Consider the following 137,270-nt stretch of genomic DNA (forward strand, 5'->3'; position numbering starts at 1 on the left):
GAGGCATTCCAAATGATGTTTCCCCCTTGGTCTACCACCGCTGCGCCTGCCCTCCGCACACCATCTATAACGAAGCTGCTTCCATCAGTGTACCATACCAACTCACTGTTGGGTAGTGCGGTGTCCTGGAGGTCGGGGCGCACCTGGGTGACTTCTGCCATGATCTCTTGGCAATCATGCAGGGGAGCTCTCAGATCCGGGGTCGGCAGCAGGGTGGCTGGATTCAGAGCGGTGGGTTCAGCGAAGATGATCCGGGGTGCATCTAGCAAGAGTCCTTGGTAATGTGTTAGTCGGGCATTAGTCATCCACCTACCAGGGGGATATTTCAGGACCCCCTCGATCGCATGGGGGGTTACTACCTTCAGATGTTGCCCAAAAGTGAGTTTATCAGCATCCTTCACCATTAGGGCTACTGCCGCAATGATCCTTAAGCACGGGGGCCATCCTGCTGCAACTGGATCTAGCTTCTTGGATAAATAGGCAACCGGGCGTTTCCAGGGCCCCAGACGCTGCATTAGCACCCCTTTCGCTATTCCCCTCCTCTCATCAACAAAGAGAGTGAAGGGCTTCAGGGGGTCTGGCAATGCCAGAGCCGGGGCTCTTAGGAGAGCGACCTTGAGTTCATCGTAGGCCTTCTGTTGGTCTGACCCCCAGGCCCAAGGGACCTTATCCTTGGTTGCCTCATACAGAGGTTTTGCTATTTCAGCATACCCCAAAATCCACAGCCGGCAGTAGCCTGTCGTCCCTAAAAACTCACGGATCTCTCGTGCTGAGGTCGGGACTGGAAGTCTAAGAATAGTCTCTTTCATGGCCTCTGTCAGCCATCTGGCTCCTTCTTTTAGTTTATACCCCAGGTAGGTGACTGTTTGCCTGCATATTTGAGCCTTCTTTGCACTGGCCCGATAGCCCAACTGCCCCAGCTCCTGGAGGAGGTCTCCAGTGGCCTGTCGGCATTCAGCTTCGGAGGGGGCCGCCAGAAGCAAGTCATCTACGTACTGCAGGAGCGTAACTGAATTATGGCTCTGGCGAAACGAGTCCAAATCCTGATTTAGGGCTTCATTAAACAGAGTTGGAGAGTTTTTGAAGCCTTGCGGTAGTCTAGTCCAGGTCAGCTGCCCGGGGGTTCCCGTATTGCCATCATTCCATTCGAAGGCGAAAATGTGTTGGCTGCTGGGTGCCAGGGCTATGCTAAAAAACGCATCCTTTAGGTCTAAGGTAGTATACCAGACATGTGAAGGGGGCAAGTGACTTAGTAAGGTATAAGGGTTGGGGACCGTGGGATGGATGTCTTCAACCCTCTTATTTACTTCCCTCAAGTCCTGGACTGGCCTATAATCTTTTCCCCCCGGTTTCTTAACGGGGAGAAGTGGGGTGTTCCAGGCAGAATGGCAAGGTTTCAGTATTCCAGCTTCCAGTAAACGGTTAATGTGCGGGGCAATCCCTTTCCGCGCCTCTGCAGACATGGGGTACTGGCGGATCCGGATAGGCTGGGCTGAGGCTTTAAGTTCCACCACTACTGGTGCTCGGCGGGCCGCCCGGCCCACACCCGCTATTTCTGCCCACGCCTGAGGGTATGTTTTAAGCCAATAATCCATATCACGGGGCCATTCTGTAGAGGGAGGGTTGTAGGGGTTGTCCTGCAGGGCGAACAGGCGATGTTCATCCACAAGAGACAGGGTCAAAATGTGGAGGGGCTGTCCTTGGCCATCCAATAGCTTAATGCCATCCGGCTCAAAATGGATCTGAGCCCTGATCTTAGTCAGGAGATCGCGCCCCAGTAAGGGGGCAGGGCATTCAGGGATAACTAGGAAGGAGTGGGTCACTTGGTGGCGGCCTAAGTCCACTTGGCGCCTACTAGTCCACCGATAAGCCTTGGACCCAGTTGCCCCTTGCACCAAACTGGTTTTCTGAGATAAGGGCTCTGTGGGCTTATTCAAAACTGAGTACTGGGCTCCTGTGTCTACCAGGAATCCTACTGGCTTCCCCTCCACATACGCAGTTACCCAAGACTCGGGGAGGGGATCCGAGTCCCGTCTCCCCTAGTCACTCTCCATCCCCGCCAGCAGGACCCGTGCGTCTTGCCCTGTTTGGCCCTGGCGCTTGGGGCACTCCCTCTTCCAATGTCCATACTCTTTGCAGTTTGCACACTGTCCCCTATCCAGTCGGGGCCGCGGTCTCCACGGTCGGGCTGGTCCGGCCGGACTCGGTCCCACCCTGACTGTGCTTTGCACGCCTGCCAACAAGATCTTGGCCATCTCCCTCTGCTGCCTCCTGTTCTCCCTACTCTGATGCTCTCTGTCTTCCTTCCTGATTCGTTCCTGTAATTCCTGATTTTCTTTTCTAATTCTATCCTCCCTTTCTTCGGGAGTCTCTCGAGTGTTGAAGACTCTCTCCGCTACTTTCATTAAATCCCGGATAGACATTTCTCCCAGTCCCTCCTGTTTGTACAATTTCTTCCTAATATCTGGGGCAGCCTGGTTTATAAAGGACATAATTACAGCCGACTGGTTTTCCTCTGCCAGGGGGTCCAACGGGGTGTACTGTCTGTAAGCATCATAGAGGCGTTCTAAAAACACGGCCGGGCTTTCATTATCCCCTTGCATTATAGCTTTTACCTTGGCCAAATTGGTGGGGCGGTGTGCCGCCGCTCGGAGACCTGCCATAAGAGTCTGGCGGTAGACTCGGAGACGCTCCCTACCTTCTGCGTTCCCAAAGTCCCAATCCGGTCTATTCAGGGGAAAGCGCTCGTCTATCAGGTTCGGCAAGGTCGTCGGTCTTCCGTTGTCGCCGGGGACATTTTTTCTGGCCTCGGTGAGGATTCGCTCGCGCTCCTCGGTGGTGAATAAGGTCTTAAGAAGCTGCTGGCAATCATCCCAAGTGGGACTGTGTGTGTGCATGACAGACTCGAACAGGTCAGTTAGGCCTTTCGGGTCCTCAGAAAAAGGAGGGTTTTGAGCCTTCCAGTTGTACAGATCACTGCTAGAAAACGGCCAGTACTGGTATGCTCGCTCCCCATCTGGACCAGTTCCTCCTAGTGCTCGCACGGGGAGAATCGGCGCCCCAGCGGAGGTGGAGGAGGACGGTTCCTCCTCTGGGGTCTCTTCCCGGCGTCTGCGAGGCCTCAATCCCCTCGCCGGCCCTTGAGCTGGGGCAGGGGAACCCGGGGGAGGGGGAGCCATTGGGGAGGCGGTAGAGTGAGGCAGCTCGGAAGGAGCGGCAGCCTCAGGCGGGGGCGGCGCCATCGGGCTGGGCGCGCGCCGCGGCTGTAGCGGCGCCACCGGAGCGTAAGGAGGGGGGTCTCTTCCAGATCTAGGTCTATCAGGGAGGGGTATATGTCTGACCCCTCCTGAAGGATGGGTCCCTGGGTCGGCTTCTCCGGGGGTTTCGGGCCGGCCGTGGGCACTGCCGACTGGCGGGAGGGTCCCGAAACGGTCAGGACTTTAAGGGGGCGGGGGGGATCTTCTGGCTTGTCGGGGATAAAGGGCTTAAGCCAGGAGGGAGGACTCTCTACTAAAGCTTGCCACATCAAAATATAGGGATATTGGTCCGGATGGCGCCGATTAATAATATCTCGGACCTTCTTAATAATGTCTAGGGAAAAAGTTCCCTGGGGGGGCCAGCCCACATTAAAAGTAGGCCATTCTGCAGAGCAGAATGTATCAAACTTACCTTTCTTCACTTCCACACCATGATTACGAGCCTTGGCGCGGATTTCAGGAAAGTGGTTCAGGAGCAGGGTCTTAGGTGTTACCTGAACCTGTCCCATAATTGTCACAAAGAGAAACCAAGAAAAGGCAAAAGAAAGGACAAAAGACACAGTGCCAGCAAATACACAACTTCGCACGGGACTCTTCAACACCCACCGGCCGGTCAACCACACCACATCCACAGGCGCCGTTTCAATCACACCAGTCTCACCACGCTCAAGATCCTTACCTAGGGCCCGTCCAAACGGCGTCCACTGTGGACGTCGCTGGGCCACCTTCTCGTCGGGGACGTCTCCCACGACTTCAAGTAACGAAGCCTCCAGGGTCGTAACCCGCACTTTCCTTCCCGTGAGAATTCTCAACTGGGACCGGGCAGAGACCTGTTTCAGTCTCTCCGGTCGAGGACCTGTTTCAGTCCTCCCCTGTTTGGGACCGGGCAGAGACCTGTTTCAGTCTCTCCGGTCGAGGACCTGTTTCAGTCCTCCCCTGTTTGGGACCGGGCAGAGACCTGTTTCAGTCTCTCCGGTCGAGGACCTGTTTCAGTCCTCCCCTATTGGAGGTGGCCAAACCTCCTTCCGCGGTTCCCTATGTAAACCTCGGTATCGGGAGTTGTCTGTTCCCCTGAGGGGGGGCATCCCGGACGAGCCCCCAAATGTTAAGATCCGGAATTGTCCCCCTCAGACAGACAGAGAACCCGCACAATAATGCAAGTCACACAGCGAGGTTTATTACCAGCCGGCTGGGGTCCCCGTCTCTGCCCGACGCAGCGGGTTTTTAACAAGGACCCCAAACACTTAAAGCCAAGGGGTTATATAGCATTTTCAAGGCCTTCCATAGCTTCTGAGAGTACAAGATAAACTTACAGGACTTACATAGTTTCAAAGAGTATAAGATTTACTACAGGACAAGGAGACCAGGAGTATAAGATAAGCTACAGGACTTGCATAGCTTCAAAGAGTATAAGATTTACTGCAGGACAAGGAGACCAGGAGTATAAGATAAGCTACAGGACTTCTAGTCGCCATGCTGCAACTGCCCACATCCTGGAATTTTATAATTATGTTGTTTCAGGCTAGGGGCTGTTAACCCTGACCTGAAGATAGCAGTTCTCATGCTAACAGTCTCTTACATGCTAACAGTCTCTTACAATACCCAATATTAATGAACTAATTAAATGATACTACATTCATATAATTAAATACTAAGCAGTCATAACAAAGAATGAGGAAAGTTTTTATGTACAGGAATGGAACAATCTCCAAGTTACACTCAGTTAAAAGCAAAGTACGAGACGTGTAGTTGCTGTTTGAATTAAAAGGAAAATATATGTATTTGAATAGGTGTATAAATACAAAAATGTCTTGAACTTATAAACTGCTTGTGTGGACATGGTCTGGGAGGCTGGAGACAGGTGGGAGTCTTTATAACCTTTGTATCCTGAATTTTGAGCCATGTGACTGTCTTACTACAAAAATAAATACAACTATTAATACAAAAAGATTTTGCAGGGTCGGCCAGATGGCTCAGTTGGTTAGAGCCCGAGCTCTCAACAAGGTTGCCGGTTCATTGCCCGCATGGGATGGTAGGTTTCACCCCCTGTAACTGAAGATTGAAACCAGCCACTGGACTTGGAGCTGAGGCTGCGTCCTCCACAAGTAGGCTTTGAAGGACAACGACTTGGAGCTGATGCGCCCTTGAAAACACACTGTTCCTCAATATTCCCCAATCAAATAACAAAAAAGATTTTGCAACAGTTCTTCAAAGACAGCCTATTCTGAGGAAACCGGAATGGAGTGGAGACAGATCTGTTCATTACAGAAGTAAATGTTTGAAACAGCTGTCCATCAGACAAGCATTTAAGATAGGATGCATTGGGGGAACTGAAGCCTCAACTGCACACAATTTTGCAGTTTCACAAAGCAGTTGGTCCTAAGCCATAGCAGCGGCCTTAGCTTATCTTTAGGCCTCTTAGAGGTTGTGGGGGCCGGGGGTGGGAGTCCCTTTACTCCAGCTTATAAATCTTAGCTAGCTCCTCCCAGGCTTTTCTTGAATGTTTTGTGTACGCAAGGAAATTTAATAGGTGAGATTATTTGGGCAGAGAAAGGGCTTACCCCACCCCTTCCAGTTCATATTTACACATCCTCAACGCTACTTGGTTTGTGGAGACTTGTGAACTGCATATGGCTTTAAACGCTACAGGAAAAGAGCAGAAACTTTATTACATTCTTTATTCACCCGCATCCCACCTCCCCAGTGAGGGAGTGGGGCAAAGCCTACGACTAAAGCCAGGGTCAGGATCCAAGCCCAAGTAAGGACAGAGGGATTGTGATGGCACTAAATCTATTTTTGCGATTTGGATCTCTGGTATAACTCAAATTAATCAGTGTAATTTAGGACTTTTTGAAAGCTTTCTTTTCTTTGCCTCTTAATGATTCTGCTTCCTATATATTTACTATGCAGTGTCAATGTTTCTATTCAGCCCAGTGCGGGCCCGGTGACTGGGAGAGGTTTTGCATCTGTATGGGATCCCCTCTCCCGGCTCCAATTTAAATCTACATAACTTATGCAAAGGTTGCGATAATCAGCTTTACAACACTTCCCCCACCCCCAACTACAGGCAAACAGAAAACTTGAGGAAACAAAGACTCCAGCCAGTAGTTTCCAGCAGACTCTGCCCAGCCAACTCTCCTCTTACTTTAATAAATCTTCTATATTTCTATCTAACTCGGGAATCTTTCACCGCCCACGAGCGAACAGCCACAGCTTTCCCGTGCTTTTCTCAAGCCCCCTTTCATGCGTTTCTGTCTCGTGTCCATCCTCGATATCACTGGTGGCTGGATCTGCGGGGGGAGGGGGCGCCTGCCCCGCGACAGAGACCGGACTCATCCTCTAGCGGCCGGTGGCAAGGATTCCTTTGTCTCCCAGTCTCTGTCTTCGGCTGGAACGGCGCCGGGCTTCGAGGTAAAGACTCACGTCCGGACTGGCCCCATCCGCCACAGGACCGGTAGTTTTAAAGGAAAGCCAGGATTCGGCGCTCGAGAGAAAGAGCACACTCGAGGATCGCTTAAAGGCCGCGTGGGAATCCACGGGGGCACGACGACCGTCACTGCGCAGGCGTCAATCTTCCCTTCTAGACACTGCAATTCCCATAAGGCCATGCAGTGTCTTCTGCGCCGATAAAGCTCCGGAGCTTCGTCCGCTCCGAAAGGGCTCAGGAACTCTCGCCGCACTGCATTATGGAATAGATAGTCTAATAGAAAACGTCTTCGTGCACAAATCCCGACCAAGCTCACGTGTTTACCTTGTGCACTGGAGGCGGCGGCGGCTGGGGTCGGGGGAAGTATCAATGAAGAGTGGCTACCACGTTTCGTCATAAAACCGCGACCAGACGGGCGGCGCCATCTTCGAACTTGGACTTCCGGAAGGACTTTGGTGAGGGTGAGTGTACCGCAGCGGGGTGTGCGGGGGGCCTCACAATTACTCCTCCTCCTCCTGTTTCGGTAATACTAAGATATTGGGAACCAACTCCCGGCTCCGCTAGTCCCTCTCTGCACAACAGCGCGACCTCCAGCCCCTGCGCTGCTACAGAAACTACCGTGCTCTTCACTTCCTTCTCCATAGTGGCAAGCGTGCATCTGTGTCTCAGCTAACTACGGGTCTTGCCTTCTTCCCCCACGCGGTGTCGGTAACACGGCATCCTGTGTCCGGTCCTCGGCACTCTTTATCTCTCTCTGCTCTGCGAACCTACAGTAGTAGTCCTCAGCCTTAGAAACTGAGGACTGGCCTCCCAGGCTCGTGTTGATAGCTGCCCCCACGCCCAGGATTGAGGGAGGGCAAGTAGTCACCCCTTTTGTAGTTGCGGGGAAGTCTCCTCATTGTGCTGTGCCCCAGCCTCTTTCTCGCTGAGGCTCTTCTAACCCTGGGGGTTGTGCCCCGCGCGCTGCCACCCCATTGGCGCAACCAAGGGCCAGTTATGTTTCCCTTTTATCCCGTGGCAAGTGGCTGTCTGCTGGGGAAGGCAGAGGTGACGACTTCAACCCCATCCTTGATAACTCACTTTGTTAGGGTCGTGTACGGTATGGCCAAGCGTCTTCGCCCCAGCAGCATATTTTTACACAAACTTAAGTCATTCCTGTGCCATCGTCACTTTTTGCCATCCATTCTTATCAACTATATAAATATTTTCTTAAAATTGATTTTTTTTAAAGTTTAAGTGCTTTAGTTTCTATCTAAGCAATATTGATGAAACCATGGGTTTCATGGGCTTGTTAACGATGTTTTATACAAGTCAAAATAAAAACGCAATTAGTCAAAATTGTATATTTTTGTACCACTAGAATCATCTTGCACACCACAAGTTGTATTATAGGAACTTATTATTAGAAACAGGATGTGTATTAGACATCCTATGTATATTCTAATCCTGTATGTTAGAAACAGGATGTTTAAAGTAATTCCATATTTGAGGAATAGTGTTATCTAATTATTTTCCTTGGCTGAGGTGGTCCTGCTGGCAGCCCGGGAGCAGCATGGAAACCAGACAAGTTGGGGTGCAAGTGTAAAATTTTACAAACTCTAGTACAAATTTACTGAACAGCCTTCCTTTACTTGTGCCCAACGTTTGTATTGTGAAATCATAAATGGAAATTAACCATCATATCATGCTGCTGCCTTTTGTAAGAAGAGAATCCTTAAAGGGATTTTTGTACCCTTTTGAAGTTAGTCATTCAATCAACAAAGGTTAATATTACACTTACCATGTAGCAGATTCTGGATACAATAGTGAATCAGACAGGCAAGACCCCTATCTTATGAAACTTTCAGGGATGATAGAATGAAATCGGTAAATACCCGTATCTCTTATCATAAGAAAATTCCAGATAGACTAAACAGCTACGTGCATGATTTAAAATTAGAAAAATATTAGAAGAAAATAAAATAGGATATGTTTATTTCAGTGGAGTAGAAAATGCATTTTTGAGACATAAAACAAGCCATAAAGGAGAAGATTGAGAAATTTAACTCATAAAATTTAACTTCAGTTTTGGAAGAACATTAAAAACAGGGTTAAAAGAGAAGTAGATGCAGAGAGAAAATATTTGCAACATAAGTAACTTCACAGATCAGTAAGGAAAAGATCCATTTGCCCTATAGAAATACAGGCAAATTTTATGTACAGGTAGTTCATAAAAAACATAGATATCCAACATATAAAAAGAAATTAATCTCCATTATTATCAGGTCAGTGAAAATAAATACAATAAGGAAGAATTCTTTCATCTGTCAGATTGGCAAAACTTGAAGATTGGCAACGGTGTGGTAAAATGGCTACTGCTGTACAGTTTGTGGGAATATAAATTAGTTTAGTTTTGGTGAACTATTTGGAAATATCTATTAAATTTTGAAATGTGCAAACTCTTTAACCCAGTACAGTAATTTCATTTCGGATGCTCTTTCTAGAAAAATAATTTCTCATTAATGAAGAGATCTGTACTAGAATATGCATTGCTATATTGTTTGTATTGATATTATAACAATTATCCTTAAATGGGAAATATCTAAATAAACTATAATTCTATGAAATAGCAAATGCTATAGTAACTACGAATGAGATAGATGCATGCATACTGATATGCAAAATCATTAAGACATATAGAAGTTCTCTTAGCTTATCCATTTAACTTCCCTTTGTTAACTGAGAGTCCCATTTCCTTTGTAAAGCGTACAGCCTGCTGCCGGTGGCACTGAAGGCTTAAAGCCCCCAATAGGCTACACTCTGCTCCCACTAGTTATTTGAATGCTTGCCAAGACTAGTTGTATCGGTTCCTGAATTTATTTCAGTTGATTTGTCTTTATATTTATATAATTTATAATTGTGTCATATATTTAAATTTTAAAGAAATCTGAGTATGAAAGAGTTATTATCTCTATTGAAACTAAGTTAAAACATGGCAAATACACAGGTGTTTTATTGTTACTTATATTCTGCACATTTATAAGTATTTTATATCTACTAAAAGTTATATAAAAAATTCTAAAAAAGAAAAGAAAGCAAACTTTTAAGTTGAAATGCTTTGGAAACAAAAAGAGGTGAGTTTGCAAACAAGTAAAAAGCTGCCAAATAGGTGTCAGTGAGACAACTGTAAAAGATTGAGTAACATTTGTAAAAATCTGGAAGGTTGCTCCACTTGAATTGCTTCTCAAGAAAAGAATGTTTCAAGAAAGGGAGTAAGCCTTGGTGCTGCTGAGAGGTCAAGTTAAACAAGTCTGAGAAGTTAATCGGATTCATTGACAGCAGTTATTGATGGCTTTAGGTTCAGTGATGAGTTGGGTGCAATAGTCTAGTTAGGATGAAGCAGGGTCATTAAAATAAGGGCAGACAACTTGTTCAAAAGTTTAACTGTGAGGGGGAGGAGGAGATTAGTTGGAGGAGGAATATGGGTTAAAGGATAATTGTATGTGTGTTAAGATGAGAATTATAAACATTTCAGTGCTGTTTGGAAGGAACCAATGGAAAGGAAAAAGATAAACCCAGTTTCCTCAGGAGTAAGGCCAGTGGGGCTAGAACCCAAGTGGGAGGTTTGGCTTTAGAAAGTGGATGAGGGAGCGGTTCAGATGCAGAGAGTGTTAGGCTACTTGACGAGAAATTAAAGTATTTTCTATGTAATGGCTTCGGGTTTTCTTTCAGAAATCGGGCAAAGTCATCTGCTGAGAACCAGGGGATGAGACATTGGAGGAGAGAGGGTGTGGGAGCAACTAGAGAGAAAGTGTGATTGCCAGCACTCGGCAGCTTAGATGCCCACATGGAGAAGACAGATGATTGGTTCATCCAGGGCTTGAATTTTGCCAGGCCTATGAAACAAAAAGACAAGAAAAGAAGTTCATAATATCAACAAGTATCTGATTAAAATAAAAGAATCTAAACTAGCCTGGATGTCGCCACCATAGGGAGAAATTGGAGAGATGAATGGATAGTGGCTTCATATAGGTACAGTGATAGTAGTTGAGCGATCTAGGTTTAATGTTGGGAGGTTGTGATCAGATGGATGTCTTAGTGATTTTGGAGGTTAAAAGGTTTTTGTGTGATGAAAAGGTCCAGGGTGTGACAGCAGAGTGATGATCCGTGCTTTCGCTGAATGTTACGAGCTTCAAAGGAACAAGGTTTTTTACAAGAGGAGGACTATTGATCAAGAAGTGGCATTGGAGAGGAGTTGAGAAAACATTGATCACATTTTCTACTCTGGGGTAAGTGGGACGTGAGAAAACGAATGGCTCTGAGAGTCTGGAAAGCTAGAAATTTCATTTCCTGGAAATTTACCATCTAAGATTCTGAATGTGATTTAGGTCTTGCCGATCAAATGTGCTCTTGTAGAATTCACATTTGGACCTGAGTTTAGAGAGGAGAGAGGCAGGCCAGAAAGTGTGCATTTTGCTGGTGCAGATTGTGGCAGTGGATACAATTCTGGATCTGGGAGCCAGAGAAGGGTCTTCCCCATTTACTCAGGTCACTTTCTGATTATTGCACAGTCAGCTTGTTTATGAAGCCATCAGCTGTGTCAGGGGCTTCTTAATTCAGCAGGTGGCTCCCCATCTTGGTATTGCAGAGGCTGTGTGCTGCTTGAATCAGCAGCTGTGAAACAACTTCACAATTTGACAAGCTCTTGTGCCTAAACTGTCCTCTGTGTGAGTGTGTGTGTGTGTCCCCTCCCGCCTTCTCCCAATGATCTTCTATGCAGGTGATTCTCAAACTTGAGGGTACATCAGAATCCCCTGAAGGTCTTGTTATAACAAGTGCTGGCCCCATCCCAGAGTTTCTCATTCAGTAGGTCTGGGGTAGGACTGGAAATTTGCATTTTAACAAATTTCCAAGTGACGCTGAGGCTGCCAGTTCTGGGACTACACTTTGAGACTCACTGATGTGAACCATTTAATACCTTTTAATAAGTCCCTTTTAGCTTGAACTGACTGGAGACGATACTGTTCTATGCAACTGAACCTTGATCCATATAGAGGCGGTAGTTATTTTATTTGCATCTTCTCTGTCCTTACTCTGTCCTACTTGATGTAGGTAATGATTAAAGGAAGCAGTTCTTGTATATCCTTAAGACTTTGCTTTGTGTATTTTGATGTCTATAGGTTCATGACATTTATATCTATTTTATGATTTGAAGTTCTATTTATTTTAAAACTCTTCCTTTTTTGTCCCATTTAATACTTTCCCCCCTGAATTCAATTACCATCAAAACTCCTTTTTTTCTTTTGCTTACATTTGCCCTGTATATTTTATTTCATCTTTTTACTTTCAGCTTTTTGAGTTCCTTTGTTTTAGACATCTCTTAAAAAGCATATATGTGTTGGCTTTTTAAATCAGTCTGAATCTTCTTTTGATGGATGAATTTATCTGATATGTTTATTGTTATAATGTTTTATCTTCTGTCATCTGTGGGGTGTGTGTATGTTTGTGTCCCATATTTTTAATCTTTTATTATGTGGTATTTTAAAAAATCCCTTCTGGTTCTTAGACTCTGCTGGGTATTTTGGAAGCAATACCATATAGTATACTGTTTGTATTTCTAGTAAACATCTAAATGGTATTAATAAACCTATTTTACCAGCCTTAGAAACAAAATTAAATACTTCTTTTTTTGTCTTAGTTCTCTACAACTAGAATGCTGTTATTTTTACGTTGTAGGGCCTTTAGAATTTTAAGTTAGAGTCTGTTTTATAGCTGTAGTTAACCATGGTTGTTTAACCTCAATTGATATATCACAGGGTTAAATGCTTACTGCCAATCTTCATACCACAACTTCTCCGATAAAAAATTCTTTCTATTGATTTGTCTTTCACTGGCTAAAGTAGGTCTTCAAGTGGGTTTTGTTTTTTAAGTAAGGGTGCTTAAGTTTTATAATTCCTAGAAACTTGCATATTGAGATTGTCTTACTGTTGCTTTTACATGAATGACATCCTAGTTAAGTAAAGAATTCTCTTGATCCTTTTCATGTGTCTTTATCTTTGGAATCAATTGTTTTGAGAGCTCTGAGGCTGACTTGATTTTTTTCCCTCCTTTGTAGGAGAAATTTAGTGTTCATTAGGATATTTCTTGATCTTGATGATTCTTTCTTGATTTTTGTTTCCCTTTTACACTGTAAGCCCTTTGTATCTATTGACTGAAGTCTTCCTTGATTTCAGGAATATATTCTTTTTTTTATTTCAGGAAATTTTCTTTTGTTAAATTTTTGTATTTTTTTTCCTGTTCCCATTTTTTTCTCTCTTCTTTGGGAACATCAATTATTCATATGTTGGCTTCCCATTTTCTCTTTTTCATCTGTATCATCTTCTCTGTGATCACTTTTATCTCTTTGCAACCTATGTGGTTTTTCATAGACCTATCCTTCGAATCACTCATTTTTTTTTTCAGCGTATAGTTTCAACATTTTGCTTCTCTGGTTTTCATTTCTCTGATTTTCTTTTTTTTTTCTTCTTTTTTTCAATTTTTATTGGGGAATATTGGAGAACAGTGTGTTTCTCCAGGGCACAGCTCAGCTCCAAGTCCAGTCACCCTTCTCAATCTTTAGTTGCAGGGGGCGCAGCCCACCATCCCATGTGGCAATTGAACCGGCAACCTTTTGTTGAGAGCTTGAGCTCTAACCAACTGAGCCATCTGGCCGCCCCTGATTTTATTTTTATTTTTTTAAATTTTATTGGGGAACAGTGTGTTTCTCCAGGGCCCATCAGCTCCAAGTCGATGTCCTTCAAGCCTAGTTGTGGAGGGCGCAGCTCAGCTCTAAATCCAGTCGCTGTTTTCAATCTTTAGTTGCAGGGAGCGCAGCCCACCATCCCATATGGCAATTGAACCGGCAACCTTGTTGTTTGAGAGCTCACACTCCAACCAACTGAGCCATCTGGCTGCCCCTCCAGCAGCTCAGCGACAGCTCGTTGTCTTCTGTCTAGTTGTGGAGGGCGCAGCTCACTGGCCCATGTGGGAATCGAGCCGGCAACCCTGTTGTTCAGAGCTCGCGTTCTAACCAACTGAGCTATCCGGCCACCCTGATTTTATTCTTTTACTCAGTTTCTTTCCTTATGACTGCCAACTCACTTTTTTAACCTTGTCATTGTTTTATCTTCTTTGATCTTTTATTTCTTGAATTCCACAGTCTCTGGTTTTTTTGAAAATACAAAAGCTTTTGTTGGAAATTTTCTTGTTTTCTGGAGCCTTTCTTTGAAAGGGTGCTTTTCATTTCTTTCATTTGTTTGAGTCTTTTGTATTCTTTCTGTAGTGTCTATGCATAGGTCCCATTTGGATCCTTTTTATTACTAATTTTGAATGGAGTAGTTCTGTCATGAGTTGCTACTTACCAAAGAACAGTGGAGATAGATTCTCATTGACTTCTATTTACTTTGACATTATTATAGTCTGTCTAGCAGATGATGTTATATTGTATCCTTAGCACCTGAATTAGAGGGTTGGCTATTGTTACAGTTTATAATCTGCTTAGATTTCTGGCTTCTTTAAGAGAGACAGTTGGGGACTTTAATGGGTATGATATTTCTTAAGGTGTTTGTCTTAGCACACTTTGCCACTGAGGCTGATGATTTCTTTAGCCTTAAGACATGTACAGATATGGGAGGTTCCCTCCTGGAATTTGAGCTATTTCTCCCCCTTTGTCACAGACAAGCAGGTTATTACGGCCAAAAACTATGCCCTTGCAGAGTTCTCTGTTGCTCAGGTTTTTGGTGGGTAGTCAATATTTTGTTTTTCTCTGTCAGTTTGCTTTGGTCCATGGTTGCACAGTTGATTTGCTGGGTTTGAGGAAAATGAAGATTCATGACCATTTTTTTAGTCCATTCTTCAATGTGGAAAGGGTCTGTTAATATAGTAAGATGTTCCTTAATTGTCTCAAAGCCAGCTCCCCCCACCGCCCCACCTCCCCCCACCGCCATCCAGGTGAAAGATTGGGGGTGGGGCACTAGAGAACTGTTCCTTGATTAATATTCACAAAGCTCCAGACATTCACTGCAATATCCTTACAAGAAAACTTAAGAGCTTTAAGTTAAGTAATGTAAATAAAGCACTTAGTACAGTGCTTGGCACATAGTGAGCATTTAATAAATGGTAGCCTTATTATTATTTGTTTATTGTCAGCTCCACTGGCATGTAAGTTCGTGAGGGCGGGGACCTTGTCTGTCTTGTTACGTAATTGTCATATTACTAGTTCCTGGAGCAGTGCCTGACATATAGGAGATGTTTAGTAATTATTCGTTTTTGTTCCCCACCCCCACCTCCCATTCAAGCCCTTGTTTCTCAGTCTAGTTGTGTAGGACACAGCTCCCTGGCCCATTTTGGTATTATGAGCCTTGCGCTCTCCCCAGCTCAGGCAGTTGAGAGCTGCTGTGAGTGGCCAACCACTAACGCTGGCCACCAGCCACCCACAACAGGCAGCCCCCGGCAGCCCACAGCCTCCCAGCTCCAGGGAGAGCTGTTGTTCACAATCTTAGCTGTAGAGGGCGCAGCTCACTGGCCCACGTGGGAATCAAACCGGGGACCTCAGTGTTAGGAGCACAGGGCTCCAACCACCTGAGCCACAGGGCCGCCCCTTTTAGTAATTATTGGTAATTATTGTTGAATGAATGTGTGATCAGGGAGCTTACTTAGGTTTCTGGTTGGGAGGGTGGAAGGGTGAGGGGAGACGGGACAGGAAAGTAGAAAAATCTGAGCTAGTGCATATAGCTTTTGCCTTCTACTCATTTATATGTCTCTGTATGCAGGGGCTGCCATTTTAGGGGGTGCTGATGGATACCTGCGGGGTCGGCTCTGTTGCCCTGGGGGAGGCCGGCCCCGTGGGGAACATGACTGTAGTAGATTCTCCTGGACAAGAGGTGCTAAACCAGCTTGATGTCAAGACCTCTTCAGAAACAACTAGTATGGAGACTTCCATAGAGATGTCTTTACCTACCCCTTTGTCTGGATTTGAGGATTCTCTTGATGAGAGGAAGCTCTCTCCAGAACAGGAAAGCCTCTCCAGACTGGAACAGCAAGGTATGTACCTTATCCTTTCATCTTTTTCTCTCCTCATGCTTATCATAAGATGAAAACGCAGGGTGAGCTCACAGGATCTTACAAACCTGTATGGTGTAGTTTGTTTCGAAGTGTTTGAGCTCTGGTCCCATCTCACAGACCCATATTCTTCTCTACAGATCTTTCTTCAGAGATGTCAAAGATCTCAAAGCCCAGGGCCTCAAAGCCCGGCCGGAAGAGAGGTGGTAGGACACGGAAAACCTCAAAAAGGCCCCGACAACAACCGAGTCCTCCATCAGCGCCTCTGGTTCCTGGTCTCTTAGATCAGTCCAACTCTCTCTCTGCCCCCATGCCTAAGAAAAGAGGGCAGAAGTCCAAGGCAGAGTTGCTCCTCCTGAAGTTGTCAAAAGGCATTGATCAGCCAGAGTCTCCACCTCCAAAGAGGCCCCCTGAGGACTTTGAGACCCCGCCTGGGGAACGACCCCGCCGAAGGGCTGCCCAAGTGTAAGGACTGTGGGGCACAGCTTGGTGGAGGGCTTTGGGGTGAAGGGATCTGGGTGGGGCAGATGTTGGCGAGATGAGGAGACGATGATGAGGCATCAGGTAAGCAGGGATGCTGCCTCGGTTCTGGGGGCTTGAGCCTTCTTTTAGCTCTTACCACAACGACTTTCATCTGTTGCTAACTTTGTCTAGGAGATTTCTTTCTGTACCTTGTGTCCTATCACATTTTTCACAATTTCCTCCAGATCTTCATTGCAATTTTACCACCCAGTATATATCTCTGTGTGTGTGTGTGTGTGTGTGTGTGTGTGTGTGTGTATGTGTATGTGTATTCTCCATTCTTTTCTTTGCCCTCCATGATTTTTGACTGTGGTAGAGTGAAAAGTGCTTTGGACTTGGAGTCAGAAGACTTGGGGTTTAGATCCCACATACGTTATCTGAATCATCTTGGCCAAGTCACCTAACTTTCCTGCATTTCTGTTTCTTCATCTATCAAAAGGGAAGGGGAAATTAATAGCTGCTTCACAGAGTCACTGGAGGAGCCAGTGAGATCAGAATCAGCCAGTGTCTGGGCACGTGGGCTCTTAGGTAAGTGTTTGAGTATGGCTCTGACTCGCCCTATCCCACAGGGCACTTCTGTACCTTCAGGAACTGGCTGAGGAGCTCTCCACAGCCCTGCCTGCTCCAGTGTCCTGTCCTGAGAGCCCCAAGGTGAGCAGCCCCACCAAACCAAAAAGAACCCGGCAACAGGCAACCTGTCAAGGTGGAGAAGAAAAGGATGATGCCGCACGGGATGAAGACTTTGTTCTCCAGGTTGAGGCTGAAGATGCAGAAGAAAGTGAGGCCCCAAGTGAGAGCTCATCTGACCCCGAGCCTGCCATGCCCCGAAGCACCCCACGAGGATCCACTTCAGTGGTAACCTGAATGGACAAGAAAATGGATGGGGAAATAGGATTATTAGGGGGTCAGCAGGGTGCCCAGAAGGAAAGCTTTGGCCTAGTAACTGATGGCCAAAAGAGGTAGAAAGAGAAAAGGACAACTTCAAATACAGTTGAGATCGCAGGGGCTGAGGGTGTAAGTAAACAGGATTGTTCATTCATATATTGAGCATCTACTCTGTGCTGGGAAGCACAAATGTGGATGAGACAGTCCTGCCTCAAAAAGTTCAGTGTGATACGTGCTAGTCCAGGAGTGAACAAGATGCTTTAGGCATGTGGAGGAGGGGTGATTAACTGCTTAGGCTTCACAGAGCAATGATAGTTGAACTGGTCTTGAAAGGTGAATGGCAGGTTGCCAGACAGGTGGGTTTTCCCAGAAATTGATTATGGCTGCAGCATAGGTCCTGCGGTAAAGTGGTGGGGAGATTAAACTAGAGAAGGTGAAGGACTAAGATTGATAGGAGCCAACAAAGGTGTCTGTTTGCTTAATTGTCGTAAAATATGTATAACTGAAAACTTACCATTTAAAATGTACAGTTCAACCATCATCACTGTCCATTTCCAAGACTTTTGCATCATCCCAAATAGAAACTGTACAACAAAGGTTTTTAAGTAGAAAAATAACATGGTCAGTTAGGAAAATAGGTCAGTTTGCTATTGACAATTAAAAGACAACTTCCGTGATCCAAGGGAGAGATAGTGAGGGCCTGAATCAAGCAGTGACGGAAGAGAGGTCGGGGCAGATTGAATTAACAGCACTTGGGAATTGAAGGACAGGAGGGAGTAGGAGTTTCCAGCTTAGATGGTGCTCTCGAGCACTGATCTTGGGACCACAGGATGAGTGGGAGACGCAGGAGAGGTAAGGTAGGCAGGGCAGGTGATCAGCCCACTTTCTGACATGTTGAGTTGGAGGTTCCTGTGGGCCATCGGCCATCCTGGGGACATCTGGTCGCCAGGCATATGTATATATGTGGCACCAGTGCCTTACTTGTCTCAAGTGCAACATTTAGGGGAGCACCAAATCTCCCTCAGAAATCAAGATAAAAGATTTTGATGCAGCATTTTAAAAAATCAAAATTCAACATATCTATAATGAACAAACTCAAAATTTTAAATAAAGACAGAAACTGTATTACTGATTTTTCCTTTTGTCTCAGGCTGCAGTAGGGCTCGGCACCACCATGTGGGTCTCAAGTTTGTAGAAAAGTTGAAGCTGAGTAAAGTTTGAGTTTACTAAGCTGTAAACTTGATAATCAGGTGTAATGACAGTAGTCAAAGCCGTGGGACACGGGACGAGATTACCAGCAATACATATAGAGGATTGAGAAGAAGTCAGATCAAACCTATCAGAGGAAGAAGAGCCTGTGAAGGAATAGTAGAGATGTGGGAGGAATAAGGAGAGACTACTCTATAGGGCAGGAGTTTCAAGAGTAAATGGGAGTCCTCTGAGTCAAGTGCATAGAGATGTCCAGGAAGATGATCAGAAAATAGATAATAGGTTTTGCAGTTTTAATGGAGGAGTAGGAGCAGATGGAGAAGTCAGTTGTAATGGTTGAAACATAAATCCTTTAAGATTCTGACAGGGTAGAAGATAGAGAAGAAGTAGTGCCAAGAAAAGTAAAAGCTGGGAAAGCTGTCTCCTGGGGACTTTCTCCAGCCTATAAAATTCTCCCCCTTATACTTTCTTCAACTTGATCCTCAGAAGCAGAAGCCACACTGCCGGGGAGTGGCTCCCAATGGTTTACCAAATCACATCATGGCTCCCGTTTGGAAGTGCCTCCATCTCACCAAGGACCTGTGAGACTTGGGGAAGGGGGGCCAGGGATGAAAGGGCGGTGGTGGAGTGCAAAGGATGTCGTAGAAGAGGGGCTGTGGGAAAGAGGGAAGGCACTCCGGGCAGAATTCCTAAATAAACGGCACTGCTCTAGGCAAGAGCCCTAGAGCCCTCTGTCCAGTGTGGTAGCCACTTGCTGCGTGTAGCCATTTAATTTTAAATCAATTACAATTAAACTGAGAAGTTCAGTTTCTCATTTGCACTTAGGCACATTTCAGGTGTCCAGCTAGCAGCTAGTGTATTGGACAAGTAATAGATCACTCCATCATCAGAGAAAGCTTTTTTGGACAGTGCTTCTCTAGAATTTCTCTCTTCCTTCATTAACGGTTTTTCTGTTCTTCCAGCCGAGAACAGAAGCATTCATACTGGGAGTTTGAAGAATGGATTCCTTTAGCCTGGAAGTGGCACTTGTTATCTGAATTGTAAGTTGAAGAGACATCTTTGAAGCCTAGGAGGGGCGACCCACTGGAGATGGAAGGGTGACAGAGGACTCTAGATAGATGATGGGAATCCTGGAATGGTTGAAACTTTCCCAAAGTCAGGCTGTTGTTCCCTTCGCCTTCCCCTAGTGAGGCCGCTCCCTACCTGCCCCAGGAGGAGAAGTCGCCCCTGTTTTCTGTACAACGTGAAGGACTTCCTGAAGACGGCACACTCTACCGAATAAACAGGTGAAGATTGCATCAAGAGAGATTACATCTCTTTTTCTGATTCTAGGAGACAGACAAAATTTTCTGATTTTAGTGCCAAATAATACTCCTGTGTCTGGATGTGTCACAGTTTATTCGCCTATGAAGTCCTTATTACCTTTTATTAACTCCTTTCTTTATCCCATCTTTGACTTTTCTCTAGATTCAGCTCGATCACAGCCCACCCCGAGCGCTGGGATGTGTCCTTTTTCACAGGGGGACCTCTCTGGGCTCTGGACTGGTGCCCAGTGCCAGAAGGGGCAGCAGCCTCACAGTATGTGGCCCTTTTCTCCAGCCCTGACATGAATGAGACACACCCACTGAGCCAACTCCATTCGGGTCCGGGGCTGCTCCAGCTCTGGGGCCTTGGGACCTTGCAGCAAGAAAGCTGGTGAGGTGGGGCCGAGACACTGCTGTGGGAGGGCGGCAAGGAGGAGGAAAGGGTGGGCTGGGCAGAGCCGCGGGCAGGTGGGAGGGCTGGCCTTGGGCTGAGATGAGGGGAGCTCAGGCTCTGGCAGCCCTGGCTCAGGCCCCTCCTCCTACCCATCTTCCCACATGCTTTTTCTCCTCAGTCCTGGCAATAGGGCCCACTTTGTCTATGGCATTGCTTGTGACCACGGCTGCATCTGGGACCTCAAGTTCTGCCCCAGTGGAGCATGGGAACTTCCAGGCACCCCTCGGAAGGTACCTCCCAGTTGATTGTGGGATGGCGCTAGGACTCAGAGCCAGGACAGAGAGGCCCTGGGAGTTCCCAGAGTCGGAGGAAGTGAGGTTGGAGAATGGTAGATGGAGTGTTTTCCAACAACTCCATACTTTCAGAGACCAGAACCTTCAAAGTTTTCTGAGCGCTGCCTGAAGGCAGCAAGCCTCAGCACAGATCGGGTCTCACCCTTTAGGCTCCTCTGCTGCCCCGGTTGGGTATCTTGGCTCTTGCCTGCTCAGACGGGAAGGTGCTGCTGTTCAGTCTGCCCCATCCTGAGGCCCTGCTGGCTCAGCAGCCCCCAGGTGAGTAGCACTGCTGTAGCTGTGGTCAGAGCTCAGTAGGGCCTGTCCATCTCCCCTCAAACGCCTCTGGCCCAGTCTCTAGTACAAAGCCTTACTCAGTCACACCTCCCGTTCGGACTTGCCATGTTTTGTTCTTTACCTTTCTCTTTAGCAGCCTGTAAGTGCTGCTCTCTTTTGCACACTTATAACTGCAGTCTTTCAGCACATTACCTTATCTCCCCCTCTTCCTCGTTCTCCTGTACTCTCAGGCCTCCCTCCTCTTGCTGCCACAGTTAATTGGCTGTATAAAGAGCTGCTAAAGACTGAGGTGATGGAGGGGGCTTGTCTTCCCTGGTACACTCTTTGTGCCCCCAATGCTGTGCTCGGCCTCTCCTGCCCTAATCATCACACATACACAGAAACACTCTCCTTGTAAAGAGAGAGAATAGAGCTGAAGATGAGCAAGAAGAGGAAGGGGTCAGAGACAGGCTGCTCCTATTTATTGAATTTATTTGTTCTTTAGCTGTACTATTCCCACGTTGGGACTCTGAGAAGTCCTACATTTGGTGTTCTGGTGGAAGAGTTTGTTGAGGAGGGGATGGCAGGTGAGGAAGTGAAGACCAAACAGGCCATATTTTCAGGAAGTTTGTCTGTGAATGGGAACACATAACTGAGGGTGGTGGCTAGAGGTGAAGGAAGGGTTTTGTTTGGTTGGTTGGTTGGTTTAGATAGGAGACAAGAGTGCATGTTTACCTGTGAATATGAGAATGACCCAGTAGGGAGAGCAAAAGTAAATAGTGCAGGAGAAATGAAGGGTAACCAAAGAGCAAAGTTGGGAGATGATAAGAAGAGAACAGAGTGGAGGGATTGGCCATTCTGACAGGAAGGATACTATCAAGTATAACAGGAAGATAGAAGACGAAGAGGGCAGAGAGAGGTAGGTTCCTGTTTTTGATGGAAGGTCGTCATGGAAAGGGGAGGGTGCTGATCTAAGCAGGGCTGGTCAGGATCTCAGTCCTCTGGATCCAGAGTATCAGTTACCACTCTTTTTTCCCTCACAGATGCAATGAAGCCTGCCATCTATAAGGTGAGTGAGGACCCTGCTGCCTTCGCTAAAGCTCCATCTTCTAGAACCTCCCTTACTGATTCTGCAGTGTCTCCTTCTAACTCTGAAAAATCTCCCCCTTCTGCTGGATTAAACACTGATTTGAATCTTCATCCCAGGCAATAGGTGTCCCTAACGCTAGTCCCGTATCTTCTGTCCCTGCAGGTACAATGTATGGCAACTCTTCAAGTGGGGTCTATGCAAGCTTCAGACCCCTCTGAGTGCGGTCAGTGCCTTAGCCTGGCCTGGATGCCCACCCGGCCCCACCACCACCTGGCCGCTGGATACTATAATGGTAAAAAACAAAACAAAACGTAAGGAGCTATTGCTCTTTAAGCTTTCATGTATTTTTGTTTTGGAGTGGTGTTCCCTTTTTGGTTCAGTGTTGGGTATTACATAATTATAAATATTCAAGCAATGTGAAAAATACGAAGGAAGAAAAGTCACTAGGATTTTTCTATTCAGAGAAAAATAATTGAGTAGATGAATATTTCATGGAGTTCTCTATGCATATATAAAGGTAAGAAGATTAGATGGAGAGAGAAAGAATTCTATAAAAATGGGATCATACTTACAAGCTATTTTAAATGAAAAAGTATTAAGTTTATAATTTAATTTTATAGAAGAAAAAGACAAGTGAAACTAAATGATTAAGATCTCAATAAATGTTCCTTAGACAATAAATGTTCATTAGACCCTTAAAGATACTTTTAAGCTTAAAAGGAAAAATAAAAGATGATAAATGACAGTAAGTAGTTGGAGTTATCAGGTTGTTGTTTTTAAATGACAGTTTCATTTGTAGACATCAGTAGACTTTTTGCTTGGGAGACACGGAAATTAGCACTCTTATATTTCTTCTTAGCCCTCTCACCGTCTTCTAACTGTGTTTTCTTTTGGTGACATTATTCTTACATTGTCAAGGTACATGATACTTGATGCTGTTTTTCTATCTTAATTCCCAAAGTTATTTAATTTTCATTTTGTATTGAAATGATTATAAGTCTCTACCAGTCCTTTTATTTGCTTCCCCCTCCGTTGCCAAATTATTTATATTGATTATATCAATACATTTTTTTCAAGAAAGGTTCATACATGCGATATTTCCTGAGTTTATGTATAAAAGAGGTTTTAGCTGTACATATTTTCCCCAAACTTTATTTATTCTTATTCTTTATCTTTTATTTTTATCAAAGTTATATTTTTGATTACCCCCTCCTCTGCCAAGTGGGTCAGAGGTCAACTGTTTTGGGTCAGCCCCATTAGTTTCTGTTCCATTAGTTTCTGTTTGTCCCTTTCGTTTCTGTTCCTCTACATTTTGTTGCTTTTGGCTTCTTGCCTATTCTTTGTCTTAGAGCAGAGTTGGTGGACGTTTCTGTAAAGGTTCAGATAGTGAGTATTTTATGCTGTGTGGGCTGTTTAGTCATTGTTGGAGCTATTCAACTCCACCATTGTAAAGTAAAAGCAGCCAGAGACATTAGGTAAACACATGAGTATGGCTGGGTTCCAATCAAACTTTTATTTACCAAAGCAGGCAGCAGGCTGTATTTGGCCCATGGGCTGTAGTTTGCCAAACCTGTCCTAGAGGGTTTATGTTTTTCAAAACTCCCTTTACTTTTTAATTTAGTAGGTGGTAGAGGCTACTGGGTGCATTCAATCTATTTTCAACTGCAGGTCCCAGACTAAGCTGTTAACCTTTTTGTTGCTGAGAATTAGAACTAAAAAATATCAGATTGAGTCTTTAAACTATAAAGGGGAATGTTGGCTAGCTAATCATGATCCCTATATCCTTTCAGAATAGATCAGATCTGAGGGTAGAGACAAAGAAATTAGAGCAAGGAAGAGAGAATCTGCTTTAATACCTACATATTCTGTTCCTACCTTAGGCATGGTGGTTTTCTGGAACCTTCCCACTAACTCTCCCCTACAGCGGATACGGCTCTCTGATGGCTCTTTGAAGCTCTACCCCTTCCAGTGTTTCCTAGCCCATGACCAGGCTGTGCGTACCCTTCAATGGTGCAAAGCTAACAGGTCGGAATAGGAGAATTGTGGAGGTGGGAGGTGAAGCGGGGGCAGGCTGACTCTTCTAGACTTGTTCAGATTTGATCTTCTCCTTCTTCCATTTTTCCACAGTCATTTCATAGTCTCTGCAGGGAGTGACCGGAAAATCAAATTCTGGGACCTTCGACGACCTTATGAACCAATAAACTCTATCAAGCGCTTCTTGAGTACAGAACTGGCCTGGCTGCTCCCCTACAATGGTGTCACTGTGGCTCAGGATAACTGCTATGCCTCGTACGGCAAGATGGACATAGGAAGAGACCTGGGGAGATGCCCTAAGGGTTGGGGTGCAAAGTTTGCCAGATTGTTGTGGGGACAGGAGGGTTGAAGGTTGTTTCGCTGAGGTAGCTTCAATTCTGGAAGGAAATGGGAAGAAGAAATATAATCTTAGAAATCTAATCTTAGAAATCTAATCTTAGAATCTAATCTTAGAAAAAGGAAGGTTTTATTTTCTCCTTCTCTTACAGTTATGGACTCTGTGGGATTCATTATATTGATGCTGGTTACCTTGGTTTCAAGGCCTACTTCACTGCTCCTCGAAAAGGCACTGTCTGGGTAAGCCCCTGTCTTTGAATCTTCTTACACAGGAAAAAATTCCTTTACTCACCTAGTGGTGGTCAGGAAGAAGCAGTAGGTTTGGATAGAAGAAGATAGGTGTCTGGTAACTATTATCAGGGATATGCGTTATGATAAACTCAAACTTATTTTTGTTTGTGTGTCCCCCCCCCCCCGAGACTGCATTTGTCATCAGTTCACAGAACTAAATGAATATGAGTGAATGAATGAATGAATGAATGAATGAATAAGAAATCTGTCTCTTCCTAATAGAGCCTTTCAGGATCCGACTGGCTTGGGACAATAGCCGCAGGAGATATATCCGGGGAGCTCATTGCTGTTATATTACCTGATATGGCACTGAACCCGATAAATGTCAAGCGACCTGTAGAGCGAAGATTTGTACGTATATGAATATTTAATGGCAGCACCATCTGTTGGGTCCTAATCCACGTGACCTCCCAAATTAGTACTACAAATGAGTAGGAGAGTACAAATTAGTAGTGCAGTACTAGGTCTCCCAGCCCTGACGTTATCTCTGGAAGTCTTAGCACAGAGTTGCACATAATTGTCTCTATCATAGTGCATGGGGATGTGTTTAAACAGACTACTTTCTTACATCTTAAAGATTATCCTGCCCCAAACTAATTTTATGTCTCTTTTGCTTTTATTCTATCGTCAGGATTATAGAAGTTAATTCTCATGGTCTCCTTTCTAGCCTATATATAAAGCAGATCTGATGCCATATCAGGACAGTCCTGAAGGTCAAGACCGCTCTTCTGCTTCATCTGGGGCTCCCAACCCTCCCAAGGCTCGAACTTATGCCGAAACCGTCAACCATCACTACTTGCTTTTTCAAGACACAGATTTGGTAAATTGAGGCCAGGAGCATGGGTGTGGTATTAGAAAAAGTAGAAAACTTTTGTCCTTTATAGTAGGGAATCCTAAGGAGTTCCAGCACAAAGACGCAAAACTAAGAAGCTGCTCACTTTCTCTCTCCTCTTACATTCCCCTCCCAGGGTTCATTCCACGATCTGCTCCAAAGAGAACCAATGCTACGCATGCAGGAGGGAGAGGGGCAGTCGCAGCTCTGCCTGGACAGGCTGCAGCTGGAAGCTATTCATAAGGTCAGAATCTTGGCTCTCATTTTTTCCACCCTTCACTCTCATTTTCTCCCAACTCTGGGTCTGTGGTCAGTGAAGAGGGAGGTGAAAGACAGCAGACGGCTAAGGAGGGAAAACAGCTCTGTCAAGACTCATCTTCAAGAGCATGATACACATACCTCATTCATTGTCTTCTCAGTCCTGCCTCTCACCCCATCATGTGCCATCCTTTCAGATTGCGGCCCCTGTTTTTTTCTCGTACAGCTAGGATTCACCCAACGCACCAACAATGAGCATCTCTGTCTTTGTTTTCTCTTCACAGGTACGTTTCAGCCCAAACCTGGACTCCTATGGATGGCTGGTATCTGGGGGGCAGTCAGGGCTGGTTCGGATCCATTTTGTCCGTGGACTCACCTCCCCACTGGGCCACCGTATGCAGCTTGAAAGCCGAGCCCACTTCAGTGCTATGTTCCAACCACCCTGCCCTACTACAGGGTCTGGCTTCTCTCCAACCAGCCATTGCCTTCTGCCCAGTCCCTAGTTCTGGTCCACACAGGACCCTTGGAATGAAGTCTGCCAAGAACAAATGGCCCCCATGCACAGGCCATAGGAACTGGGGCCTTCCTGGACAGTGATGCTGCCAGGCCTGAACCTTTAGACCTGTCTCCCCAGGACTCCTTAGATACCTCTCCTTCCACAGACTTCTCCTGGTATTACAGCCCTCTGCGGGCAAGGGGGCTCGTCCTCCACAAACTCTTAAGGCTCCTCAGCCTAAAACTATGGCTCACGAGAAACACTCAGGCCTGACCTAGGCTTGGGAGTCAAATTGCTCATATTGAGCATATTGTGAAGTGGGTAACCTAAGTAAAGGTACTGGGTGTTTTGGAGACCACGTGAGTGGATGTTTGGAGAACTGGAAAGGGTATCTGCATGAAGGCTCCTGTCCATATTCCAGGATCCAGTATTACTGCCTTCCCAGCTTCCTCTTTAGAGTAACCAACACACAGGCCCATGAAGGAGTGATAGTAATTTATTGGACTGAAGTTGCTTATACTAGTTCTTTAAGGAACACCACAAATTCCCTACCAGTAGAACAGTGGCTCAGATCTTACTTGCTCCTGCTTATGAAATATTCCTGATCACTGGTCATCTGACCCTACTTGAACACTCCTAGACAGTCTTGTTTTAAAACATCCTCCTTTATATCAAGTCAGAGAGTATACCTCTATAGATTTTACCATGGGTATTAGGAAACCTAGTCATTCTTCCCTGTGATTGCCCTTTTAAGTAGTTTAAAATAGTTATCATGTGTTTCCCAAATCTTCTCTAGATTAAATATCGTCAGTTACCTTAACCATTCTTTACACGTCATGATTTTTGATCCTTCATGATACTGTCACATTGTTGACTTATTAAACATGTTTAGCTACTTTATTTCAACTCTGTATAGGAGGTGTTTAGAACCCAGGTACAGTAATGTTCAGTAAGTACTCACTTAACATCATTGATAGGTTCTGTGACTTTAAGTGAAGTGATGTGTAACGAAACCAGTTTTACCATAAGCTAATTGATAGAAACGAGTTAAGTTCCTGTGGCATCTTGTCAACGTTATAATGAAGCGATGTTGAATGAAATGATGTTACTCAAGGCCTGCTGTAGTATAGCTCATCTTGTTAGAGTCCTCTTGTGGGATGCTGCAAACTCATCATGACTTCAGTACTGCCTCCTAAGCAAGGACATGCCCCCGCAATGAGAAATAGGAAAACCATAGTCTTGGAATGTATAGGAGTACAGTCAGGTTTGGGTAAGTAGTCAGATGACCTCAGGAACTATTATAGAGAAAAATGTGCAGCCAGCTGCTATTGAATGGAATGGAGATTTATTTAGTGCCTACCTGGAACAAAGCCCTCTGGCACTCTAGACTGATGTGGGAACAGCTTTCTGCCTCTTAAGTGTAGGGAATTTATCATATGTCAGAAAATCTTTAAGAAAGGAATCAAGTACTTCAATTACGTTCCTGTACAGAAGAGGAAACAGACCTGGAGGCGACCCAGACCATTAGTAGCGGAGGAACCACAATCCACGTCAGTGCAAAGGAGCCAAGTATTGCACCATCCTGTTGTGATCCAGCTCAGGTTATGCCAGTTCTGTTTTGAGCTGACTGGTAGGGAAGTGCCTTCCATTGCAGAGGTTTTGCTCATTCTACACAGCAGTCTCTTGACACTGCATTGTGAAATCCCACTTTCAGTGGTTAAAAAAAAGTAGGACCTGGGGACCCGTGCTATTGAGGCTGTAGGTTGGTGCTGGTAGCCCTGCTCCTTTTGAGTCTTGGCCCTAGTCTTAACCTCCAAAAGAAAACCAGGAAAATCCTCTCAGCCCTTGCTCTCTACCATAAACCCTTTTCTCCTCAGGCCACCCCCTTTCTGACATTCCTTCTCATTATATCCACTTTATATTATCCATCAGTTCCTGCACTTTGTGCCTTTTCTCACACCATTCCGTCCTCCAGGATCTCCACCTAAGTCCTATTTATCCTTCAAGGTCCCAGCTCAAATTACTCCTTCACCAAGGAGCTTCCCAGATGACTCCAGTAAAAATTATTCTCCCTCCTATGTGTTCCCAAGAGGGAAGGAAGACAAGGATAAACAAGTGTTTATTAAGCAGTTGATCTATTTCAGGTACTTTGCATATGTTACTTAAGCATATGAGGTAGGTATTGCTCGATTTTACTTGAAGATAAGATTCTGAGGTTAAACAGTCAAAATGAGGTCACATAACTACTAATGGTGCTGGGATTCGAACCTAGACAGTGACTTCAGAATAAACTTTCCGACCTTCTACATTTGGTCTGTTATATTTACTAGTGTAAATTCACTGCTCTAGCATCGTGTTTTGCCTTTAGTTAAATGTAACATCAAATTCTCTTGCTTGCTTATTGTGTTTCTCCAGTGTCTGACAGGATTCTCCCTACCTTAATCATGTAAGAATTGAGTCATTTGGGGTTGGAGCTAACCAGGTACAGAAACCTGAAAGAGATATAGCTGCCTCCTGAAGTGTGGACTCCTTTGATACAGTTAAGCAAAGGCTGCCAGGCTGACATGCACTGCTAGGGATTTTGTAGGATTTTCCACTTCCCTAAAAAGGATGTTGCACTGTATTCACAAAACTTTCGAGCTGGAGAGGGTAATTAAGAAATCCCTAACGTTAGTTGTGGCCCCCTTTATTTAAAAGTGGCTCACTCTAGAAATATATATACCCACCCTCACAAACAAATCCCTGTAACTGGGGCCTAGTTTGGGGAACACAAAGTCCAGCCCCCTCATTTCACAGATGAAACAAGTTTAAATCTAGTGATGACCAAGGCTGCACAGCCCTCTAGTTAGGGAACCAGTACCTAAACGTGAGGTTCTGTAATCCCAATGCTTTCCTTGGAGGAGCTATGTTTACACAGCATTTCTAAACATTGTAGACAAAGCACTGAACTAGTTGCTGCGAGGACAACAGATATGGACAAGACCCAATTCCGCCCATTCAGGAGCTCACAATTGAGGCTAGTGACACAACACGGAAGCACACTTTTTATGGCTTAGTTTCCAAACATTGCTGAGACCGAGAAGGAAGTCAGGACCTTGGCCAGTTCCAGGGCGCGGGAACAGTGAGAGTCCACCCAGGATGAGAAGCCCGGGCATCGGGGAGATAGACCAGGAGGCAGAGGTCAGACCCAGGTGGCAAATATGACAGACGGGGCCCACACCAACACCTGGCTCAAACCACTAGGAAAAAGGGTTGCTCACAGACTGAGCTGAGCCGTTTTCCGTGGGTATTAGTGTTCAGTCCATTCCCATTCCTGCTCTGGCTGCGCGGGAACTCCTCCGGGCCAGCCAGGCGGAAGGGGCGGGGCTCACGGCGGAAGTCCCCCGCCCGCTCAGGTCACGCGGGAGGGCTTGAGCGCGCACCTAGGTGAGTAGCCTCCGGTCCGCGGTCACGGGTTCGCAGCTCCGTGCGCCCCGAGCGTCCACTGCTCGTGTGACAATTCCAGTCTCAGGGAGTGACAGGCCCTATTTCTATGGAACTGGACTCAGGAGGGATGCGGGCTGGTCCCAACTAACAGTGAATCTGGGGACCGACCAGGCTCTGGGTGAAAGCCAGAGCAAACCTATTCTCCTGACTGCCTTGGTCAGGAGGGAGCGCCCCCCAGGTGGTCCTGCTTCACGGCTCGGGGTGGGATGCGGGTGGCTGCCACCGGGATTCCATAGTTGCCCACAGCCTTCCTTTCGTCCCTGATTGTCTCATGCGACTCCTGTGACAGGAAGCCCTGCACGAAACTTCCCTCCTGAGGCCTCTGCCCGTTTAGGAGGAGGGGAGTGGGCACAAGAGAAGTCAGCGTCTCTTTAATTGAGGGGGAGTGGCTGTGGGGATGACCCCGTCTCTTGGCTTGACAGGAAGCATGGCACTCTGGCGGGCATACCAGCGGGCCCTTACTGCTCACCCGTGGAAAGTACAGGTCCTGACAGCTGGTGAGTGTACCTCTGGGACGTGAGTGGGACCAGAGCAGGCGAATTTGGGAGGCAAAAGCTTGCCCCGCCACACCTCCCTCCCTTTTTGCTTATATTCAGCTCCCTTGAAGTGTTGGCTGTCTCGCATCCCAAGCTGTTCTCAATCCATTTTATAGGATGGGTCCCCAAGGCTGAAAGGAATCTGTGGCCAAGCTGTAAAGTAGGATCTGAAAGTCCTCAAAAAGCTGAGGAGTCATACCTTTTGGATAAAAGTATTGCCCCATCAGGCCTTAACTTAGAAAACTAACCATAACAAGCGCTCCTCTGACATTTTACAGTGTGCAAATCACTTTCAGCACACATTATCTCAGAGTCCCCACAAAGTCTGTGAGCTAGAATTACTTGACTTCACATTAGATCATACACCTACCATGTTTCCCCAAAAATAAGACCTACCCTGAAAATAAGCCCCAGTTAAGATCGTCAGCCAGATGGGCGCATTTAGTATGGTTATGACGATCCAGAAGGAGATGACATGACTGTATTGAATAAATGTAGATTGTAGTACACGAAAAAATAAGACATCCCCTGAAAATATGCCCTAATGTGTCTTTTGGAGCAAAAATTAATATAAGACCCAGTCTTATTTTCGGGGAAACACGGTAATAAGTACTGAAATCAGGACACTTATCCCAGTTTATTTTTCTTAGGATTTTTTTGATTGTGAAATACATTTTAACATACAAAAGAATGATTAAGACATGTATGTACAGTTTTAATAGCATTAAAACTGAATACTCCTATATCAGCTTTGAGACCCCTTGAGCTCCTGTCCCTAATTCATACACCCCAAGAGAGAAGCACTTTTCCTGAGTTTTGCCTATATCATTCTTTTGCTTTTCTTATAGTTTTACTACCTATGTATGTATCCACAGACAATATACTCATCAAGGATTTATTTTTACTCCAAATCCAGTGATTGAATAGCAACCTCACAGAGGTAACCCAGTGACTTAACCTGCATTTGTTACCATTTTCATTTTGCAGATTAGCTAATGGGAGCGGGGATGGCACAGAGATAAGTAAGTTTTATAGGGGGAAGGATTAGAAGGCTTGTGCCTACTGGGGCAGTGCAAGAGTGATCAGGTTACCATGGGGACCTGCCTATGTTTAGAGGAAGGGAACAGGATTCTAGTGAGGACCCTGGGCTTCGGGGAGGAAGACTGTTGAAAGCGGTTGGGGGGCTACTGAAAGCCAGGGTGAAGCAGCGATCCTGCTACTGGAGTAGCCCCACATCAGCACGAGAAACTTCATTGGGTGACTGGTCAAAGGATGGACTCCTTTGCCCCTCCTTAGGTCCCTCGCCAGTCTCCTGTGCCCAACCACCCCATGTCCTGTCCTCAGAGTGTCCGTCAGCCTGCATGACTCACCTGGCTGCGTGTGTGGTGACTCATGCTGGACTGTATGGCTGTGATGGGAACTGATACCCTGGGCCCTTTGCCCAGTCTCAGATTTCCTCAGGGACCCTAACTTCCGGAAGGAAGGTTCTCCCTCATGGCCGTCAAGAACAGGGAGGTGGGGCGGCTGGTTAGCTCAGTTGGTTAGAGCACGGTGCTCTTAACAAGATTGCCGGTTCGATCCCCACATGGGCCAGTGTGAGCTGCGCCCTCCACAACTAGATTGAAACAGCTGCTTGACTTGGAGCTGATGGGTCCTGGAAAAAAAAAAAGCACACTTAAATAAATAAAAGTTAAAAAAAAAAAAAAGAATAGGGAGGTAAAGATAATCCTGTGTTTCCCTGCTCAAGGCATCTGCAGCTGACAAGGGCAGGAGTTGGAGCTCCAAGGTGCCCAAGTGCAGATATATAGCTGAAATGAGATGCTAGAGACCTGTAGCTCCACCTCCGAGTCTTCGTGAGGCTGTGGTGACATTTCAGCTCAGCCCTAAAGCCACTTCTTGGTAGTACTTTTCTCAGATTTTCCAAACCTTTCAGACTTTTTCTTCCCTGCTGCTCAGTAAATTTGGATCAAACTACAAATAAAGGGAGGTCGTGGAAATTGATGAATGAGCTGTTTTTAGATTCCAGTACAGTAGTTCCTAAAGTCCCATGAAATAGCTTCATCACACTGGAAAACAGAAGAGAGATTTCAGTCTTGTAGTTAGAAGACCAAACTTTGAATCTCAGAGCCGTAGCACTTAGCAGCTGCGTGAACAAATCAACAAACCTCTTTGAGCCTCAGTTTCCTCATCTAGAACTTGAGTTTAGGTACATGACCTCACTGAGTCTGTGTAATGATTATCTCTGTGAAGAGGCTTTAGAGATTAAAAAAGGTTCAATAGAGGCTCGAGGGGTTGGCCCTTTCTGAGTGTTGGCAATCCAGATACAGCAAGCTATTCTTTTTTTTTAAGATTTTTTTTTTTAATTGGGGAAGGGGAACAGGACTTTATTGGGGAACAGTGTGTACTTTCAGGACTTTTTTTCAAGTCAAGCTGTTGTCCTTTCAATCTTAGTTGTGGAGGGTGCCGTTCAGCTTCAAGTTGTCCTTTCAGTCTTAGTTGTGGAGGGCGCAGCTCAGCTCCAGGTCCAGTTGCCATTGCTAGTTGCAGGGGGCACAGCCCACCATCCCTTGTGGGAATCGAACCGGCAACCTTGTGGTTGAGAGGACCCGCTCCAACCAACTGAGTCATATGGGAGCTCAGCGGCAGCTCAGCTCAAGGTGCCGTGTTCAATCTTAGTTGCAGGGGGCGCTGCCCACCATCCCTTGTGGGACTCGAGGGATTGAACTGGCAACCTTGTGGTTGAGAGCCCACTGGCCCATGTGGGAATCGAACCGGCAGCCTTCAGAGTCAGGAGCATGGAGCTATAACCGCCTGAGCCACCGGGCTGGCCCAAAGCTATTCTTTTTATAGTGGTGTTTGGATTGGGTTTGTTTCACTTGCCATAAATATGAGCATGAATAACTATCTTAGCCTTGGTCTCCAAAAAGCAGAGCCTGAAGCTTCTGTGCAGGTACTTTGTAAGGGAGTAGAAAGGACTCCCGTGGGGGGAAAGAGGGAGAGCTGATGATCTGAAGGATGCATTACCACACTGGACACTGCTTAGGGTACCTGGCTGCTCAGTCTCTTAAAACGAAGAAGCTCTTTGAACTGCCCCTTAGGACTACATAGGTGAATAGTCTTTTCTGGAGAAAAGGGAAAGCCTTTACCCACCAGCTCCCATTCCACGTTGGTCAGAGGTTCGCAACATGGGATGTTAACGTCCCTGCAGGACCAGCTCGCACATGCGTAGTCCCCAGGTAAAGCATCAACAGTGCAGCCCCAGGTGAGGTATAGGCCTGAGGCAAGAATCTATCAGGTTGAACTGCAGTAATGGCTGCAGTGAGAGAGAGATGAAATCAAGAAGATAGTAAATAGTTCGAAAGAAGTGTCTGACACACCCAGTTTTGGCCAAGCCAGAGTCGGGAACAGGGCAGCCTGGGCAAAGGTCTGCTGTAAGTTCTGCAGAATTTGAGACAGCCTTCGCCCTTCCTTTCTTGGGGCCTGTCCTGTTTCCAATGGGCCCAGGACCCAGCTCCACCCATCCATGGCCACCCTGGTCATGCTGTGGGAGCTGCTGAGCTTCTGAAGACACTGGTTTCCCTGGAGTTTGAGTTAAGCCAGGATGTAAGAGTCATCCAGTCCAACTCCTGATGTTACAGAGAAGGAAACTGAGGCAAAGGGTGGGGGTAACATGCACTGAGGTCTCACCATCAGTGGTAGACCCGACGTTAGAACCTTGGGCACTTCCCAATGCACTTCCCTGTCTCAAGTGCAGGGGACACGACTGGGGGCTCAGAATGCTGAGTTAAGCCAGGATGGGCTTAGACAGCTGACAAGTTGCAGACCCTTCCATTTTGTCTCAATTTCTGGCAGGAGGATGGGTCCAGGCCAGGAATGGGGAGAGCATTCAGAGCAATCCCAGAGGATGCACTCTCCCCTCAGTGACGGGCTTCAGCTCCCTCTGGGTTCTGACGGACTGAGCTCCTAGCCAGGCTGCTATTTACTTGTTGGGGAGGAGTGAGAGTGAGTCAACAGCACCGCAGCCCCACGCCAGTAGCTGTACCTGGCAATTCAGCTCTCCTATACTCAAGGACATACTTCCTGCTCCTCGTTCCCACTTCCTGCCGCTCAGTCTTGCCTCTTCCATTAACACTTTATTTTCTTGCATCTAAGATCCCACACACAAAAGCCAGGAGAGGAACAAAATAAGGGAAGTAGGAAACTTACTCCCACTCCCACCTGTGCCTAGGAAGAGGGTGTGCAAGTTGGGGCTTTTCCACTAGTGGACAGGGAGGGTCCCAAATACATCTGTGCTCGGAGGCAGGCGCCCCCCCACCTTACCCCCACTCTACTGAATCCAGTGGCGAGTGACGGCATGAGAACTGGCACCTGCCCAGGGGTATGATGTCACGCCCACACCAGCGTCTGCCTGCTGGGCTCTGTGCCCAGCCTGGCATTGGGGCATCACTGCCCAGCAGCCCCTCACCCTGCCCCATCAGGGCTCGGGCAGTGTGTCTCTGCAGGCCTCCAGCCACAACCCCCTGGAAACAAGTCCAAGGAAAGAGGAGCCGGAACACTGGGAGGTCCAGACTAAGCAGCTATGCCCAGGACTCCCAGAGCGGGGTGGTGTGGGGCCGTTTGGGCTCAGGGCTGGGGAAGGTGGAATAAGGAATCTGAATGGCAGCCCTTCCTGCTCAGTCACTTGGAGTGGAAATGTAGGCTTTGCTCTATGTTGGGACCAAAGCCATAGTCCCCTTTGGGGTGGCTGAGGCCTGGGGGCCTGATCTGTGGACAGAAGAGGGACCTCTGGGCACTGTTCTGTCTGAAATGGACAGAACGGGCAGAGCTGTCCACTTCCTACTCCGGCTGCTGCCCTTTGGCTCGGTATCCCTCGGGCTTGATGGACATGGCTTGAGGGCCTGGACTCTCTTTCTCAGACCACAGGCTTCCAGGACTGTGGTTTTCATTCCTGTTCTGCCTTCAGCTTGTGTGACTGCTGGCAAGCATGAAGAGTGAAAACATACACGTCTCTTCGTGACTGTTTCTTTCCCAGGAATATTGCTGCTAGCGCTCCCCACAGACAACAAGGAACAGAGATTGTCACATTTTGGGGAGTAAAAGACAGAGGAAGTGCATTAGTCCAGGAAGTGCCTTTGCTGTGTGGGCCTGTGGGGCTTGGTTTGGGCAGGAACCCCCTGCGAGTGGCAGCCACGCGCCTCCTGGCACCTCCGGTCCCTGAGCCTGTGCTGGGAATTCCCTGGCCTGGATTCAGGCCCCAGCTCCACTCCTTACCAAGTCACCTCATCTCTCAAAGGCATTGAATGGAGGTGTGACCCCCTATCTCCCAGACCTTTTGTGAGGATTGAATGTGTGAGACTCCTCTGTAAACTCAACATTTGGCTGAAGTAGCATGTCAGACTGTTGGGCTTTCCATTGAAGAAGTGAGTGCCTTTCTGCTCCACCCACAGGGTCACTCTTCCTTTATGCCTGGGAGTGCAGAAGTGGCCATGCATAAAGGGAAGGGGGACCCTGGTGACCCCAGTTGTCAGGGAGCGGGGATAGGGTGTGAAGTGCTAACTGGGGGAGCAAGCCTTGACCTCCACTGTCCTCGTACCCTGTGCCTGACATGCGGGCCTTCGGGCCCCTTGGAGTCCTTCATGCCCTTTCCAGTGTAGTCGTGTTGTTTGGGGCAGAACGTTTGACGTTTTTCCTTGGTGTGTTTTCTGAGCACCTGCCAGGGGCTTGGTTAGCTGTGGCAGGGCTAAGAGAACAAAGCTGTCCAGGGTTCTGTCCTTGCCCTCTGGCAGGTCGTGTCTAGCCCTGTTCTGGGAAGAACCTCCACCACTTTGGGAGTTTCAGGCACAGGAGAGGCAGGGCTACCTTGCTGGCTGTGCTGGGGGTCCCAGCAGCTGAGACCGGCAGCCTCGGTTGCCTACAGGTGCCCCCACTCCAGCTGCAGCCCCAGCTCTCAGCCTTGCCCAGCTGCCTCTGAGGAGGCTGCGCAGAAGTGTGGGGGAAGAGCAGTGAGTCTGCAGCCAGTACGGACGTCAGAGCCAGCTCCCGGCCAAGGAAAGGGGTGGAAGGATATGTTTGCCCAGCGCTAATTGAGGGCACAGGGATGGTGGTGGCTACGGGCTAGTGGGGGACTCTCATTACTCAGGTGAGCTCTGCAGGCGAGCTGGAGATCATACGGTCACTCCCAGGTGGCCCTATAAGTGTGTATTTGCTAGAAGCCATCACGCCACTAGAACTGACGGGGGGCTCTGTAAATAATGATTTCTGTCTTGGTTTCTGGATGAGGGAGTCTGACAAGGGCTGCTTAGAGCTGGGTATCTGTGCAAGTGAGGGGAGGGGAAGCAAGTGCAAAGGCCTGGGGTAGAAAAGGCTGGAATACCTATTGCCAGCTCAATCTGAGGTGTGAAGGGGTGTCTGGGTTTACCTGATTGTGCTAAGAGGTGGCCAGGACTCTTCCCTGTGGGGACTCGTTCGTGCCAGCTCCACCAGTCAGCTTCCTTCCTGGGACCATTTGAACACTCACATTTCAGAAAAAGAGTTATGCTTGCTGTTCTCCATAGACCCGAAGACCTAGGTGAAGGACCCTGGCCAGGGTCTGGCTTTGGGCTGGGGGAGAAAACCCAGGGTTCCTTACCATCCTACATATGACCTCTCCATAGTGTAGTGTCCTGGAAAGAAGACTGTCTAGGAAATGAAGCCACGTGGGTTGTGCCTTGGCTCTGTCGCTTACTGGTTATGTGAGGTCCCAGACCTTCATTTCCATACCTCTGAAATAAGGGGTGTGGGTGCAGTTATCTGGAAGGCCTTTCCAGTTCTGACAGTCCGTGCTTCTCAGCCCCTGGTACCTTAAGTTGTCCTTCCTCCAACTGCAGTTTCTGACTCCTCCATTGCTCCATACAGAGTCCTTGGGCCCTGGCCTGCTCCAGGCTGCTCATCCCAGTTTCTAACAGGACACACATGGGGTGTCACCATCCTTGGGAGAGGAGAGCTTTGAAGCAGCAGCAAGGGACTGGCCGTTTGCCCCAGAATTCAGCCCTCGGGCCCAGAGTGCTAGAGACTCATTCAGTCAGCAGGCTTACCTCCCTCCTTGGAGTGGCAGCCCCTCCCGGGAGGTGTTCTGACAACACCTGTGTACCCTGCACAGGGTCCCTGATGGGCCTGGGTGACGTCATTTCACAGCAGCTAGTGGAGAGGCGAGGTCTGCGGGAACACCAGGCTGGCCGGACCTTGACCATGGTCTGTCTGGGATGTGGCTTTGTGGTAAGTTCTGCCCACAGCAGAGCTGCTGCTGGATTGGACAGTGGTCTGTTTCCCTTGGCCTTTCTTACATCTACGCCAACCTGGAGTGTACCTTGCCCTGAAATTTGGTTTTTAATACTCAAGGGAGAGGCTTTGTGATGTAAAAGCCGACTGTCCCCCTCACTGCATCCCTGCTCCCCTCCCTGGGGTTTGCTTTCAGGGCCCTGTGGTAGGAGGCTGGTACAGGGTTTTAGACCGTCTCGTCCCTGGCACCGCCAAGGTGGATGCACTAAAGAAGATGTTGTTGGATCAGGTGAGCGGGAGGAAACGGGGGCTGGGAAGGCTGAGCTGGAGGAGGGCGGGCTTAGGTGCTTACAGCTCTTTAATCTCTTTTCCTTAGGGGGGCTTTGCCCCATGTTTTCTAGGCTGTTTCCTCCCACTGGTAGGGACACTCAATGGACTGTCAGCCCAGGACAACTGGGCCAAACTCCGGCGGGTGAGCTGGGCAGGTGTGGGGAAGACCTCTGGCTGGCAGACTGGCACGCCCAGGGGAATGAGGCAGGCTTCAGGGGGGTGACACAGGCCGAAGTACAGGTAGGGTCCTGGGCTCTGGAAGAAAGGAGCTGAGGGGGTGCAGTGCAGGAGTGTGCTCTCTGAACAAATCTGTGGGTGCTATTCAGACTGGGGCATGGGAGCTGCTTGGAAGTGCAAGTGCTGATTGGGTCCTTCTGTGTTTCCTCAGGATTATCCTGATGCCCTCGTCACCAACTACTATGTAAGAGCTGACACCTCCGCTGCCTGTCCTCCTGCCTCCTTGAGTCCAGAAGTGCCCAGGGATTGGGGGTCCTCCTGACCTAGAAATCCCTCAGTTGGGATGACCCCCTCATTCCCAGTGTGGGCACCACACTCAGGGAAGCTCTCCCCCACTTGTTCCGCTTGGTTCTGTTTACAGAAGTTGGAGGAGGACCAGGCAAGGCAGTGAGTCTGGGGTCAGGTGATGGAGGCAGCCCCCCAACATTTACCTTCTCTCTCGTAGCTCTGGCCTGCTGTGCAGCTAGCCAACTTCTACCTGGTCCCCCTTCATTACAGGTATGACAGATCCCTACCCCACCCTTCAAGGAAGAGCCACATTATGAACAGTTGTAGATAAAGTGATTCTCATTCAATCTTGAGCTACCTTAGACCCCCGGGAACTCCTAGACTCCTGAGCGTTTTATTCAGATCCTCTCGTTCATTATAGAACCTGTCGCAGAGTGCCCACTGACCTCGGGAGGGTCCTGCTCCACAACCCTTGGCTCTGTCCCACCTGAGCTCCCTACCTGTGCTGCAGACAGCGTGGAGGGGGCTGCAGCCTAGTTAGAAAGGTCACTCAAAGAGCCATGTAGGAACCTGGGTAGGTTCATCCACTGCAAAATATTATTTTACGCTAATCATAAAGGGTAATATTGCTGAAACTGCAATAAAAACAGTAGAACTCAGGATGACTAGTTAAAATTAGGATGGTGATGGGGCTTTGAGAACAGAAAAATAAACAGAAAAATATAAAACTCTTCGGAGGGGACATGGTTAAAATTTACATGAATAGCGTAGCTAAAAGGAATATAGCTAAAAGGAATATAGACTTAACCAAATTTTAAACTTTAGAATCCTTGTAACGGTCTTAGAAGCTAAAGCAAGGTCAATTTAACACCAAGAGAAGGAGGTGTTACTTTCTATGGCAGACAGTACGTTTCTGGAAGATGAGAGCTTCTCCGCTGGTACACGGATGACAGATACGTGTATTCAGAAGGAGCCCGGACAGGACTATGAGTAACAGCCCTGCAGGGCAAGATGGCTGCTGAGGGTATTTCACCTGAGGCTCCGGGACAGCAGCAGCACCTGAGCTGTGTCCTCTGGTCCGAACCACGCGTCCCTCCTGAAGGAGGTGTAAATCTGGATGTTTTCAGAGATAATGCCTCCTTTTGCATTACACTTTCCCCTCTCTCCCCACTTGCTTTCTCCTCATCCTTCCTCTTTTTCACGCTGCCATTCCTGTTCTTCAGGTTGGCTGTTGTCCAGTGTGTTGCTGTTGTCTGGAACTCCTACCTGTCCTGGAAGGCACACCAGCTGTAAGCCTGCCTCACTCCATTGCTTCCGCCTTGCAGTGACGCAGCTTGACCCTGGAATGGTCGGCCGACCTCCTCCTCAAAGTGGGCACATTGCTTTCACGGGGTTGGGTTGCTGGTCAGAATGTAGCGGGATTAGCACTATGAAACGGCCCATGTCACTCTAAAATGTAAACTGACTCCTTTTGAATTTACTAAAACTTGTATAATGGTCTTATGCCCACCGCATAGTAGGCACCCCATAAATATTTATTCAGCCATATGATCTTGTCAACATTACTTTATACCCATATCCCAGCCAGTGCACTCATCCCCGCTTTTCATAAATACATCTATTTCCCTAACCCTCTCCAGCCCTAGTGTAGCTCCAGTTCCTTGGGGACCCCCTCAAACCCTTTATGTGTTACCTTTGTAAATATGTTATAAATGTGTAATCTGGAACCTGCAGTAAGACCCAACAGAAAAATACTAGGGAGTCAAAATTTCTAGGGAATGGAAAGAAGCCTAGAGACCACCAAGCCCAAACTTCTTTTACAGACGAGGACACTGAGGTCCCTAGAAGTAAGGTGACCTGTCCACACCATGAGTTAGTGGCAAAGTAGAAACTTGAACCCACATGCTATAAATCAAATGTTTAAATACCCCCCCCCAAATTCATATGGCGAAGAACCTGAGGTGATGGCATTGGGAGCTGGGGCCTTTGGTGGTTAGGGGGTGAGAGCACAGCCCCCGTGGGATGCTTGCCCTGATAAAAGCAGCCGTGCGAGGACACAGCAAGAAGCTGCCATCAATGAACCAGCAAGTAGATCCTCACCAGACACCACATCTACTGGGGCCATGATCTTGGACTTCCCAGCTTCCAGAGAAATAAATGTGAGAAATAAATATTTGTTGGGTATAAGCCACCCAGTCTATGGTATTTTTGTTACAGCCGCTCAGATGGACTAAGGCACCATGTTTCCTTACTTCCTACCAAGTGATCTTAACCTGGCGGTAAAGATACAGTAATACTATTGTGATTCCCAGGAGAAAAAGGAACTTGGCTAAACTACCACTTTGGAGCAAACAGAAGCAGATGGACCAGCCTTTTGTGGTCTGAAGGCACTTGAGGCCAGAAACCCTCGTTTTTATGGTGCCTCAATCAGACAGCCCTAGAATTTAGATCCCGGGACTGGAATAAGATCAGGGATTCTGGTTGACTTAGCCTGCCTCAGCTGCTGCTTGGGTGGGTACCATGGTGAGGATGGCCTGCCAGCGGAGCACTCCTGGTTGTCTCAGTTTACAGAGCTGGTGACGGGCAAGGGACCGAGTGTGAGCAGCACTGCATCCTCCCAGTGCCTCTGGCCCCTCTGGAGGCCGAGGGCAGGGTCAGCCCCACGATCCAACCACCCTTCCGTGTGCCAGAGAAGACTAGCCATCTGGACTCTTCTGGTCTGGGGACCGGCCCTGCTCACTGCTGACTGTTCTAAGCCGGCGAAGGACACTCGTTGCTTCCAGAGCAATGTTCATGCCCCAGCCAGCTTCTCGCTCACTTGAGTCCGCTGTCGCTTCTAGCGCAAGCCCCAGAGACACGCCCCTCGGGGTCCCGCCACCCGCTGGACTCGAAGCCGCCACCGTCATTGCTCTACAATCAGTGCATGCTCCTCGCTGACGTCAGTCGGAGCTGTCCTGGAGCTATATAAGGCTGGCGGCGGTCCCGGGACAGACCCCGTGTTTCCCAAGGCGTCCTCAGCCCGCCCCGAGGGACAGACTGGACCTCCCTCCTGCCCTGTGCAGACGCTCTCTGGCAACCTGTGAGTGGCTCGGAGAGTCCGCCCTGCCTCGCTCAACAACAGGACTCCGCTCGCCTGCCGGGACCCGCTAATAGGGAGGGAGGGAGGGAAGGCGGAAAGGGTGGCACAACACTGGGCAACGGCAGGGACTGCAGGGAAGGTTGTGGGCACAGCGCGGCTGCTACGGGGGACCGGCGGGGACGCTGGATGTGCGCGGGAAGGGGAGTGGCGCCACCTGCGACTGTTCCAAGCGCACCTCACCCTGCGCTGCTCCTGTGTGTCCAGGGCTGGTGGCACCATGAGGCTGGCGGGACGTGCGGCGTTGCTGGCGGCGCTGCTGCTCCTGGCACATCTGCGCCCGGGGAGCAGCCAGTGGAGCCCGGAGCAGGAGGCGGCGGCCGGGGTCCAGGACCCGAGTCTGCGCTGGAGTCCCGGAGCGCGGAACCAAGGCAGGGAGGCCCGCGCGCTCCTCTTGCTGCTGGCGGAGCGTTTCCCGCGCCGCGCGGGGCCAGGCCGATGGGGATCTGTGACCACAGGAGAGCGGCCGCGACGGGACGACCCTCCGCTGTCCATTGACCTCACCTTCCATATCCTGCGGACCCTGCTGGAGGAGGCACGGACGCAGAGAGAGCGCGAGCGCGCAGAGCAGAACCGCGTCATACTCGACTCGGTGGGCAAGTGATCGGCGGGGTCTGGGGCGCGGAAAACCTCGACCCTCACCCCCAACCCGGAGCTGGGACCTGCGCAACTGGAACTGACCCAGTCCCGCGGGGCTAGAGCTGCCCAGGGATACCCTGAGCACGCTCTGCGTTACTAGTGTTTAATAAAAGTTCCGGAGAGCCTTTGGTCTCTGTTGTGGGGGCGCCGGGAACTTTCCACAGCAGGGTGGGAACCCCTAGGAATGTGGGGCCTCCTAGGTCGGTGGGAGGGAACCAGTGCTGCAGGAGGAGCACCCTGGAGAGTGGCGTTCAGCCAGGGTCCTGTGTCCCTATCATCCCCAAGTCCCCCGGAACTCAAGTCCTGATCCTGCCGCACCACCCCTTACTCTTTGCCTTTGGCACTGGCTCAGGAATCCAAGCCTAATATCAAGGAGGTTCCCAACAGGGGTTCCATTCACTTCCGCCTCCCAGCTGGTCCCAGATCCGGAGAAGGGCGGACTGGTGACAGGGTCGCCTCAGAAGCTGAGACACACAGTGAGCAGTGAAAGGAGCTGCGGGTCGGGATGCATGAGCCCTTTATTGAGCCCTCCCCAGCGGCGGGGCGCCGAGCTGAGGGGCGCGGTGGTCTCTGCGCAGATCCTCCACTACCCGAGCGCCAGGCCCCCAGAGCGCGAAGTCCCCCACAGGGGGAGGGTCAGTGCAGGCCTGTCCCCAGGAAAAAAAGCGCGGTGGGCGGGTGCTCCAAGGAAACAAGGCAACTCCGAAACCCAGCGCACCCCCTTTCCCCAGCCACGTGGGTGTCTCCTCTACTTCCCCACCCACCCTGCTTGCCCAAAGCCCCGAAGGAATGGCTGACGCGAAAGAAAGTGTCCTTTTGCACCCGCGCTAGGGGGCGCTCCGCTTCTGCTGGGGGTTGGGAAGCATTTGAAAGCAGGGTCTGCAAGCGAGCCCTGGTCCCGCAGGGAGGGCGATCACCCGAGGACCAGTCAGGCCGCGATGGCCCTCGCAATACACTCACCTTCCGGCCCATCCAGCCGCTCTTCCTCTGTCCCTGCGTTGCCTTCCTCCCCGTCCATCGCCATGTCCTCATCCTCTTCCTCCCCGGAAGCTCCTGGGCCCAAGGAAGACCCCCTTGAGGTAGAGTCTCCTGCTGGTTGGGCGCCATGCCTTACCCTGCCCCCACCCGGAGGGTCCTCTCCCTTCCTGGCTCCCTCACCTGGCTGGAAGTCTATGGTCCTCAGCATTTCCGCCACGTGCTCCACGCTCACGGTGAATTGCTCCATGCTTTCATAGCCTGGCTCTGGCCGTCCTGCCAGCTCCACTTTCGACATTGTCCCGACCCTGCAGCAGTGGCAACGGCTCATCTGGAAACGCCCCAGCACCCTCACTCCCCTCTCCTGGCAGTGAAGCCCCGCGGCCCCTTCCTTTCCCTCCTCGCTCCGCCTACTCACTTATTGATCAGCTCCTTGGCCTGCTGTAGGGAAGAAAAGTGGGGGAGAGTAAGCACTGTGCCAACCTCTGGCAAAGCCTCATTTCTGATGCCCACCACAGTCCTGCTGGGTAGGCAGGGGAGGCATGTCCCAATTCTTTAAGGAAAAAATGGACTCAGAAGAGGTGATTTGCCCAAGGCCGTGGAGGCAAGTCAGTGTCAGAGATAAGACTTGAACCCAGGTCTCTAGGTGCCAAGGTCCCCACTCCAGCCACTATGCAGCAGCCTGCCACCCTCTCCCAGGGCCCACCTGCAGGTAGAGCGCCATCTGCGGCTCCTCCATGGACTGGATGGCTGACTCCACCAGCTTAGAGGAGGACTCCAGGTGGTCTCCGTACTGGCGGATGAGGCCCCGGACACGCTGCAGCTTCACCTCCTGCTCCCGAGCCAGCGCCTGCAGCAGCTCACTCTTCCTTTCCTCCAGCACTGCGCACAGGGTCTCAAACCTCTGGTTCAGCAACTGCTTCTGCCTCCGGCTGTTGTCCTGAAAAAGGAGCAACGTGGATGAGACCTCACAGCTGAGAGAACACCCAGCCACTTGCCCCACTCCCCCCTTAGTGGAAGTCACAGAAAGCCAAGAAGAAAAGTGACCTGTCAGTTACAGCACAAATTAGTGGCAGAGTCAGAGCCAAGGGCTGTTGATTCCCAAATCTTTTCAGAAATAATAATAGCAGGATCGTTTTTGAGATGTAATTGACATGTAACATCATACTAGTTTCAGGTGTACAATGTAATGATTCAAGATTTGTATATATTGTGAAATGATCACCACAATATGTCTAGTTAACATCTGTCACCATACATAGTTACAATTTTTTTTTCATGTGATGAGAACTTTTAAGATCTACTCTCTTAGTAACACAGTGTTTTAAAGTAGCCTTATGAGAGATGTTTATGTCTCTGGCCCTGGTTTTCATTTCTATTATCTCATTTAGTTCTCAAAAAGATCAAGTGAGGTAGGCACCATATCATTCTCATTATCACTATTTTACATCATTAAAAACAAACAAAACCAAAGCACAGCGAACTTAAGTAACTGAACCAAAGTCAGAGTAGTGAGGGGCGGAGCTGAGATTCACATTCTGGCAAAACACATCCCATTACTTGTGATCCACCGCCAAGGGCCCAGAAACTTTCCTTCCCTCCCATCCTAGGCTTACCTCGATGGTCTGGCACACCTCCTCCATCTGTGTGATCACGGCTTGCACACGGTCATTGCCCGCCACCAGCATCGCGATGCCGTCACTGAGCTCGCTCTGCCACACATACAGGACAGCGCTTAGGGCTGGAGGACCTGATCTAGAACTGCACCCCTCCCATCCCAGCCAAGCCTGCCTAGGAAAGAACTGCCCCCTTCATCCCACTGTCAGGACATCTGCAGGGAAGCTATTTCCAAGATCTAGAGGGCTTGGCATCCAAGAAGTGCAGAAACACATGATAGATTCTGGAAGGAAGTCCGGAGAGGAAGGCCTCCACCACCAACCGAGAAAGGAAGAGACATTCACCAAATATCCAAGTGCCAGGCACTGGCTAGATGCTTTATCTGGACATTTATGCCTTCCATCGATTCTGAAAAATTCTTCATGATTATCTGTTAGGACAATATCGCCTCTTCTCCATTCTCTTTATTTTCTTGTTCTGTGACTCTGATTAGATATATGTTAGACCTTCTCACTCTCAACCTTCTCATCTCCCAGTGCAGTATTCTAGGCAATTTTTCTCAGTCCTCTCTTCCCACTCACTAATTCTTTCTTCAGAGAAATCTTGCATTTAATTCATCCTTTGACTGTTTAATTTCAACAATTCTATTTTCACTTGTAAAAACTCTATTTGGTTCTTTGTCAAATCTGAATTTTTGATAGTCTATTATTATTTGTTTTTCAATTTCCTCTTTTCTTGAGAGCATTTTATTCACAGTGACTTTCTGTTCTTTAATAATTCCAATACCCGAATTCCTCAGGAATCGAAATCTAAAATTTTTGTTTTTGCTGACTTCACTAACGGGGTACATTTCTTTGTGTCTCTTCAGTTGTGAGTTAATCTTTTGTTGTTTTTAATCTAAGGAAAACCCAAGGGTTTAAACAGGGTTTTTACCTCCACGCAGAATTTGCATTTGCTTGTGCCGAAAGCTAGGTGGCGCAACTGACCTCTTTAGTGCCTGGGATTCCAATTTAACCTGGGATTCTTAGTTCATTGCAGGTCTACCACTTTTAGGGGTTTGGAGGCATAGTCTCATCTCTCTAGCTCAGTAATACTGCCAGCATTTACCCTCTGGGAAATCCCACTTATTCTGTGCTTACTGCTCAGGGTTCTGTCCTCAGCTCACTTCTCCCAAGTCTTCTCCCCACCCTGCCCCACGCCCACTAGGAGATTTCCTTTACTTCCTATGTGCCCACCAATATAATTTTTAAATTACATGTTATATAGAATCTAGTTGTGTGATAGTGAAAAAGCCTTGAGAGTATCCAGTCCACCATACTAAAGTCTCTACTTGCATCCATTATCTCATTTTATCCTACAACGCTCACATGTAGGCATTTTCATCCCCATTTTACAAGTGAGGAAAGTGAGGGCCAGAGAGGTCAAGTGACTTACCCAAAGTCATGCATAGAGCCGGGATTTTAGCCCTGATCTGCCTGCCTTTAAAACCAAGTGAAGAGGCTGGAATTAGAGGCCCTGGCCTCTGCCCCCCGCCCACATGCCTGCTCCCGCCCCTGCTTGATACCTTTTGGCGTTTGTAAATGGTAGGCAGTGGGGCCACCTCACAGTCTTTGTGGGCACCAAAGACCTTGCAGAGAGAGCAGGTGGGCACTTCACAGCTCAAGCAATAGATATTGATCTTTTCCTCTTCGTGTTCCTCGCACATGAGGTGCTGCTCAGCCTTGGAGTGCAGTGGCCTGAAGGGGAGTGGGCAGAGGGGCAGGAGGGTCAGGAGCCAGGCCAGGGGGCGGTGGGCCCTGAGAGTGTGAGGCCCCGTGAACACTTTCTCCTCAGCCTCTACCAACCATCACCACCTTCTCTGCCCCTGCAGCTGGTGCCGTGGCTGGGCAGGTGGGTGACTTCCATGGTGCTCTTCATTCAAGAAATGGAAAGAGCTAAGGAGTAGAGGAGGTTTAGATCTGAGAATAGTCTATTCCAGGAGGCAGGGAAGTCCCACGGGGCAGGAAGTAACGGAGGGTTGGCAAGGATCTTGCTAGTGGACTGCCAGCCCCACCCCAGATGGAGACAGTGAAGGTGAAGCACTGACCAGTAATCAGTGACCACTAAGCTGGGCGACCTGGGACAAGCCCCTCCCCTTCTTTGGGTCCACTCCTCTCATCTGGCCCTGATGGGCTCCCAGGCTGTGGTCCAGGTGCTGCCCTGTAGAGACAAAAGGCCCGGACAGCTCACCGGGAAGACTCCTGCTTGTAAATGTCTATAATGTTCTCCACCAGCAGGTTTCGCTGCAGGCCGTAGACACCATGTCGGTCCAGGACGACCTCATGCCTGCAAGACGGGCAGCGGAAACGGCCTCCAGAAGACACAGTGGTGGAGCCCCGGGATTGCCACAGAGGGTTCGAGGCCTGCAGAGACAGGTAGCATGAGAGAACAGGTACTGTGAGGCATGAGGACACTGGGAGGCAGAGGGGACAGTAATGGGAGCTGGGAGAAGGAGAATGGTGGCGGAGGTGGCGTCGGCTCTTTTCTATGGCTGGGCCCTCCTCTGAGAGCAGATCAGGGTGGGTGGCCACGGAGATCTTGTTTCCAATCTTCATCTCATTATTCAGTCCTCTTCCTTGGGTGTCTCTGAATCCAGAGCCTAGCCTTGGTCAAGGCCTAGTCAGGATGGGATCTCCCCAAAGGGGCCCAACTTGGAGCTGTGGGTTAACATTAACCTCGGCAGGAAGACTCAGGTAGGAAATGGACTCTGAGTGATGCAGCCAGTGTCCTCCAGCCTGGGGCTCTCACAGGCCACTTCTGGGGGAGATTCTCTGCAGCCCTGGGCAGGGGCACAAGCAGACACAGTGCTGAACAATGGGGCAAACGAGCCACATCGTGCTGGGTAATTCTGGGAAATCACTCCAGGGACTGAGCATCAGGAGGCCTGGCTGCCCCTGACACAGTTCTACTATGGAAATTTGGGCAAACATTCAATCTCTGCAAAATTAAGGACTAAATTGTATTATTCATTCTAATACTAGGCTCTGAGGATGAGACATGAACAAACGCAGCCCTGCCCTAAGGACAAGCAAACCCACCACCACATCGAGAAGGAGGAAGCCCAGAAGGAGGATTTACCAGAGGGGCTCACCACTTCCTCCCACTTACCCCTCTTAGAGAACTTGCTTCATCCCATCCTAAAAGAGAGAGCCCCGCCCCAGGGCACAGCTTATTGGCTCAGAGTTAAGGAGGTGATTGCCTGACCCAAGCAGGACAAATTCAACTTTCTCTCTAGGAACGTGGAACTGAGACGTAGAACCTGAGGTGGCTAGACCATGTGCTGCTTTGGAAATGAATAAAACCTGTGGAGTTGAGCTAAGAGCTGACATTGTGGCCACCCAAAGTCTCCTACAAGTGGAAGCAGAAAGTGTGAGGGGTCAGAACCTATGAACAGAGAAGGCTGGTCTGCAGAGAAAAGAATCAATTGTGGAGAGCAGCTGGCATGAAATACTGGTAGAGGCTGCTTGTTGTTCCTTGATATTCACTTCTTAAATAGTAGAGCCCCTGAGATTTTAGCAAGACACATGGAATAAAGGCCATGTGTTCAAATCTCTCTTCCAACTGGGTGTGGCTAGGGAACTGTGTTCTGGCCAATGGGAGGTGGATAGAAATGTTTTGTGCCATTTCTAGGAAGTGTACAGGTCCTCAAATAACGTTGATGAGATGTCACAGGAACTTACCTTGTTCGTATCGATTAGCTACAGTAAAATTGGTTTCGGTATATGTCATTTCACTTAAAGTTACAGAACCTATCGATGATGTTAAGTGACGACTACTGTATCTTCAATGGGAGGGGCATGGCCTACTCCTCTTCTCTCCTTCCTGCTGACTAGAATGAAGATGGAATGGCTCAAGTTAAGCAGCCATGTGAGCCAGGAGGCAGCCACATGTTGAGAATGGCCGCAAGATAAAAAGAGTGAGTCTCTGATGAGGCCATCCTGGACTGCCCACCCATACTTGAGAGAAAAAAACAAGTTTTTATCTTCTTTAAGCCATTGTTATTTTGGGTCTTCTGTCACTTGCAGCAGAAACTAATCCAAACTGGCTGGAAGACCATGCACTCCTAGAGAGTAATGGAGAGAGTAGTCACCTGTGACTTTGTATATTTAAATGTAGTTCCTGTAATTGGGTTCCATGAAATTCTCCAAATCCTGATGTTATACATCAACTGGAAGCACCTCTATATGTGTGCAGCAGCACCCTATTAACACCTAGAGGGCATCCAAGTCCAGAATCTTGGTTGACCTTTCTTTGGTAGCCAGAGATGTAGGCAAGGCAGAAAATGTAGCCCTGTTGTGAAGTGGACAGCCTATCTTGGGGGGAGTGACTGGCATGTCACAAAGTTCACATTTGAGGGGGGATTTCTTGAGAATTATAAGAAGATAACATTTTAGCCCATCATAAAGCTGGAACAAATTTGTTTGAGATTATTGATAAAAGTGAACTGGCATCGCAAGATGATTAACCATAGAGCTGGGAGGACTATGGGAGGAGCTAGGCCCCTTGTTAACTCTCTAGTCCTGACTTCCTGTTAAACTTTGTGGTAACTTCCAGGGGAGTTCAAATAAATATATATTTATTCAAATAAATATAGAGGCCATCTTGGGAATACTCTCTTTTTGCATTTGTGTGCCTGATTGGAGCTCCGGCCTGAGGTGTTCACACATTGCTGGAGTGGTCTCAGTTTCTTTTTCTTTTCCCGAATAAACTGTTCTTTTGGTGGATTTTCTGGGGAGTTATTTTGGGCAGTCGACATTATCCAGGGCTGTGTTGGTGTATCTCTCTCAGTCACTAGAATTGTATGAATATTGTTTAGTTGAGTTCAGGGTGGGTTAAAGTGTAAGATCACTGGGCTTTTGTTTGCTTAATACAATTACCTTTCAATATTTAGAATCCAAGTGAGTAAGGAGGTGTTGGGAGAACTCTAAGCCTGCAAGCTCCTTCCGGGATCTCGCTTCTCTTTGATGTGCTGGTGGCAAGTCTACAAAGGCACTCAGTAAATGTCTGAATGGGAAGAAAAGGCATCTTCTAAAGCCTTAGCCCAGAGCAAAGACAAACTCATGGGTAGTCTCTCTCTCTATCTCCCTCCCTCACTGCACCCTTCCCCTATACTCATTATTTAACATTCAACACATGTTTTGAGGGCCCATTATATATCAAGCACTGTGGGCTTTCCCGACATTATTGAAATGAATCCTCAAGAATTTCTTGTACAGATGGTGGAGGAAATAAATAAACATTTACCCTCTCACTAAGACTACAAGAAATATAATGACATCTATTGAGCAAATACTTTATGCCAGGCTTTGCTCTAAGTTCTTTTATTTATGTTAACTCATTTAATCCTCATACCAACTCTATGAAGCAAGTACTACTATTAGCCCCATTTCAAAGATAGGAAATTGCAGCCCAGACAACTTCAATAAATTGCACATTGTCATCAGCTAATAGATGACAGAGCCCATATTTTAACTCAGGCACTCTGGCTCCAGAGTCCATTCTAGTAATCAATAGACTACAGTGTCAAATACAACATTCATCTCTCTCAGTCTCAGGTAAAACAGATTTTAGTAAAAGTCATGAAGGACCAAACATCAGCCCTTCATAAAGGAAAGAAACAACAGCCTAAAATTCAACTGTGGATTGAAGTTATGTGAGCAGAGATAAACAAAAGGCAAGCCTGTGTGCCATGGAGACCTCGATTGCAAGCAGCATGTCTTGCTCGTCTATGAAAAGGAGAGGGGAATAGCTCAAATCTCAGGGGATTTCCTCCCATGGATCTATGCATGAGCACAGGGTGGATATTTCATCAAATTCTGTGTGAAAAATATTCTGGAGCAGCATAACCAAATTGAGACACTCAACTGCTTACTAATCCAGGTCATACCTCTCTGTTCACCAAAGAAGCCAAAGAACTAAACAGAGATTGCAAACCAGTGATAACACCCAGCTAGCCAGTTTACATTTAAGATAACGTTGGAAGAAAGCCAAGGTAAATGGAAGGTCAAGTAAGGAATTCACTTTCAGCACCAGATTAAAACTACCCCTATTCAAACAGGAGTAATAAGCAGAAGGGATCCAACAGGAGATGCAAGCCAACAAAATATAAAAAGGATAGAAAAAAGAGAGCATGACAAGCAAGGGACAGATGTAGAATACTCTTTGGAAGACAAATTGCTCCAAGAAATAATACAACTTCAATCTAACATTTTTTAAAGAAAACAGTCTCTTTGATTAAAGAAGAGATATAAATGATTAAAGCTGGAGAAGAAAAGTGAGCTGGCAGAATTAAGGAAAGAAATCGAGTAAAATATATTATCAACACAGAAGCAAAGTTCACATTTGACACAGTTGGAAGTAGAATCTATACTGATAAAAGTCACATCGATTGTAGTAGAAAATAACAGAGATAAAAGTTATCAGAAGGACATGCTACAATATGGACCAAGCTTAAAGACATATGCTAAGTGAAATAAGCCAGATACAAAAGAACAAATATTATATGATCCCTCTTACATGAGGTACCTGGAATATTCAAATTCATAAAGACAAAGTAGAATGGTGGTCGCCAGGGCCTGGGGGAGGGAGAATGGAGACTTATTGTTTGATGGGGACAGAGTTTCAATCTGGGAAGATGTAAAAGTTCTGGAATGGATGGGGTGATGGTTGCACAGTAGTGTGGACTTTCTTTCTTTCTTTCTTTCTTTCTTTCTTTCTTTCTTTCTTTCTTTCTTTCTTTCTTTCTTTCTTTCTTTCTTTCTTAAAAGATTTTATTGGGGAAGGGAAACAGGACTTTATTGAGGAACAGTGTGTATTTCTAGGACTTTTTCCAAGTCAACTTGTTGTCCTTTCAATCTTAGTTGTGGAGGACACAGCTCAGCTCCATGTCCAGTTGCCATTGTTAGTTGCAGGGGCCACAGCCCACCATCCCTTGTAGGAGTCGAGGAATCAAACCAGCAACCTTGTGGTTGAGAGCCTACTGGCCCATGTGGGAATCTAACTGGCAGCCTTCGGCGTTAGGAGCAGGGAGCTCCAACCGCCTGAGCCACCAGGCGGCCCCTAGTGTGGATATTCTTAATGCCACTGAACTATGTGCTTAAAAATGGTTAAGATGATACATTTTAGCACAATATTAAGAAAGAAAAATGTTTTAGAAAGTAATCGGGACTTGTTGGGCTGTCTTGGCCAAGGGTCCTACTTCAGACTCCTCACTACCAGGACTGACATCAGGCATTGACTCGAGGTGGACTAGGGAGACACACTACCTTGTCACCACTTCCCCACCTGCCAAAGAAATTCCTTTAGCAGCTCATCCCATTGTCTAATCAATATGCCATCCTCCCGGGACCCAGGGACCTGAGACGCAATCAATACTCAGGCAGTCCACCCGAAATCCTTGGTTTAAACAGGACCTTTCTTGGGAGCTTGAGAGCACACAGGACAGCTGGTGGGGAAGGCTTGTAACTCTGCCATCTTCGCAATTTGGCCAAGGGCTGGAGCAGATGCCACAGCTGAGCACAGCTTTCCCGTTCATCCCCTGATCCCATAGTCCCCTCCCTTTTCCAAACCTCAAGTCCTCCTGCCATTATCGTACCTCTGGCTGGCTGGCTTTCCTCTTAACCTCCAGGTCATCCTTTCCTTTCTGTGACTGCTTCAGCCAACATTTCTCCCATCCACCCAACTCCCCATCCCACTTCCTTTGCTAGTCTCTGGACAATATATACATGTGCCTTTTGGTACAAGGGCTAAATCTGACTAGAAATAAAATAGTAAAGTTTATCTTTTGGATTGTCCAGGGCCCTCTACCTCACGGCACGACACTTCTGTTGCTTCGAGGCCCTCATGCTGCTACCCATGTGCTAACTCAGTGTTACCCAAAATACGATATACACACTGATGACAAGCAGGAAGATTTTAGGGGGTATGAAGATGGACATTTAAATTTTTTTATGTCTCTTTTTTAATGCATATTAGAAACAACTACCAACCATTAACACTGGTGATTTTTCATGGATTTTGTCATTTAGAATGAAGAAAGTAAATATTTAAGCTTTAGAAGTGAATCGTTTTGGGCGGCCAGATGGCTCAGTTGGTTAGAGCGTGAGCTCTTAACAACAAGGTTGCCAGTTCAATTCCCTCATGGGAAGATGGGCTGTGCTGCCCACAACTAGATTAAAAAAAAACAAAAAAACAGCGACTGGACTTAGAGCTGCGCCCTCCACAACTAGATTGAAGGACAATGACTTGACTTGGAGCTGATGGGTCCTGGAAAAACATACTGTTCCCAAATCTATTCCCCAATTAAAACAAATAGTGAATCCTTTTAAATAGAAATATTAAATCATAGTACAGGTGGTACATAGCTATGGCAGAAGTCAGGAAGCCGAAATGAGAATAAAGTTTGGGAAGTTTGCTCTAACCCTCTTCTGACTCCCTCGCTTAACCAAACTTGTCTGTTTTGTGTCCCAAACCTTTTGCAAAGGTGGTTATCTTGAGAAAGTCATGGGTACTGGATATGTGGATAAAATTGTTACCTCTTCTCGGTAACATCTCTATATTTTAACAGAGCACATTTAATGCAGCACAATATAGGGAAAGTAATACTGGTTTTGGATTTGCTATATATGACTTTGCAAAAGTATTTTCTCACACGTTCCAATTTCCCCAAATCTAAAAAGAGGGATTTGTACTTAGTACTAGGTCCTTTCAAGGGCTGACGTTCTCTGAGCACTGAGCCTTAATCGATATAATTATGGTAAGAATTTTATATACCATGACGTGTGTGGATTTGCCTGTGAGAGGAGGGAAGGGTGATTTAATAACAATCTTCCCGTCTTATACCTTATAGACACTATCTTTCTGTTTAACTTTGTAACTCAGTATCTTTATTGTTTGTGCCTCCCCCTAGCTGTCACCGGAGCACCCTCTTCCTGTCTGATATAAGCAGTTCTTGAAATCCCATCTCCTCTGAAATAGTCCTAGTGTGTTTAGATGGATTTACAGTCTGTAATTTGTATTATCTATGAGGTTTGAATTTTATATAATACATCGGTATTATTTTTGTTATCAGAATAAACAATAAAATTACTTTTTAAGAATAAACATACTGGTTATTTCACAATATAGGAAGGATTAAATGAGTTATTAATGGAAACGTGCCTATCTTTAACAGAGTTATTAATAACATGGGGAGATACTTTTGTCATCATTTTAGATGAAAAAAGCAGAATAAATCTATATAAACAGTAGGATCCCACTTTTGAAATGAGTGATGAGGTGGTTTTAAAAATCTCTCTTATGTATTCATCCACATTGCCCAAATTTCTCTGTATAGACCATGGATACTTTATAAAAATGCATGAAATAAAAATTAACTATTTTTGCAGTAATTTGTCACTGAATGATAAAATTGAATTGTGGGCGATTCCTTCCTTCCTCCTCCTCCTTCTGCTTCTGTTTCTTTTTAATAATTTCCAAATTTTGTACAAGCGCTTTGCGGTTTGGAAAAAACCTTTTACTTCTGAAAAATGCAATGCTCAGTCCTGCCAGTGAGAGAAAAGGGGGCGCTAGAGTGCCACAACAGCCAACCTGGTAAAACACTTACCGAAGAGAACCATAAGGAACCGTTAGTTCAAGGGAGGAGATGTTTAGAAGACACCATTTGAAGACAGGCTAGACAGGTACCAGGAGATGGTAGGTAGGACAGAGTTTCAGGAGGCCAGAGAAACTATAGGAATTTAGGTTACTAATAGGGGAGTCAAGAAGGAAGCTAGAAAGGACCTGCATGGTCCCCATGAAGGGCTTTTTGTTTTTTCTTAAACTTTTCAAATTGTAGTCAAATCATGGAAGGCTTTAAATCCAAAAGTAAGGATCTGAACTTAATTTTGTAGACAAGGTTTCTAAGCTGGGAGAGAAAATAAGAGTGAATATTATTCTCACAGAAGTGATTTGGACAGATGGAAGGAGAGAGAGAGGCCAAAGGCGCAGCCCAATTGCCATCATCAATGCAAGTCACGTGCCAGCCCTGAGAGAGTGGCAGCAATCATGGAAAGACTAGGGGTGCGGAGATGGAATCAGTCGGACTGGCCAGTCACTTGGATGTGGGTGGGTTGTGGGGAGAAGGAGTCCAAGACAATTCTGACATTTCAAGCCTGCATGCTTAGGAAGACGCTGCTGCTGCTAATGCAGGAGTACTTAACCCGGGGACCACAGCCCCCAAAGATCCACGACTAGTTCTGTGAACCTGGATGGGAAAACGAAATTACATCTTTATTTTCACTAACCTGTAGCAGAAATCATGCATTTTCCTCAAATAAGAAGGTGACAAACCACTGTAATTTTAGTAGAAAATCACAGGTATTTTCATATCACATTACACTTGTTAATCAAATCTCCAAAAATGATTTACACTTGTCTCTACTTCTAAGCTATAGTAGTTATTAGGCCACTGTTCAATTTCATTTAATGTGTTAATCAAAAAGCATATATATTACTTTTCCAGACATGCTGTAATTTTGATAATTATATTCCAGTGTTTCTCAAGCTTTTTTTCATTACTGTCCCTTCCAGGAGCCTTTTTAGACATTTTCCCTCCTAATCTCTAACCCCTCCCCATTAAATTTTGTTTTACATTTGCTTTTTAATTTTTTTTTAAAAACTTTTCTTTATTTTAAGTGTGCTTTTCCAGGACCCAACAGCTCCAAGTCTAGTAGTTGTTTCAATCTAGTTGTGGAGGGTGCATTTCACAGTGGCCCATGTGGGGATTGAACCAACAATCTTGCTGTTAAGAGCACTCTGCTCTAACCAGTTTAGCTAACTGGCTGCCCCCCTCCCCATGAAATTTTAATACCACAAATCTATAAATGTCAAACTCATAGAAGCAGAGAGTAGAAAGGTGGTTGCCAGAGGGTGGGGGTAGGAGAAATGGGAAAATGTTGGTCAAAGGGTACAAACTTTCAGTCATAAGATTAATAAGTTCTAAGAATCTGATGTACAGCATGGTGATTACAATCAATAACACTATAGTGTATATTTTGCATTTACAAACAGAGTAAATGCAGAGTAGATCACACACACACACTCACACACACACACACACATAATGGTAACTATATGAGTTGATGGAAATGTTAACTAGCTTGATTGTGGTAATCATTTCACAATGTATCACAATGTATGCGTAAATCAAATTATCATGATGTACCTTAAAGATATATAATTTTTGTCAATTTGTACTTCATTACAGCTGGGTGAAAAAGTTTTATCTGAAAGTAAAAAATAAATGAAAATTAAAATATAAAATCACAATAAAAAAATGTTAGTACCACAGATGCACTTGGGGCGATGTCACCCCCATCTCGATGTCACCCCCATCGAGAATGCATGATAATACATGCTGTATTCAAATGTAATTGGTTTTCTTTGTAATCATATGTATTACATTTTATGCATTTAAAAACACTGTTCTTAACACACACACACACACACACACACACACACACACACACACACACACACAGTCCATAGGTATCACAAACTGACAAAGGTGTCCATGGCACACAAAGAGATTACTTCCTGCCCTGATTGTAAGTCCCTAGATAGTCTTAGCACAAATAGGAATTTTATAAGGTATAAATGGCAACCTCCTTACTACATCTCCATAGCTGATAGTTTCACATTGGGCTAAAGAGCTCTTAGCTAATACCCAGTGAGCAAAATTCCAGTTTTTGCTTCTGCTTAATCTATTTCAAAATTAAGAAATAACTGATGGGTTTTATCATACATATAAGTGTCTGTGTTCTTTCCTTTAATCTCACATTGTAAGATTGTGTAAACAAGAGAGCCAGCCCCATAAAGTATAATTTCCTGTGCCAATGATGTGATGTGTAGATGACATTCCATCACTCTCTGAAATAAAACACCTAGATTTATGTCCCTACTCTATCTCATTGTTGGTGTGACTGTAACCTATTTCCTGTGTTCTTCCTATAAAATAGCAACAATGTCTATTCTCTCTAACTCAGATGGAATCATGTATGTGAAGTTTCTTTATAAATCATAAAGCACTGCTCAAAGGGTTGTTAACTAATCTAGACCTTAAAGATATCTGACCACACAGAACCACATGATATGAAATAACTGTTCTTTCTTCATTGTGAAGGATAAAATGGAATGGAATAAATACATGGAATTTAATTCTACGCTATGTTCAAGGCTTTTAGGTAGCATACATGCCATGAACTGTCTCTCTTTTCATTCCTTTGTAACATTCCGTAGCATCTAATAGAAATGTTCCATCTAGAAAGATGCTCTGTGAATGCAGTTATTCTATCAAATCTACATTTATCTCAGAATGTTTTCCCTCTTCTCTGGCTATCCAGAACGATGCTGATTTGGGATATTGGCCAGGATGCAAGAGTGAGAGGAGTGTTGGAAGCTATCTCCCCTAAACTGATGGCCTGGCCAAAGATGAAGAGGACCATGCAGGTCCTCCGAGCCAGACCCTCAGAATATACTAGAGAAACCATGGGAAAATGGTGGGCAGAAGACCAAACATTTGGAGAATAGTTTAAGAGCCTTAGAAGAATCCAGGTGTTGGCAATAGCTAAACTGTGGGTGGGAGAGTGATTTTGAGTGGAGGGCGAGCTCTGCCTGACAAAACCTAGCAAACAGCCTGGCACCATCGGTACATGAAAGGAGGCTGGCTACAAGAAAGATTGATAAGCAGAACAATGAGTCAAATTAAGACACTAGCAACACAATGGAAAGCCCTTAAAAAGTGGAAATCCATAATAATATTTCTTGAACTTGTGAAATCAGATTGCTAAAATTACAAGGATGTTAAAGACCAGTTTAAAACATCCTTTTAATCTGTGTGTGTGTGTGTGTGTGTGTGGCTTGAAGGGGTGAAATACACTGAGTTACATCATATGGCAAATTAAGGAAGAAACTGGTGGGAGGAGAACCCAGGAATGCTAATTCTCAGTCTAGGTTTTCATCCCCCACTAAACCAAATTTCTTACCTAAAGTCAGTAAGAACCCTAACCCTGCTTCAAGGTTAGTGCAATTCACAAAATTTCAATGAATCAATTTCTTGGTAAGACGACCTTCCCACGGTTGGGCTAGGGAGGGCCAGCAGCAGGTGGAAGTGGTTGAGGAGGTAGGCTGTGTAGGGTTTTCACTGGCAGACCTGTACTTGATGACAACAGGTCCTAACAGTGAACTGATAAAGAACTGGAATTCAGGGCGGAGTGAAACAGAGGTCATCTCTTTCCCAGACTGACCTTTATTATTGAAGAAGCCCCTTTCTTGCTATTCCCATCTCTGTAAATCTCGCCCTAAATGGACATCCTCCAGAAAAGCTGTTCCTGAACAATCTTCTTACAAGGCCTTCTGGTTGTGTGTTAAATGACGACAGGTTGCAGCTCATAACCAAGTGCCCACAGTGAAGTGGGGGCAAGTATAAAAATAAACGGAAGGCTTGCTTCAGGAGTGAATAGAGTTTACAAATACAGAAACACATGGGAACATGTTTGTGTCAAATTACCACACCAACAGCTTTCTTTTAATCAAAATGATTGGTATATGAGTGGGTGCAGTGTGTGGAAAGAGGGAAGGAGAAATTAAAGAGGGTTAATATGGTGTTTTGGTGTTTTATTCAGTTTAAACTCAGAATGAGAGAGAGAGAGAGAGAGAGAGAGAGAGAGAGAGACATTACAGCTTTAAAGAAAACATGTTAAATTGTGATGGCAACTATGTAAAAAGATGTATGCAGACAAAGGCTTGAAAGTAATATGCAAACATGGAAATAATTGTGTTGGGGTGGTAGAATTATGGATGACTTCTTCCCAAACCCTTTATACTGTCCAACATTTTCAATTACATGTTTTAACTTTTCAAATTTTGCTTCCTGGCTCTTTAGTTTACCTGATGTTATAAAAATCACAATTCCCCAAAATTATTGTTTGTCCATCACAGCAGTTCTTAGGACAGAGATACACTGGACACCATCTGTGGGGACAGAGTTCCAGAGAGCAGTTTCCAGGCTCTCGGCCTCACGTGGAAGGGTGCCTGCTTGGGTAGTAGATGGCCATCAGCTGTGACTAGTTGGCCATCAGCTGTTACTGGTTAGTCATTAGCCACTGATACAACTGCCGTGGCTAAGCTAGCAAGCGCGGATTGTGGATTGCGGATTGCAGAGAGGCGGATTGCAGTTAGCAAGTGAGGTTGGTTGGCAGGCAGAGAAGTGGACGGCGGGTTGCGGATCGTGTGGATCCTGCTTCGTGTGTCTCGCCTGGCTGCCAGCGAGAATATAGTGGTATGACTCCCCTATCTGTAGCTCCATTGGTGTTCCTTTTTGGCCTCACCATGTCCTGCGTTCTTGTGGGGGAGTGGGACCAGAGACCCCGCATGACACCCTGCATGACACCATCTAAATGTTTTAGAGGACTGATTAAATAGACTGTGGTCCAGTCATAACAATGGAACACTATCCAGCCATTGAAAAAGGAAAACACAGATCTGAATGTGGATATGGAACAACTGCCAAGAAAGAGTAAGTGAACAAAGGCAGGTGTACGATAATGAGTCTAGTTTAAATGTATGTGTACACACACACACACACACACACACACACACATGCCTATCCACGGAAAATTTCTGGAAGGCTACCCAAGAAAGTTGGTAATGGCTAGCTCCATATGGAGAATGGAATTGAGTACGTGAGGTGAAGATTCACTTTTCATGATATAAACTCCTATACTGTTTGGAAAAAAGTGTGTGTGTGTGTGTGTGTGTGTGTGTGTGTAATATAATATACTGGTATCACGTGTATAAGTCCTGTTAACTTTCTAGGCGATGTTCTAAGAGTATTCTTGCTAAGTGGTTTGAAGATAGAGGAACCAAAAGTCCTATTCTTGTCCCCAAACTTAGAAAACAGACAATCTGATTATGTCTAGAGTTGTCAAAATGTGGAGGCAATGTGTGAAAAAACTAAATATGCTCATCTTTCAGAAGGAGATCAACTGAGATGTATATACATAAGTACAGCTAAAGAACTAGGTCAGCCTCCCACCAGGCCAGTCCAAATAAAGCAGCAAGGAAATGAGCTGTTCACTCTTCTCTCCTTGGAGGGCCCAGGGGTGCTCTGTACTTGAAAAGATCCGCAGAACCATCCCAAAGCCCTGGGACTCAGGCTGGCTCCCAAACATTCTGCACAGGGTTTGACCCAAAGCCTCGCCAGGTCTCTCAGGCTCCAAGCTAGTATTCCACAGCATCAAGGAACCAAAGTAAGTATGCCTGAGTACAGAGGGCTGGCTTGAACAAAGGAAGTCACTTAAACATCTTCTAGCCTCCTGTCCCTGGGTCCCTCTGCCCGACGACACTGTGTGCCTTTCACTTTAATATTCTGTTGTTTTATAAGACACATTACCTTCTTTTTTAAAACTTCTCTTTTCTTTCCCACATTTCAGGCTCTAATGAAAGGATGTTTCACTACAAATTCCTGAGATGTGATGACACAGTCTTTTTGCCATTCCGTCCCAGGCATCTCAGCCTGATGTTCAGAGAGTGTCTTAGGGAGAAACCAAGATGGTGGGCAAGGCATAGGCTCTCATATATATATGACTTGATACCCAGGGTGTGCAGCGTAACAGTCATTCTAGGCCCCCAGAGAGGGAAAATCACTGGCTCTGAGATATTCTGGAGCCAAATATTCTCGTAGTGGAATAGGAGTTGGGAATGGGTCTCGATGGGAAGATGGCAGGAAAGACTAGGGGCTGGGTACTTAGTAAGGATGGCAGACGGCAGGCAGACAAAAGGTGGGTCCCAGGCATGGCTGAGGGATGGCCGGACAATGAGCCCACTGCTTCTCCCCAAACATGCTGCCCCAAGAACTTAAAAGGAAGCATTTTCGTGGTTAAGTTAAAAATCACTTGTGTTCAACACATTTCCTCCTAATTTCTGATACAGATGAAGAAATGAATGTTCACGATGTTCCTTATAGCAGCCATGCCTACTGAGCCAGCCAGCTCTGATCTATTCAGAGTTTTTACTTTATTTGCAAGGGGGGTGTGTGTGTGTCTTTTCCCCTTACTCTCACTGAAGTTTGTCCCATTTTGTAGATTACTAGAACCTATACCTCTGGCACAGGGCAAACAAGAAAGCCCATTTATAAACCATTCTGGCTTATGCTGCTTTTCTTTATGAAACCAGTAGCTAAAATGATATCTATGAATTTGATTAGTTCTGCTTTGCCCCGTGACCACATGTCAACCCAAACTGGTTGCATTTCTGGGACATAAAATTTCTTCTCTGCCTTCTCTCTGCTTAAGTGACCTCAATCCTTTTTAACCCGCAGGCCCCTTTATTGACTAGTCTGGAGTGGGGGACAGGTGTGAAGTTTAGTTGGGGAGGATTCCTAGTCTCCTGCCCTCTAATTCTGCCCCCAAAAGATGGATGCGCTGAGCTTTGCCTTAAATACAGATAGTTTCACTGTCATAATGGACTTTTCTCACAGGGTTTATTTTTTAATGTTTCATTATCTCAATGCTATTTTCTCCAGATTTTCTATAATGTTCTCAAAATCTGAAACTCCGAACTGGAATGTACTCTAGCAAACTGTTACACAGCCTGGGGAGGATCACCTTTCTCCTAGTTTCTAGGGGTCTTCTTTCCTCTGTCCATGCGCAGGCTGTCCTCTCCAGCCTGCAGAGCAGCTGCTGACTCACGCTTACTTTGGGATCTGCTAAGCCCCCAGCTCATCTTCTGCCCTTCAGCCAGGACAGCCACCACCCAGCTCATACAGCACTCTGCCCATCACCTGGGAGCTCAGCTCTGACCTGATAAGAAGTCTCCCACAAGTCTGCAGTGCTTCACCTGGCCCTGGCCCTGGCCCTTCCCCGGCCTACCTGGAAGACGTCGTTGGCACACTTGCGGCACAGGTTGTGCTGGCAGGGCAGGATCACCACAGGTTTGGAGAACATCTCCAGGCAGATGGGGCAGATGAGCTGCTTCTCCAGGTTGTCCATGCTGTGTGCATCCCCGAGCAGCGGCTTGAAACCCACTGTGAAGTTCATCCCCTCAGCGATCGTGCCTACCCTGGCCTTGGCTCTGGTCCTGGCCTTCCCTCACTGCCTCAGAACCCTTCCTCTTTTACTTTACACAGTCTATGGATTCTTGTGTTCCCTTTTGTTGCTCACTCTTGAAATAGCTCTGCTATCTCTCCTGTCCCTTCCTCTGACAATTCGCCTTGTCCTTAGGCAGCCTCTTTCAGACACTTCTCGTCTCTCTCTTCTTTGCTCTATACCCCAGCCAGGCACATGCAGTTTTCTCGTTCCCTCACTCCCTGCGTGATTCTGTCCCTGGAAATTTCTCCCTTTGTTCCCCAAACGACTAGTGTTCACTCTATGGGCAGCACTGTTTATTCCTCACTCCCCAGGGAGGAGATTAATTTTAACGTGGGGGTGGGGAATAAGGGGCATCTGTGTGACATTCCAACTCCCAATTTAGCTCATGTAAGGCGAGCCACAGCTGTCACCGAGTGAGTGACCCTGACTCACTCAGGCATGGGTGGCTCTCTTGAGCAAGAGCAGGGGTGAGCTTGACTGCTCGTGGTGAAAGGTGGGCCAGCAAAGGCATTGGGCTCTCACTCGCTCTCTCACTCAGAAGGCTCCTGTGCCCTCCTGACCCCCATCATCTGGCTCGGGCCCTTCTTCCAGGGCAGTGGCACAAAGTCAAACGGCATGACACAGTCAATCAGCATACATGGCTCAGGGTCGAAGGACAGATCTTGCCAGACCGACAGACAGTCATTGAAAATGTCTGCCTCCAAGGATTAGCCAGTGGCCCTCTTCCTCTGAACCCCGTGATTCTGTACAGGAGCACTAGCAACTAGAGAGAGAGGCTCTGGTCCAACACTTCTGGTCCACTCTTGTTCTCACCCAGAACTTTCTTAGATCACCCAAGGAAAAGAAGCTCAGAATGCTAGAGCTGGCAGTTGTGCCAGGGACGACCTCCTGAGCATGCTCCTGAGAAAGTGTGGGACTCTGGTCCATAAACACATCACTGGAGCCACTCCAAGGACTTTAGATTTGTCAGGAAATTGAGAGAAGCTGAGCTGGGCAGAAAGGACCTGAATGCCAGGCACCTATTTTGAGCACCGGGGGAATTGGTCTCCAGGGAAATTTGAGGGCACTGACATAAGCACAAGGCTCTGTCCGGACAGCCTCGGCCCCGAGTCCACAGTTGTCCTGGATTCCCGCCCTCTGAGGCAGACTGGGCTCAGAGGGGAGCTCTCCTCTGTCTTTTTCTCGTACAGGCCTTTTTCTCTATCCCAGGCACAATTTGTCTTTTGGGGGCCCCATGTATGCACTGGGATTGGACAAAAGCTCTTTTATTTACTTACATTCCTTAGTCCTTCTCCCAATCAGGAAAGGCAAGTGTGAGGAATTACTAGGCTCTGGTCCTGGGTGGGCAGCAAATACATGGTGCACAGAGGGTACCAAACAGGCAGTGCAAAGAGGCGTGAGTGGGGAAAGGGTCTGTAAAAGTGCAATCTTTTTTGTATCATATGTTTCATGCCCCTGTTTTTAAAACAAAATATATCGTGATCAGCCTGCGTAAGATGTGGTAAAAAAAAAAAAAAGGAGGCAAAAACAGGCACTGATGTGTGAACTTCAGTCAACCCACAGAACCCATGCTAAGCTCACTCATGGGGGCATGGAATGAGGCTGGCAATGCCAAGTGTATGGGCACCAGAAGAAGGTGAAACCAGCCCCAGAAAGGTGTACTGGCTTAGAAATGAGGCTGATGCTAAGAGCTCTTGCTACACAGAGTTGCAACAAAGGAGGGTTAGCTGGTGCCACAGCTCTGGGATGGGATCCACCCTGCTCAGGTTCTTGGTGGAAACATCACAAGTGACTCAGAGACCCTACCCCCCACCTGACATTGACTCAAATCCCAAGGAAGACACAGGAAAAAGGATGCTTGGGAAAAGTCTGTCTTCACTGTCTGAGGGTAGGGATGGGAGGTCTGCTCTCTAACAGATTAAAATTGAGACTGGAGCTAAAAAGAAGAGTAGCTGGTCGACCCTGTATTCCCAGGATGAGACAGAAATGGCAGCCTTCTAAAGTTGGGATGCTTATAAGAAGAGGGGTAAATCAAGGTCAATGTCAGGACAGGGCTACTTGCTCCTCTAGTCAACCTGTCCAGGGGACGCAGCAGCAGAAGTCACCTTCACTGGGTCAGCACCTAGGGGCAGAAGAAATTGGCATCTTATTAACCAGAATGAATGAGCACACAGAATGTAAGGCAAACCCCCTATTGGTAAAGATATAAACACCTGTAGTCCATACTATAAGGATATAAACTTTCCACTAATGACTGACTCATCTGCAGTTAGTGTATATTCTTTTCTTATCCTTTAATCATTGCTACATTTCAGTTTTCATACCTCACTCTTCTTCATCTTTTAATATTAATCTTCACTATAATTGTCTTCCTCTCTAAAATTTCCTTGGTTTCCTATGATGGAATTTGAAAAACATACATATACAAACATTGAGTAACAGTATTTTAGCCTCCTGGCGAGAAAACCGTTACTTTGCAGTTACACGTTAGCATCACTAGGTGGCACTGCTGTGAACTTCAGTCATTTTACCGTTTAGCTGCAGGGGGATAATCTCAGACACTTCGTTTTCCTTTTGAGTAATTGCAATAAACAACATCCTCCAGCTTGTATTCAACTACTGCCTTTTCTTGGCTTAACAGTCACGAGAGGCCATTACATTCAAACTGTCAGTTTGTGGCATAAGCCCCTCAAAAACTAAGAGTCTCCCTTTCTCTTTCTTCACTTTGCCCCAATACCAACTTGAGACTCTCATATTTAGGGGTTCACAGTTTCAGCCCCAACCATTTATTTCATTCCTAATCCAGCTGTTACCTCAGTCCCGGTCTATGGTTCTCACCTGATCTGGAAGGCTGATTTTGGACATTCTGCTGGAATTTTCTGCTCGCTACCTCCTCAGGTGGCTTAAGTGCTCCACAGCAAAAACAGCAGCAGCAGCAGCAACAGCAACAGCTGAGCAGAGCACAAAGGAGGATGAGTGTCTACAAGGTAGGAAAGAATGGTCTCAGTCCAGCAGCTCTTCCATATATCCATTCAAGCTCCCCTCCTCCTGCAGTCCTCCTGGCACCCAAATAACGAGACAAAAGCAGCATTTGTCCTAGGAGAGGAGGTAAGGAGTCCTAGGTGAGGAGGGTTACTTCCTTCCTTCCTTCCTTCTTTTTTTTTTTTTTTTTGAGTATGATATTATTTTAGCCAAAAATTGAGAAGGAACTAGCTTAGGATATGGTAAGGAATGAGTGTTTTTAAATAGAATAGTGTGTACAGAAACCATGAGAGGGTAAAGGCTTTATAATATCGGAGGCATTAAGAGAAGAGTCTTGCCAGGAGTGAAGTGAGTGAGAGAGAATGGTGTGTGGTTATTCCTCCTTCCTTATTCTTAAGGGACTAGGAAGAACTGCGTACCTTGAACCAACAACTATTCAGTGTAAAATAGTATCTGACACCTTCTTCGCCAAAGTGATCATATAAATACACTCCCAGTGAGCCATGCTGGTTGTAGATTTTCCTCTTCTTAGGGTCACTCAGTACGGAGTGGGCGGTGTTGATCTCTTTGAATATTTCTGCTGCTTGAGCGTCCCCTTGATTCTTGTCTGGATGATACTTCAAGGCCAGTTTCCTACCCAGGCAATACCCAAAAGGAGGGTAGGGAAAGAATAAGGAGTGGCTGGGGAGGGAGGGTTAGGATGAATGACAGGAATAGGTCTCAAGATCGGGAAGAAGAAATGCATAAGATGTGGTAGAAAGGATGGATGGAGGCAAGCAACCCAAGTCTAAATTCCTTCCCATGCCACACTGAAGTGAAGACTTAGGGATTCAAAAGTGGGCCAGAAAGCAATTACAGGGTTTAATAAGGGGCTGAGGTCTGAACCTGTAGGCCTTTTTGATGTCTTCAGGTGAGGCACCCTTCTGAAGCTCCAGCACTGCATAGAGAGTTGTCCCACTTTTGGACAGCTGATAGGTTGCTTCATTCACATGAGACATGATCTAGGTCAGAAGAGAAGAAGCATTCGTGAGAACTTACAGGTGAGGCCATAGAGAAGTGAACGTGCAGTGGCGGGAAACTCATTGCCTTCAGGGACTGGGCAGGTAAATGACTATAAAAGGACAGTATACAACAACAACGAGCGGGATCTGTGACTAGCAGAAGAGTGCAGGTGACCAGAAAAGACATTCAAATTCGAATTTTAAAGAGGAAACATCTTCTCACATTTTCTGGTGTCCTTCAGCTACACAGACCTCAGGATACCCCACATCCTAGAGAGAGCAAAGAGAGGTCTCAACATGGGAAGAGACTGATTTCGTCCAGAGCTACTAGCACCTGAAGTAAACAGCCCTGGGCTTTTCCAAACTCCTTGCTGGGTTTGAGAGACCAGTGCAGCCCCAATCCCTGAACAGGTTGGGGTCAGGAACTGGGGAGATCCACAATTCCCAAGGGAAAAAACGATTCAGAACAAATCCTAAACTGCCTAAGATAGGTCAGGTGTCCAGTAGCCAGGCCAAAGAACAGTGCTACAAGCGAGGCCGGAGACTTTATTCTTCCCCCAGCCTCCCCTCTCAACCTATCCCAGCCACTGCTCAGAAACGGGGCAGTGGGGTGAACAGAGGGGTGAAGAAGGAAGCGGAAAAATATAGCTGTGGGAACAAGAAGCAAGACCCAGAGAGTAGGGAGAGCTTGGGAGGCTGTGCCCCAGCAGAACCAAGGCAACAAGTTCACAGGGGAAGGATCTGTCTCCCCAGATCCCCTCTGGCTGTGAGGACTCCCCATCCCACCTGGCGCTGTACCTCGAAGTCGCAGATAGAGGCCTTACACAACCTCCACCAGGGTGTGAAACTTCACACCACCGCGGTCCAGTGGCCCACTGCGCTTGCGCACTGCGTCAACCTCCGGGTCATTTTTTGGCGCCGCCAGAAGGTCTGGGCGGTGAGGCTACGTGGGCCCTGGGACTTATTTCGCGCGCAGGAAGCCTGAGCGTAGGGATTCGCTAGGCACCAGTGGCCGAGGGCGGCCTGGTGTCTTTTGCAGCCTTTTCCGCCTTTTCTGTGAGTGCAGCCTCCAAGGAAATCCCTGCTACTCTGGTGTGAGGGGATCACCGCCCTGATCACCGTCCTGGCTCGTGACTCACTAAGGAAAGATAATGCGCTTGCAGAACGTGGCTGTTTCAGAGGTATGGTTGCTACATGCCTTTCTCAAGAGGTGTATTGCTTTCCCAGTCTTCTTTTTCAGAATTTAGGGGTCTCCACTAGGCCCTTTCTTTCCCTTCCATCTGGAAACTCCTATAGGTCTTTTGAGACCCATCTCAAATATCGGTATTCCTGGGAATCCTTCCTTTTTATTCCCCAAGTTGCTTCCACCTTGCTCTGTCAAAGCGTTTATCCTATTATATTGCAACTATTAGTTTGCACGTTCCTTTAAAACAACATCTTGAACATTTCCAAAAGTCACTACTGTTCTTCAGAAACTTCCTTTAAATACTATTACATCATGAGGATGTACCATAATGTCATTATGTAATCCAGATTGGATAGTGAAGTTGTTTCTAATCATTTATTACCTGTAAGTATTAAAATAAATCTCCTTCCCCCCGTCTTGGGTTAGATTCCTTAAAGTGGAATTATTGGTTCAAAGCGATTTTTTTTGAGGCTCTTGATCCACATTGCTAACTTTCTTCCCAGAATGGAACCAAAAGTACCAATTTCCATCCCTAACCAATTTCCACCCCACCTGCAGTACATGAGAGCACCTACCTCCACCTGACCCCACTTTCTGTGATCTCCTACAGGAGGTAGTATTTGCACCACTTATAAGGTTGGTGCAAAAGTAATTGCGGTTTTTGCAATTATTTTTAAACTTTTAAACAGCAATTACTTTTGCACCAACCTAATATAATTTATCACTTCGTGACGGTTTTCTTTAGAGTGGAGCACTTGGTGGCACCTATAACATGTAATTGAAAGAGCTTTATAAATTCAATAATGTTTCTGTTATATTCTAGTGGCTTTTATCACTCTCTCTCTTTTTTTTTTTTTACAGTTGTTCATGCATATTTACCTCCCCTTCAAGGTTTTAAGTGGTAAATCAGTACTCTGTCCCAAGAGATGTGAGCCATCTGAGCAAAGTAACTAAGGAGTCCATGTGCAACAGGACAGTGACCATGAATTAACATATTTCTGTAGGTCTGTGATCAATGTACAGGGTGGGGATGAAAATCTTTAGCATCACCAACCAAGTTCATAGGTTCTGGGTCAGATGAGTTTAGAGGTTAGTCACTTAAAGTAAAGGAGCTAAAGCTGATAGTTGTTTTGGTGGTTTGTACTATACCAGATTTCCCTAGCTACCAACTTTTCATCACCATCACAGGATGACAGAACTAGCAGAACAACTCAAGTTATTTTTTCACTAGCACTGCAACAAGAGAAGGCATTAGAAGTGCAGTGCACTTACAGCAACTTCCATACCTCAGTCTACAGGCCCAGCGTGACCGGCCCCGCCTCTCACTCCTACTCTAGCCAGTACGACTGTCTTGCTTGCTCTGGTCTCCGCCACACTTTTTCTGTCAGTTCTTTGAAGACACCGTGTTCCTCCCCATTTCAAGGGCCTTTGGCCACGCTGCTCCTCCCCAGGACTCCTCATCCTTTGTGGATCTTAGCTTTGTGTCTCCTCAGAGAAGCCTCTAAATGAAGTTCCACTCCTCTCTTCCCACCTCATGACACCTTCACCATGGTTTGTGAACATATATTTATTTGCGTGTTGATTTGTGTAAGATCTTCCTTTCCCAGCAGACAAGGAACTCCAAGAGGGCAGGGACCTTGTCTGTTTGTTCACCATTGTAGTATCGCCAGCACCTAGAACCATGCCTGGTTTGCAGTAAGTGAGTTAATGATTTGTTGAATGAGCTACAGCAGAGGGAGCCCTCTGCTGGTCCAATGTAGGCGCAGAAGTTGGGCTGCAGCAAGAATTCTCTGGGGCATTGGACAGGACTACAGGGCCCATCTTTCCTCATGTGGTCCTAGACAAGAAGAGACACATGGTGTAAGGAGAAAGAGGGAAATAGGGAGATGGTCATGGTGAGTCTGAGCTCCTTATTTCTTGTTTGTCTTCGTCTTCTTCCAGTTCTTCCTGGGATGTTGTAGGTGTTCAATAAAATGTTGGTTGGTTGAATAAACCAACAAACTTTGGTGTGGCTTTTCGGAGGCACTTTTACCTAATTATCTCCTTTGATCCTCACAACAACCCCAAGAGGTAGTATGATCACATCCCTGCTTTATAAAAGTGAGCCCTGAGAAAGAGGGCACATAAGGTGCTGAGAATTAGTAAACATCCTTCCCATCTTGCCAGAAGCTCCAGAATGTTATTACTTCTTATCATTGCCCTCTGACATTCTAATTAATTCTATTTATAGTTTGTGGCGCTTGAAATAGCCATTATCTTTGAGTTTCTGAGCCTCTGCTCTGACTGAAACGAGGCTGTAGCCAGGAGGCTGCAGAGATGTGACTAGAGCAGGCAAGCTGGCCTGGTAGCCTTTGACCAGAGGCTCTCCACTCTGCCTTCACCTAGAAACAGACCCCCTTTGACTCTGTTTCCTATGCACAGGGTCTCTTCTAACACCCAGCACAGAACTAGGAAGAACTCACAAGCCAGGAGCCAGAAGTCCTCCACCTGAGTTCTGGCTCCGGCTCTAACAAGCTGATCTAGGACAAGCCACTTAATCTGAGTCTCGTTTCCCTCTTCTGAAAAACCTGTGTCACGTCCCAGGGTTGATGTCAAGACTAAATTAGATTTGGTTGTAAAAAGAATAGAGAAAATAATAATTATGCTAAAGAATGGTTACAGACTAAACCCTTTTCTGGAAGCATTTGCGCTCCCACTGTACCTTGAGCCAGGGATCTTCTCGTTTACTACCTCACAGAGCCATTTGGTCTCTCCTGGAGAAAACAAAGAATCATCCCTTATTTACCCACAAACAACTAAAGTTTTAGTCATATAGCTGGAATGCACCCAGACAGCAGTCATTGGCATATTTATACCCAAAACATCATGCTCTCAAACATATGCAGTGGGAGAGAGATCATAATTTGTCATACCCAACCACCAGGCTCTAGAATTGTGCAGTTTTCAAGCTGGAAGGGACCTCGGAGACGACTTCACTCTCAATCCAGCGCCTTCATTTTATAATTGAGGAAAGTGCAGCCCAGGGAGAAGGATTGACCTGCTCAAAGTCAATCAGTGAGGTCCAAATCTAAGTCTTCTGACTCCAAGTTCAGTGTCGGTACCATGACTGTTCCTCATATACCCCAGGTCTCTTTAGAATCCAGGTGAGAGACCAAAGGTGTACTTGATATTCCCCTCCTTTCATGGGTGATGTCAGGTAATATCCCTCTTTCTCTCTCCCCAGTTGAAGGCATACATACTACATGGGACCAAAAACCACCGCTGGCCCAGTTTGTTTGCTTGTCTTCCCAAGGCAGACATGTTGGGGTGGTAGGGGAAGGGCTTCCAGCTAGAAAGGCAGCTCCACTCCCCTGTCCTCTTTGACCTGCAACCTCAGACTCTTCCGACCTAAGGATGGGCTGACAGGGCACACCTGTCTCACCTGTAAAATAGAGATAATAGTGTCTACCTCTTCGGGTCATTAGGATGATTAAATATTTAATTTGAACAGTGCTTCACACATTTATCATTTCTCGTCATTGTCATCGTCATCATCATCATCCTTTCTATCCTGTCTCCTCCCAATTTTGTAAAGAGGGGAGTTGCTTTTGATTTTATCTCTGGGAAGAAGGGAAAAAGCAGGATTTTTCCTCTAAGAAGATGCAAATTGTCCATCCACTTTCTGCATCCTTCTCTCAGCCTTTAGAACCTTATTTTCTTATTCCCCTATCCAGTACCCTCTTGCTACCCACTAGCAGTTCAAAATATCCCCAGTAGAGCTCCCCAAGCAGTCAGAACTCCAAAATTACCTCTCTCACTTCCTCTCCTTTCAACATTTCTAATAAAAACTATTAAAATGATATCATCCTTAAGGGTTAGTGGAAAGCAGTCTGATTAAAACGCTGTAATTCAGCTTATAGTGAGAAAGACTGTAATACCCCACCTGCTTAGTTCTTACTAACACAAAAGGAATAACTGGTAGAATTTCACGCCATGTGACTAAATACTGTGAAAAATGTCAGACTATGTTTTGGACCTTAAATAATGAGTCCACGGCCTAGGGATATTGAGGATTTGAGCATGATTATCTTGGAAATAGTCATAACATTAACATAAATAGAGGAACCAAGAGGAACAACCAGTTTGGGGCCAAGATCATGAGTTGAGATCTCCCTTCTGTTCAACTCCACCAATTTCAAGTCTTTTCATTTCTGCAACTCTGCAACATTCTGGTTCTTCTCCTCCTCGATCTCCGGTAAGTTTTCTGTCTCCCCTCTTGGTTCTTCTTCCTTTCACTTCCTGGCTATGGTTATTCTATATGGTTTGGTGCTTAAGCTCCTGTTGTGCTCTCTCCTGTCTTCTTCAGAGAACCAATCTATACCCATGGCTTCCGTTGTCACAACTATGCTTGAGAGTCAGGTTAGTGTCATCTGCATGCCAGTCTCCCATTGCCTCAAAACCTCTCTAAAATCTGAACTCATGACCTTGCCCCCAAACTTGTTCCTCTTGGTTTCTCTATATTAATATTATGACTATTTCCAAGGAACTGATGCTCAAAACCCAAACATTACTGGGCTGTGGACTCATTAATTCCCCCAAATTCAGTCCAAAAAGTCCTATTAATTTTTTTTTAATGCCTCTTACTTGTCCCCCTTTTCAGCTCCCACAACCTTGAAGCACCGCAGTTCAAGGATTTCCCCGTCACCCTGACTGTTGTCCTCGCCTTCTGACTGTTCTCCCTACTGCCAGTCTCATCCTGGATACTACTTCCAGATCAATGTTCGTAAAGCACTGCTTCCATCGTTACTACTCCTTTGGTCATAGGCTACGGGATGCAAAATAACCTTTAAAATCTGGTAATGGGGACCGGCCCGGTGGCTCAGGCAGTTAGAGCTCCATGCTCCTAACTCCGAAGGCTGCCGGTTCGATTCCCACATGGGCCAGTGGGCTCTTAACCACAAGGTTGCTGGTTCAACTCCTCAAGTCCGGCAAGGGATGGTGGGCTCTGCCCCCTGCAACTAAGATTGAACAGGGCACCTTGAGCTGAGCTGCCTCCCGGATGGCTCAGTTGGTTGGAGTGCGTCCTCTCAACCACAAGGTTGCTGGTTCGACTCCCGCAAGGGACGGTGGGCTGTGCCCGCTGCAACTAGAAAATGGCAACTGGACCTGGAGCTGAGCTGCGCCCTCCACAACTAAGATCGAAAGGCCAACAACTTGAAGCTGAACGGCACCCTCCACAACTAAGATTGAAAGGCCAACAACTTGACTTGGAAAAAAGGCCTGGAAGTGCTGTTCCCCAATAAAGTCCTGTTCCCCATCCCCAATAAAATCTTTAAAATAAATAAATAAATAAAATAAAATAAAATCTGGTAATGAACTCTAACTTACCCCTCCAAACTTACTGTCTATTGCCCTAAAGTGAATGAACATTCCATAACAATCAGACTGGTCTTTTTTCTCCCTAATTATTCCTGTTCTTTCTCCCCTCTATATCATTGCTCTCACACCATTTCTCCTCATGAATTGTCCTTTTCATGAATCAATTCAGTTACTCAACGAATATCTATTAAGAACTGCTGTACGCCTAGTACCTTGGATACAATGATAATTGGTCAAACTCTTTTCCGTTCTCATAGATTATAGCCTAGTGTGCAAGACAGACATTCATTAATATCGTCACCAAATATTTATTGGGTGCTGTCATTGGTGCCAGACACTGTTTTAGGTGCTGGGGATACAGCAGCACACAACACAAACAGGACTTTCTGCCATTGTGGTGCTTCTATTCTGGTGGGAGGGGATAAACAGTAAATAAAATAAGGAAAATGTATAGTGTGTCAGGTAGTAATAATGGCTATGAAGAAATATAAAGCAAGGGGCAGAGATAGAGAATTTTTGAGGGGAGGTTGCAATTGTTAAAAGGATAAGCAGAGAGGGCCTGCGAAGGTGATATTTGAGCCAGACCTGAAGCAGGTCCTCAGGTGAGTTGTGAAGACATCTGGCAGAGTGTGTCACAGGTAGAGAGATGAATTAATGCAAAGGTCCTCGTGTGTTGTCGGACCTGCAGAAAGGCCAGAGTAGCTGGAGAGTGAAGTCGGAGTCGTAAGAAATGCCATCAGAGGGGGCTAGATTGTGTAGGGCTTTGTAGGCCCGTGGAAGGCCTGTGGCTGACAGTGAGTGAGGTGGGGAGTGACAAAATCTGACCTATGTTGCCTAGACACGAGATTGAGAATAGGCTCTAGGGCAATAAGGATAGAAAAGGGAAGACAACCTAGGAGGCTACCTGCAATCATCAAGAAGACTGATGATGGTGGTTTGGACAGGGTGGGAGCAGGATTTGCTGACGGATTGGATGTGAGGTGAAAATAGAGGAGTGAAGAATGACTCTAACTAAAGAATCTAGCCTGAGCAAATGGAAGGATGGAGTTACCATGTTCCAACATGGGAGGACTGCTGAAGGAGAAGGTTTGGGATAAGGGTGATGATCAGGAGTTGTTTTAGACCAATGAACCTTGAGAGGTCGATTAGACATTAAAGAGGAGAGGTCAAGCTGACATTTGGGTACAGTGATACTTCGGTTTTCGAACGTCTCCGTTGATGAACATTTCGGTTTACGAACGCTGTAAATTTTATGGATCTATGGTATCATTAGGTAGTAAAATTCATGCTAAATTTGCAGTTTTAGGGGTTGATTTTAAAGGTCTGGAACAGATTAACCCATTTTGCATTACTTTCTATGGGGAAACCGGGCCTTGGTTTTCAAACGTTTCAGAACTCGAATGGTCTTCCGGAACGGATGATGTTAGAAAACTGAGGTACCACTGTATTTGAGTTTGGAGTTCAAGTGAGAGATTTGAGAATTATCATATAGATACCTTTTAAAAAAAAGGTTTCTTTTTAGTAGAAAATTTCAAACATATACAAAAATAGAATTGTACAATAATCCCCCACGTACCTATTGATTAGCTTCAAACTATTGCTCTCTGCTGTTTCTAGATAGTATTTAAAGCCCTGAGACTGGATGATATCTCCATGGAGTGAATGTAGAAAAGGTAAGAGAAGAGGGTGACCGAATCCTGGACTACCCCAGCATTGAAAGGTTAAGCAGATAAAGAGGAACCAGCAAAGGAGATTGAAAACAAGCAGTCAGTGAAATAGAAACAGCAGATTATGGTGTCCTGGAAGCCAAATGAAGAAACAATTACCAAATAATTTAATCACAGTATGATAAGTACTAAAGAAGAAAAAGACGTATGCAATGAGAATGTATAACATGAGAACTAACCTAGTTTGGGGGTCAGGAAAGGCATCCCTGAGGAGGTGACATTTAGGCTGCAGCCCTCCCTCATTCTATCTCCAGCTAAAATCCTATTTCCTCCATCCTGCTTCCACTCTGACAACTGGCCCCTCCTTTTGGGGATGGCTTTAGCAAGAACGATGTGTCAGCCACTAGGGGGTGCTTGGGACACAGTGATGAGGAAGACAATTCCTGCCTTCAGGGAGCTTGTACTCTAGTGAGGAGACAGATAAGCAAATGATTTCCTAACAATGTGGTGAGTGCTACCATCACAGTGGGTATTGAAAGCACCAGGTAGGGGCACATAGCCCAGCTGGGGGCATCAGGAAAGGCTTCCTGGAGGTAACACCTGAGCAGAGAATGGAGCACACACCCTTCAGCCTGGCTTGGACCTTTCAAGTGTTACTCTTTGCCCACATTCTTGGATTCCAAATCGCGCCTGAGATCTCTAGCCTAGCGTAAATCCTGACCTCAATGCTGGGCCTTGCTCTCCTTCTCTCCCAAGATGAACTGGTCCAGCCTGGGTTCCCTTGAAGTCCCTTTCTGACCTGCTCTGCCATCCTCTGCTTGGGAAGTTGGCACTGACCTGTCCTGGAACATTCAGGGCTTCCTGCCTCCATCAGGCCTTTGGGACTAAGGACTCACTTTCGGGAAGATTGATACCTGAGGAAGGACAAGACAGGCAGTAAGAGCATGTGGGTAAGTCAGTAGCAACAAAACAAAACCGCAGAATAGAAATCTGTTGAAATCCAGTTAAAGTGAGGAGGGTAGGGAACACGTCTATCTTACTCATCAGGAATCCCCAGCTTTGCTAGCAAGATGCACGGCAGGAGACAAGTGTTCAGAAATGTTAGAGGAATAGTTCTTACAAGACTACAGTTCCATACAGGGCACCAGCCCTAAGCTGTTCTTCCTTCTAACTGCTGCATCATTTTCCGAGCTCCTAGTCAGGTGCAGAATGCCTTCCTTAGACCCGGCATTCAAGAGGACCCTTTGCAAAGATTTTCACTCGGCCACTTAATGGCTCTTTGAGAAACAGGTGCAAGCAGTCTGTTTCGCTGCCAGACTTTTCTTGCATAAATTTCCAAGCAAAGGCAACTGTTGATGTTCTCCCCGCCAGTGTCCCCGGCTTCCGGGGGTAGCATGTTGCAAGGCCCGACACCCAGGGAGCCTCGGCGCAGGGCAGCCCTGTAATCCATCTGCTCTGATGCCCCTTTTCCCTTCCCGGCTTGCTGGTTCCCCACCCGCTGACAGGGCGGGCACGTGCCAGCATCTGCGCCCCCTCCGGGGTACCCGAAGCTAATGTTCGCTCGCTCGATCGCTGTGTACTACCCAGGAAGGGAAATCGCGAAGGAAGCCATTGTTGTTACTATCACATCCCTTCCTGTCATTGCCTTAAGAAGCCCCTTCCCCGTTTAGGGCCCCACGGTTTCTTCCTACTCTCAAGCTCGCCTGCCCCAACCGCTTCAGACCACATCTGAGCCCTAGAGTGAGCGGTGTCCCCTCGCGTCCCAGCTCTGAGGCTCTCAGAATACAGAAAGCCCCAGGAGGTGCAGAGCTTTGAAAACCGACGGCTCCAGGCGAGATGTGTCCCCAGCCCTGGCATAGGAGGGCGGGAACAGGAGTAACACGCTGGCTCTGACACGGACCTACAAGCTGACCTTGCCTGGTGGCTTCTCCTCTCACCTCCTTAGTTTGCCCCCTAAAACCCAAGGAGAGACCTGAGGCCCCACGCCTCTAAGAGAGGTTAGAGGAAAGCCACCCCTTCCTTGTCCCCTAGCCTCACCTAGACTTTGGTCTGGGCCTTGGGCGTGGAGTAGGGGGAGGGCGCCAGGGAAAGGCTGGTATGGGCCCCTAGCGCGGCGTGGGTGGAGGAGCGGCGCCAAAGGCGCACGCAGACCCCTCTGGTTCTTCTAGTTCTTCGGTGCCGCATGGCTCCCCGGCGCAGTACGATCCCTTCGCACACGCCGCCCGCAAACCTTGGCACAAGCCGCACTCTCCCCCGCCGGAACAGCCAGCCCGCCGCCCAGCTAGCTTGCTTAATCCGTTCAAGCCTCACCTCCTCTGCGAAGCTCTCCCGGGTTAACCCCATCACTTCCAATCACTCCATCTGGCACATGTTCCGGGTTTTTTTGTTTGTCTATTTGTTTTTGGAAGTGCACACGCAGCCTCCTAGTTTGGAATAAGAATATCCCTAAGTTCAGGACTCCCAATGACTGAAAGGTGAGGTTGATAGGTTTCTTGTCGGGGCTCACTAACCACACCCATTCTCCACTTTTCCCCATTCATGCTCACTCTTTCCCCTCCTCTTACCAACCCTCCGCATCACAGAATGGCACAGCTTGGAGTGCACAATCCAATCACCACCCCCTTTTCATTCTACAGTGGCGGTAGGTGTGAGGGACAGAGAGCATTGAGCATTTGAAGCTTCAACTCCAGACTCGGCCACCGACTTGGCTGCAAGTCACTCCTTTCCCTGGGCTTCAGTTAAAATGAGGCAAAATGAGGTAATGCCCGGGAAGGTGCTTCAGGTTCCAGGTAAGGAATCCTCTGCTGGCAAGCTGATCGCAGCCTCTCTCCAGGAACAATGGCTTGTGACCCCAGAGAGGTGGCGCTGCTCCTCCCTCCTCCAGCTGCCCCAGAATTCTGAGTTACAAGACTGGCACTCTCTTTAATTACTAGTGTGGCACCCTGAACCGTAGAGGGAAAAAGGATGGGGTCCCCTGTCCCAGCCCTTTATTCACCGGCTGTATAACCCTGGATACTTCTTTCCTTAGGACTCAGTTTACTCATCCAAAAAATAGGGATAATAATGGATTGAAGGAGAGCAGGAAGCTTTTTGTCATCCAATGTCTCTGTATAAAAATAAATGTTAATGAACGGTACAGTGCTTGGCAGCAGATTTTGCTCACGAATTCTGACCCCACATCCTCCACAGAGTGGTTTCTGGCCGGAGTCCCTGGAATTCTCCCAGATGTATCACACTGCTGGCCCCACATTCTTTTCTGGTTCTCTCGAGATAGGTAATGGATCCACACCTGTTTCTGCCTCCGTGTGGGGGACTGGGGCCACAAGGTGACGGAGTGGCGGAGGGGGTTAACACCGCCATTAGGGCATACAAGGGGCAGTGATCCTTCGGTGAAGGTTGGTCCAAGAGGTCCCCACGTTTGGGGAGCTTGGCTTGGAACTGGTGGGCGGGGCTTGGGTGGGGACGGGGCTCGTCCACAGATGGGCGAGGCTATGGAGATTAGACAGTCTCCAAAACCCGGAGGGGCGCGAAGGACTCTGGCCGCCCCCAACTGGCTCTGCTGCAGGGCAATGGGGCTTTGGCTATGGGGGTAGGGCTACAGGGGCGGGGCTTAGGAGTGAGGGAGAGACCCGGGAGCCTGGAGGCGGGGTTTAGAGAGCTCGCCCCACACGGGGCGGGGCTCCAACATCCGCGGGATCTGCAGTTCGGACTCTCGGCGCCACAGTCGCTGCAGTTACCTCCACTCTGGTGGCCCTGGGGAGTCCGGGAGTCGACTGGCCACTTGGACTTGGCAAGGGCCAGCCCCACCTCTCCCTCCCTCGGTGGGGTCTAGACGGTCGGGGCCGCGGGGTCATGGAGCCCTCTCCCGCCCTGGGGAGCTTGGAGACTACTCGCCTGGTGAGCCCCCGGGACCGCGGCGGCGCTGGTGGTGGCCTGCGTTTGAAGAGGTAAGACAGACCTGGGCCAGCCTTCGGTCGGGGGTGGCGCCACACTACTGCCATCCTTCCGTTTCGTTGTCTTCCTCGGCACGGCCCCGGCCGGCTACCCCAGCGCACCGGGAATCCCTCGGCTTCGTGGCGCGCGGCTCCGTCCCCTGCAGCCGCACAGAGATTCCCGCCCGCCCAGCCAGTCAGCCCCGACCCCCGCCGCTCAACAGCCCGCTACGCCTCCTCCCAGCCACCATCCTTCTCCCGGTCGGGCGAAACAGCACCCCGGCCCGGCCCCCAAGCCTCCTGACCCCTTCCCCGCCCCCGCCACGTCTGGCTTCCCTACGAGCGACTACCCTCCGTCGGACCGGAGTCCGTGCCAGGTGCCCCGATGTCCGCATTGCTTCGGGGCCCTAGCGATGGGAGCACCTTGCCGCCCAGGCTTCGAAGCCCCTTCTGCAGTCCCCCGGCCCCTCCCTCCGCGCCCCGAGCTCGGGGCTCCCCCTCCAGCCGTGGCCAGCTGTGGACTCCCGGGCCAAAGATGGGCCGGGGTTCCAAGGCGGGCCTTCCAGGCCCCTGGGAGGCGGGCAGGCACCGGGAAACGAGGGGGTGGCAAGGAAACAGCAGGTGCGGTCTGGGCGGCAGGGGGTATTCCAGGCTCCGCACAGACGGGGCCGGGGGCGGCGAGGTGTGAAATGAGGCTCGTGGAGCGGCCGGGACAGCGGGCCGGGGGCGGCCGGAGAACCGCCTCCGTGTCCCGCCGGCCTCCCGCGCCTGGCACCCGCAAGCTCTGTCCGCCTTGTCTCTCGGAGCAGCCACTCCAGGTCCTCTCTGGCCACCTCCGCTGGCCATTTTGTCTGTTACCTGACTGTCCGTTTGTCTCCTTGCTCATTTCTCCCAATCTTTCTGTTTCCCTCCCAGCCTCTCTCCCTTTGTCTCTGTGTATTTGGTGTCTGTGTATGTGGTGCCTCTGTGCATTTCTGGCTCTTTCTCTGGGTGGGGGAATGGATGAGCAAAGGGAGGGAAGACCTCTCGTTTGACTCCTTCCTGCAGGGGACTGCAGATGTGGGCAGCTGTGGGGGCTCCAGCCATAGCCCTGGCATCTCTTCATATATCCTTTGACTCTGCTTTAGGCTGTCTCCTCTCCCTACATCTCTCTACCCCACTCAATATTATTTTTTGTTTCTTGTTGGGGGAGTCAGAGGGCCAGGAAGAGAAAACTCCTTTTCCTTCTCTCTAAACAGCACATAATACCCTCCTCCACACACACACAAACCCACACACCAACAATGAGTTTCTTTAGTGCCCGATTCATGCAGAACAAAAGGAAGCAGCCTGTTGATGGTGACTGGCTGCCCCAAGCCTTACAGGACCAGTGAAAGCATCTTGCCCAGGCCCCAAAGCCACCCAGCCTGTTTGCTCTTCAGACCCGCATCTCTGACTCCCAGCTCTTCTTCATTCTCATATGACCCATTAGTCACCAAATCCTGCAGTATTTTCTGAAAGAGCCTCTTCCCTACCTACCTGCCCCTCCTCTAAAATTCTGCGCAGGGTGCCTGGTCTGTTCTGGGACCCCTCCATCTCCTCTCCTCTCTTCCTCCCAGACACAATTGTACATCAGCAAGGTCATCTCGGGGCTCAGGAAAGATTTGTTAAATCAGCCAGTGTATCTCCTTTATGTTCCTTTGCGTTTATCACTTTCCTCCCCAGCCCTTCTCCTGGTTCCTCACATAAACTGCAAGCCACATATCTTGTCATTGTCATTCCATGTGTCTGGATTCCCCTTCTCCACCTAGGTCTCGTCTTATACATCTTTCCCTCTGTGAAGTTCTCCTCACCCCCCATTAGAGCTGGTCACTCCCTCGCCTGTGCTCTGAAGTCCTTTGTTCATAACCTCATGGCCCGAGCCTCTACTTGCATACAAGTCATTTGAGACACGTCTGTCTCTCCCCCTAGACTGGGCTTAAGCATGTGTACACTGCCTGGCACAGCTCGTGGAGAATGAGGCTGGGTTTCAAAGCCACGCTCATTCCCCATCTCCTCTGGAAATACCTAGAATCACACACAGCCAGATTCTAAGCCTTGGAAGGAAATTCCAAGAAATCAATCTACCTACCAGCACATGAATTTTCTCTACAAGCACCAAAAGCCCCCCGCCACTTCCCTCACACCTCAGTTCACCCCCTGGGCAGAGCTTTCCTCAGCCAGAAGGCCCTGGGCAACCCTCCCCACTTGACTGCTGTGATTGTGTTTCTATCTGGAGCCTTCATTTTCCCTCATGGGTATTCTTGTCACGCTTCCATGTGTATTTCTAGGACTGTATTTTTCTATTTAGGTCTATTTATTTTGTGGAGAGTTCTGTCCTTGCTGGGGTTTCAGGTTGGATCGTAGTAAGGTGGGAATTGGGCCAGAATGGACCTAAAACTCAGTCAGCTTGAGATCAGCCTCTGGCATCCTCAGGTGAGGCCGTCAGCCCCATTTGTCAAGGGAGGCCTATGGCACTGTACACTTATGATGGCCTCTGCTGTGTACTTTTGGCCAGAGTGAGGTCCAGCTAACGTGTGGCTACCATTGCCAGCCACAGCAGTCTGCACGCCATCCTCCCCATGACAACCCAGCTCTAGAATCTGGCCACTCGTTCTCTGCCAGAAAGGACCTCAGACTTTTTGGGTGCCAACATTCCACTCCTCCCTTAAAGGGTCACACTTCAGCTGCATGTCCAGAGAGGGCAGGTGAAGGATCTGGGAGTGGAGGCATGGGAGATGGGTCTGGGAAGGAGGCACGAGGGCCAGGTTTATGGGCCAAGTCCCACCCCACACTTTCACGCAACCTTCTCTGCATATTGCCGGGCATACTCACTTCATCTTTATCGAAATCCTCCCCATCCTTCCAGGCCCTTCTCATGGTGCCCCTTCAGTTGTTTCCCTGGTTTCCTCATTAGAATCAATGTATCTCTAGCTGAGCCCTGATAGCACTTTGCTCTAGTGACAATACTAGCTACCTCCTGTTACATACCATAGTATGTATTTACGTACACATTTGTCTTGTCCACCAAAAGCTCCCAGAAGATCAGAAAGGATTTTGTTTGGTGATTTGCTTGTTTTGTATTCCTTATGGAACCTATCATAATGAATTAATTTGGTTGGAATCTAGTCTGAGATCTACCACTAACTAGCCGTGTGGCCTTCAAAAGTCCTCTCCCTCTTTGGGCTTCATACTTCTAATCTCTTTAATAAAGTGTCAGACTAGACTATTTCTAAGGTGCTTTGCAGCTGTGAAATGTGTATGAGAGGAAAAGGGAGGCTGGGATCTGAGCTCTTCATTCAGGCCCCACCTCTGGTGTGGCCCTCTGTCTATAAGGTCCAGGGTTTGACCAGGCCTTGGGAAGGAGCCAGAGATGGGCCACGTCTGAAGAAGCCAGTGTGCGGGACCCGGAACCTGAGAATGAGGAGTAGGTCAGCCTGTGGGCCAGGCCACAGCTGAGCCATGTTGCCTGCCTCAGTCTCTTCACAGATGCCTCAGAGCCCTTCCCTGAGGAGCCCAAACCTGTGGAGATGCCCTCCCACCACTGCCACAGAGACCCCCTGCCACAGCCGGGTCTCACCCCCGAGAGGCTGCAGGCGCAGAGGCAACTGTGTGCCGCCTGTGCTGTGTGCTGTGTCTTCATGGCCGGGGAGGTGGTCGGTAAGTTGGAGAGCAGCTCCTCCAACCGCGTCCTGCCGCAACCTGCCTCTGCCACTCTCCACGCAGAGTCCCAGGGATGTTCCCGGGTGGAGATATAGAGAAGATGGGGATGGCTGGCACGGAGAAGTTGGGTGCTGAAGATTCCAGGAGTGGGAGAGGGTGAGGGACAGCGAGCACCAGGGGGAGTTCAAACTGGTCTTTTAAAAGCCAAATTTCCTTGTTATTAAAATATGGCATTGTAGAAAAACTAGAAAATATGGATGAGTGAAAAGAAAAAAAGAAAAACTATCTGTAGTCTCACCACCAGAGAAAAATCACAGTTCACATTTTGGTGTCCGTTCCCCTCCCTCTCTTTTCCATGCCTGTGCACATGCGCTGCGGAACCAGGCCGTACATCGTTTTATTTACCCTTGCAGGTGGGTATTTGGCACACAGCCTGGCCATTATGACCGATGCAGCCCACCTGCTGGCAGATGTGGGCAGCATGGTGGGCAGTCTCTTCTCCCTTTGGCTCTCTACCCGTCCAGCCACCCGCACCATGACCTTTGGCTGGCACCGCTCAGGTAACGCCCCTGTATGACCCGGTGACCCTCCAGTCTTGCCAGAGGGTACCTGTAGGGTCCCGGGAAGGTCTCTGATAGCTTGTGTCCCCCTGCAGAGACTCTGGGGGCTTTGGCCTCTGTGGTCTCCCTCTGGATGGTCACAGGCATCCTCCTGTACCTGGCCTTCATCCGCCTGCTGCACAGTGACTACCACATCGAGGGGGGCGCCATGCTGCTGACCGCCAGCATCGCCGTCTGTGCCAATCTGCTGTACGTTCCAGCGTGGAGCGGGCGCCATGTGGGGCTCAGGGCAAGGGGTCCTCCAGGCTGGGAGAGAGAGCTGGCCCTTCCCTCCCCGACAGACACGCAACAGGCACACACAGTTCTCAGCTCTCTGCTCTGGGGATGCCTGAAAAGGGACTGGGGTGGAGACCTAAAATTCAGAGTCAACAGAAACTTGTTAAAGGCCTCCTGTGTGGTCGCCACTCTGGCTGGGGGCTTTCGTCAGTATTATTTCATTCAAAGCTTACAACCGCCCCAGGAGGTGGGTTGTATCACCCCTAGAATACTTAATGAAATAGAGCCTGAGAGGTGACTTGTGAGGGCCACATGGCTATTTAAGTGGCAGGACCAGCATCTGAATCCACATCTCTGTCACCAAGTGCTGTATTCTTGTCCCTAGGCTGCACTATTGGTCTCTCTTGGACAAAGTTGTCTTCTTCTTGGGTCTGGGAAAATAGGGAGACAATAGGCAGAGAAAGAGCTCCTGGGAAGGAGAGAGGAGGAAGATGTGGAAATAGGGCAGAGGAGGCCAGGAGCAGAATGCCTGGCCTGAGCCACTCTGCTTCCCCCTCAGAATGGCCTTTGTGCTGCACCAGGCTGGGCCCCCCCACAGCCATGGGTCTAGGGGGGCCGAGTATGCGCCACTGGAGGAGGGGTCTGGGGAGCCCCTGCCCCTGAGGAACACCAGTGTCCGGGCAGCCTTTGTCCATGTGCTGGGGGATCTCCTGCAGAGCTTTGGGGTGCTGGCTGCCTCCATCCTCATCTACTTCAAGGTACGGTCCATACGGCCTGCCCCAGCCTTCCTCCCCCAACTCCATACCTCGTGTCCTCCTTCCCAGGACCCACCGCTTCCCTTCCCCGCTCCAGCTCCCCAGGATTCCCAGCCCAGCATCATGGTCCCTTTGCTCTCAACAGGGTTCTTGGGGGCTTCTCAGGTCCTGTTTGTTCAGGACACCCCTAGATCTTCCTCTGAAAGGTCTCTGGTTCCTGGGCTTAGGCGGCTCTCTCTCTCTCTGCAGCCTCAGTACAAGGCAGCTGACCCCATCAGCACTTTCCTCTTCTCTATCTGTGCCCTTGGGTCCACGGCTCCCACCCTCCGAGATGTTCTTCGCGTCCTGATGGAAGGTAAATCAGATGCCACTGCTCCCCCACTCTGTGGGCCCCCTCACTCCAGCATGGGGTACCTCTCTTTTCTCTGAAGACAGTGTGAGGAGAAGGCTGGGCCATGGGCTCTATTTCTGGAAGGAGGATTCAGGCATAGGGTAAATTATGGGGGTCAACAGGGTGAGCAGGTACTGGATAAGGGAAGTGGAATCTGGTGGGGGCTGCCCCAGGGCAGGAGCGGCCCCAAAAGTAAGGCGTGGTGTGTGTTGTTTGCAGGTACCCCCAAAAATGTGGGGTTTGAGCCGGTGAGGGATACACTGTTGTCAGTGCCAGGGGTCCGGGCAACTCATGAGCTGCATCTCTGGTCCCTTACGCTCACTTACCACGTTGCCTCCGCACATCTGGCCATCGGTGAGTCCACACTGGCCCCAGCCAGTTACTGCCTAGAAACACTTGTCTGTTCCCCTCCCCCTGCAAACATGGGAGCACAGCCTGAATTACCGGGATTGGTTCAGTCTCTCTGTCCTTCTCCCTGTCTCTCTGTCGGTCTCTCTCTCTCTCTCTCTCTCACACACATGCATGTTGGAGACAGGGAGCCCTGGACAGGCTGTTCTAGGGGAGGTTTCACCCTCCCTGAAGTAGTAAAGGGAACCTTTTACCCTTTACAGGATCACTAGTACCTACAGGTCTAGGGAAGGGATACCGGTAGGTGAATTCCAGCACCCCCCTCAATGGGGTATCACAGAACTACTAAAAATGATGATTACGAAGACTGTATGGCAACTAGGGAAAATGTTTATGGTACAATGCTAAGAGAAAAAAGCTGAATATAAAATTATATCTACATTATGATTCAGCTATTAAAAATATATATGGTGACTCACAAGCTGACAAAGGATTTTTCAGTTTCTTCCAGATGCAAGAAGCAATCAGAGGCATGCAATTTGGATGCCAAAAATATACTTTGTAGGATATTTGATGGTAGCTCTAGAGGGACAATGGGACAGAATATTTAACATCTGGATTATCCTGGAAAATTGGGTGGTATGGCTGCTGAAAGACAGCTGTATATTGATACTCAAAGAACAGAAGAGAGTAGAAAAATAAAAACAGTTTATAGTGTGTTAGCATGGCCGATTGGGCGTGAGTCTCTTCAACCTTTTCTTTGATGTTTTTACGCTTTTCGTACAATACAGAAAGCAAATAAAGCTCCCCATTGAAGCCGGGCTTTAATGCTGTGCAAGCCCCTGGGTGCCCATTCACCCGTCCTTATCTCAACCCCTGCCTGCCTCCTGACCCCCCTGGGGACCTGCTTCTTATCACTCTCCCACAGACGCCACAGCGGACCCTGAAGCTGTCCTGGCCGAAGCCACATCCCAGCTCCACTCTCGGTTTGGATTCTCCAGCTCTACCCTGCAGGTCGAGCAGTACCAGCCTGAGATGGCCCAGTGCCTGCGCTGCAGGGAGCCCCCCCAGTCCTGAGCTGGCCCTGCCCTCACCCCACTGCCAAGCTCTGGCTCAGCCCTGGACTCTATGGAGAAAGGGCAGAGCTGGGCCCTTACCCCTTCCTCTCCCCCTCCTTCCACCTGCCAGCTCCCCAGCCCTCAGCCCCAGTGGGCAAGACCAAAGCGTGTGTCGGGGGGAGTGAGTCGGGAGTCGGGTGGAGCAGGGAATCAGTGCAGTGGGGGGGTGTGGAAATCCCGTGCTCCCTGCTCTCCCACAGTCTGGGGAGCTGCAAGCATCCTTTCCATGCAGTTCATTTGTCTGTGTGGCAGCCTGGCTGGCTTGGGGCATCTGCCTATCTGTGTGCTGTCGGTGTGCCTATGCCTGGGGGAGGTCAGCAGGGGCCCCTCCCCACATGGCCCTCGCTCTGTCTATGCAGGAGCCCCAAAGCTCGCACTTTGTCGGTGTGTTCTGGCCTTGTGGTTTTCTCTGTGTGTGCATGTGTGTGTATGTGTGTGTGTGTGTGTGTGCGTTTCTTGGTGCTGTGGCCTGTGTGTCCCTGTGCCTGTGTGGCTGTGCTATGGTCTCTATGAGTCTGCACCATCCATGTGTCCGTGTGGGGGTCTGTGTCCATCCCTCTGTTGGTGCTGTGCCCTCGGCTATCCCAGAGAGAGGGAAGACTCGGCCGCAGCTCCACCAATAAACTTCTGTCTAACTGCACCTTTCAGTCCCTGTGCTGACTCCTCAGGAGGGGGACATAGAATCAGTCATCTGGGCACTGACAATCCCACCATCGAAGGGACCTTCCACAGCCATCTCCTTCCCAGTTCCTCCACCCTCTCCACCCTCAAATCGTCATTCCGATGTAGGTGAAAACCTGCCTGGCCCTTTACCACCTTCCCCAAGGACAGCATGCTGGAGCCTGGGTCCTTGGCTCAGCGGGAGTCCCCATGTGCCCTGGGCTTGGTGGCAGGAGAAAACTGGAAGGCAAGGAGCCAAGGGATCCTAGAGAGTCATTCCTAAAGGTTCCCGGGGGCCACAGTGGCCTCGGGCTGGTCGGAGGTAAGCAGCATCCTTTTGGGGGAGAGTGGTTGGATCACAGTGCTGATGTTGGTTCTCAAGCTGTGGAAGGTGCTGGGGGAGGGGCCCTCAGCCCTGACTGCCCCACCCCCGAGTCCAGGTATGGACTGCGGGCACCAAGGTCCCCTTTGTAATTATTCCCCCTTTGCCTTAAGAATCATGTATTTTGACAGATTGGAGCTTACAAACCAGACTCATTAAGGGATTGTTGATTTTTTCTTTTTAAAAATCAAATTATTTGTGTTGTGATTTTAGATCTAGTGCTTTGGATCAGCAGGAGTTTACTGGCCTTCTCACGCTAGGTTGATGAAATTCCAGCCCCAAGTGAAGGCTTTCCCGCCCGTAATGGAAATATCTTTATTATAAAATTATCTCCTTTTTATTATAAAACCATATTATAAATATATGCTTATTTTAAGGGTCCACCAAAGGAAAAGTATGTAAAGTAGAAAGGGAATGTTTTCCCTATTATCTACTCCCCGAGATAACTGCTATTCATTTTGGAGTCTCCCTGTGCATATTTTTATCTATGTATGAACACCTATATACTAACATAAATGGGATGACTTCATCATATAACCTGCTTTTATGACTCTGCCGTATGTCCTGACTGCATCTTCCATGTCCATACACGTTACTCTGTTTAAGGTGAGGCCTATGGACTAGTTGAAAATAGGGCTTCCCACTCTGATCTCTAGCTGGGGGTCCTGGCCCAGGCTGGGTGAGTCACTACTGGCCTGAAGGCCTGAGTCAGGCATGGGAGGCTGGGCCGAGGTGACAGGCTGGCAGTCCATCCCACCAGAGTGCCGAGGCTGCCCCAGCTGCTCTCCATGCTTTGCTAGTTCCTGAGACTTTCTCATTTTACATCTCATTGATTACAGGCCCCAAGCAGTAGGATGGGGGTGGGGGAGAACAAGGAAATGGAGGGTGGAGAAAATGAGGACTAGCCCAATGTGCACAACGCTGGGTCCCTTTGCAGGGGAGGAAACAGACTGTTTAAGGCAGAAAGATGCACACAGTATGTCATCCATTCCTCCTGCAAGATGAGGAAGAGGAAACTGAGGCTCAGAGAGGGAAAAAGACTTCCCGAAGGACACCCAGCAAGTGACGGGGACAGAGCTGGGCTCTTGTTCCCTCAGGCCACTTTGAAGCTCTTGCCTGGTTGGTCTCAGCAAACCTTTCCGTGGCCCCTGTCTCAGCAACCTGCTGCTGCTGGCACGCCTGGTCTGGGGCCCTGACTCCCGCTCCTTGGTTCTGCCTCTACTGACACCGGTAACCTGGCTGCCTTCCAGCTTTCCTACTTGTAGAAAGAGGGCCCACATTACATTGTGGGTAAGACTGTGCCTGGTAGAGGAAAGGGTCAGCTTTTGGGTGGAGTCCAGGATACCAGGGAGAGATTTCAGGGAAACGGGGTGGCCCAGCACCCCGACAGCAGGGGCAGGAGCCAGCGCTGATTGAGCTTATACTTGGTGCAAGGCCTACTGTGAGGTAGGTTTTAAAAAAGTATTATCCGCACTTTACAGATGGAGAAACTGAGGCTTACCTGCCCAAGGTCATGTAGCTAATAACTACCAGAGATTCAAACTCAGTTCTTCCTGCTTTAGGTCCCATGCGGTTCTTTCATGCCTCCCGCCTCTCCACCCACCTCCAGGCATGGCTCTGTCAGGGAAGGATCTGGAGCATTCTCCCTTATTCATACGGCACTTCCCAGGGAGCCCAGGAAATCCTTATCTGCAGGAGCTGCCTGCACCATCTCTATTATCTCCTCAACCCACCTCCTCCACTGGCTTAGCCAGAAGGCCTTTCTCTGTTGGAGCCCTTCCCTGATGATAAAATATGTGGTGGAGGGAGGGGTGAGGAGAAGAGGCTGGAAAGGGGAGGGGAACGAAATGGGGCAGAGGAATTGCAGAGCAACGGAAGGCCCGTCATCCATCAGCCCAGCCCTGGCAGCTCATTACACAGCTGGTTAACCAGGGAGGAGAGGGGAGAGGGCCGCCTGTGAGGCAGAGAGGGGCCAGAGGAAAGGGAGCGCCGAGAAGGATGAAGTGGTCAGGAGGAAGGGAGACAGGTTTGTCATCCTGAAAGTGCAGTTGTAGGTGTGTTCAAGAGCTGTGAGACCAAGGAGCCAGACAAAACCCAGAATGGGTGGGTAAGGAGACTGGGCCTGGGGACATCTGGGCAGATGGACAGGCCCTGCCCTTCTCACTGTGCTGCTTACCTAGGGCATTGCTGGTCCAGCTGGCAGGGAGGGGATACCTTCCTGTCCAAGGGGCGAGGGCTAAGGACCCAGCGGGCCAAGGGAGAGTCTGTCTGGGGTTGAGAGGAAGAACAGGGTGATAAAGCCATGTCCACTCCCTCCAGTGACCTTGCCCCTTCAGGGACTTCAGTGCAGGCTAGTCTACAGGAGGAGCTGTGGGTCCATCCAGGCGGCCTCGAGCCACTGTCGGGGAGCAGCGCCCCCATGAGGCCCACACCATGGTTGCAGCAGAGACAGCCAGAAGGCTCTGGAGGGAATCCCAGAACCCCTTAGAATGGAAAAGCCTTTGCCCCTCTGCCTGGCAGATTCTCCCACCTCTGTGGAGAACTGCATTTAGGGATTTTCCTTTATAGTTGAAGGGCTTTTTATCCCCAACTCTGGGAGTTCCCAGGGCCTCCCTGTAGTGCAGGGGATCCTGCCGACTATGCCATGTGTCGTGCGGGGTGTCAGGCGGGGTCTCTGGTCCCACTCCCCACATAAGAACGCAGGACATGGCGAGGCCAAAAAGGAACACCCACGGAGCCATAGGTAGGGGAGTCATACCACTATAGTCTCACTGGAGGCTGGGTTGGAGACACAGGAACCAGGAGCAACACAATTCTCAACCCTCACTGTGCCGCTTGCAGACTCAGCCACCATCTTCTTGCTAGCTCCCCCTTTTTTTGCTAGCCTAGCCACGGCAGTTATATTAGTGCCCAATGGTTCACTGGTTACAGCTGACGGCCAACTAGCCACAGCTGATGGCCATTTGATCACAGTCGACGGCCATTTACTACCTGAGCCAGCACCTTTCTATGTGAGGCCGAGAGCCTGGAAACTGCTTTTTGGGGCTCTGTCCCCACACTCCCTGTCCCTGCCATGAGTTCCAGGACCATCCCACCAGCACCCGGTCAGTACCTTTGGGAATGTGTGTGTGTGTGTGTGTGGGGCGGGGGAGGCTTCTAGGTGGTTCCCAGGCCTCTGTGGAGCAGAGCTTGTGGTTGTGGATGCGGCTGGGATCACACACGATCCCACAGACAAAGTGAACCCTGTTGCCAGGGTGGGAGAAAGAAAGTGTGCGGGGAGAATGGGTAGGAAGGAGGACCTGGGGTTGGCAGAGCCCGTGCCTCGCTTTTCACCTCACTCCCTGGCCTCTCTCTGTCCCAGCCCCCATCGCTGCTCCCTGACTATCGCATCCTGAAACCCCAGGAAGCAGCCCCCACCAGGCCTGGGCAAAGCTCATTCAGAGAACAGGTCTCCTGTGTCAGGGCTGATTCTCTGCACTGGGCATCAGTCTAGAGGTCATGGTGGCCACCTTGGGAAAGGCATATCTCATGGCCTCCCTTCCAGCACCAGAACTCCCATGCCTTCTGGAAGACTTTCTGGTCAGTTCCTAAGTGGGTGCTTCATTACTGGGCAGAAGGAAAGTGCAGCCATCAACAGCCTCCGCTACCCTTGCTTAGAACTATGCTCCTAGGGAAAGGTTTCAGGCTCCTTGTAGGAAACATTTTCCATTCTTCTTCTCCTCCTCCTCCTTTTTTTTTTTTTAGCAGCTTAAAACAACACACATTTATTATCTCAGTCCCTGTGGGTCAGATGCTCAGCACGGCGTGACTAGGTCTTCTGCTTAAGGTCTCGCACAGCTGAAGTCAGGTGTCTCAAGTCAATGAGGGAAGAAGCCACGTCCATGTTCATTCAGGTGGTTGGCAGAATTCAGTGCCTCGCGGTTGTACGGCTGAGGCCCCGGTCCCCTTCATCTTCAAAGCCAGTAACGGCACATGGGGTCCTTCTCCTGCTTCGAGTTTCTCTGACTTCCCCTTCCGCTGCATCTCTCTCAACAATTTCCATTCTTAAAACATAAAACCTTCCCAGAATAGAACAGGAAAGCACTGTAGGTGTCACCAGGTATACCCCTTCTGAGTTTTCCTCTCCCGTTTGGTGCTGTGCCTATGGCACCTGGTACGAGCGTTTACTGCCTGACTTTCTGACCCAAACAGTCTGAACATTCAATTCCAGTCTCTTGTTTCTTTTGGCTCAACCAAAATAGATTATAAATTTTAAAAGGACTGTAGCCAAAATCTTCGGGAGAAACAAAAGGGAACGAAAGCCAGGAAATAAAATACAGTTAAAGCTTACCAAAGTAAGCAGGTTTGAGACCCTACCATAGCAAACTTGCTTTTCTCTGACTGTGAAGTCTGCCCAGAGATCGCCCTGTGCCCCTCCCTCCCGCCCACCTTCTGCACCAGAGTAGGGTTTGGATCGAGAGGTAGTCACACAGCACTTCCGGAAGCGGAAGCGTGGTGATGGGGAGTGTGCCCCTGAGGGAAGGCACCGCTTTCCTCATGTCTGCCTTCCCAGCACCTTGCTCACAGCCTGGCCCTGCATGAGTGCTCAGGACCGACTGTTGGTGAAGGAATGAATGGATGGAAAGATGGTGAATAAATGGATGTGGGTCAGTACAAAGCCCAAGTGCCCTCGTAGTCCCCAGTCTCCCACCAACGGGCTAACAAGCCAGTGCCTTATGAGCTGACTCCCCAGAGCAAATCTGCAGCAGTATTTAGTGGTAACTGACCAGGGGCCTCTCTAGGAGGAAGTAATTGATACTTCTAGGGTCCTTCAGGGTGGGTGACATGCCTGCCCAAGGCCCTGCCCTGGACATCGCCTTACCAACCCTACCACAAACTCGGTGTCTAGCTTCCCCTGGAGCCCTACTTGGTGGCCCGTTCATTAACCTCCTCTGGATTCATCACAACTTTTCCAGCCTTTTCTAGACTCTTTCAGACCCAATCCCAACACCTCTTTTTCCCTTGCCTCTTGGCAAATGATGGCAACCTCTAAACCAGTCCCTCACTAAGCCCATGAAACCTGATGTCCACCTTATGCCGCAAAGCCGTTTATGTCCAAATGTATTGAGCACCTACTATGTGCTCAATGCTGTTCTAGGTGCTTGGGATATATTAGTGAATAAAGGTCCTGTTCTGTGCCACTTCTGTTATCACATATAAATGCCACATACTTCTCTGTTGCACCTTGCTCCGTTTCCCCAGCTTCATTATCTGCATGACATCTCCATATAGATGTCCCACAGCAGCTGACAATATCAAGCCCAAACAGAATCCATCATTTCTTACCGCAAACTGGCTCTCTGGTTTACATCAGTTCTCTTTCTCCCGACCTCAAGGCCCCCCACCACGTAGTCCTTTTTCACTCTTTCCTATCCTTACTATTTTATAACATCCATTCCTATCTCTTAGTCCAGACCCTCTTCACCCATCATCTGCATCTAGTGCAACATCCTAATTGGCTTCCCTGGTGATGGGCGGCTCCTATGCCCTATCTCTTCCAGATGCTGCTGCCAGATTCGTCTTCCCACAGCACTCATTTCCTCCAGGTGCTCATTGTGGGCTCCACGCCTCCACCAGCCAATGTCCCTCAGTCTATGGGATGTTGTTACAGAATTATAGATGCCTGTCATTGTTATACCAGGAATTTCCAACTCTATCTGTTTAATTTAAAGCCCTAAGGTGCACTGACTTGCCCACGGCTGCAGCCTGTTAGTGTTAAGAGGCAGGAATTGGATGAAGGTGGCAGAGCTCCAAGTGGGATGCCTATTTTGAAGGGCTTTTCTTCTTTAAGAAGGGAAGCAGTGAAGAGTTGGGGGAAATGACTTTGCAATGATAATAAGCGAACAAGTTAGGTCAGACCTCTTTTCACAGAGGGCATAAGGGTTCATTCAAAAGTTAGTCGAAAAGAATTGTTAGTATTTGTGAAGTGCTAGCGCCATGTTAACTTTTGTCCAAAAAAAGAAGAAAAAAACAGATCAAATCTCTTAAGTATCTCAGGCAGAAAGGAGACCAGGTAACTTTTAAAAAAACTTCTTGTGGTTAATAATTACATAGAGCCTATAAAATTGTTTCTCGATGGAGGTAAAACGGGCTCAGATATGGATACTTTGTTTAAAGGACTGTTTTTGTTTCTTGCTGTTAGCATCTTTTATTTCCCAGTGCAAGATCTCATCTCTGGTTGTAGGGCAAAAAGCTTAGTCAACTTAGAGCTATATTATGATTTAGGAGAGCCAAAGGCAGGCTCAGGGCAGAAACACCTCCCGCCACTCAGCAACTCAGTAGACTGTGTATGCTGTTTGGCAGCCAGCTCTGCTTCCCCTTGAGGAGAGGTTCTCTGAGTGCTGGGGGAATGTGTGTGGGACAGATTCCCAAGTAAGTGGGAAAATCGTCTCTGACTTGTTCAACTAGCCCAAGAAGGGTACCTGAAACTCTAGGCTTCTATACATGACACTCTTTTCCAATCAACCAAGTCCTCCAGATATGTGAGGGAGAACTTGTCAGGGGCTGGGTTTGGAAAGCCTGGGAAGGGTTAATATTAGCAGGTCTGGAGGTCTCAGGGCCCCAGGGGAGCAGATGACCTTATACTTTGTCCCACCCTTGTTCAAACTGCGCCTGTGGTTATGAATTCCTATTTCTGTTGGAATCTACCTCCACACCTCTTGGTCTGGTCCCTAACAATACAGAGCAGGAACGCCCTGCTGGGTCGAGGTGGATCGCCAGGCTGTGCTGCAGACAGAACCACCACTCCTCTTCACACTACAAAGTTACGATTCTCCTTCTCCTCCCCACTACCTGCTAAAGCTCACCTCTTCCTCAATGTGGGGACAGAGTCCCAGAGAGCAGTTTCTAGGCTCTCGGTCTAATGCAGAAAGGTGCTGGCTTGGGTAGTAGATGGCCACAGCTGTGACTAGTTGGCCATCAGCTGTAACCAGTTAGCCATTGCTGAGCTAGCAAGCGCGGATTGCAGCTAGCAAGTGGGGTCGGTTGGCAGAGAAGCGGATAGCAGATTGCAGATTATGTGGCTCCTGCTTCCTGTGTCTCCAACCCAGCAGCAGCGAGAATATAGCGCTGACTCCCCTATCTATGGCTCCGTTGGTGTTCCTTTTTGGCCTCACCATATCCTGCGTTCCTGTGCGGGGAGCGGGAGCTGAGACCCCGTGACACCCCACATGACACTCAGGAACCAGCCCAAACCCCAATACCGTGGCCCTGACTCCAGATCTGTGCTGTTACTGCTTTTCTGAACATTGGTTCCCCACAAACACCTTAGCCTTGTTCTCTGGTTGGTTAGATTTATGTAGCTTGTCTTTCCCACTGGTTCTGGATGCCACGAAAGCCCAAATGACTTTTTAAAAGAAAACTGGAAAGATAGGTTTGAAGTCAAGTGGTCCTGTGCGTGAACCCTAGCTATGTGACCGGCTAAGCCACCCAGTAACTTTCCTGAGCCAGTTTCTGCATCTGTAAAATGGTTGGAAAGTTGGTACAAGATTCAATAAGTTCCTGCTCACACTAAATTTTTAAAAAACGAGTCCCTTCTCCCTTTCCTATCCCTGTAACATGCTAATAGCTCTTTGCACAAAGTAGGTTTTTCCCGAATGACGCTGGAGCAGTTTGAACCGTTATGTGCAAACGTGGGGCACTGATTGCCTTCCTACCTAAGCGGCCTCAAAACAGAGGGTGAGGATTGTCTTGTTCATTCTTGCACTCCCACGGCACAGTGCTCCGTACCCCAAGGGTGCTAAGTGAAAGTGTGCTAGATCAAGAAACTTCTCTACTACTACTGGAGTGCATGGAGTGGAACAGCTCACACACTCTGAATGATCCACGGAAGCCCTAACCTCTCGTCCCCGTCGCCAGGGTTTCTAAGCCAAAGTGCTCCTCAGCCCTCCATGGCATCTGCCCCTTCAGTCCAGTCTGACGTCGTGTCAGGCAGAGGCTCCCAGGGCAGTAGAGAGGAGGGGCTTCTGGCAGTGATGGCAGCTGGAGAACTCCAAGGGGAGGTTTTGAGGACGCGATGGCCACCTCGGCTAGTAGAGGAGAGGGCTAACCAGATGGGAGAGAGAATGAAGACCTACAAGAAAACGAACCTCACCTGTCAGGACCCAGCTACTCAGCCTTCCTTTCACCATGACTCACGTCAGGGATTTGAGTGCACCTTAATTGAGGAAGGAGGTCTGCACACGTATCAGTGTAGCACAGGACTCAGAGAGCACCATCAGAACAGCATGTTCCTGCCCAGAACCCAAAGAGCCACGACTCTGACAATGCCAAGCCTGGCTGCTCAGCCCTGGCTAGAGCAAGAGCCTGCCAGTTCTCGTTTTCTAGAACAAAGCTCTGCCTATTACACTTAGCATCCTGTGCTGAAGCCAGGATGCTCGCAAGGAAGCAGGAACTAGAGGCAGCTAAGCTGTTTATTATATCAGTAGAAAAACTGTACAGAATTGAGGTGCAGTTAGGGAGACAGGGCTGACCCTTAGGCTGGAGAGCTCCAGACCAGTCAGTCCAATGTCTGAAGTGTAGTCTTCATGTGTGTGCATGTGAGCTATCTGAATGCCCCCCAGCACCTACTAAGTGTGCAGCCCCCGTGGGGGGCACCGGAGTCCATGCCCAGCAGCTGGGCCAGCCTGCCAAGAAGAGGCTGAGGAGCCGGGCCCTAGAAGCGGCCCAGCACAGTAGCTAAGAGAGCCATGCGTATGTACATGCCATTCTCGGCCTGGCGGAAGTAGGCCGCCCGGGGGTCCGAGTCCACCTCCACACTGCAAGAGAATGAAAGGAGTTACCACGCAGCCCCAGATGGCCTATCGAGGACTAAGTGCCCTCCCACAGCCAGCCCCCAGCGTATCCTCAATTTTGACGCCATGTCACCTTATCTCATTGACGCGGGGCATTGGGTGCATCACCACCATCTTCTTCTTGGCCCGGGTCATGATGTGGGGAGTGAGGATGAACTGGCCAAAGCACTGCGAGGCAGACAGGGACCCTGTGAGCACCTCAGGGCAGGGGTGGCTATGAGGCCACAAGCCTGGGCTCTCCCGGGTCCCATCCACAGCCACAGGCTATGGCAGCTGAGGGGCCGAGACCACACTCAGGCAGCCCAGCCTTCCTGGCCGAGCCTGGTGCCCGGCAGCGGCAGCCCCGGCTTGTCCCCAACCGTGGCACTCACAGCTTCATACTCCTGGGTAGAGCCGAAGCGTTCCTTCTGGATTCGCGTCATGTAGAGCACGTCAGTGTCGGGCAGCGCCTCCTCAATGCTCTCAAATTCCTCCTGAAGGGGGAGGCCGAGGCAGGGTGAATGCAGTGCCAGGTTCTGCCGGCCTGACCCATGTCCCCCACGGCCTCCCAGGGTCTCACCTGCTTAGTGCCACGGGAAGCCACAAAGGCCCACACGCTGGATGGCATGCGCAGGCTGGGAGGCGCCACATAGCGCAGCGTGACACGGTACTGGGTGAGCAGGCAAGCCAGGGAATGCACCGTGCGTCCATGCTTCAGGTCCCCCACCATTGTGATCTAGGGGAGGAACCCAGTCACCAAGAGGGCCCCCACATTGAGCACGTCCTCGCTCCCGTTTCTGAGCCTTCAGCCTCAGGACCAGGATGCAGTGCGCCCTGGAACGGAGGAACTACTTCCCAACCGCCTCCCTTGCAGACCTTCTCCTGCCAGGCCACCACCTCACCGTCATGCCGTTGACAGTCCCCAGCTCCTCCCGGATGGTGAAGATGTCCAGCAGGGCCTGGGTGGGATGCTCCCCGACGCCGTCCCCGGCGTTGATCACTGGCCTGCGGCAATGCTTGGCTGCCAGCTGCGAAAGGGGGAACAAGGAAGAAGACTCCTGTCTTCTGCGTCTCCCTGTCTCAGCCCTGCTCTTCCTGGGTCCCCTCGCTCATCTGACCCTACCCGAGACTTGCAGTCACAGAAAATGTGAGCAGAAGGGACCGTGTCCCTGGGTGCCAGGCACAGGTGCACAGGCCAGCCTCACCTCCACCGCTCCAGGCTGGGGGTGCCGAAGCACCACGACGTCGGCGTAGCAACTCATGGTCTGCACGGAATCAGCCAGGGATTCGCCCTTCTGGACGGAGGACGTGGCTTCCGAAAAGCTGAGCACAGAGCCCCCCAGGCGGGCCATGGCTGCTGCAAAGGAACTGCTGGTCCGGGTGCTCGCCTCGTAGAACATGGAGGCCATCACCTTCCCCTGGGGGAGGGCATGTATGTTCATCTTCGGGAACACACAGGCTGCTTCTTGCTACCCCAGCTTACACAAAAGGGGTGCTGAGAGCATCCTCCCCAAAGCTCCCCCCCTGAACTTCCACCATTTGTGTCACTCTGAGCTAAAGGCTCTGCCTCCAGAAAGCCATTGGTAAGGGTCGGAATGAGACAAGGCAACGTGCTAGCTCTCTCCTGTGACTGCACCAGCACAGGCCAAGTGACCAGGTGAGCAGGCTGACGTGCTGGAGCTCAGGGCCTCACGGGTCAGCTGCACGCTGCTGGGAGGACAGACGGGCGTGGGGTGGGGGTGGCGGTGGGGCTGTGGACCTAGAGCAGTAGGCTCTTCCCGAATAGAGAAGGCTGAGTTACGGTGAGCGGGGGTTTGGACTCACACCAGGGAGGGAGGCCCCTCCGACCCCTTGAACAGTCCTGCTGACTGACAGGGGTCAGGACCTTCAGCCCACAGCCCTGCCCCTGACCTTGAGGATGTCGAGGCTCCGCTCCTTCTGCACCATCATACGCAGCGTGTGGGCCACGTTGAACAGGTGAGACATCTACGAGAGAGCCCAGTCAGCTGGAGGCAGTGGCCACCGGGGGTCCTGGCCCCAACTTGCCACATCCTCAAAGCTCTGGGTGTCCCCATCCTCCCTCGCCCAGGCACCTGATCCTTGGTGAACTGCTGGACGGACAGGATATGTTGGCCCACTAATGAGTGCAGCAGGGGTGAGGTCTGGGGGTGCAGCAGGCCAGGGGTCCCCAGGTTCTGGGGTGATGCCTGTCTAGGTAGTGGTGGTGGAGGATAGCAGGTGCCATCAAGAGTTCCCATCAGCTCTGCTGCGAGGGATGGGGCAGAAGAGGCTCGTCAGAGGGTTCCTCCTACCAAGGCCAGATCAGGTCCCCAAGGTGAACGTGTGTCGGGGGGTCTCTCACCTGGCTCAGCTGCCTTCCGAGAGGCCTTTTCCTTCGGCTCCTCAGCTGCAAAAAGGGCAACAGGGCAGATGTAAGCCTATGGCTGAGATCCGAAGAGCCCCCACTTCCCCAGGACTCCGGATCAGTGTCTGTGTCAAACCAACTCACACCACTAGCTCAAGCACGTTAGGGGAGGGCAGGAAGGACTACAGCTCTGGGGACACACAGGTGGTTTCCCACAGGGGCAGCTGTGTGTAAGCAGTGGTCCTCTCCCATGGCCCTCCCATGTGGCACAGGGATCCTACGGAAGGGGAACGCCAGGCTCACGTCCACCGACCACCTGGATTTACCCCAGGCTCAGCTGCCCTGCGGGAGCCCAGCTCCCAGGAAGAATGCAGCTGCCCCACAACAAAAAAGGGCCTGTGAGAAGAAGCTGTGGGATGCTTACCTCACGCTGGGCAGACTGATTTAAGCAAAGGAGAGTATAGTGGGTCAGCGTCGGGTGAGGGGATGGCGGGAAGAACAGGGTAAGTGGACAAAGAAAAGGTGCTGGGAGGGGAGGGCCTGGATCAGTTCCTAGGCCCCCAACCCTGGTCCCTCTGGGACACGGGGGGAGAGGAGCCCATCCGTCCCTACACACCTTTAAGTCCAGCTGGCCAACCTTCCATGTCATGAGACCTCTCTTTTACCTGGCAGACCTGGGTCTGAGGCTCGGTGGATTCGGGGTGGCAGGTGGAAGCGGCCATCGGGCAGCCCTGGGACGCCCCGGCGGGGCCTTTCAGGTGTCTGGAGAGACAACATTTGAATAGCATTTTGAAAATTACTAACCCAACCCTTCCTCAAATTCAATCCCTCACAAAAAGCCAAACTGCTCACTGTCCACATGGATCCCATTCTCCATAATCTCCCCATAGCTCCATCCCTCTGCCACGCTGTCCTCCACAGGGGCAGACACACTGGCCTCTTAGAGGTGTGTGCTGGCCCCATGACGGGCCCCCAGATGTCTCTCTCGTTGGGTTAGTGGGCCTATGTTTCCCATAGGTGGCCTCCTACACTGAGAGTTAATTCTGTGTTTTGCAGTAGACAGAGGTAGATAGTGGGGTAGTGGGGATTTTAACTGTTAAGTGGAGAGCTTTCTACCTCTGAACCACTGATGAAAATGTTTATGCCATGAGCCCTGCCTCTGGTTGCAACCTCCAACACCCCACCCCAGCCACGAGCAGTGTGGGTACCGTGGTGATCTCGCTGGTGGCAGGGGCTGAGGGTGTGAGCTGGGGAACAGCCCCCTGAGGCCACTTGCGTACATCCTGTCCGTAGCCTGGGGGCACCAGCACCTGCAGACAGAGGGCAGGGGAGGGCGAGTGAAGAGCGGGCAGAGAGCCGGACTGGGCTCCTGAAGGAGTAGAAGCCAGCAGGAACAAATGCCCCGGGGGGCCTGTGCCCACCCACGTAAAGGCATCTGGAGGCAGTCGAGGGACCACACAGATGTGCTGGGTGGGATGAAAATGGCAGGGAGGTCACAACTGGGACTGGGTACGGGCCACACACGTACCTGCCCGTCGATGTAGGCCACCTCCCCTCGTAGGACCACACGTCGGACGGTGCCCTTCACCTTCTGCCCCTCAAAGGGTGTCCAGTGGGCCTTGGAGAAGGGCATGTGGCCTGGGATTGTCCATTCATGCTCCAGATCCACCTGACCAGAGTCACAGGTCACGCCAAGGCAAGGCCACAGCACGGGACACACCCCCACCCCTCGGGCCTCATCCACACACCTCCACGTAGGTGTCCTCCTGCAGGGGCAGGTGAAAGATCCGCCGGGGGTTGTGGTGCAGCCGCTGCAGCAGGTCGTCCAGACTGAGCCGGCCCTCGCTCACGGCGCTCAGCAGCAGGGGCAGCATGGTCTCCAGGCCCGGGAAACCCGGGGGAGGCCTGGGCCCACACTTCTCCTCCAGGGTATGGGGTGCTGGGAGAACGCGCATTTCGCTCAGCACCCGTCACCTCCACATCCGGGGAGTCACACATGCCACCAGGATGGCCACCTCACTCTCAACCCTGACGCTAAGTGTTTCTGGGAATCAGAAAATAGGGACACGGACTGCCATCTTCTGGGGCCCACACCTTCTACCCATGTCCCCCCGTGTATAATTTTCCTCATTTGCTCACTATTTCGATGTGCATTTATCAAGCACCCTCCGCAGACCAGCCACTGCATTAGAGGCCGGTGGGACACATCACATGCCAGTCCTCACGGAGCCAGACCAGAGCCCTGGCCCAGATTCCTCGAGCTGGGCCATGGGCCCCGCCGGACAGAGGAGGTACGTCTGCGGCCCTCTCACCGTGGTCTGAGGCAAAGCAGTCAATGACAGCCATGTTCTCCCATAGGGCCTCCACATCCTGGCGGGAGCCAAGCTCAGGCCGGACCGCCCCCTTCCCAGGCCCCAGGCGCTCCAGGTCATCGTGGCTCAGGAACAGATGGTGGGGTGCCACCTCACAGGTCACTGGCAGGCCCCGTGCCTTTGCAGCTTTAATCAGCAGGATCTGGGGGGAAGAGCGGGGAGATCTAGAGGCCTCTCCCTATGCCCTGCCCTACAAAGTCCCCGCAGCCAGCACCTGCTCTTGGAAAGTTCTGGGGCAGACATGCTGAGGGTGCTGGTCCAGGCTTCCCTGACCCTCCACTGACCACAGCACTCCCCTGACCTCTTGGAGTTCCTGGGAAAGCCATAGGGGCACCAGGAAATCCGGTGCACCCTCACCTCCTCTTTCCGTGCCACGTGACAGATGTGCACTGAGCGCTGGGTCAGTTGGGCCACCATGAGGATGGCGGCAACACTCTGCCGCTCCGCGTGGACCACAATGGGAAGGTGGGAAGGCCACGTCTCAAAATGCTGGGGGCAGAGAGAGTTTTCAGGGAGTGCGCACGGCCCTGGATTCTCCATGCTCATCAGAGCTCTCTTGGCTCCTTGCTGTCATCAGACCATGTTGTGGACTCCTCCAGCCAGGAGGGGTTGTCCGGCTGCCTCCTCCCACACACCCCCTCCCTACCTCCATCCACTGGGCCACACTGTCCAGGCGCAGCTCTGAGAAGGTCTCATTGAGGTAGAGCTTCAGGCCCGCAGCAGATGCAGCCACAGCACCCAGCGTCCCTGCATTTTCCGACGAGGCTCCGAGGAATAAGGCATAGTCACAGCGGGCGCCAGCCTCTGCCAGCTGGAGAGGATACATGAGACAGGGCCCACTGGCATCCATGTGGCCTGGGCCCCTAGGGAGGTGCAGAGGGAGCCGTGCTCACGGAGGCAGGGGCGGAGGAGGGGGGCAAGTGGGCCACCATGATGCAGGAGCTCCAGGCCTCACCTTCTGGGCCAGGGCCAGAGCAGGGGCATCGACGATCGGGGGCCGGGTATTAGGCATGGCACACACCATGGTGACGCCTCCAGCCAGGGCGGCGGCTGTGCCCGAGGCAAAGTCCTCCTTGTGGGTCCCACCTGGTTCCCGCAGGTGCACATGGATGTCAATCAATCCTGGAAGAACATGGAGGTGGCAAGATTAGAGGAAGACTCAGAGACACGAGGGGCATCAAGGAGGTGAGTTGGGGCGGCGGGAAAATACAAGTGAGAGGTGGTGAGGTTCTTCAGTCAAGGGCACCATGGATGGAAGAATAAAAGAGCTCAAAGTGACAGGGACTCTGGGGCCTCCACGCGCTACGCAGTCAGCGCAGGGAGTGGCCCCACAGCCAGCTTTCACCACACCCGGGGTCTCTACGCCAGCTGTTTCCACTGTCCAGAAGTCTCCTGAGGTGAACTTACCAGGTAGCCGCACAAGCTTTTGGGAGGTCATGCAGTCAACGTGCACCTTCATAGGAGGGGTTGGCCCGATCTGGCCTAGGGCCTGCAGGTGGAAACCATGGTCAGCTCTGATTTACGGGCATCCTGCAAGTTGTAGGTAGGGACCGAGTTTCCCATAAACCAGGCTCCCATCTCTCCAGACCCACAAAGCTTGATTATTAGCATGGCTGCTTAATATTAAGATTTCCCAACTCCACGATTCTCACCTCTCCCTCCTCCCCCAATAACACTGGCTGTGTCCCCCTTGGCACCTAGGTCTCAGTTACCTCCACAAACAGTTTGGTGCACTTGATATCGATAATGAGGGGCACGGAGAAGTCAGCGGCCAGGCGCCGGGTGCGGTAGCCCTTGGTGACGAAGGACGAGAGACGCCGGCCCCCAGCCCCACGCATCGACAGGTTGATCACTAACTCAAAGTGATTCTCAGCCAACTGCTCCAAGATGCTTCGCTGAGGTGGGCACTCACCATCCACTGCCTCCTCAAAGTGCCAGTCCACAGCTGTGACCTGTGGCCCAACACAAGGTCATGGCCAACCTGAGGCTGGCAGGGGTCGGGAAGGCCAGCCTGAAGGGAGGGCGAGGGGGCCCAGGAGCCATGAGGACACTGAGGACCGACAGGGTGGGGACCAGGCCGCCTCTATGTGCTACTGGCAGAGTCTATTTCTTGACAGGAAGGATAATCTAAACTTGGTTACCAAGGGCTCTGTGCAGTCTGAGCCCACACACATCGTACATATAGAGATACAATCCTCCAGGAAAATAGATCAGAATGCTAAGTGGTGGAAGGACTGTCAAGGACTTTTTTCTTTGCTTTTCTGCATGTTCTATTTGCTCCACAAGGAATATACATGATTCGTACAATGACAATCAAGGCAGAGGAAGAGGGAGAGAATTCTTTGGTGCTTCCACAGCTTGGCAGGAAGGACAGTGAGGGGTGGTCGTGGAGCCCCTGTACCTTGAGGCCGTGCTCAGTATAGAAGTCCGCGGTACCCAGGCTGGCATAGAGGCTGTAGCCCAGGCTCTCTAGCAGCCGAACAGTCGGGAGCAGCTCACTTTTGTTCTGAACCAAGCAGAAAGAGGATGAGGCTGTTTCCTCCATCTTCCACTTCAAGGTCAGCCCACGTGGCCCACCTCTCCGGGCGATCGCCCTGGATTCTGTACCTTGTAGCTGCCAATGGTCAGCAAGATGTTCTTCTTGGGGATCTTAAAGCCAGTGCTCAGCATGGCCTTGAGGTAGGCTTCGCATCGACTCTCTCCAAAGCCGGCCACTTCCCCAGTACTGGTCATTTCCACGCCCAATACCACGTCAGCACCCGCCAGGCGGGAGAATGAGAACTGGGGCACCTGAGGGAGCAGGATGTGAGAGAAGCCAAGGCATGAGGGGCCCACCTCCCCTCAGCGGGAGCGGCAGCCACGGTCCCCTCCTTGGTCTCATCCAAACAGTGGGGTGAGCCTGCCCTGCACTGCTCTGTGTGCTCCACACCCATCAGCTGGCTGCTTCCCGAACACATTCCAGGCGTCCGCTCAGCTTCCACTCAGCTATTCCCTGGCCTCGGAACACTTCCTCAACAAGCACTGCCAATCAAACATGCGGACCACCCTTCAAGGCTCAATTCAAATACCACCTCTTCTCTCAAGCTTCCCAGGAAGCGGCATCTCCCATCAGTAAACTCCTTTAGCATTTTGTTGGTATCTCCACTATGTAGGTTTATGACACACTGTTCTATACACAAGCTGTTTTTGGACCCAACTCCTGCCTCCCACTATTAGAGTGTAAGCTCCTAGGGGACAAAGCCCATCTACCACCCTTGTGGTCCAGCAATGCCCTGCCCATTGCAGGTGTTCGGTTTATGTGTTGACTGACGTACAGTCTGTGCGGGGAGGGAACTCTCTCCCACTGTCTCCCTATTGTTGACTGTGAACTTCAGGGTTTCAATCCCCCTTACCTTGACCCCCACGACGCCAGAGCCGGTCATGAGCCCCACAGGCTCCACTTCTTCCCCCATGATGACCCGTGTAGCCAAGGCTACTAGGTCTACACCTAGTGTCTTGGAGACGAAGGGAAAGGACCGAGAGACACGCACGTTGCATTCAATAACTTTCAGCTGGTCATCCTGGGGCAGAGAGGGATTGGTCAGGCCTTCTCCCAGCTGGGCTTGCTGACACCACCCCACTGACCTTGACTCTTCCCTTCGCTCACCATTCTGTGGGCAATCAACTCGGGACAGGGGTCAGGGTGACCGACTGTTACAACACTGGGGGCCCCAGCTATCACCCCTTCCCTCCAGCCTTCTTGCCTACGCTCATGAGGGCAGGAGACAGCGCAGGGCTCCCTGCCTCTGGGGCTGGCACAGAACAAGGAGGCGCTGTGTCCCTTTAGAACCTTCCTTTAGCCCCCTCTTCCCACCTTGGCAATGAGCTGCAGATTGAAGGGTCCCGTGACCTGCAGCTCCTGGCCCACGGCATGCACGATGGCTTTGATCCGCTCGAGCGTTTTGGCAGTGATGTCTTGAGGTGGGGTCACCAGCGTGGCATCCCCTGAATGCACGCCTGCATTTTCCACATGCTCAGAGATGGCAATGGCTACCACCACACCATCACAGGCCACCGCGTCCACGTCAATCTCCTAGAGTGGGGTGCGCAGGGCAGTGGTGTAGGACAAGGGCCATTTTCTTCTCCCACTTGCCCCAAGATGCTCCCTTCATTTAAGAGCCCCGGTACAACCCATCCTTCCAGCTACTGTGCCTACACATCTCTGTAGGACCAGAGAGGGAAGTCTTCCCCAGGGCTGGGAGCCTGCCCTCAGAGACTTCTTTGTCTGCAGCCCCCACCTTGGCCTCCTGGATGAACTTGGAGATGACCACAGGGTGCTCCTTGGAGACGGCTGCCGCACTGCTCAGGAAGCGCTCCAGGTCCCCGTCGGTGTAGGCCACGTTCATAGCAGCACCGCTCAGCACATAGGAGGGGCGTACCACGCAGGGGTACCCCACGCTCTGGCAGAACTGGCGAGCAGACTACGGGAGCGGGGAGCGTAGCAGGATTGGTCATCCTCACCCACGACATCCTCCAGCCTCCCGCTCCCCAGCACGCCCCAGCCAACCTCCAGGTCGCTGAGCTCCCTCCACTGAGGCTGGCTGATCCCAATGGTGTCAAGGAGCCGAGAGAACTTAAAACGGTTCTCAGCCGAGTCGATGGCTTCAGGGGAGGTACCCAGCACCCGGCACTGCTGCCGATGCAAAGCCATGGCCATGTTGTTCGGCAGCTGCCCACCCATGGACAGGATCACGCCTTCAGGGTTCTCCAGCTCATAAATGTCCATCACCACCTGTAGTACAGGAGGAGAAACAAGCGGTGGCGACAAGTGGGGTCAGGGACCTGAGCCTTCTGGCTCACTGTTCCTCACCCTCCATCCACTTCTCCTCACACCCCGCAAGTGCCAAAGAATCTTAGGTCAGCACCCCCCAATGCCCATGACTCCACCTGGAGACACAGGATGTACAGACTGAGGACCAGGGGGTACGGGGGTACTGCCCAGAATGTCTGGCTTATAGTCAAATCTCCAGAAGGTTCTTTTTTTAAATTTTATTGGGGAATATTGGGGCACAGTGTGTTTCTCCAGGGCCCATCAGCTCCACGTCGTTGTCCTTCAATCTAGTTGTGGAGGGCGCAGCTCACCTGCAAGTCCAGTCGCCGTTTTCAATCTTAGTTGCAGGGGGTTCAGCCCACCACCCCATGCAGGAATTGAACCGGCAACCGTGTTGTTGAGAGCTCGCGCTCTAACCAACTGAGCCATCCGGCCGCCCCTCCGGAAGGTTCTCAAGTCCCACTTGACCCTGACCACCCAGGCTAACAGGCAGCCTTCATCCCTCTCACCTCAAAAGAGATCTCATCGAAGTACAGTCGGTCACACATGTCGTAGTCAGTGCTGACTGTCTCCGGGTTATAGTTCACCATGATGGTCTTGTACCCCATCTGTGAGCGGGCGGGGATAGCTATTAGTGATTAGGTGGGAGGAAGAGCACGGAGAAGCTAAGCCAAAGCGCCTGCTTCAGAGAGCACCACCTCAGCTTCCTGAAATAGTTGCACAGGACACCCGGCTTGGGAGAGAAGTAGGGCCCGCAGTATAGTCACCGGAGAAATAGGCACAAAGAGATGGAGAGGTGACACCTGCCCTGTGTGGGGCACAAGATAGCCTAAGGGGAGCCTCCAACCCAAAGCCCTATAATAGAGGTGAGGAGTAGCAATTAACAGGAAGTGCAGGGTTCAGGATGGGTGAAAGGCAATTGCTGGAGCTGAACAGAACAGCAGAGCAAATGGTATGAACGACTAGCTCTCGGACCTTTCGGAGCTGCTGGATGCAGCCCACGGCACACCAGTCAAACTCGACGCTGGAGCCAATACGGTAGACGCCAGAGCCGAGGACCAGGACATGAGGCGTTCGAAAGGTGAGGTCATGGGTGGTGCCCCAATATGTCAGGTACAAGTAATTTGTCTGGGCTGGCCACTCAGCTGCAACTGTGTCGATCTGTTTCACCGCTGGGCAGATCCCCAGTTCTTGACGCAGCTTGCGAACAGCCAACTCTGTGCTAAAAGAGAAGAGGCAGAAACATAGGCCCTGGGAGGGGGCTACGGACTGAGTAGAGTGGGGAGATCCCAGGGCAGGGATCACAGAGGAAAATACCCAGGGACGAAGGTCAGAAGCCTCTAATGTTCCCTACTGCCCCCTTTCTGAGGGCCCCTTGCTGGTACGAAGGTTCTCTGCCCCACATTTCTCAGCCCGAGGCCCTCACCGCCATCTCTCACCTCAGAACCGCAAGGGCAATCTGCTTGTCTGAGAAGCCAAGGCGCTTGGCCTGGTACAGCAGGTGTGGGGGCAAAGGCTGCCCACGGTGCTGTTCTAGCAGTTGGGCGTGTGCGACGATTCGCTTCATTCGGTGCAGGAACCAGCGGTCAATGCGCGTGAGCTCATACAGGCGCTCCACCGAGTAGCCAGCCCACAGAGCAGCTGCCACCACAAAGATCCGCTTATCTGTTGGAGTCTCCAACTCCTAATGAGGAGAGGGCAGACGGACAGATACGAAAGGATTGCGCTGAGGGTAGGAGATGGCAGAATGTGAAGCAAAATGTTCCCAGTCTACTGGCAGCACCTCAGGAAGCCCGAGCTCTGTAGTCACAAAAACCCCAGACACAAGGAGGCTCTGGTTGCCTGTGAGGCCTTGAGCAAGTTCCACAACCTCTCTAAACCTCAGCTTCCTCATCTATAAAAACAAGTCTAATAATCCGTTCTCATCTAATGACAAATGAAATGACATCACAAAATTCTCAGCAAAGTGAAAACACAGCAAATGTCCAGTAACGACTGCTGCTACTATTACTGGTAACACGCTCCTGGGCTGGGGACAGAGAGCAGCGGGGTCCGTTTTAGGGATATTGCTGGGGGAAGGGGCCACTTACCATATCGCTGACGGGCTTCACTGTGTGATCAAAGCCCACGCAGTTCTCATCCACCATGCGCAGAGCTTTCTGGAAGGCCTCCTCAAAAGAACACCCAATGCCCATGACTTCACCTGGGGACACAGGACGGAAAAACTGAGGGCCGGGGCAGGGAAGGGGGAGCTGCCCAGAATGTCTGTGGTTTAGTCAAATCTCCAGGAGGTTCTCAAGTCCCATGGTGGCAGGAGCTATGGTGCTTCGTTATTAAGAAACCTTAAACTTTCAGCTCTTCTCCCTACGATTTTCATGTTTATTGGTGAATATGGAATTAAAATACCTAAAGTGGGCATGTGGATATTGGAACGTTACAGTTCATCACAGTGGCCCAATCATTAACGGTTATCCAGTTATTTGGTTTGTTTTATTCATACTCGTATTGTGAAGACACCATTTAAAATCTGTCTCATCCCTTAAAACTTTTTATAAGTTTAGATAATAAGATGATCCCGCTACTCCCTGAATCCACCCAGAGCTAATTACATTCACTACTATCACTTTAGAGCATTTCTTCCGGGATTTTTTTCACATGCATGTTTTATACATGATTATAGTATATATACAATTTCCATGCTGCTTTCTCCCTCATCATAAGCATGTCCCCACATTGCTATGTGACCTCATACCCAGCAGTTTAATTCCTGTATGATTTACTACACTTTGCTCACTTACTGAGGGACATTTAACTCCGAAGTGTTCATCACTCTAAGTGAGGCTGTGATGTTTTCTGTGCTTTGGATTACCTTTTCTTGTCTCTTGAGGATAAATTTCCAGAAGTCCAGGGCCAATCAGTAAGAGAAATTTCCGGGCCTTTAATAACTATTATTTGCTTTATAGAAATGTGTGCTTTACAATTCAAAGTATAAGTTTAACCAGCCTATTAAGAAATGTGTATCATCATTTCAAACAATTTTTGCTAATAAGCAAAAACGTTATCTCATTTAACTAGATTTCTACTTACTAATAAGAAAAATCCCACCCCCACCCCACTGCCCCCCGTTTAGTTACTGATTTCCTCTTCTGCAAAGTTTTGTTCATGTCCTGTGACAATTTCGCCTAGGGTCTCCATGTATTCTTCCCAACTGTATTTTTCTATTTACAATCCTAGTAACATTTCTTTAAAAATGTTTAAGACACCAAGGTGCTAACAGTATTAAGGAAGTGGACTGTGAGTGATTTTGCTTAATTCCTTTGTCATGTGGTTATATTATATAAGTTTTTGTTTTGGGTAAAAACTTTTATTTCTTTTTAACCAAAATAAAAACTCAACAGGCTCATATGTGCATGCCCAGAAAAATTCTAGAATCACATATATACCCAAATTAATCCCTGTGTGCCAAGATTACAGGTGATTGATTATTCTTTGGTTAAAGTATCTTTTGTAGTTTCTCAATGATGCATGTATCTTATTGTATAATGAAAGTTACAAAAAGCTACCAAAAAAGATCATATTCCAAGAATACCTGATTAACCATAAAACACTGAAATGTATCATTTAGGAATCAATCTTTGACTGTCCTATTTTTTTTTTTAAGTTTACTGGGGTGACATGATTGTCCTATTTTCAATCCACTTCTTTTAGCCACAATTTAATTATGGCATCATTCCCATGTTTATTATAATTTTCATATAACAGCAATTCATCTCCAGAAGGAACAACTTGGCAGTCTTGTAAGGTTTCTAAAAATCCTGAAATAATATCTGAGTCAGACTCACTTGTTTAAAGACGACCATTGCTCTTAATGGAAATTTGGAGCACAGTGACATACTCTATCCTTAGCTGGTGGCACTTTGGTTCGTGCACATGCTTTGTCTGGGCTGAAATGTCTTAGAGGACAGTCTAAGGCAACTTAAAAGGATACTATAAGAAAGCATATTAACTCAATTCCAGCATACTCTACCACTGCTTGGAGGCTGACTGCTGTACCCATACACTGTTCGCTACTAACTTTTCTTGTTTTTATGAAAAAGGTCTCTGAAAATCTGCTCTGATATTATACACTGTTTGTTTTTTTTTAAAAAAATGTCATTTACTGATGATGACAGAAAGTGCCGAGAGAAGGGGACGTGCTAAGCATGGCTGCCACTGTGCTAACTTGGATTTAGAAGTGTTCACAGGAAAACAAGTCACTGTTTCCCCCAAGCCTCAGTATTTAAACTAGCACAGAAAACAAAGTGTCACTGCCATTAACAGCCTAAGGGCCAAAGGCAAAATGCCATGAAATGCTGCGGGTGGTTTCACAGAACTGGCCTCACTACGAGAGGAACACTAGCAACCAGATCTAGTTTTCAGTTCTGGCTCTGCCCTCTACTCAGCCATGACACTTTCCTTCTGTGGGCACCTCAGTTACTCAAAGATAAAATGAAGACAGTTGAGATCGTCTGATGGCTATCACCCCATCCCAGGGATTCTAACATGCCACCTGGGAGTGGAGGTGGCATGTGTATTCTGACATAGATTTCCAGATGCCTTTCATCGCCACTCCTCATAAGGATTACTATCTTAGTTTGAAATGTCCCTATTAGCTCTGTCCCTGTTAGTTCCCAAGAAGCTGCTAAAATAGAAGCTAAACGGCCATGCCAGGGATCTAACTCTAGGACATTCCAGCTTCTTGGGATGGGTGTGACCCCGTGGGGTGATCTGGGGAGGGGTCTCTTGGGGTGTGTCTCTCTCACCAACACTCTTCATGCAGCTTCCGATTTTCGTGCTGACACGGAGGAACTTGCTGAGGTCCCAGCGAGGGATCTTCACCACACAATAATCTAGGCTGGGTTCAAAGGCTGCTGTTCCCCCTGTCACCGAGTTCCTGGGAGCCATCGGGTGGGGGTGCCAGGAGGGCAGAGTGGAAGACATAAAGGGTGAGCTCCCAGACAGTTTTCTCCATCCCCACCATCCAGGCCAACGGCCTTTCCAGTCCATGAATGTATTATTCAGCTCTCCACCCCCTTACCTCCCCGATCTCTACCCCACCCCTATACCTGAGCTCAGGCAGAGGGATGCCCAATGCCAGCTTGGCTGCCACATAGGCCAATGGATAGCCTGTGGCCTTACTGGCCAGGGCAGAGCTACGAGAGAGCCTGGCATTCACTTCGATGATATAATACTGCAAAGAAAGAGAACAGAGAAACAGTCATTAGGTAACTGGCCTAGAAGGCCCACCGAGGAGAGATCTCAGAAAGGCAAGAAAATAAAGCCCTTCTCAAAGTGATGAACAGCACCCGCCAACCCCCACGCCCCAAGCCCAACCCCAACAAAGACAATTCTGGCTTCTACTCCAGAAGTCCTCTTGGCTTTGAGGCCCCAAAATTATGGAAGGAGGTCCAACAGCTGGAATATCAGCTCCAGGGCCTGGAGTCTCACCTGCTCAGACTCGGGGTTCAAGGCATACTGCACATTGCACTCCCCGACAATGCCCAGGTGCTGGGTAACCTTGATGGCTGTCTGCCGCAGTAGCTGGTACTCCCTGTCATTCAGTGTCTGGCTTGGAGCCACCACTATAGACTCACCCGTGTGGATGCCCAGTGGGTCCAAGTTCTCCATGTTACACACCTGTGAAGGGAGGGGCCCATGGAGGTCACTGCCAAAGGGAGAGACAGGAGGCCGCATCCCAGGGTCCGGTTGCCCCTGGGGTTGCATCCATCCTGGGTCTGAGGGACACTGAACCCTCAAAGGTCTCAGCCCTGGCCTCTGCTTTTACAAGAGCTCGTGCGACCTGACACTCTTCTCACCCTCCTCCATCACTCACCGTGACACAGTTGCCATAGGCGTCTCTCACCACCTCATACTCAATCTCCTTCCAGCCCTTCAGGGACTTGTCTACCAGCACTTGGCTGGTATGGGCAAAAGCTGGGGCCACGAGAGAAGAGAGCTCCTCCCTGTTAGATGCAAAGCCAGAGCCCAGGCCACCCAGGGCAAAGGCTGCACGCACCAGCACAGGGTACCCTAATCGCTCAGCAGCTGCCTGGGCCTGCAACAAGCAGAAGAGATGAACAAACTAGTCAGGCCTCAACTGCTTGATTTGCAGAGGGTTCCTGGACCCAGAGAAAATAAGATACAAAAAAAATGACACCATTCTATCTGCCCCCACAACCACCCCGCAAACCTGTTCGAGAGAATTTGCCGCCTCACTGGGGGCCACATGCTCTCCAATCTCTGCCATCCTGGAGGCGAAGGCTCGCCGGTCCTCAGTCAGCTCGATGGTCTCCACGGGGGTGCCCAGGACCCGGACACCGTACCGAGCTAGCACTCCAGCCTTGGTCAGCTCCACACCACAGTTCAGAGCTGTTTGGCCTCCAAAAGTCAGCAACACACCATCTGGGCGCTCATTACGGATCACCTGAGGGAGGAGAGGAAAAACAGGCATTAAGACCTTGGGGTTAGGGAATGGATCAAAGAAGTTCAGAAACCCAGAGGGATCACAGGATCTCCCTGCCTACATGGGTCCGCTCCTCATGCCAGTCTTACCCCAATCGTACCTGGGTTACGTAGTGCGGTGTTATGGGAAGGAAATAGACCTTGTCAGCCAGCCCCTGGGAGGTCTGCACCGTGGCAATGTTGGGGTTGATCAGCAATGTCTGGATGTTTTCCTCCTTCAGGGCCTTGATTGCCTAGGGGGACAAAAGTGGCATGTCTGCCTCGATCGCAGAAGCAAGATTTTAAACAGTCTCAGACAAGTATTTCTTTCTCTTCTTTCCTCCCTCTACTCTTAGTCCCTAGTCCCTAACCAACTGCGATTCCACAGCACCTCACCTTTCTGCACCTTCCCCAGATCTCCATGTTCATTTTCTCCCTCCAACCAGTTTTCATGCCTCAGCCCTTCTCCTTGGGATGGACCTTCTATCCATTCCTGAAGGTCACACACCCAGAGGGGCAGGATAGACAGGATTTACCTGAGAGCCTGAGTAGTCAAACTCTCCAGCCTGGCCAATGGAGAGGCCCCCTGAGCCCAGAATCAGGACCTTCCGTGGTGGTGGAGGCCCAGAGCCTGGTCTGGGAGTCCCAGGCGGACAGAGGCGCTCAACCAGCCGCTCTCGAACTGTGAAGGCAAAGAAAGTCGTAGACTGTTAGAGCTGAGTGAGACTGGAGAGATCACCTGGATTAACCCTCTCTACAGAAGAATCCAGAACAAGTCATGCCTCTAATGAGTGGCAGAGTCAGGACCCAAACCCCTCATGACTCAGGAGTTCCTTTCACTAGAAGAAGCATAAACGAATCATCTTGGCTTGATTGCTTTTCCATCCTACCCCCTTAACCTCCCAAACATATATCAGTTTCCTGGGGCATGTCCAGCTTCTATCCATCCTGGAGCCAGCCCTGTTCTTAGTTTCACAGCCTACACCTACCCAGGTGCTTACCTGTCTGGCCCCCAGGTTTCCCAGCGGTGGCTTCTCTCACAGTTTCCAAAAAGATATCAAAAAGAAGCTCCATATCTGAAGGGCCAGCTTGGTGCTCTGGGTGAAACTGGACACTGTTGAAGAGATTGGATCACAAAACCTGTCATCAGCACTGGCCCGGACACTGGCATGCTAAAAGGTGGGTAGTGGGATAGATGACTGGGGATCACTACTGAGCTTTATTTCTTGATCTTCCAGCCCCGGGGGCTGCAGAGCGGTGCATGTGCAGTCACTGTCAGAATTACCCAGGCTCACCTGAAGAAGGGCAGGCTGTCATGGACAATGCCTTCATTGGAATGATCATTGGCGTTGGTGAAGAGAGGAAGCCAGCCTGCCGGCAGTGAGTCAGTTTCCACAGCAAAGCCGTGGTTCTGGGATGTCAGAAAGCAGCGCCCAGAGCCCACCAACAAGCACGGCTGGTTATGGCCTCGGTTCCCGTACCTGGAGATGGAAGCATGCTGAGTCACAGGCCCATTTCACCCTCCTCCACCCCTGGACCAAACCCAGCTCTTGTTGTTCTCAGGACTCTCACCAGCCCCCACTCCTGTTCAGCACTAATAAACACCGAGTTTATTCCCCACCCTCATGTCAGTAGCATGGGCCCTTCCTCTCCCCATAAGTCCCACCTCATTTTGTAAGTCTTGGCCCCGATGGCTAAGGCCAGCAGCTGGTGTCCCAGGCAGATCCCAAAGACAGGCCGAGGATTTGGCTCAGATAAGACACAGCTCAGTGCAGATATCACGCTGGGATAAGAGGCGGGGTCACCAGGGCCATTACTCAGGAAGAGACCCTCATATTCTGGAGGGGCAGAAAATATGGCATCAAAACCAGTATTCATGGCCTGGCCTGATGGCTCAGGCGGTTAGAGCTCCGTGCTCCTAACTCCGAAGGCTGCAGGTTCGATTCCCACATGGGCCAGTGGGCTCTCAACCACAAGCTTGCCAGTTCAATTCTTCGAGTCCCGCAAGGGATGGTGGGCTTTGCCCCCTGCAACTAAGATTGAACACGGCACCTTGAGCTGAGCTGCCTCCCGAATGGCTCAGTTGGTTGGAGCGCATCCTCTCAACCACAAGGTTGCCTGTTCAACTCCCACAAGGAATGGTGGGCTGCACCCCCTGCAACTAGCAACGGCAACTGGACCTGGGGCCGAGCTGCACCCTCCACAACTAAGACTGAAACGACAACAACTTGAAGCTGAAGGGCACCCCCCACAACTAAGATTGAAAGGACAATAACTTGACTTGGAAAAAAAAAAAGTCCTGGAAGTACACACTGTTCCCCAATAAAGTCCTGTTCCCCTTCCCCTATAAAATCTTAAAAAAAAAAAACACAAAAAAACCCCCCAGTATTCATCTAGAGAGACACTTGCTGCATCCCTTCCCATTAGAGCAAAAGGTCTTTTCTCCCATCATCTTTCCTGCAACTCATGTTGACTTTGAGCAACTAAACCGAGAGACCCATCTTCCACCCATGCTGTTTGTCTGTGGTCCCATACAGACGCCCAGCTACTCACCGTGGCTGTCCAATGCGTGGTCCCATGGTACCACAGTGACCTCGGCTCCACGCTGGCACAAGCATCGGATCTGATTATACTTGAGGCCACAGTCCAAAGCAAGGATCCGAGGGGTACCCCCTGCATTGAATACCCGCGGAGCCTGAGGAATAAAGGGCAACAGTTGGCAGCTGTGATCAGGGGGTACAGATTGGCACACACCAACCCCTAACTTGGAGGCCTCTTCTGATTCTCCCTCCAGTGTTCTCCCCAGTTATGAAAGGAATATCACTACCGTGCTATAGCTTGCAACACTCTCCCACTCCACCTCTGTACCTTAATGGAAACCTCTGGCACCAGGGGGCGGGCGTTGGGGTCCAAGAATGGCAAGGTTGAAGGCTCTGTCCCATCCTGGACCAGCTTTCCCAGCAGAGACCCTTGCTCTCGCAACTTCTTAGTCAGCTCCCGAGTGTCCACTCCTGTCAAAATACCGTACTCTGAGAGATCACACTCCCCCAACTCATTCATTCACAACGTGGAGGCTTCTGGGAGTACTTCCGTTCCAGAGCCCTGAGCACAGACAGCTGTCTTATAGGAATCAAAATCCTTGGCCATTCTGAAGGAAGCACACTACCACCAAGTATTCTTGCCAAAACTGTCACATCTGAATTGCACCACGACTCTAGATCTATTTACAGAAAATAATACCGTATCTATCTGTTTACAGAAAGAGAACATGCTAAATAACACTGTAGGAATGTAATCAACAAAATGCAGACTGTGGGACAGTCCAAAGAAAAACTGACCTGTTTTTGTCAAATAAGTTACAAGGCCTATACGATTAAAAAGACATATAAACAAAATGCAATGTATGGATCTTGTTTTGATCCAGATTCAAATAAAGAAACAGTAAAAAAAAAAAAAAAATTTAATTGGGAAAATTTTAAACCTTGCCTGGATATTTGATGACATTAAGGAATGACTGTTAAATTTTTAAAGGTCTGATCATGTTAATGGGATCATGTTTTAAAAAGGATTCCCTTTTCATAGATATTGAACTACTTTTACGGATGAAATGATGTCTGAGATTTGCTTGAAAATAATCTGGGAGTTATAGGAGTGGTGATGAAATAAGTTTAGCCCTGAGTGGATGACTACGAGCCTGGGAGTTAGTTCACTATACTATTCTCTCCTTTTGTATGTTTGAAATTTTCCCTGTGAGCGAGAGCTCAGTTCCTTGCCCCAGACTCCAATCTATACCTTCCAAATCAGATACATTCTATGACAACCTTGGACTCAAGTCCCAATAGTGCACAGAGATCTTCTCTTGATTCTTTCCATCCTGGCACCTGTGCTCTGCCCACACTTGTGCTTGCACCATACCTTGCAGACCAGGTATGCCATGATGCTGCAGCCACTCATGCAGGGTATGGGTGGCACTCCAGTGGCTGGGCGTGGGGCAGCACTCTCCCACCACCAATCCTGCCACATGGATCTCCGAGGATTCAAACCACTGTCGAAGGAAGGAGGAGATCATGAGGAGCCCAGGGCCACATCCCTCCCTATGTCGTCTTCCCATCGTACAGCACGGACCCTCTACTTCAGCCACACTGAGGACCTTAAACCCACCGAGCACCTCATGCTTTTGCCCTGGGCCACAGTGCTGTCCCCCATATGAAACACAGAACACATGGGCCCAGGGTGCCGACTGATCATTTAAAATGACATTTCCCTTTATCCAAAACTGAAATTACACAACTCCTATTTGTGAAGCCCCTGCAGCTTATGCCTCTTCCGTAGAACTCCCCTAAGCTCACTTCATTTCCACTGTGCTTGATATTTATGTGATAATATGCATGTGTTTGTGTGTCTTCCTCACAGAACTGGGAACTCAAGAGCAGGGTGACTGATACATGGTAGCAGTCAATAACCACTTCCTGAGCAGTGAGCATGAAAAAAGACAAGGTCCCTGGCATCACAATGTTAATTTGGTACTTAGGGAGCATGAAAATTAACAAGGTAACATGTAAATAAACAAGGTCCTAACTACAGTGTGTGATAAAAACAGTGTAAGATAGGTAGGTGCACAATACCTTACCAAATAAAAATAAAGGTTCAGGGTATAATACTGGGCAGGATTATACCCTCCCTCTTCACAGGGGATTATCATAAAAAGAAAGATAACACAAATTTGTTACCCAACAGATAAGCATTTAATAACTAAACAGAGAAAGAGGTCATTAATGTGGGAGGGAGTGGCATATTTAAATTACATCTGCTTAGTGGTGGAAGGTTTAAAGGAAGATGTATTTTGAGACTGTTCTTTAGGGATTTGAAGCATAGTTTGGCAGAACTCTCTGTGGCCAGGACCAGTCTGCATATGGACCAGTGTGTTTATAACGTATGTGCCACAAAAGCATCCGTGGTGGTTTGGTGGCTGCAGGAGGCCTTACTCACCCTGGTTCTGTTGGGGCCTCAATTTTACAGGTTTATAAAATCAATTTTGTCAGTGTGGTTACAATTGACAAAACAGAAGAATGGCATATGTTAACCAAGATACTGCATTATAAACTAAAATGAGGTGTATTTATAGGTTTGTGATGAGAAATGGTCCTTTCCAGGAATAAAAGTGTGCCCCTTACCTAGAGTTCCCTCTCCCAAGTGTCAGGGTGACTAGGAAGGCAAATTAAGAATTAAAGTCTCCATAAGCCTGGAATCAAGACAAAACAAGTTTGAGAAATCCTGCACCTAGGCTATGGGGACTTTCACTATTAACTAGTGTTGATCTTTGTATTATTTGAACTCTCAGAAGGCAACTTAGTTTCTAAATTCCAGAGGAGGAGGAATAGGGGAAACCTCACTGTGGGAAGAAACTGAGTTTTCTTATCTAGACGCAAGAGCTCTACTGAAAAGTGGTAGAAAATGAGGCAAGGTAAGGAAAGGTTTAGAAGACGGTAAACCAACTTCATTGATTTGGTAGGTGAACTGGGAAGTGTGTCCCGCTGTCACTGGGAAGGGTGTGACCTTATTTCTAGTCTCTTTCCCACTAATGCATTTCATCATAAAGCATTGCTCCCATCACAGGACTCTGATGCTAAAAAAATCATCACTGGTTCCTTACGAAAGCCCAGACTTTGGCTTGGCCTCCAGCACTGCCTGTCAAGGTACTTAACAAGCCCTGCATACGTAGTACTTGTTTTATCACTTTGGTGTGTGTCTTCATTCTTTCCAGGATGCGAAGCAGAATGCCAATGTCACCTAAGTTAATAATTACTGATTTGAAAAGGAATATAAGGAAAGCATTGGATGTGACTACCTTACTGAGCCCGAACTCATCCACTTCAAATGGGGGAATGCCATAGTTGCCGATCAGAGGATATGTCAGCACTAAGATCTGTGCTTTGTAGGAAGGGTCAGTGAGAGCCTCGGGGTAGCCGACCATGCCGGTTTGAAACACTGCAATAAAGAGGCAGGGCTGGGGCTCAAACAGGGCACCTTTCGGAACACTGACCCGCGCGAAGAGAATGCCCCAGTGAAGGCTGCCTCGACCGTCAGGGATGAAAGGGGCTGGGCTGGGGACGTGGGCGCTGAATGCGGGTGGGGGGGGTTTGCAGGCGGGAAAATGGCGGGGTCTGGGCAGGGCACGCTGGGCAAACAGGGGCAGCAGAGAGTGGGATGAGGTCGGCAGCCGGCCAGGTCTTGCTTACCCACTTCCCCGGCAGTCGACACAGCGGCCCCAAAGGGCTGGCCCCGCAGGACCGACCCATCCTCCAACACCAGGGTCGCCATGGGAACGGAGCTCGGAGACGTGGGCAGAGAAGCTGGAAGCGCAGCAAGTTTTCTCCTATGCTGGAACCACGTGAGGAATGTGCGCCCAGAGTAGGTCCACGTGGCTAGCCGTGCGGGTGCCTATAGCAAGTACCGCGCGGAAAGCGATGGAGCCCCAGGCGCACTGGGAGGTTGCAGACTGCGGCGGCGCGGGCAGCAGACGGCGTGAGGGGCGGGGCCGACACGTAAGGGGCGGGGCCAGGGCGGCTCCGGGCTATGTGGCCTCGGTCTCCCCTATGCAAAGCCGGGGGAAACCTGAAAAAGAAAGCCGACACCCCCAAAGCAGTCTCTCCCATCCCAACCAAGAAACACACAAAGTCAGAGCGCTTTTCCCTAAAAAAAAAAAAAGTTTATTATGGTTAACAGCACAAATGGGAACTGGTACTAGTCCTCTCCTGAACAGGAGTGTTACACTCCAAAATTGTGCAATTTTCCATCTTCCAACGGCGGTCTCAGCCTTGAGGAGGCTCTGTTGGCTAAACTGTCGAGAAAGCAAATCCCCCTGGCTGGGCTACGATAGATGGGGATGACCTTTAGGTCAGTAGGAAGACCTATACGTGGTTCATGAAGCCTTGGCTTTTCGGCGTTGGGTGCCCCAAAGCAGGATGGAGATGGATAATGTGGTGGATCCCAGAATCCCGAAAAACATAAGCAGCGAGAAGGAGCCCTGTGAATAAAAGACAAAAACAAACAAAAACCCTCATACAGTGTTACCCTAAGGACTACATTCCAACACCCAGTTCTTTCCTAGTGTATCTATCCCCTTGTCCAGGGCAATTCTCTGAGTTTCCTTTTCTAGGTGATTTGCATCAGACCCTGGTCTTCTGGCTCTTCTTTCTGAGAGGTTCTTGCTCTGTGGATTTCTCTTATCCCTAATTAGAAGGCCTAACTCCTCACCTGGCGCATACACTTGTAGCCATGGAAGCCATCAGCACAAACACACTGAAAAAGACCTGGACCATCAGGCATACATGATCCATTCTCAGGACACATTTCTGGAAGACAGAGAGAAACAGAGAACATCACTGGATCTCATTAGGTATGTTTTTCAAATATCTGCTTCAACTTAGATTCTCTCAATTTTTTCTAGGTCAAAGTAGAGAAAGATGATTACAGATAATCAGAACATAACAATAGTAATAAAATATATTTTAAGACCTTTTCTTCCCAAGGGGTTAGAGACTCAGAAACCTGAAAAGGCACGTAAGCAACTTTCTTTCTTTCTGATCTAAAGGGGAGAATACAAAGGAGGAAAGGCAGTTCCTAGGAGGCTGGAGATGAAATAGCATACCTGTGTCCCTGGTGCTATTGCAAAGGTTCCTTTGCCCTTGGCAGGTTCGCCTGTTTGTGTAATACGTGACAGTATTCCAGGCATTTGTATCTCCAGGACAGTTGACATCTTGTGGCAGTATCCTGAACACAACACAGGCAGTCATAATATGCTGCCCGAAGTTGCTAAGCTCACAGCATTGCCCCTCTTTAATTCTCTCCCCAACCCCATACCCTTACTCACAGAGTCTGGAGCTGGGTAAAGCCATGGAAGGTGTTGGCCAAGTCATCCTTGAGGGGGTTTGCTTGCAGGTCTCTGAAAAGCACACACTGTTAGCATTGTACTCTAGGAAAACATCCTACTTCCATTCATACATCTTCCTGTATTGGTAATCCACTTCTCATTCTGAGTTATCCAAGTTTAGACATTAGTATTCATATTATTAGTTTGAATATTATGAATACTAACAATATTTGTATTCATAATATTACTTTTTAGGAGTCCATCCTCAAAGACTTTCCCATCAACCCTTTGCCATAGTCACCTTTTGGTAGAGAGGATAACTAACCACTTACATGATGATAGCAGTATGTGCCTGAGGAAAGTTTGGACCAGGGTCCTTCAGAGAACAGTTCTGGAGATCCAGCCTGATGAAATAAGGTAATCGGTGTAACTATGTGTCTCTCCTCTTTATCCAGGGTAAGCTAATACTATCCCTTTTCTGTTAATATTAGTTGAACACCGCTATGTTCAGGTCCACAAACTAGGTGCTAAAGTAGATGTTTTAATCCTGCGCCGTCCAATTTCGTCACCACTAGCTACATGTAGCTATTTCAATGAATTTAAAATTTTAAAAATTCAGTCCCTCATTTGCCCTAGCCACATTTCAAGTGTTCAGTAACCACTAATATGTGGTTAATGGCTACAGTATTGGAGAGTACAGATATGGAACATTTGCATCATAGCAGAAAGTTCTTTGCATCTGTGCATATACTGGAAATTTGTTTCTTGTCTAGATTATTGAATCTCACATTGTGATATTATGATTCTCAGATCCACAAAGGACCTTCAAATGGAGAAAAAAATTCAAATCACATAAAGTTTTTTCGAAGTACATTTTCTACCACAAATTGGATGTAAACTACTGGATATTAAGGAACACGCCACATTATTTTTTGTTCAGTATCTACTGCTTTCTATTCTTTTATTCTATAAATATTTACTGAGTTCCTCCCAAATTCAAATATTTGAATAAAAATAAAAAAAAAAACCCTCAGTATTTTAGCTTTCAAATGGTTTATAATGTAGTAGGGGAACGAGACCATCATCAAAAACAAAAACAATATATTAAATTACAATATGAAAGAAATCACAGGACAGTATATATATTTGAGTGGTACACTATGGATTAGTGGAAGTGAAAAAAAAATTAAAAATATTACTCTGGTAGTAGGGGGAATTCACAAAAGATGTTAGAATTAAAGGATAGATACGTCTTCGTTTAGTGGAGGAAGGCAATTTCAGGTAAGGAGAGAAGCCTGAACAAAGAAATAAAGGTACAATGCTTTTGGAGGTAGGCCAAAGCTAGACCCTCATGAAGGCTTTGAGTGGACAAATAATTAGAAATCTAATTTTAAAGCTAGACAGTGATAATGGAAAACAAACTGGTTTTCAGAACGTTTAACGTAGAGAAGTATTTAGGTAGTTGGGGCAAGAGGAGAATAAAAGCAAGACATATAATATTTTGAGTTTGAAGTGAAGGTACACTCAAGAGAAAATGTTTAATAGGGAGCTAGAGGTACCCATAAGTATCTGGAGCTTGGAGAGAGGTCAAAGGATACTAAAAGAGATCTAACCACCTGCATGGTGGTTACAGTTAAAGCTTTAAGAATAGGTGGAGTCTCAAAGGTATAAATGGAGAAAATGCAGGAACTAACCTGCATAAGGGGACAGAAAGAGGAATTTGCTTCAAAGACAAACATGAATTAGAAAGAGAAGAAAACCATATTAGTATAGTGTATTGGAGGCTAAGCGGGTCATTTCATGGAGACACACAGTAAATTCAAAGACTTAATAAACAAAAGAAGAACGATCTTTTTAAAACAAAGTCATAAAAGCCTTTTTTTAAAAATAGGCAAAAATTATGACTTTTATGCAGTTTCAACTTGCAAGAACCACAGGATTGTTTACCTAGCCAAAAATGCTATAACAGATTTAAAAGTCTGAGAATCATGGTTTAGATGCCTCCAAAATAGGCACAAATATTTATCCGAAAAGCCAATCAGGCAAGCTTTGATGGATGAGGGTTGGGAACTTTTTTCCAGTATCCAGGGATGTCTTCTCCCTCACCCGAGGATGGTGCCCTTTTGATTCAGGCAGCAGCGAGCCAGCAATATTAGCTCTGGTGTCTGCTTACAATAAAGGGCGACTTCTGACAAATTTCCCACATTCCCTGGACACTGGATGCATACCTGCAGAAGAGAGAAAACTATTAGAACTCCAGAAAGAAAGCCAAGACAAGAACAAACAATGATCAAAAGTTAACTGCCAGTACACCTCTCCAGAATTCCGCTAACACAGTGCAGAGAAGTGTCTGACTTTCTATCAGCTTTGACTAGGATTTGCATTTCTTCCCCTAGAACCAGGCGCCAAATCAGAGTACCAGACCTCACCCAAAGAAGGCCCTCATGTTTGAGGATGGCTATTCAAGCATACTTATCACGTCCTCTCCAGTGATCTCAATCTGACAGCCCTGGTTTGGCAGGACTGCAGGTACACCAAGAACTCATCTGCATTACAAAAAGTACAGTCTTGCCACCGCATGATATACATGTGCGTGGACACTTTGCAGAAGAGCCAGAGGACTCGCTTGTAGAAAGCACAAGTTAGTTATTTAAAGATTAGAAGCAAGGAGGTCAACGTTCAAATGTCTTTGGACATGGGCAGAACTGCGCGGCGTGAGTGATCGGGAGCTGAAGCCTGGTGGGCTACCGCCAGGGAGGCCTCAGGGATGAAATCAGAGCTGCGGGCCGGCGGGAGAGAGCCGAGGGAGGGCGAGCGCGACACACGGCTAGCCTAGCAACTCTGCTTCAGTCTGAGCTCTAACTTGCTTCTGTACCTCGGGTAGCGCCAGAGCTCTTTCCACGCCCAGAAAGAGGAGCAGGGCCGCAGCCCTGGGTACCGGGATCGAAGGACTGCCAGGCCCGCAAGGGGACATTTTTCCGCTTTCTTCGTCCTTCACTGCAGCTCGCGAGACTTGCGCACGTGGCTCCGCCCCCACGGGGCGTGGACTAGTGGTGAGGGCCAGTTGGCCCGGGGCGGACTGGGGGTTGCTCCTGCTCCGGGCGGTCAGCGCTTTTCTCCGTGCGCCCCAGTCCTCGTTAGGGGGAGCCGGCCGACCCCCTGTCCTTTTCCCCCTTTAGCGAAGGCCTCCCCGCCGCCGCTCTTTCTGCCCCGCGCTCCACGCGCCGGGACGCCGAGGTCGCGTCGGGGCCCAGGCCATCTTCCCTCAGTAAACATGGCGGGGCGGGCAGGGGGCGGGGCCGCCTGTCACCCGGCCCGCGCAGGCTGCGGACGGGGTTCTTCTGCCGCGAACCGACCTCGGATCTCCACACGCGTGGAGACCCCCCAGGTGCGCCGGACGGGGGCGGGAGGCCATGGTGTGCGCCGTTACAAAGAGGCTCAGGGGAACCGCAGCAGAGCGGACTGGGGAAGGGACGAGAAGAGGGTCGGGGCGAGCCGGTCTCCGGCGTGGAAGTCCGGGAAAATCTTAAGTGCGGGGCGCGAGGTGGTAGTGCCCCCGCCACCTCCCACGTTGAGGAAGGCAGAAGGCCAGGAAATAAAGAGGGTGAAGGTGATGGAGGAGTGAAGGGCGAAGGGCAAACCCCAGCGGGAGGAGACGATCCTGGGGACGGACGCTCCGGGCACCCTGTACCCTTCACCTCAGTCCTGAGACCACGCGGTGCCCGGAGCCTTGGCGAGGAGGCAGGAGCCGGGTAGATGCTTCCCTAACTCCTGATCTTCTTTGCCTTCCCAGAAGAAGGGAGCGATGTTGATATCAGGAAGAACGACGGGACCTTCTTAGCCCTGGCTAAGTCACAGAGGTAAGGGGAAGGCAAGCACTGTCCCTGAGTGGGACGGGGATGGCGACGCCGCGCCTGGAGGGACTGAGTATTAAGGTGTTAGAGATTAAAATTAGCATTAATATTAAAAATTAGCATTAAGTTTTAAATAAAAATTGGCATTTTACTGAGTGCCCCCAAAGCCTGTCAGACCTTGAGGAATTCTCGGCATAAAGACAGAGTCTTTTGGGGGCAGTTGGCCCTGCTGTGGCCGCTTTGCAGGAGTCAAAACCAGTGTAGTTTGTGACTGAAGTGAGGGTGGGGGTAGGGTGGTGGAGAAAGATTCTTGTCTTTATCTTAGACATTTAAAAAGGGGTCCTACAGCCGGCTATTTGTGCCCTGTGTGGGACAACTCAGCTCTTACTTTTGACTCCCAGTTTCTCAGCGAGAGGCAAGTCCATAGGGTTTAGATCAGTGTAGAGTTTTTAGAAAGCCACCATCCTGTTCTTAGAATCCTGTCTGATGAGGTCTTTGTTACTGGGTCAGGTTTTTCCTGTCTTGTCTAAATGGCTCTTCTTCAGCCATCTAGGGGAGCTCTCCACACCGCATGCAAATAGAATTCTATCAGGAAGCCCTGCCATTTTACCCCAGTTTACCTGCCAGTTTATCTCCAGTTCTGTATGTCTATTCCAGTCTATACTGGGACCTCTCTTTCTTTCCCCACGACCTACCTATCCATATTACTAGCTCTTTATGACTTCATATTCTTATTTGCACACAGCAGAAATCTTTCTTATATTCCAGTAGTTCCCATCACCTCTATCATACAGTAGTAGTGAAAATTTGCCAAAGGAGTGAGAAAACTTGAGATGTTGCAATGTACAAAGGCCCAGGGCATCTTTAGGTTAAACCAGAGTGGCTTGTTGGGAACATTGTTCTGGGGACTAACGTTTGTGACTCTAGAACATGTGATCCAAGAGTTGCCAGCCCTGATTTCCTCTTTTCATTGGCCCCAGGAGGTTCAGAGTTCAGGTTTTGTCTGCATGAGGCCATATAATTCTAACCAGGCAATATCTGCCCAAAAACACAGTGTGGGAGAGCTGGAAGACAGTATGGTGATCTTTCTCCTTGTGGGCAAGGACAGAAGACATAACTTCTAATGATCTGTGTCTAGAGTAGTTGAAATATGAACTTTGTTTCGTGAATGACTGACTACAATTAACATTCTGCTTCCGCCCTGGTTCTGGGAGTAGTGAGGAGGGGATCCCCTGGTGAATAACCTGTCATACCTACAGATAGTACTGTTTCTTTCTCCCATGTTTTGTTTCATGCTGTATAACCTTAAGCAAGTTATTTAACTTCTCTAAATCTTAGTTTCCTAGAGAGTTCATGTAAAGTACATAACCTGAGATACGGTATTTTGAGAGTGATAGCTATGGTTACTTCTTCACTTATTTTAATTATCACTTTTTTATTTATTATAATTACTTATCATTACTAATGTCCATAAAGTACATAGCATACTGCTGGGTTACAGAGCAGGTGTTCAAAAATGTTAACTGTCATCATGTTAGGCTCTTTAAATACCTGCCATCCTCTGTTATTTTTTTCCCCATACCAATAAGTACCCCACGGTATAGTCTCTAAAGACAGTATGGTATCAATGGAGAGTGTATGGATGGATGGGGAATCACTAGACCTGGGTTCTAATCTGGCCTCTGACAATAATCAGCTCTGTGGTTTTGAAAATCTCACTTGAGTCATTTAAGCCTCAGTGTCTTTGTCAATAAATGAGAGTATTGTCATAGTGACTCTTAAGATTCCTTTAAGTTTTGAAAGACTATGATCCTGTCCTTGTTCTAGAACAATAGTATGTTCTTTGAGGATTAGTATTTCGGTGCAGGAGTCAGAAAAGCAACTTTCCCATCTTTTCTCAGCCCCTCCTTTCCAATTCCTTCTAGTACACTGCCAAGTGGATTAGGAAAGCCTAATCCATCTAGGAATGTTGTTGAATGTGGTCTCCGGGCTCCCCATTCTAGAGCCTTTAGGGCTGAGGTGGAGTTTGAGTGCCTAGGGTGATAGGGCCATTTAGAGCACAGCGATTGGTTCCCTGAAGGGGCCAGAATGAATAACTGCTGAGTTTCACTCCGCCCCCAATTCCTGATCTCACCTCAGCCACTTCCAGAGCCAGACCCTCAGTCTTGGTCCAGCTCCAGACACCTACAGCTTCCCCAGGCTACTCTGCCTCAGAACAAGGATTGCTTCTCTAGGTAGGTGTTTGCCCCAGCAGGATAAGATCACCCTCCCTGGCCCTTCTCTTTGCCCTAGCTCCCTGGCTTCTTTGCTTCTCCCTAAAGTGCTCCTGAAGTCATAATTCCGAACTCCTGGCTCCAGCACATTGCCCTCATTTTTGAATCCCACCACTCTTCCCAGATCTGCTATTGACTGTGGTGTTACAAATAGAATAGCTGAGAGGTATGTGGCAGGGTTTGTCTGGTAATGTGGAGGAGAACGGAGCGGTTGGGGATGCCTAGAATGGAGGTGATCTTATTGGGAATCAGTGCTGAGAAGAGAAGGGGTGCTGTTAGCAAGGTGAAACTGGGGATCATGGAAGGTGGGGGCTGAGGCCAGGGGGAATAAAGGAAGCCATGCTGTTTCAGTCTCCATTTCTTCTTCCCCGCTGGGCTGTGGCGCCAGGTTGTGCTCTGCTGGCTTAGTACATTGTACTGACTGGGTCTGTGCCTACAAGTGGGGGCAGGGAAATATTCAAGGAGCAACTTGGGCTAGAGTTGATTTCTCTTTTGTTCTGGGGTGGAGACCTAAGAAGGCTGTTTCACAGCTATGCATGCTCAAAAAGGTCCTGGCCAAGTAGTCGTCTCCTGGCTGTCTCACTCTGCTACTTCCTCCTCCCTTTTTTCTTTTACCACGTCTATACCAGGATCTCCAGCCCGTCAAGGGCTGCCACTGAGATGGCTGGTCCAGTTTGGTGGGTGTGAGATGCACAGGCCTGGCGGTGGGTGGCCGGAAAGGTAGGACAGGCCTGACTAGGAGCTGATTCCTTTGCAGATCACCCTGGACAATGTCGCTTGGTGGAGCAGGAGGACTGTGAGACCTACCTTGGCTGAGAGCCAGGTTGTAACCATTTGTCTGCCACTGCCCAGCTAAGCGTCAGCCCGGAGCCCAGGAGCAGCAAGTGACTGCAGGTCACAGCCACAGTGAGGATATGAGTGTGGGGGTGACCACCTCTGCTCCCCTCCCCCCAACCTCAGACACGTCTGCCTTCTCCCTCGTGGACTATGTGGTATTCGTCCTGCTGCTGGTTCTCTCCCTTGCCATTGGGCTCTACCATGCCTGTCGTGGCTGGGGTCAGCATACCACTGGCCAGCTCCTGATGGCAGACCGCAAAATGAGCTGCCTTCCTGTGGCGCTGTCCCTGTTGGCCACCTTCCAGTCCGCTGTGGCCATCCTGGGTGTGCCATCCGAGATCTACCGGTTTGGGACCCAGTATTGGTTCCTGGGCTGCTCCTATTTCCTGGGGCTACTCATCCCTGCACACATCTTCATCCCTACCTTCTACCGCCTGCATCTCACTAGTGCCTATGAGGTGAGCCAGGGAGGAAGGGAGGAGCATATAGGACTGTCAGGGTCAGGGATGGAGAGGAGGAACAGGGCACATGTGAAGGACCTGGGATCCTGGAATGCCTCTGCCTGATGAGAGTGACAGGGTGAGGTCAGGTGGGGGGAGAAGGAGGGTGCTGTGCTGAGTGGGGCTCAGCGTGACTATGAATTGGATATTCCCTCTTGTCCCTGCACCTCTAGAGGGAAGTTGTGTGTGAATTGGGGGTGGAGTGGGGAAGAATATACTTTTTTTTTTTTTTTTAATATTCCTACCTAGTACCTGGAGCTCCGATTCAATAAAACTGTGCGGGTCTGCGGGACCGTGACCTTCATATTTCAGATGGTAAGTGGGGTGAGGCTGGAAACCGAGCCTGAGGCATGCTGAGGCAGCTGAAGCCTTCCCTGCTCGCTGGATGGCAGGATTTGGTGCACTGAAGCCCCCAGAGGCATCCTGATTCCCATTCCTTCCGGTTCCAGCACAGACACTGGCTGGTAGCAACAAACCAAAATTTGGAAGAAAGGAGAGGGAAGTGAGTTTTAGGTGAAGGATATGGGGATATTGGAGCCGAGGTCCGTCTTTCCTCCTCTCTCTGCCCACTCTCATCTCCTCTGCCCCTCACATTCTCTTTCCATACCCAACAGGTGATCTACATGGGGGTTGTGCTCTATGCACCATCATTGGCCCTCAATGCAGGTGAGGAGTCACAGCCCCTGGCTGCCAGCCCCGGTAGGCTGGGAAAACAGCCTTTCGGAGGGGCAGGTAGAGGAGAGTGTGCAGAAAAGCATCTGACTTTGGCCTGGGAATTATTTCATTGCATGGGCCCTTGGTTGGTCTCCACTAGAGCTTCACTTCACTTGAAAGCTAATCAAACATTACCGTGCCCTAGCTGAGATGATTAATCACCACCTTTTGGTAGAGCTCTGCAAACTTTTTTTGTTCCATTGTGGTGAATGATTTATTTCATCCTTAATGACCAAGCGCTTCATGTCTTACCAGGGCTTCTCTGGCTTCTCCACTGGGAAACCTGTTCCAGAGACAGAAATGTGACTTTTATCTCTTTACAGTGACTGGCTTTGATCTGTGGCTGTCGGTACTGACCCTAGGCATTGTCTGTGCCATCTACACTGCTCTGGTAAGTGCAGTAAGCCTTAGGGGAGGGAGGAGAAGAGATGAAGTAAGGAGGGGAAATGGGAAGAAAAGGAAAAGAAGGGTTGAGATAAGAAAGTAGGAGGGGATGCGGTAAGAATGTAGATGAGAAGATGGGATGAAATTCTAGGGTGGAGTGAATGAAATGAGATGTAGGAGATGGGATTGGGTGGGAATGATGACAACAGGGTCTCAGGAATTATGCCCCTGGCAATGACACGGCTCTTTCTGGTGGTATGGTGTCCTCACTGATGGATGGTTTTGAAGACATCTGTGTCAGGCATGATCTTTTCCTTACAGGGTGGGCTGAAGGCAGTCATCTGGACAGATGTATTCCAGACACTGGTCATGTTCCTAGGGCAGCTGGCAGTTATCATTGTGGGGTCGGCCAAGGTGGGCGGCTTGGGGCACGTGTGGGATTTGGCTTCCCAGCACGGCCGTATCTCTGGGATTGAGTAAGTACACCCCTTCCCCTCGTTGGGGTCTCTAGTGCCATCCTAGAGCCTGGGCAAGCAGAGGGCAAGCTGTGGAAGGCTTCGGTGCAGCACTGAGACAGGTGGAAACTGGCACTGCAGAGATGGAGGCTGATCCCAGGGGTCCAGCTCGTGGTTAAGGAGCGTCAGGACGTTTTCAGTTCCTGGGTTGAGGTTGTGGGTTGGAAGAACGGAGCCCTCCCTCCAACTTGCTGCACTGTCTCTTGAGTCCACCCTGTTCTTGCTTTCATTAGCTCCTTGACCCTGCCAGTGTCTCTGCTCTCTTCTGATCCCTGTGGTAGGAGGGTGAGGAGGGCTGAGTCTCTCTCTGGGGCTCTGACCAGGTGGCATTTATTGCAGGCTAGATCCAGACCCTTTTGTGCGGCACACTTTCTGGACCTTGGCCTTCGGGGGCGTCTTCATGATGCTCTCCTTGTATGGGGTGAACCAGGCTCAGGTGCAACGCTACCTCAGCTCCCGCACGGAGAAGTCTGCTGTCCTGTGAGTGCTGGGACAGGGAGACTGGGAGGAAGAGAGTAGCCCTGGTTCCACGGAGGCAGTTGGGATGGGGGCAGGATGTCAGAGTGCACACACCCCCACTGGGGTCGGACGTGAGTCTGCTTTCTGGGGCTTAGGGAGGTGGTCAGGTTATCTGTTAACCCTCCTCCGCTTGGCCTTGGCCTCTTTTGCAGCTCCTGCTACGCAGTCTTCCCTTGCCAGCAGGTGGTCCTCTGCATGGGCTGCCTCATTGGCCTGGTCATGTTCGCCTACTACCAGAAGCATCCCATGAGCATCCAGCAGAGTCAGGCAGCCCCTGACCAGGTGAGGAGGCCTCCCTAACCCTCTCCTGTGCCCAAAAGGGGCCAACCAGGATCCCTCAAGAGGAATGTCTGAGTGACTGCAGGAAGTGGATTTAAGTTCTTTCCCACTTTGGGATTCTACTGATCTAGATGTGAGGATCCCAGCCCCCGGCATCACCTAATCACAGTGCTCACCCTGCTGGGTGGGGCCCTACCTTCATTGACTCATCATCACCGCTATGCACCATGTAACCTGCAAGGAGCTGTCGTCCACTTGGGGTCTCATCTAACCCTTCCAGCAGCCTTCTTTTACAGAGAATAGAGGCTCAACAGGTGGCCAGCATGCTCAGCTCACACTGCTAGTCGGGTTGGAGCTGGGGTATGAACTGCATCCTCTTTCCAAAACCCAGTTTCTCTCTACTTACTGTGGGGTCGCCCTTAGTGCCTGGCTCCTCTTTCTGATGCAGCAGACCGGCCGGGCATGTGCAGGGGGCCTTCCCATATGCCTCGCTCTGGGAAGGGCTCCCCTCTCAGGAGAGCTATGCACTTCTCTGCCTGCAGTTCGTCCTGTATTTTGTGATGGATCTCCTGAAAGACCTGCCAGGTCTGCCTGGACTCTTTGTTGCCTGCCTCTTCAGTGGCTCCCTCAGGTACCCTCTGACCACTTCCGTCATGGTTGGTGCAGCTGACCTCCACTTAGTACAGGGTGGCAGGCAGGTAGAGGAGGGGATCCCTCTGAGTTTCTCAGTGTGCCCATCCATCTGTGAATAATAGCGACAGCTCATCTGTGTAGGACAGCATGTCCTGTCCCAAGAGGTGACCATTTTGATGAAGCATTCTTTTACAATACTAGGAGTTAATCTGAACAAAAGCTGTACCGCACTCAGAAAAGGACAAGTGTCCTTGCCTTCCAGGCCTCTTCGTTGGCTGCCAACTGTGCAGATAGTTTCTTGACTGCAGGCGTCATCTCCTACCTTTAGGGTGCTGTTCCCTCAATAGAGTCCCTTGTTAGTTTTCCTCCTCACAGTGCAGCTTCTTTCTCCTTCTCCTTTCAGCACCATATCCTCTGCTTTCAATTCACTGGCAACTGTTACGATGGAAGACCTGATTCGACCCTGGTTCCCTCAGTTTTCTGAAGTCCGGGCCACCATGCTTTCCAGAATCATTGGTGGGATTATGCTTCCTCATGTCTACAGTCGCTAAGCCACACCCTAAGCACTGTCGCTAGTCTGCTGTAAAGCACCAGCTTTAGCCGGGGCTCAGCACTTGCTGAATGAAGCACACAACCTTGTTTACAGTTCAGGGCACTTCCTGGGCAGGTTTCTGAGTCACATAAGAATGAGGGCAGGGTGGGTGGGACCTAGAGCTGGGGCGGCATGAGTAACATTCCGTTTCCAGAGACACAGAGGTAGTGGTTTGGCTGGGGAAGGAGCTTTGCTCAACTTTCCCCCATTTTAGTGTGTTAACTCACATCTTGTTTCCTCTCTTCTTTCTCCCCAGCCTTTGGTTATGGGCTCCTTTGTCTGGGAATGGCCTATATTTCCTCCCAGATGGGACCTGTGCTGCAGGTAATGACTATGGAGGGAAGAAAGCAATTTTTAGGGGCAGAAAGGAGCAGATTGAAACAGGAAATTGAGGAAGACAGCTATTGTGAAGAGTCCCTTTGGTGAACTACCTTTAGCTGTGAACAGACCCAAGTAGCCAAAAGCCCCAGGGTCATTCCTGGGACTTTGTTGACTCAGAGAGATTTAAGGATCAACCTCAGAGGAGAACCTAAAGCATGTTCCCTTAGCAATCCCTGCGCTCTCAAATCCTGCAGTCTGATGGTTCCAGATAGAAGAGACAGGCAGACACATCTGCCGAGAGGGCTCTGGGACAATGTCCGTGAGGCTGCTGGTTTCTGAGCCTGTGTGTTCTCCCAACCCTGTCCCCCCCGCAGGCAGCAATCAGCATCTTTGGCATGGTCGGGGGGCCGCTGCTTGGACTTTTCTGCCTAGGGATGTTCTTTCCTTGTGCCAACCCTCCTGTGAGTGACCCGTCTGGCTCCACAGTCACCTGCAGGGGTGGGCCTGAGGGAGGGCTTGGCAGGGCTTTCACCCTGAGTACTGGGAACTGGCGGGAAGGTTTGGTGGGGCTGGCGTTGTGACACTAGAACACTCCGTGTCGCGGCAGGGAGCCATTGTGGGCCTGCTGGCTGGACTCGTCATGGCCTTCTGGATCGGTATTGGGAGCCTAGTGACCAGCATGCGCTCCAGCATGGCACCCGCACCCTGGAATGAGTCCAGCAATCTGACCACTGTCACCATGACCACACTGATGCCCCCCACCACCCTTTCCAGGTGAGTTGGGCTTCACTGTCTTTCTCCTTGGGGAGAATAGCTCATTTTTGAGGGGCTCCCCAGGGGCCTTGCTAAGGAATGCGCCACCAGAAGCCTCAGGGAAATGTTGGGTGTTGGATCCCAAGACCCTAGGACTGCAGGTGGGTGGAGCCAGGGCTGAGGAACTCCCTGTCAATGAGTTGCTAATTGTCCCCACCCCTCTGCTCTCCCCAGGCCTGCAGGGCTACAGCGGCTCTATTCCCTGTCCTATTTATGGTACAGCGCTCACAACTCCACCACAGTCATTGTGGTGGGCCTGATTGTCAGTCTGCTCACTGGTGAGGGGGTGTGGGATGAGAGCACAGAAAAACAGGATGGGCTAAGGGCGGCTGCTCAGGGAATCTGTGCTTCGGGGGGAGAACTGACCTTGTCCTCTGTGCTCCTGGATGTCTGCAACAGTCAGGCTTCTTGGCTGACCTCCAGGAGGTGGGCGGGGGCTGGGGGCTGGGAGCCCTGAGAACACAGGGCTTGCTGAGTGTGCACTGGTTACGTGGTAAGACTCAGAGGTACCTTGATCTTCAGGGGGAATGCGGGGACGGACCCTGAACCCTCGGACCATTTACCCAGTTTTGCCAAGACTCCTTGCCCTCCTGCCCGTGTCCTGTCAGAAGCGACTTCACTGCAAAAGCTATAGCCAGGTAGCACTTGTGTTGTCCAGATTGCCCCCTTCCTTCCCTCTCCAGACTACCACCTAATCTTCCAGGTTCCTTTTCATCCCTTTTCTTTCTCCCCCACCCAGCACCCTTTGCTCTGAATATTTGCCTGAGCCTGGACCATCCCGCAGCAGCTGCCCTGGGTCCCATGGGGGAGCACTGGTTGGTGGGTGGGCAGAAGGGGCCTTAGCCTGGAGAGGCACACAGCGTGCTGGCCTTTCCTCTCCTCTCCCCCTTGTGCTGATGTCCCTTCTAGCCGGGAGCAAAGCATGAGTGAGTTCCCCTACCCCCCGACCCCTTTGTCTCCTGTTCACCCCAGCCCTCTCCCTTTGCTCTGTGTGTCCCCAGGACCTCCCTGAGGACACCGCCGTGTTTCCAGAGAAGATGAGTAATGGGATACTGAAGGATAGCAGAGATAGGGAGGCCATGCCAGTGGCTGAGGAAGGCCCGGCCCACCAGGAGAGCAGCCCCGCCATCCTCCAGGAGACTTCACTGTGATCTGGACTCAGGAACCAGCCCTGGAGGCTACCCTGCAGGACAGGGATGAGCTACTTGATATGTTCTGCAGGGACAGTTGGGGACTGAATGACCACATGACCTAGCCCAACCAAAGGACCTTGTTCTTAGGGGTCCGGAACATTAGAAACTGTCAGGTCATGGGAGGTATGAGGGCAGGACAGGATTTTGCCAAAAAAAAGGATAGAAGGGAATTCTCTGGGAAAAGGGTAATGGCTTCTGATTGAACATCACCAAGCTCCTTTGAAGTGGATAGAAACCATAGTGCTGTTACAGCTGCCATGGGGCCTGATGTGGCAAGATTGACCATCTTCACCAAAAACTCAAAGCTGCCTTGGCCAGCTGTTATTTCCCTTGCCATCGCATCTAAGCACAGATTCTGTCAGCCACAAAGAGCCCCTGGGACTACTTTCAGGTTGTCTGTGACACCCTGACCCCTCTCATTCTTATCTGTCTACCTCCAGTCTGGAGAGGGAGGTTTTGGTGTCCCTGGGAGGCCTCGGAATAGACAGGTACGTTTGTCTCCTTTGTGTAGAGTAGGGGGAAGCTTTCCACCCACCGCCCCCACCCCAGTGGGCACTTGGGGGTGGGGATACTGATCCAAGAAAACAGGGCATGACCAGGTCCGCTGTGGATTGTCCCATCTCTGACGCCTGAGCCATCCCACCCTAGTGTCATTGTGTCATTCGTGCTCCTGTTTCCTTTGAGAGTTTCTTCCTCATGTGTCTTTGTTCCTAGGGAATAAAAACTGTCATTGGGTCTAGAATCTGGGCTCCTATACTTTCTGCAGCTGCTCTTACCCACCCCAGTCCAATCCCTGGTGAGGAGAAGCGCTCCCGTTTCTTCTGCTGAGGAGAAGCAAAGGGGACCTAGCTCTGGCTTGGTGAAGTTTCAAGTCATGCCCCTGGCACGTCTGCAGGGGGGAGCATTGTGCTCAACACAGTGGAAGATGCACACATTCTCCCCCTTTCTGCTTATCCCCTGTGGCTTAGTCTGTCCCCTGTCCTGCCCCCCCTTGTCCTTGAGCAGAACAATCATTGCTCCTCTGAGATTTTCACTTTGGGGGCTAGAGGATGTATGCTGCTCTTTGGCTTAAAAATAGAACATTCCAGGTGGACTTTTATGGTCTTGTAAAGAACACTGTGCTCATTCCCACCCCCACCTGGTCTTTACCCGTTTGGTCCCAGGCAGATCTGTAGATAGTTCCAGAAAACACCAGGTTGGCTCTGCCCTGAGGTCTGCCCCCATCTTGGCAGCCCCTCCACCTGGTTGCTGAGGGGGCACTGCTCCTAGCTAGCTACCCCACCCCACCAAGCTGGACCTAACCAGGCTCTCGTGTTTATTCTTCAACGTTATCCACCAACTACATGCAAGGGCCTTACCTTGGCCACCATTTTACAGAAGAGGAAATGACTGCCCCCCAGGACCCTGCACCAGCTGTCACCATTGGCATGTCAGCGCTGTCCCTGTTTTGTCTCAAAGTCTTGAATTGTAGCTATATTTGCATAGAAGGGGGGGAAAACCCACGGGACTTGACACTTTTAAGAATTACGATATTTAAGGGGAAATGGTAAAAAGATCCAATTCTCCATATAAATAATTCAAATTCCATAACAGAGATGCTCCTTCATTTCTAACTCAGTAAATTTCATGCAGCATTTTAAAAGTGCCATTTAATGATTATGAAGGTGGCGTCTAATGGAGAGACCTGAATTCAAATACTGGGTTCTTCCATTTAACTTCCTTAAGCTTTCGTTTTTTTCATCTACTAAGTGTGGATTTCATAGGATTGTTTAAGGATTCAAAATCACATTTCACGTGATTTCTTAAATGACATTTATTGTGATGATTATTGTCTTTTTCAGGTGCTACCTGATTTTATACTTTGGAAGAGAAGTATATCCTATATCATCTCCATTTTTAATGGACAGAGTAACTGGATTGCTTGGCTAGTGAGTAGTTGAGGCAGAGCTAGAACCAAGTTAATAACTACCAGTAGCCCACCCAAGCTGTATCTCTGTTGCCATGGTAGCAGTCTTTTTTGGATAGGGTGTTCACACAGGTGATGGTGTCTCCTGAGACAGCAGTCCGGAGAACAACAAGGCACTAAATTGGGTGCTATTATGTCATCATTCTTGAACCTTCCTATGTCAGTGGCTTTCAAACATTGACTGAGACCTACAGTAAGAATGTATTTCACACCATGATCCAATACACTCATACACTGCATTATGTTACTAAAACATTTCTTGAAAAAGTACCTCTGGGCATAGTTACTATTTTCTGAGCTCTTCCTCTTCCGTTCCCTTCTGGGATAATTCAGTGCTAAAGCCATTAAGTAAAGCAGAGCAAGGGAGGCATTCATGTTGGGGCTCTAGTGTGGATGTCAGCTCAAGTGTAATGAGGAAAGAGGCCATGTGTGGAGGGAGTGCCCTGTTTGGATGGCACAGCCTGAGCAGGACAAGGAGAGCACAGGGATGCTTGCATGGGGTGTTAGAGCTCTCGTTAGACAAGGAGAGTGTCCATTTGGGTTGGTAGCCTTATGTGGCATTGGAGCGTGAAAGGTGTCCCCACAGGAAAGACAGCTTGATGTGGGTTGTCAGCTAGAGTGGAGTGAAGAGGGAGTCCTTGCATGGGATCAGTCTGATGTGGGGCGTCAGTCCGAGCAGCATGAGGGGGGCATCCACAAGGGTGGGGGTGACTTGGCATGGGTTTTCAGAGCCTGTGTATGTGTGTCCCACAAGGAGAAGCAGCCCAAACAGAACGAAGAGGGCACCTGCATGTGTGAGCCACCAACTTGGGCTGTTAGAGCCTTGAGTACAGTGAGGAGGGCACCTACAATGCCTGGCCCACAAACCTCTGTAGGAGGAAGATCTGTGGTCAGGTGGGAGACCAAGTAGGCTGAGGGCATCCACCATGGAGGCAGCATGGGGTGGGGTGTTGGCCTAAGCAGGCTGATGAAGCGGTCCACGCAGGGGCTGGCCTAGTGTGGCCCAGGGCAGTTTCAGAGCCTGCGTAGGATGAGGCGGGCATACGAGTATGTGCAAGAGACGGTGATGGGGCTTTGACTACATACAGAGGATTAATCAAATATATTAAGGATAATGTGAGCCATGATTCGCACTATTGGAGAAGGGTGTTAGATGCATGGAAAGGGAGAAAGCAAGAATGAGCCTGTAGTGGTGAATTGGAATAGGAGATACTGGCATGCGTTTTCAACAGATCTGTATAGATGTAGAAATGGGGATGGAAGTAGCTCTGTCCACGGAGGGTTTCGGAGCAATAGCAGCCCAATAGCAATAAAGGCTTAGTACGGGGAGCTTGGATTCTAAGTATCATTCTCCACTAAACAACAACAACAAAACAAAACAACCCCACACGGCTTCTTGGAAAAATAGTTGATTCTAGGCCTAGGACATGTCGTGCCTGAAACAAAGAACTATTCAAGGAATGTTAAGATCATATCAAAAGAACATAGAAGCTAGTTTGAAGAGACTCCAACTGGTCAACTCTGGGACAATCTGAACGCAAATAATTGGAATGGATTATAAGCCATTGAATGAAAAAAGGAAATCATGAGTTTCTACTGATGAAAGTAGTAAGTTGGAATTTAGACGAAGAATGGTATATTTCCATAGTTTCAGACACTTCCCTTTGCACAGAATACTTATTAATTACAAAGGGAAAAGAATAAGTTTGTAGTGGAGAAGCCTGATCGGCACCATCTTAATTAAGTGATCAAAATGAACATCTGTAACAGGACAATTCAGTGGTGCATCGTCTGATAAGATACAATGGGAAGAACACAATTACTTCTGTGATACTAGGTCAAAGATGTAACCTGAATATAATCACACACAAAAATCAGACAAAATAAAATTAAGAGACATTCTATAAAATAACTGGCTTGATATCTTGACAGAGATTGCAAGGGGAATTGCTTTAGAGCCAAACAGAGCAGTGGAAAAAAAATCTCTGGAAAATCACAGATCAGATCTCATGTGCATTTGCAGTCCAATTTCACATTGTTCAACAAGTCAAAATTTGGGACTTTGAAAAGAATAAAAATCCACCAACTCTGGCAAAAAAAAAGATCAAGAAAAAAGAGAAAACACAAGTAATCAATTCCAGAAATAAAAAGGGTATATAAATACAGATATTGTATATACTAAAATGATAAAAATTATGAACAATTTTAGGCTAATAAATTTGAAACTTTAGATATTATGGACAAATTACTAGAAAAGTATCACTAAAATAGGGAAATGATGGAATATCTGAATAGTCCTATTCCCATTAAAGAAATAGAAATAGTAGTGAAAAAATCTTATCACGAGGAAAATCCCTCACCCACATTGAGTTCTCGTCTTTCAAGGAATAAACAATGCTAAATTTTAAAAAATGATTTCCAGAGTAAAGAAGAGGAAACTGTCCTGAATGCATTTGCTAGATACCAGTGACTAGCATTTAAAGTTTGAAATTTTAAATGTCTTTTATAGTGGGATCCATCTAATACCAAAACCAGACAGAGACAGCATAAGAAGAAAAGAGTATAGGTCAATCTTAATCATGAACATAGATGCAAAAATCAAAAAATAGTAGTGAACAGAATCCAGCAATGTATCTAAAAAAGATAATATATCCTCACCAACCTATTGAGTTTATTTCAGAAATGAGAGGTTGTTTAACAATAGAAACCCAAATAGTATAGTCCTCAACATTAATAGATTAAAGCAGAAATCTCACTATCATCTCAATAGGTGCAGAAAAAGTGTTTTGTAAAGGTGAACATTCATTTATGAGCAAAAATAGCTATAGAAGGACTTCCCTAACCTATGATTAAGAGTATCTATAGAAAAATTCTAGAGCAAAACTTTTAAAACTATAATAAAAGTCAAAGGTAAAATAATTATTTTAACTATAATCAAAGATTTTTTTAAAAAAGGGAAAGGGGGGGAATTTAACGTTTAAGTGTTGAAAAGCTTTCTCTTTGAGATCAGGAACAAGATAAGGATATCTGCTATTACAATCTAGTCAGAGCAGTCATAGAAAAGCTCAAAACGAAGGAAAAGAGTGATGAATTTGACCATATTAAAATTTAAAACTTCTTTTCAATGAAACACTATCAAGAGTAAAAAAGACAACATACAAAAAGTAGAGAAAATCTGTTTGCCCCACATAAAATTGACTTAAAGAACCAACTTAAAGTTGCCTAACAACCAACATGAAAAAA

The 137,270-nt window shown here is 48.9% G+C and overlaps 9 protein-coding genes across 20 annotated transcripts; 5 read left to right on the top strand and 4 right to left on the bottom strand.

Moving 5' to 3' along the window:
- The first annotated feature begins 4,914 nt into the window (after positions 1-4,914).
- GTF3C2 (general transcription factor IIIC subunit 2) lies at positions 4,915-26,846 on the top strand. Of its 2 annotated transcripts, XM_033124327.1 has the most exons (20): positions 4,915-7,145; positions 10,801-10,952; positions 15,474-15,744; positions 15,903-16,227; positions 16,854-17,139; positions 18,865-18,959; positions 19,341-19,418; positions 19,566-19,664; positions 19,846-20,073; positions 20,255-20,366; positions 20,579-20,687; positions 21,728-21,753; positions 21,937-22,066; positions 23,655-23,799; positions 23,902-24,063; positions 24,297-24,384; positions 24,658-24,786; positions 25,103-25,255; positions 25,404-25,511; positions 25,810-26,846. In XM_033124327.1, the coding sequence occupies exons 3-20, from the start codon at positions 15,498-15,500 to the stop codon at positions 26,026-26,028; spliced, it is 2,739 nt and encodes a 912-aa protein (XP_032980218.1). In that variant the 5' UTR covers positions 4,915-7,145; positions 10,801-10,952; positions 15,474-15,497; the 3' UTR covers positions 26,029-26,846. The 2 variants fall into 2 exon arrangements, with proteins under 2 accessions (XP_032980218.1, XP_032980217.1); XM_033124326.1 differs by lacking the exon at positions 10,801-10,952.
- Positions 26,847-29,299: 2,453 nt separating this feature from the next.
- Positions 29,300-40,051, top strand: MPV17 (mitochondrial inner membrane protein MPV17). 3 transcript variants are annotated; one of them, XR_004424797.1, is made up of 8 exons: positions 29,300-29,447; positions 29,930-30,004; positions 37,182-37,297; positions 37,497-37,589; positions 37,677-37,772; positions 38,019-38,051; positions 38,229-38,365; positions 39,319-40,051. XR_004424797.1 is itself a non-coding variant. In XM_033124330.1 (8 exons), exons 2-8 carry the CDS (start codon positions 29,935-29,937, stop codon positions 39,386-39,388), a joined length of 504 nt encoding a protein of 167 aa, XP_032980221.1. In that variant the 5' UTR covers positions 29,300-29,447; positions 29,930-29,934; the 3' UTR covers positions 39,389-40,051. The 3 variants fall into 3 exon arrangements, 2 of the variants coding, with proteins under 2 accessions (XP_032980221.1, XP_032980220.1); XM_033124330.1 differs by having other exon boundaries at positions 38,229-38,254; XM_033124329.1 differs by having other exon boundaries at positions 29,307-29,447; positions 38,313-38,365.
- A 5-nt stretch (positions 40,052-40,056) lies between these two features.
- On the top strand, positions 40,057-42,141 carry UCN (urocortin). Its single transcript, XM_033124331.1, has 2 exons — positions 40,057-41,174; positions 41,439-42,141. Exon 2 carries the CDS (start codon positions 41,452-41,454, stop codon positions 41,833-41,835), a length of 384 nt encoding a protein of 127 aa, XP_032980222.1. The 5' UTR covers positions 40,057-41,174; positions 41,439-41,451; the 3' UTR covers positions 41,836-42,141.
- Positions 42,142-42,367: 226 nt separating this feature from the next.
- Positions 42,368-61,929, bottom strand: TRIM54 (tripartite motif containing 54). The gene is made up of 9 exons (XM_033124328.1): positions 61,409-61,929; positions 46,692-46,864; positions 46,027-46,198; positions 44,462-44,557; positions 43,552-43,785; positions 43,264-43,286; positions 43,029-43,153; positions 42,831-42,923; positions 42,368-42,517 (listed from the first exon to the last, which is right to left on the bottom strand). Exons 1-9 carry the CDS (start codon positions 61,574-61,576, stop codon positions 42,507-42,509), a joined length of 1,095 nt encoding a protein of 364 aa, XP_032980219.1. The 5' UTR covers positions 61,577-61,929; the 3' UTR covers positions 42,368-42,506.
- Positions 61,930-63,975: 2,046 nt separating this feature from the next.
- On the bottom strand, positions 63,976-65,607 carry DNAJC5G (DnaJ heat shock protein family (Hsp40) member C5 gamma). The gene is made up of 4 exons (XM_033125581.1): positions 65,495-65,607; positions 65,029-65,290; positions 64,466-64,607; positions 63,976-64,022 (listed from the first exon to the last, which is right to left on the bottom strand). Exons 1-4 carry the CDS (start codon positions 65,605-65,607, stop codon positions 63,976-63,978), a joined length of 564 nt encoding a protein of 187 aa, XP_032981472.1.
- Positions 65,608-77,483: 11,876 nt separating this feature from the next.
- SLC30A3 (solute carrier family 30 member 3) lies at positions 77,484-85,522 on the top strand. Its single transcript, XM_033124236.1, has 8 exons — positions 77,484-77,768; positions 81,250-81,431; positions 81,848-81,994; positions 82,090-82,243; positions 82,830-83,028; positions 83,275-83,380; positions 83,636-83,770; positions 84,693-85,522. Exons 1-8 carry the CDS (start codon positions 77,674-77,676, stop codon positions 84,839-84,841), a joined length of 1,167 nt encoding a protein of 388 aa, XP_032980127.1. The 5' UTR covers positions 77,484-77,673; the 3' UTR covers positions 84,842-85,522.
- An 8,840-nt stretch (positions 85,523-94,362) lies between these two features.
- On the bottom strand, positions 94,363-117,251 carry CAD (carbamoyl-phosphate synthetase 2, aspartate transcarbamylase, and dihydroorotase). 3 transcript variants are annotated; one of them, XM_033125304.1, is made up of 44 exons: positions 117,001-117,251; positions 116,610-116,749; positions 114,677-114,806; positions 113,630-113,772; positions 113,315-113,456; positions 112,428-112,599; positions 112,057-112,242; positions 111,763-111,875; positions 111,298-111,443; positions 110,884-111,015; positions 110,511-110,744; positions 110,154-110,375; positions 109,769-109,957; positions 109,387-109,511; positions 109,084-109,214; positions 106,372-106,484; positions 105,721-105,965; positions 105,257-105,503; positions 104,791-104,889; positions 104,018-104,242; positions 103,749-103,931; positions 103,325-103,543; positions 102,864-103,031; positions 102,079-102,261; positions 101,873-101,977; positions 101,184-101,423; positions 100,879-100,960; positions 100,427-100,593; positions 100,118-100,282; positions 99,829-99,960; positions 99,412-99,613; positions 98,848-99,038; positions 98,628-98,768; positions 98,308-98,409; positions 97,765-97,861; positions 97,097-97,141; positions 96,828-97,000; positions 96,646-96,720; positions 95,940-96,152; positions 95,637-95,762; positions 95,395-95,470; positions 95,127-95,203; positions 94,829-94,923; positions 94,363-94,719 (listed from the first exon to the last, which is right to left on the bottom strand). In XM_033125304.1, exons 1-44 carry the CDS (start codon positions 117,080-117,082, stop codon positions 94,617-94,619), a joined length of 6,576 nt encoding a protein of 2,191 aa, XP_032981195.1. In that variant the 5' UTR covers positions 117,083-117,251; the 3' UTR covers positions 94,363-94,616. The 3 variants fall into 3 exon arrangements, with proteins under 3 accessions (XP_032981195.1, XP_032981193.1, XP_032981194.1); XM_033125302.1 differs by having other exon boundaries at positions 95,127-95,228; positions 95,315-95,470; XM_033125303.1 differs by having other exon boundaries at positions 95,127-95,228; positions 95,315-95,470; positions 96,828-96,997; positions 117,001-117,244.
- Positions 117,252-117,454: 203 nt separating this feature from the next.
- Positions 117,455-121,639, bottom strand: ATRAID (all-trans retinoic acid induced differentiation factor). Its single transcript, XM_033124918.1, has 7 exons — positions 121,510-121,639; positions 120,741-120,862; positions 118,967-119,038; positions 118,635-118,706; positions 118,413-118,534; positions 118,019-118,116; positions 117,455-117,788 (listed from the first exon to the last, which is right to left on the bottom strand). The coding sequence occupies exons 1-7, from the start codon at positions 121,606-121,608 to the stop codon at positions 117,684-117,686; spliced, it is 690 nt and encodes a 229-aa protein (XP_032980809.1). The 5' UTR covers positions 121,609-121,639; the 3' UTR covers positions 117,455-117,683.
- A 250-nt stretch (positions 121,640-121,889) lies between these two features.
- SLC5A6 (solute carrier family 5 member 6) lies at positions 121,890-132,853 on the top strand. 7 transcript variants are annotated; one of them, XM_033124912.1, is made up of 19 exons: positions 121,890-122,022; positions 122,428-122,494; positions 124,628-124,722; positions 124,810-124,927; positions 125,519-126,056; positions 126,348-126,413; positions 126,713-126,764; positions 127,136-127,203; positions 127,518-127,672; positions 128,051-128,191; positions 128,383-128,512; positions 129,052-129,140; positions 129,546-129,658; positions 129,991-130,058; positions 130,430-130,516; positions 130,663-130,829; positions 131,043-131,146; positions 131,391-131,506; positions 131,870-132,853. In XM_033124912.1, exons 5-19 carry the CDS (start codon positions 125,676-125,678, stop codon positions 132,017-132,019), a joined length of 1,887 nt encoding a protein of 628 aa, XP_032980803.1. In that variant the 5' UTR covers positions 121,890-122,022; positions 122,428-122,494; positions 124,628-124,722; positions 124,810-124,927; positions 125,519-125,675; the 3' UTR covers positions 132,020-132,853. The 7 variants fall into 7 exon arrangements, with proteins under 7 accessions (XP_032980803.1, XP_032980802.1, XP_032980805.1 ...); XM_033124911.1 differs by lacking the exon at positions 124,810-124,927; XM_033124914.1 differs by lacking the exon at positions 124,810-124,927 and having other exon boundaries at positions 122,431-122,494.
- The last annotated feature ends 4,417 nt before the right edge of the window (positions 132,854-137,270 follow it).

The sequence above is a fragment of the Rhinolophus ferrumequinum genome, chromosome 13, assembly GCF_004115265.2.
Source record: "Rhinolophus ferrumequinum isolate MPI-CBG mRhiFer1 chromosome 13, mRhiFer1_v1.p, whole genome shotgun sequence".
NCBI lineage: Eukaryota > Metazoa > Chordata > Mammalia > Chiroptera > Rhinolophidae > Rhinolophus > Rhinolophus ferrumequinum.

Bases quoted from the DNA above. Each gene is read 5' to 3' on its own strand.
- DNAJC5G (XM_033125581.1), bottom strand. From the start codon at position 65,607: ATGTCTCATGTGAATGAAGCAACCTATCAGCTGTCCAAAAGTGGGACA. The intron at 65,291-65,494 runs GTTCAGACCTCA...CTCCCTCCCCAG, and splicing joins GACATCAAAAAGGCCTACAG to CCACTCCTTATTCTTTCCCT. The intron at 64,608-65,028 runs GTACGCAGTTCT...CCTACCTTGTAG, and splicing joins TGAATAGTTGTTGGTTCAAG to ACACTCATCCTCCTTTGTGC.
- UCN (XM_033124331.1), top strand. From the start codon at position 41,452: ATGAGGCTGGCGGGACGTGCGGCGTTGCTGGCGGCGCTGCTGCTCCTG.
- ATRAID (XM_033124918.1), bottom strand. From the start codon at position 121,608: ATGTCCCCTTGCGGGCCTGGCAGTCCTTCGATCCCGGTACCCAGGGCT. The intron at 119,039-120,740 runs GTGAGGGAGAAG...TTATTTCATCAG, and splicing joins CAAAAGGGCACCATCCTCGG to GCTGGATCTCCAGAACTGTT. The intron at 117,789-118,018 runs GTGAGGAGTTAG...TTTTATTCACAG, and splicing joins GCTACAAGTGTATGCGCCAG to GGCTCCTTCTCGCTGCTTAT.
- GTF3C2 (XM_033124327.1), top strand. From the start codon at position 15,498: ATGGATACCTGCGGGGTCGGCTCTGTTGCCCTGGGGGAGGCCGGCCCC. The intron at 20,074-20,254 runs GTGAGGTGGGGC...TTTTCTCCTCAG, and splicing joins ACCTTGCAGCAAGAAAGCTG to TCCTGGCAATAGGGCCCACT. The intron at 24,064-24,296 runs GTACGGCAAGAT...CTTCTCTTACAG, and splicing joins CAGGATAACTGCTATGCCTC to TTATGGACTCTGTGGGATTC.
- MPV17 (XM_033124329.1), top strand. From the start codon at position 29,935: ATGGCACTCTGGCGGGCATACCAGCGGGCCCTTACTGCTCACCCGTGG. The intron at 37,590-37,676 runs GTGAGCGGGAGG...TCTTTTCCTTAG, and splicing joins AGAAGATGTTGTTGGATCAG to GGGGGCTTTGCCCCATGTTT. The intron at 37,773-38,018 runs GTGAGCTGGGCA...GTGTTTCCTCAG, and splicing joins ACTGGGCCAAACTCCGGCGG to GATTATCCTGATGCCCTCGT.
- TRIM54 (XM_033124328.1), bottom strand. From the start codon at position 61,576: ATGAACTTCACAGTGGGTTTCAAGCCGCTGCTCGGGGATGCACACAGC. The intron at 44,558-46,026 runs GTATCAAGCAGG...TATGTGTGGCAG, and splicing joins CCATTTACAAACGCCAAAAG to AGCGAGCTCAGTGACGGCAT. The intron at 42,924-43,028 runs GTGAGGGAGCCA...CCTTGGGCCCAG, and splicing joins GACCATAGACTTCCAGCCAG to GAGCTTCCGGGGAGGAAGAG.
- CAD (XM_033125302.1), bottom strand. From the start codon at position 117,082: ATGGCGACCCTGGTGTTGGAGGATGGGTCGGTCCTGCGGGGCCAGCCC. The intron at 99,961-100,117 runs GTAGGGAGGGGG...CTCTGCCCCCAG, and splicing joins GTGTGGCCCAGTGGATGGAG to CATTTTGAGACGTGGCCTTC. The intron at 94,924-95,126 runs GTGAGTGCCACG...TCTGCCTCGCAG, and splicing joins CTACCCAGGAGTATGAAGCT to TGCTTTGGCCAGTTCATCCT.
- SLC5A6 (XM_033124912.1), top strand. From the start codon at position 125,676: ATGAGTGTGGGGGTGACCACCTCTGCTCCCCTCCCCCCAACCTCAGAC. The intron at 126,057-126,347 runs GTGAGCCAGGGA...ATTCCTACCTAG, and splicing joins ATCTCACTAGTGCCTATGAG to TACCTGGAGCTCCGATTCAA. The intron at 126,765-127,135 runs GTGAGGAGTCAC...ATCTCTTTACAG, and splicing joins ATCATTGGCCCTCAATGCAG to TGACTGGCTTTGATCTGTGG.
- SLC30A3 (XM_033124236.1), top strand. From the start codon at position 77,674: ATGGAGCCCTCTCCCGCCCTGGGGAGCTTGGAGACTACTCGCCTGGTG. The intron at 83,029-83,274 runs GTACGGTCCATA...CTCTCTCTGCAG, and splicing joins CCATCCTCATCTACTTCAAG to CCTCAGTACAAGGCAGCTGA. The intron at 83,771-84,692 runs GTGAGTCCACAC...ACTCTCCCACAG, and splicing joins CTCCGCACATCTGGCCATCG to ACGCCACAGCGGACCCTGAA.